This window comes from Panicum virgatum, chromosome 9N (assembly GCF_016808335.1).
Source record: "Panicum virgatum strain AP13 chromosome 9N, P.virgatum_v5, whole genome shotgun sequence".
NCBI lineage: Eukaryota > Viridiplantae > Streptophyta > Magnoliopsida > Poales > Poaceae > Panicum > Panicum virgatum.
In genome coordinates, this window is record NC_053153.1 from 54,670,658 (window position 1) to 54,812,771 (window position 142,114).

A 142,114-nucleotide genomic window follows, 5' to 3' on the forward strand; every position below is an offset into this window, starting at 1 on the left:
GGGCACGGTGGGGTCTTACACCAGCCAAAAGCAGTCGCGATGAGGATGACGAGGGATGTTGCCCTGCTCATGAGAAAGAAACGACGAGCGTGTAGTGGCGAGATCGGAGCGGCCTATGTCTCCCTTGCGCCACACCTACAAGGACGGGCGCGACACCTACACGAACGGGCTGGCACACATGCGTGCGCGGCACTTCAGACCCCTGTTGACGCGAAAACGTGCCGCACTGAATGCTTGAGCACTGAACGTGCAGCATGCAGTGGTGCACCTTGCAGTGTCGCTGCACCAACCGATCAGCCCGGTATGGTGGATCGGTCATTCCGGTCTTGTTAACTTAATGTGACTGTCGAAGGATCAGACTGAATCAAGACAATTTTCGATAGCAAGATACATTTAATATTACCAGCTGATAAATCTAATTACATAAATCAAAGAACAAGAACAATACTCCATCCGTCCTCAAATGTAAGGCATTCTAGGATTTTTCCAACAGATTATGGAGATGGAGAAAATAATTATTAAGAATTGGGACTCTATTTGAGTAATTAAATATGTGCTAATTAAAGTACCATACTCTTTTCCATGCACCTTCCTCAGATGCACCTTCCTATACATGACTGCATGCACATCTTTCTATTGGAAAAGACCCAAAAACGATGTACAATTAATATGGTTTGATCCACTCTCAACCTAAAATGCCTTACGTTTGAGTACAAAATTTAAACTCTAGAATGCCCTACATTTCAGGAGGGAGGGAGTACGTATCAAGGTAGAACAACAACCAGAAACGTATCAATTTAATAGATTATGATTTTTTTTCAGACATGAGCGATAGATCTTTGATTATGGTTGGATCAATTGTTATATATATAAAGAACTAGCAAGAGATCGAATGATGCGGCCTTACAAGAACTTGAAACAAATTGATAACTTGTGAATAAGATAGATCCAAACAAGAAGCGATGCACTGTAAGTTGAAATCTAAATTACTCAGTAAATAATGATGCTTACAAATAAACCGAGAGGATGCAGCTCTGTTCACAACTTCACATAAAAAATTGCCGAGAAAACTACGCTATTCATACTTCTAGGATTTTGGCAATTAGCCGGAAAAAGTTGTATTGATGACTGATTGTTTGCACAGATGCCAACTACATCTATTTATACCCTAAACCAAAGACAGACACCTAGTCGATCACAATATATTAAAATATAAAGTTGGTAGTATTATATAGATTTATTATATTATCTGTAGCAACACGCAATATTATCCTAGTAAAAATTTAAAAAGGAATCAAACTCTTGAGGAATCTTCTTCTGATGTCACCATCCTCATCCAATACACTCTATCGGCCTATCGCTTTATCGTCTTTGACTTCGTCTTCGCCAACTTTGACCAGAATTCCTTGTCGGCTTTACTCAAAACTCTTTATCAGCTACCTTTCCTCTCACGGACTTTCCATAAATATAGTTGCAAAATTTTGATGTCAACATTACTTCAAATCTCATGCCCTATTAGTTTTCCCTTGTGGTATATTTTCAATCAAGTAAAATAATAATAATCACAATAGTCTTTAGCTAATTGAAGGCCTAAAGGAATACTCTCTCCGTCCCGAAAACAAGTCACTATAGGAATTCTAGGACAAATTAATAAGAAATTAAAATGATCATATTGCCCCTATTTATTACTCATATTTGGCACTAATCGATTTTTGCATGCATACACACTCTCTAAATAGGATAAGATGACTTACTTTTTGGGATAAATTTTAAATTCTAGAATGACTTGTTTTCTTTAGGAACGGAAGGACATAAAGCAGCCTCCTAACTATAAATTTATAGGGCAAACATGATGTCACAAGTTTGCTGTCCAATTAGAGCATCTCCAGCAGTTTGACAAATTGAGTTGCCATTTTTGATTTTTGGCAAAAACGTTAAAAATACTCTTCCAACAGTTTGACAAAAGACTTGGCAATTTTTGGCAACTTGGGAAAAACGAGCCTCCAGCGTGTAAATATACGCGCGCGGCGCGTGGTTGGCATCGTGGTTTCTAGTCAGGTGGGAGGGTGAAAAAAGAAATAAATAACAGAGAAGGGTTCCTGATTTAAGTTTTCAAGAGATGGAAGGGCATAAATATAATTTTGTTTCTCTCTCAGGGTTCCTGATGTAAGTTAGATCTGAATTTGGCAAGTGAATTATGCCAAACTATTGGAGATAAGTTCTTTTTTTTACTTGGCATATCTTTTTAGAAGTTGGCAAAACACAAGATATGCCAAGTAAAATATGGCAAACTCTTGGAGATGCTCTTAGTGCTGTCAAGCTTGGCATGACGATTGTGGCCAACATTTACTTTAACTTTTATGATTATGGATACTATGTTGGATATCCGTCCATATCCATATTTATGTCAAATACGAATTCATCGTATGTATACTACAAATGATGAAACTTTCTAATATATTTTGTACCAATATTAGCCCACTTATACTCTTCACAAAACATCTTTTAATGACCCACTTGGAAGGGCCGGATGCTTGACAAAGAGGGGTGGACCGAAAATACCTACAGCAATCCTGATGATTCCGCCGGTTAGCGCTATTTTTTTTTCACCGCACGCGGGCTTACCCGCCCGCCCGTACCCACCCCTATCCCGCCCGTCAATCCTGGCCCGTGTTTAGATAAAGAAATCAAAATTCTAAATTTTTTTTCCGGCACCTGCATGGAGACTTAAATCTAGACGAAATAAAAAACACATTGCGACTGCTGCATGTAAATCGCGAGACGAATCTAATGAACCTAATCAGTCTGTAATCAGATGCTAAATTGCTACAGTAAATAATATCTAATGACGAATTAATTAGGCTCATTAGATTCGTATCGTTATTTTTATGATTAATCTATAAAAATGTCTTTTCAAAAATTTTAGAGCGCAACCAAACGAGCCCTGTATCTCCGGTTTCATTCCTTCTCTGCCGCACCCATTTCCTCCCCTTCGCTCCCCTTCCGATGCCCACCCGCACGCCCCTCCTCCGCCAGATCTCCGCGGCGGTTACCGGAGGCCTTCCTCGCGTGGAGGGGCACCGGTCGCGGGAGCCATCACCGGGCACTTGGCACGGGCGGTCCGCTGGCGGATCTTGGGGCGGCAGGCCTGGGGCCAGCGAGCCGCGGCCGGATCTCGGGGCGGCCCGTCTCGGGCGCCGCTGCCGAATGCTTGGCCGACAGGGGAAGGAGGAGGTGGAGTCCGCCGGGCGCTGCACGGGCGGTCCGCCGGCGGTGGAACAAACGCCTAGGCCGCCGGCGCTCGGTCCCCGTCCCGCTCGCGCCGCCCTCGCCCTCCCCGTCCCGCCCTGCATCCTAAACACCCGCGTCCATCGCCTGCCCTGATCAGCGCTCTGCGCCTACTCCTCTGCGACGGCGGTGGTGCTGCTCCTTCCCGATCCAAATTGGATCGAACTCGCCCAGCCCAGATCGAGTCCCTTTCACTATGAGCTCTTCCTGAACTTTCCACCTTACTTCTTTTTTTTTAGATCTGTTACTAACAGCTTTGTTTTGCACAGATTCTACGCATCCGGTAGCTGCGTGTTCGGGGTCCATCCTCTTCAGTTAGCATCAGCAGGTTGGTCTCCAGGCTTGTTGTTCTTGTAATGTTATTTCATTCTGCGTATTTACTGTTTAGGTTCCCGTCCAAGATGAACTCCTCCTTTTGTTCGTCCTGGACGTAGCCTCAGATTGGAACTATCTAAACAGGAGTCACCACGGCAGCGTTTAGAATTCCTCTGCAGGAAACTAGGTGCTTCAGATTTGGTGTATCTTTGCTACAGGGACTAGGTCAGTGGCTGAAGCTCCTTTGTACTGACTTGCCCTTCGATTTGAAGTGCTTGCTTAACGAATCTTGCACTGCCCTTTCACGTAGTATACTAGTATGCGCGTTTGGTATGTTCCAACTCTTTTTTGTCCTCTTTGTATCTAGCATATGGAGAAATAAGTACTTTCCTACTGCTGGGGACGGAGTTCTTATAAATTGTTGTTGTACTTGATAGTCCCACTTAATCCTGTGTCTTCAAGAAGCACACGCACTCTTGGATTACCTTTACATGCTCGGACTTTAGCTCCTTTTGCTTTCTCGCACATATCTTCGTCAGAAAAAAAAAGATGCGTGTGCTATGGTTTATTTGATATTTCAAAAAACCCTGTGTTTTCCTACATCTACAAGTGTTTGCTAGCTGTTGAAGTCTACTCTGCTCTGTTTAGTGTGCTCCATTTTGCTAAGTTCTTCCAACTAATAGGTGCTTCATGTAGGTTCTGGGCCTCTGGCATGGATCACTTGCGGTTTTTACATGGGTTTCTCCTTCCCCAATTAAAACTCGGTAAGATGACTTCTTATCTTCCTATGATATCCACTCAGCTGGCTTGTTTAATGCTCCTCCTTTCTCTGGTTACCTATGCGCGTGTGCTGGTACTTTATTCCCTAAATTCTGGATTTAAGCCTTTTCTATTTTGCCAAAATATTAACTCATTCCTAAGGCTTATGTGGCCTTTGATATTTTGGCAATTACATGTCGAATAGTTTTCTGGTGTTTTCCTTAAGCACAACGTCGAGGTCACCTATCAATTACTGGCATTGTTTCCACATAGAAAAAAAATCATTCGAGATGCGGGAATGGAAGTACAACTGCTAGGTAACTACTCAAACATAATGGCTCTGTTCTCAGATGTAAACAATAATAGATTAATTTTGTTTACATTCATATAGTTTCAATCTTACACCATCATGATTCTGAACCCTTGCAATGAGTTAATATTTGTCAATGCATACATTCCACATGGATCTTTCCTCATAAAAAAAGCACGAGAAAAAGATATCTCCATGGTCATAGAAATTAAGGATAGAGCAGGTAAATATTGGCATTTCCATACAGTTGACTTAATGTATGACAGTAGCAAGTTTTCCAACAGCTTTGGTCAAAGCTGATTACCAGTCATAAAATGCAGTCGTACATATATTGTTCCTTTCCCGTCAATAATTTGAAAAAGAGATTGTCATCAAAAGGGGAAGCAGAAAACAAAAGGCTTCTAGATCTGTATGTGCTGCGACCCTCTAGGTTCAAATTAGAGTCAGTTCTAGTTTTTGTTGTTTCTTGGATTAAAAAACATATATTTTTTGTTGGTACTAATATGCTTTGGATGTAGATATTCAAGGATTAAAGGATAAAGCTAGCACGGCTTAAACATTTGAGGTTGAGTTTAAATTTAAATCGACATGGTAAAAGGATATTCTAGCACTTTGTGTAGTTGCCAGCAGTAAGCAGAAAAATTCTTGCAATAGTAATTTGTTCTTTTAGATTAATCTTTTAGGGGATTATACTACCTGATTTTTATTATGACTATGCTTCTTCTTAAACTAACATTGTTTCCAAACCAAGTCACTTATCTTTCATAATTCTCGCATCCGTAAAAATGATCTCAATCATTGTGCTTTGATTTGATACTGCAATCTGCTATGATTTGTTCTAACCTAGCAATGCAACTCACTCACAAATCTCTTCTACGGTTTTCCTTTTCCCATTCTGTGTTTGTGCCTACTAACTTTTCATATTTCCAGGATGGTACGGTGAAGAAGGCTCCGATAGATACTGCTATAAGGCAATTTAAACTTGGCCATCAACCACAAGGGTGTTTCAAAATTTAATCTTGTACATTGTTTGCTTGCAACAGTGATGTGTATAGGGCTTGTCTCAGCCTGGTAGAGATTTTGAGCGGTATTCTTTACTCAAGGAATGTGGCAGATCAACCCGTAAGTGCAAATTCCAGCTGTATGTTTTGTGTCCTTGACATATTTTTGAGCATCCTAGCTAAAAACTCATTTGGAGCATATTGATCATTGATTCTTCAAATGTATTTCACATTCTTTTTCCTGAAACAATAGCATTTCAATGAAAACACTAAAATAACTTTGTGCTGGAGCTTCTTGTTGTACGTATATGGCATGTCTGTGTTACTATATTTTAGGGCACTATCACAATGAGATTGCAAAATTGTAATTGGCATGCAAGATGAGTTAAACTTGGGAGGTGCGTGTAGCCTTTTTGATATATGGCCTACAAACCATAGCTCCGTTGCTTCACTGACAGATGCGTGACAAAATACAGACGGAACTTTGAAGACATCCAAATATAATTATGAGAATCTGTTTGTAATATTTTTCAAACCGCAGATAACAGATGGCTATTTTGTTTGTCGTATAGCTTTCAACTGTAACAATGCTAACATTTCCGCCAGTCGCGGACTCGTGGGTGGTGATAGTTGGATATTTGGAAGTTGTATTTTTTAAATAATCTGCAATTCAAAAAAGGAACTCGAGTTCAATAATGAAGTTGTGTTTGATACTGCAAATTTTAAAACTGTCCCCATTTTTGGTCTTGGTGTTCTTGGTGAGACAGACATAGGGAGGGAGGGTGGAAGGGGGGAAGGACTGTCTACTTTAGGAATTGTGCAGTGTGGGTAGTTGCTGGTCCATGTGTCCTTTTATTCTGATCCTGCTCCAGCAACCCACAACATTTGCTTGAATCAAGAAATTTGTGTAAGGTACAGTGCTATCTTTGGTTCACACCTTTACAAAACTGATTTGTCATGTTTTCTATTGATCAGATGCTTGTTATGTCACTTGTTACCAATGAGGAATAGGGGTTTCTGTACACAATGACAGATATGCGAACTGCAAGTTTCTATATCCTTTTTTGCTATTTATCTTCTGATAAAAGGAATTGAACATTCAGATGATATTTGATCATGACCATTTTACGTGAGATTGCTTCAGCTGCTTGTATTAGCTTGTGCATTGGCTGAGCTTACATGGCCTGAATATTGCAAGAGGAGGCAACTTTTTAGGTACTGATTCTGTAAAGTTGTAAAGTTGAACAAAATAAAAGTATTGTGCATGGTTTATTCCAGAACATCCATGTTAAATTTTCCAGGAAAACTTTTATGAGAAGAAGCTTGTCTCCCTACAAGTTTTGCCCATTATCTTTTGTGAGAGTTTTAGATCCCTACCAATTTTTATATAAATGTTATTTAAGCCAGATCTATTTTTAGTTCGCTTCCAGAGAAGTCAAACTAGGTCTAATGGATGATACTATTGTTAGAAATTATATGGAGGCCCAGACATAACGGAGCACAACGGATTAAGATAATGGGCCTAACTCAATCCAAAAAACTAGTTTGATAGGTGAGGATTGCTTGGTCTTATATGTTGTACTGCCCCTACATTAATTTCTAATGTGGGACTAAACCCAACAATCTCCTCCGGTTACACATTGGGCCCAAATCTTCTATTAGAAGGCATCATCATGGGCCTTAAGTTTTTTTAATCCGAACGGAGATGTTTTTGCTGCTGCCGCCAATTTTTTTTTTAAACTCTCCAAATGTGGATCCGAACGAGCTCCCCTGTCACAAGAGTAATTTCATCTCCAATGTCACAAAGACGTGACTATTGAACAGAGATAACGGGCTCCTCTGTCAACGTGTGAAAGAGATTGTTGGCTCTTGGGTTCTGATACCATTTGTTAGAAGCGACGGCGAATAAAAACGATGAAAACAACAAATATCAAACTTCAAGAGACACAAGGATTTAAAGTGGAAAACCCCTCCAATGTGAAGGGTAAAAACCACGGGCGCCAGCCAGCAAGAACTTCACTATATCGGGTTTGTGTTTACAACGCCTAACGGAGGCTTACAAGAGGAATAATCGGATTGATGTTCTCCGGTGAAGCCTATGGGTTAGATATATAGGAGAGTCATATGATCTCCTCAACTTCTACTAGCAATGTGGGATTAAAAGTTTGCACCACATGAGCCTTTGGGATTTATTTGGAATAACTGAAATACTTAATGGGCCAAGCCCAAATTCCAACAATCTCCCACCAGAATTTGGATCACAATATAACATACTCCACCTTGAGACAAATTCCTTCTTGTAGCATATCAAAATCATCACCTGAACACGACAAAGATTAGAAGTTCTGGCGCCAAATAGCCTCTTGGGCTAAGCTGTCAAATCAACTAAGCTTGAGCAAAACGCAAATTTAGCTACAGGAATTGATTTAGTCATTATATCAGCTGGATTATCATGAGTACTGATTTTGCATACCTTCAATTTATCTTGTGAAATAATATCACGAACATAATGGGACTTGACATCAATATGCTTTGTCCTTTCATGAAACATCTGATCTTTGGTGAGGCAAATAGCACTTTGACAGTCACAGAATAGATCAATGCAAGAATCAACTCCACACAGCTCAGCAAACAAACCTTTCAGCCAAACTGACTCCTTGCACGCTTCAGCAATAGTCATATATTCTGCTTCTGTGGTAGACATAGCAACAACAGGCTGCAAAGTAGTCTTCCAACTCACAGCACAACTGCCAACAGTGAACACATAACCTGTGAGTGACTTGCGCCTATCCAAATCAGCAGCATAATCTGAATCCACATAACCAATGAGTCCCTGATCAGTTCTCCTAAACTTCAAACAAGAATCTGCTGTTCCTCTGAGGTATCCGAAAATCTACTGAACTGCCTTCCAGTGTTCTTTACCAGGATTAGACATGTATCTGCTAACCAAACTCATAGCATATGATAAATCTGGGCGATAGCAGACCATGGCATACATCAAAGAACCAACAGCACTAGAATATGAGACTTTTGACATGTATTCAACATCCTCATCAGAACTAGGACACCGAGCGGCTGACAATTTAAAGTGAGGTGCAATAGGAGTACTAACTGGCTTTGAATCATGCATATTGAAACGCTGAAGAACCTTGTTAATGTAATTATGCTGACTAAGAAATAATAAACCAGATTTTCTGTCTCTAGTAATCTTCATACCTAGAATTTTCTTAGCAACACCAAGATCCTTCATATCAAATTCACTACTCAACAATTTCTTTATTGTAGTGATTTCTTTTCTGCTCTTGGCAGCAATAAGCATGTCATCAACATATAACAGCAAGTATATAGGTGATCCCTCAACAATCTTAATGTAAACGCAGCTATCATATTTAGATCTTTTAAAACCATGTAACAACATAAATGAATCAAACCTCTTATACCACTGACGAGAAGACTGTTTCAAACCATACAAGGACTTTTTCAACTTGCAAATATAATTCTCTTTGCTTGGCACTATGAATTCTTCTGGCTGATCCATGTAAATTTCCTCCTCAAGCTCTCCATGCAAAAATGTAGTCTTCACATCTAACTGCTCAAGCTCAAGATCATGCATAGCAACAATACTAAAGAAAGTCCGAATTGAACTATGCTTCACAACTGGAGAGAACACATCATTATAATCAACACCAGGAATCTGACTAAAGCCCTTTGCAACTAACCTTGCCTTAAATTTTAGAGGCTCACTAGGAGACAAACCCTCCTTTCTCTTGAAGACCCATTTGCAACGAATATACTTCTTTTTCTCAGGTAAGCTCACAATCTCTCATGTGCTATTTTTCTCAAGAGACTGCATCTTCTCCTGCATAGCTGAGATCCACTTCTCCTTATCAACAGAATCAACGGCTTCAGAATATGTTGCTGGCTCACAAGCATCCTCCACCTCAATAGGAGTCTTCTTGTTGAGTGGAATAGAAGGTGACCTATTGATCAAATAGCATGCAGTATTAGCAGCCTCAGCCCAAAAACACTTGTTCATGCGGGCGTTGGACAGCATGCAACGAGCCTTCAAGATAATGGTCCTGTTCATGCGCTCGGCCGCACCATTCTGCTGCGGAGTGTATGGGATGGTGTGATGCCTAACAATGCCTTCTTTTCTGCAATAATCATAAAAAACATCCGAACAAAATTCTCCACCAGTATCAGTGTGAAGCACCTTGACCTTCTTCTCAGTTTGCCTTTCTATCATAACTTCCACTCTGTAAAAGCTGCAAAAGTATCATCTTTGTTTTTCAGAAAATAAGGCCAGACTATTCTAGAGTAATCATCAATAATGATAAGCATATAACGAGCACCACCATATGAAGGCTTATGGGAAGGACCCCACAAATCAGCATGAATATAATCAAGTGTACCTTTTGTGGTATGAACAGATGTATTGAATTTGACCCTCTTGTGCTTACCAAATACACAATGCTCACAGAACTTCTTGCCACTCAGAATGCAGCCATCCAGCAGGTTTTTCTTCATCAATTCTGCCATACCGAGTTCACTCATGTGTCCAAGACGCATATGCCAAAGGTCAGTCTTACTAGGTTCAGTATTAGCAACATTAGTAGCAGAAACAGAACCATGCAAAGTACAACCTCTGAGAACATATAAATTTGAAGGATTTAGATCACCCAGCAAACATACAAGAGAACCTTTAGATACCTTCACAACTCCACCTGAACCGGTGTATTTGAGTCCTTTATCAAGTGTGCTCAACGAAATCAGATTTCTTTTCATTCCTGATATGTGCCTCATATTCTTCAGTGTGCGAATCATGCCATCATGGGTCTTGATCTGAACAGAGCCAATGCCAACAATCTCACACGGGTTATCATCTCCCATGCGCACAAAATCACCGTTCTGCAAAGACTCATAGGAACTGAACCAATCTCTGTTAGTGCAGATATGAAAGGAACATGCAGTATCAAGAATCCACTCATCATGACCAGCAACACAACCAGCAAAGACAACCAAATAATCTGATTCGGAGTTTTCACCAGCGGAAGCAACACTAGCCTTACCATCAGATTTATTTTTTCTCTTCTCCTTATTCTGCAATTTCCAGCAATCCTCAATCATATGAGATTTCTTCTTGCAGTACTTACAAAATAATTTCTTCTTGGGACCTTTGGACTGGGAGCGGCCTCTACCGTCATTGCTCTTGCTATGATCGTTGTTGTCGCTGGATGATCTTTGCTCTGATCTGCCTCTAACATGCAAGGCATCGCCCCTTGAGGACGATCCATCTGTCTGCACCATGCCTTTCATCTTCTCCTTAGACTGGAGTGCCTCAAAAACTTCTGCAAGGGTTAGTTCATCACGGCTTAATAGTATGGTGTCACGAAAACATGCATAAGAACTTGGCAAAGAGCATAATAAGAGAAGACCTAAGTCCTCATCTTCATACTTAACCTCCATCGACCCTAGGCCAGCAACGATCTCCTTAAAGACAGATAGGTGATCCATCACCAAATCACCCTTCTGCATCTTAAGCGTATACAGCTTCAACTTCATATGCAATTTACTGGTAAGATCCTTCGACATGCAGATCGATTCTAGTTTTAGCCACAATTCTGCAGCAGTCTTTTCCCGCAGCACTTCTTGCAGAATATCATTAGATAGATGAAGCTGAATAAGAGAAAGAGGCTTACGGTCCTTGCGCTTCTCCTCATCGGTCCACTCATCCTTCTTCTTCTTCCCGAATTTTTCCAGCGCCTCATCAAGATCATTGGTTTACGCCAGAATAGCTCTCATCTTGACTTGCCACAGCGAGAACCTCGTCTTGTAGTCCAATATCGGTAGATCATACTTCATCGATGCCATCACGAAACCCTAACTTGAAACCACGGCTCTGGTACCACTTGTTAGAAATTATATGGAGGCCCAGACATAACGGAGCACAACGGATTAAGATAATGGGCCTAACTCAACCCAAAAAACTAGCCTGATAGGTGATGATTGCTTGGTCTTATATGTTGTACTCCCCCTACATTAATTTCCAATGTGAGACTAAACCCAACAACTACTATTAAATTTCCAGTGGATAAAAATATTGGTGGCATGAGTTAATTTTTGCCAACTGAATCCATTTATTAGATTTATTTTAGAATTAAGTTCATGTTGCGTGTACATCTTTACTATATATATAATTATTGTTTATTAGATTTTCTATTAACATAAAATTCTTATTTATTTTATTTTTAAAAACATGTGCGTACATGAAAAAAATATACTTCCATATTTAATCAAGGGCCCTCTTATATAGATACTAAATATAGATACTAAATGCTGCTTTCTCATTAGACTTTTAGATAGCAACTATAATTGGTGATTCCATGCGCAACAAATGAGATTATTTTTTAGGAGTAGTTTGATGCAATCTAATTATTTTTAAACAATTTGACTTGAAATACGTGCTTGTGGCACGTGTATCTCCACTAGTACTAAAAAATGTTGGAAAAAACATTCATATATATTCATTTCCTATGGATTTTAGAAATGACAGATATAAATATCAGTATTGATATTTTAGCAGACACGAATACCGGATCATTCATATCACTATATCCATTTCCCACCCCCATTCTCGAACGGGGAACTAGTAACAGTAACTAGTAACTGTAACAGCGGTTGGAGTTATTACAAGAGCCCATCACAGTATTGACCTAGCAGTATACAACTACGACAGGTTATGATAGGGCTCCGAGTGGAGAATGGCAATCAGCCAATCAATCAACACAGCGATGCGCCAACGCACACGTACGCATCTCACATGTCATCGCCCTCCAAGAAATGCATCTCAAATTTCCCTCAGAAATATTAATTACTGTAATAATTGCGCCTGCTGACCAAAATAATTGCACCTGCTGACCAATTCATCTGGTTTTATCTCTTTCTCCAATTGTTATGTACAGTACTATAGTGTTTAAATATTGGCATTCAGTAGCTACTTGTCGTCTACTCCCATAATATACATTAGTTCAGTGTCGTCCGAATCTGCTGCTTGATGTGGTGGTTCTACCGCAAGGGGCCCTCGGGCTTCTCCGGCGCCTCCACGGCCGAGGAGGTCACCGCCGGCGTCGACGGCCGCGGCCTGGTCGCCGTCATCACAGGTGCATATACTTACCTCCCAGGCGCCAGGCCTGCTCCTGTACATGCTCACTGTCCTTCCATCCCATGGCGTTCGGAGTTTGCAATGACAAAATCACCTCTTGCCTGGCCGGAGTTGGGACGACGACCAACCCGGGCTGGCCGTAGATTCCGAGTCTCTCCTACCAACCCTGGGCTTGTCAAGGGTCCTGCCATAATTTACGGCAAAGCAATGACATGTGTGGAGCACTTGAGCTGAGCCTCCTAGCTGCCTGAGCAGGTGCGTCGAGTGGAATCGGGCTGGAGACGGCGCGCGTCCTGGCGCTACGCGGTGTGCACGTCGTCATGCCCGTCCGCAACGTCGCCGCCGGGCTCGTGGTCAAGGAGTCCATCGTGGCCAGCATCCCCGGCGCAAAAATTGACGTGCTGGAGCTGGACCTCAGCTCCATGGCATCGGTAAGGAGATTCGCCTCCGAGTTCGAGTCTCTGAACCTGCCCCTCAACATTCTCATGTAAGAACAAGCAAAATCCTTCTAATTCATGCTAGTACTTTACCAGATACCGCAAAAAGCTGTCAAAAGACAGCCTGAAATTTTGGTGTCATGACTCTTCTTTTTAATTTCGGCAGCAACAACGCTGGAGTGATGACAAGAAACTGCACGTGTTCCTGCGACGGCCTGGAACTGCATTTCGCAACAAATCACATTGGTGTGTCCTCTGCGCAAATTACTCAACCCCTTGTTTAGTTGCGAAATTCAAAATTTCAAATCTACCACATCGAGAGAGAATTTTACATGCATGAAATATTAAATCTAGATGAAATAAAAAATAAATTGCATAGTTTGCTTGTAAATTGCGAGACGAATCTAGTGAGCATAATTAGGCTATGATTAGGCACCAAATCGCTACAATAATTGCTACAGTATATATGGTCTAACGATAGATTAATTAGGCTCATTAGATTCGTCTTGTAGTTTACAGACGAGTTCTGTAATTAGTTTTATAATTAGTCTATATTTAATATTTCAAATGTGCAAAGATTCTATTTTTACAATTTTACACGAGCAACTAAACGTGACCCAAACCAAAATTCTTTCTGCAGCATCTCTTGTTTACCTGCCTGTAGAAGGTGTTCCTTGCTGACTGTTCATTACTCGCTCCTCTGAATTATTATGACCTAGAGATTTGAACGATTCCTGACACTGTAGTAGCGATTGGTTTGAATGCAGGTCACTTTCTTCTAACAAACCTCCTATTGGAGAACATGAAGAGCGCATGTAGGGACAGCGGCACCGAGGGACTCAGGGACGGATTGTCAACGTGACGTCAGCAGGGCATGTCATGACTTATCCTGAAGGGATATGCTTCGACAAAATTCATGATCCTTCAGGGTAATCCACTCGACATCAATTTGAGTTCCCTCCAAAAAATTGGGAATGTTACTGCATAACTAACACCAAAAGGTTTTTTATGTGTTTTGACCCAGTTTGAATCACTTTATTGCTTACGGCCAATCCAAGCTTGCCAATATCCTTCACTCCAATGAATTGTCACGAATTTTCAAGGTACCACAGCTATTTGACACAGAATATAAGTTGTTTTCATATGGATGCATCCATGAGCTGGCTAATAACATAAGGAGTTATCTTCATGGAACAGGAGGAAGGAGTGAATATTTCAGCCAATGCCGTTCATCCTGGTGTCATTGCGACTAACCTTTTTAGGGGCAGGACTATTGCAGCTGGTAGTTTTCTCAATCCTAACGATCGATGTTATTGTTTATAATTTGAAAACCACAAATAGCTTTCAATACATTCAAATATCTCAAATAATTTCTGGCTTGTATAGCATGGAGCTCCGGTTGTAACGATGTTTAATTTGTGACTGTTCCCACTATTCTTACAGCGTTTTTGAACACCATTGGAAGAATCATGTGTAGAAGCGTTGAACAGGTAGGCCCTCACCTCTTATTTTACTGCCGCCTTGTTGGCGGAACATATGGATTGACCCTAATCAACTCAATATTTATCTTTGGTAATTAAAGGGTGCCGCAACGACATGCTATGTGGCAATGCATCCTTAAGTGAAGGGGATAAGTGGAAAGTACTTCGCCGATTGTAACATATCCCCCGAGCTTGCAAGCTTCAGATGCTGAGTTGGCCAAGAAGCTATGGCAGTTCAGCTTGCAGACAGTGTCTTCTTGATCAAGCTATATAGTGCTTGCCTGAACGAGTGATGCACATATTGTTGTACTTAATAATGCTTACATAGCTTTTCCGGATGTTTGTTATCGGTGTACTTAGTTACAGCTATGAATCAAAATGTCAAAATTTGAAATTCAAACCACCATACTATCTTATAAGAGAATTTTTACAAGCATCTTATAATTCAGGGCATTGAAGGACTGAAATGAATAGTTATTGTGGCTAAAAATAATGTCTTTTGTGAAAAATTATCATTTTCCAATATATGTTCATACAGAATGCACACAACGGCAACATAATAGCGTAATAGGTAATGACATGCAGTTAGACTATGAACACAAGAAAATTAAAGAAATTTGCCATTTTAATTCCAGAGGGTTTAATTTGTCTGTAAAGTGTAATTTCATACCCCTTTTCAGGCATGTACCGCACTATTTTATATCTATCTTTAAGTACTAAGGACACGAGAAACGAGTGTAATGCTAACTGGTCAGAAAGGACCAGCTAGACAGACCAGTGGTCTCCCTTTCATGCTTGTAGTAGTTTTCTTGTTTTAATTCAGTTTCTCCAGCACCATTCTTGTCCAAGATGGCGCGTGGACTTTTGTAATTGAGCCATTTCTTCTTAATACAAAGATATGCAGCTCTCCTGCGTGTTCAATAAAAAAAATATCCCTTTTATGCAAGTGGCCTTGAGGAGTCGGAGGTGTTGCGACGTTCTGTTGGTGTGACCGTGATTTTCAGTATGGGATTTTTCATCAACACCAAATGTCGATACATATGTAAATTCTTTAGCATCTTTTAAGATTAAGATGATAGTGTAATCTCCCCTTTTACGACATTGGTGTAAACTCCACTAAGCACTAATGCTAGGGAAAAAAATTTGAAAGAGACCACACATACGTTTTTTTTAAAATCTCCTTAGCCAGAAGAAAAGAGAAAAGACAATGAACGCAGATGCCAACTTTAATTTAAGACTAGGACCTTACATGAACATGATCTGTTCCATAGTGTTGACAACCAAAATTGACATCGATCGGTCAGACCGGTCTGTCCGAGCGGTCTGACCGGTAGGGCGCTGTAGCCTGCCCGGCAAGAGACCGACCGGTCTGACCGGTGGGTCTGACCGGTCTGACCGGTTCGAGTAGAGTCCGAGTACAACTAGAGATTTTCATAGATTTAGATCTTGTAATAGGATTTCTTGCGAGACAAGTCCACCCACCCTATAAATATAAAGGGCCACGGCCGATTGAAAAATCCAATCGATCAAAACACTTCAATACATTACTTTTCTTTATGTTTATTGCCTTTACTTTTGTCTCTAAACCCTAGCTCTTCCAACCCCAATCTGCTGTTCTTCCTTCGTCTCCGCAATGTCTGAAGGCGTTCTAGGTGGCCTGCCGATCCTAGAACAACCCTACACGCGCTTGCCCTGACGGGGTCCCTCCCGGGCGAGCGTTCGTCGGATTTCGCCGTTCTGCACCGGCGAACCGGTCTGACCGGTTACCCCGACCGGTCTGACAGGTCTGAGCATCGGCGCTGCAATTGTGCGAAGCTCACCGCGCGATCAAGCGCATTCGTGTGTTGGCCCTAGATTGGCGCCAACATATTTTGGCGACTCCGCTGGGAAGAAAGATCTTGGTTATTTAAAACCGATCTAATCTATTTCATCTACTACCATGGTGAAGCTGTCGAATCCTGGTGAGATCGATCCCGATAATATCAGCAGACCGTCTGTTGATGAATTGCCGCCCGAGGATCGTCAAGCTTATGAAGCCTTCATAAAGGAGTGTGAAGAGGAGAACAAGCGGCGCAAGGAAAAAGAACTTGAAGAAAAGCGTCGGTGGTTCTTGTCTCACTTTTTCAAGAATCGGAAGGGTGATATCTCTAAGGACAAGGATGTGGTCATTCTTTCGGATGAAGATGAGCAAGCTAAATCAAGTGCTACTGTAAGTGCTACAACACCGCCTACTTTAGAGCAAATTACTCAATTGGTGGTTAATGGTCAAGAAAAGATTCTTGCTACTGTTCAAAATATGATTGATAAATCATTAGGCAAACAACCTTTGATTGATGATAGTGGTACTCCTAGATCTAATATTGATGGCACTTTTTATCATAATACTATGCATCCCGAATCATCGGCGATACCTGCACCACAGTACGGCATGCCGATGAATTTTTATGATGATCAGAAACCTCCAGAGCAGTACAATGCGAATGGAACGGTCAGACCGGTTGCACAAACCGGTCAGACCGGTCTCGGTGGACCGGTTCTAACCGGTCAGACCGGTTTCCCAACCGGTCAGACCGGTCCTGGTGCTCTGGTGGCGTATCATTCGTCTCATGAACCTATTACTAGCATGCCTCCTGTTCAGGCTGATTTTAGCCGAACAAATGGGTTTACTGGTTATGGTGTTCCTCCATACGCCACTATGACTTATAATCCGTATACTATGCCTCCCCAAAGTTCGGGCTATTCATATGGTGTAATGCCAAACCATGGTTATTCGCAGTAAACACCATATACACAGCCGAATCATGCACCGCAAATGCCGAATAGTTCTAGCGTCAATGTTCAGAGGCCAAATAATTCTTATTTTAATCAAATACTTGAGAAACATAAGAAAGATTTGGCTGTTATATTTAAATAGTCTTTTGGCAAAGAACTTAAGGATAAAACTCTTGTTTGTCAAAAACCATATCCTGAGAGTTTTGATTCCATACCATATCCTCAGAATTTCAAGGTGCCTGAATTTATTAAATTCACTAGGGAGGATAGTAGGACTACATGGGAGCATGTTAGTCAGTTTATTGCACAAATGGGAATTTATGGGAGTCTTGATCATTTGAAAATTAGAATGTTCCCTTTGACTTTATCTGGCACTGCTTTTTCATGGTTTTCGGCATTGGCTCCTAATTCTATCCAAACATGGTCTCAATTAGAGCGTAAATTACATGAGCATTTTTTCAATGGTGATAATGAATTGAGGCTTTGTCATTTAATATTGGTTAAGCAAAAACATGATGAATCCGTTGCTGAATTTATTAGAAGATTTAGAGATACAAAAAACCGATGTTATAGTTTGGTTATTTCTGAAAAGGATCTTGCCGAATTAGCTCTTAATGGTTTGAGATCTCATATCAAAGAAAAATTAGAAGGATATGAGTTTATAACCATTAATCAAGTGTTGCAAAGGGCTTTGGCTCAAGAAAGCCGAAGTAAAGATGTAAAATTTAAACCCGATCGTCCTAGTATGCATATGTTACAAGGAGAATCTTCAGACGATGAGGGTAATGAAGTATATGCTGCTGAATTTGTATGGTCATCTAGTGATAAGCCCAGCACTTGTACTTCTTTAAAGCCGATTTCTAAAAATCGGCAAGATGAGATTAAATTCACTTTTGATGTGACAAAGTGTGATAGAAGTTTTGATGAATTGGCAAAGCTTGGGAAGATTAAGTTCTCTCATACTATTCCATCAACGGAGGAATTGAAGCGGCGTGCATATTGTATGTTATACAATACTTTTTCTCATGCCACTAATGATTGCAATGTTCTTCGTAGACAAATACAATCGGCTATAAATGATGGACGATTGGTTGTTCCTGCGATGCAAATTGATCAAAATCATTTTTCCTGTTCATACACTTGAGTTATCAAATCCAAAAGTATTGATTTGGCCGCATCAAGCCGAATTGACTAAAAGAGAAAAATGTAGTGGTTGGTGAGGAAAGGCATGAGAAAAAGGTGCTGCAGAGCAAGACTCCTCGAGTTGCAACAGAGGCTTCAACGCTCGGGGGGCAGAACGAGGAAAAAGGGGCCGATAGCAAGTCGACCGGTCTGACCAGTTCAAAAGGCAGTTTGACCGGTCTGACCTGTCTGACCTGTTCTAGAACCGGTCTAACCGGTACGCCCAGTAAGTCTGGGAATTCCTCCAAAAACAAGACAAGGTCGAGTTTCAAGGAACTCTTGGCCAAATATGAGAAGGAGGGAACCGCTCAGAAGAGGCGATCAAGTAAAGTCAAAGATATGAAGCCCACAACGAAACATCAGGAGCAATCAGATTCTCATCCAAGACAAGTTGATACGCTATCCAATGAACCGGTTACTCCGTGGTATGGCTAGTTTCCAAACTCTTATTTGCCTATAGATTATAGTAGGATTTATATGCAATCATATTATATTCAATATCATCCTATGTATCCAAATTATGCTTTACCACAAAGACCGGTTGTTTCTAGCAATGATTTGGTCAAACAGGATATTGATTGCAGCAAAGCGGATGAGAAACACTCAAAGCGATACTCAAAATATTTACAGCCGAAGTGGTGTCCTTCAGATTTGTCTCATACCCAGAAGAGAAGGTTGCAGCGTATGCACAAGAAGAAGACAATGGAGCAACAAGTAAAGGTCGAGCCAAAGACATCAACAATCATGAAGAAGGTAGGGCAGCCGAAACAAGTTGCTTCAACATCAACTTAAGCAAGATATGGCCGATAATTGTTTATCGCCCTTAGCACAAAAAATGGCCGATGTGATGTTAATCATCGTCCTTAGACAATTTTAGCCCAGAAGAATGTTTTTTTGGCAAGCAAGTTTTACCAAAAAACAGGGGGGCATATGTTGGCAACCAAAATTGGCATCGACCGGTCTGACCGGTCTGTCCGATGGGTCTGACCGGTAGGGCGCTGTAGCCTGCCCGGCAGGAGACCGACCGGTCTAACCGGTCCGAGCAGAGTCCAAGTACAACTAGAGATTTTCATAGATTTAGATCTTGTAATAGGATTTCTTGCGGGACAGGTCCACCCACCCTATAAATATAAAGGGCCACGGCCGATTGAAAAATCCAATCGATCAAAACACATCAATACATTACTTTTCTTTATATTTATTGCCTTTACTTTTGTCTCTAAACCCTATGTAGCGAAAATGGCCTCTCATGCCATATTTCAATATAATGTTTTGGCGATTGATGACACACACAACACTTGGACTAATATATGTGTTAAGATGATCATTATCAGGCTTATAGGTTCAAGGGATGAAAAGATACAAAACCCCAAAGAAATCAGGTCGAAAGGACCAAGACAAAGGTAATTTGCACTCACCGGTTAAACCGATGTGAGGCAAATTACATACACCGGTGCAATGAGTTCAAAGAAGACTCAGTCAGCAGAGTGCACCGGATGAACCGACGATACACCGGTGCAATGAGTTCAAAGAAGACTCAGTCAGCAGAGTGCACCGGATGAACCGACGATGGGAAAAATGATGGCGTCGGTGCAATGGACCCAGAAGCTGAGGCTAGGATTTGGCGTCGGTTGAACCGACGATGCCTGAAGACAAGTGTCGGTGCAGTTGTCCAGAGACTCCATTTTTGGGGTTTCTGAGCTTACATACACCGGTTAAATCGACAATGCTTTTCAAGAGCGTCGGTGCAATTGATGAAGTAGCTGTTGGAGCAGTAACAGCTAGTTGCTGGGAAAAAGCATTCACCGGTTGAACCGGTGATGACAAAAACTGAGCGTCGGATCAACCGGCGTTAAGGAATTTCGTCAGGCTTTTCCCAACGGCTAGTTTGAGGGGTTGGGCTATATATATGCCACCCCACGCCTCATTTGTGTGGGCTGGAGACTAAGGAAGCATAAAAGAGTTGAAGATCCTCTCCAACCACCTTAGAGCTTCATTGTACATCATATAGGCTTAAGCACACTTGTGAGAGTGCTTAGTGCTTGATTAGGCTTAGTTCCTGAAAGAACTAGCTTGAGTGAAAGCCTTGCTGCGACAAGCATCTTGTGTACTCATCGTGTGACCCTCTGACTTGGTGTGGAGAGGCAACGACACTTTGTGCGGGGAAGGAGACCCCTCTTGGTGAGAAGCTCCGATAGTGAAGACGGTGCCGTTGGTGACGCTTCGAGAGAGACGGTGGCGGTGGCCTTCTTGGTGACTTGGGGTCACTTAGCCTTTGCTTGCCGGAAGCCTTGGTGGCGAATGCAAGACGGTGATCAAGCGAAGAGACTCGGCATCACACTTGTTCTTGTTGGACAAGTGGCCGTGGACGTAGGGAGGGACTTGGTGTCCTAACCGAACCACGTTTAATCGTGTGGCTTGGTGTCTTCACGGGAGTTTGCATATTCTCTCCCTTACCTCTTTACTTACCGCACTTCGTTTCCGCATTTACTCTATCTTGCGTACCTTTACTTTCCTAGTTAGTTTGATTATGATTGGCTATAGGTTGCAAGTCTTTTGGAGTAAGTAGAGAGTAGCATAGATAAACCTTAGTCATAACTAGCATGTGTAGGACGTGTTAGGTTTATCTTATGTAAGTAGTTTGAGCCCTAGGATTAGAAAGCGAATTAGCGACCGTATTCACCCCTCCCCCTCTAGGGTCGGACACCCCGGTGATCCTTACACCCTAGCTCTTCCAACCCCAATCTGCTATTCTTCCTTCGTCTCTGTGATGTCTGAAGGCGTTCTAGGTGGCCTGCCGATCCTAGAACAACCCTACACGCGCTTGCCCTGACGGGGTCCCTCCCGGGCGAGCGTTCGTCGGATTTCTCTGTTCTGCACCGGCGAACCGGTCTGACCGGTTACCCCGACCGGTCTTACCGGTCTGAGCATCGGCGCTGCAATTGTGTCATCGCTCACCGCGCGATCAAGCGCATTCGTGTGTTGGCCCTAGATTGGCGCTAACACATAGGATCGTTCCAATGTATAAAGAGGCCAACGTCATTATAAGAAAGAGAAAAAAGAGCGAATCTCCATGTTGGATCAGCTAGACAAAAAATCTAAAAATGAAAGGTTTGAAGGTTGGGAAATAGACCTCAAACAAACTTTGAAAACAACGCTGGTTCAGTTACTAAGAGAGAAAGAGATTAAGTGGTACCAGCGAGGAAAAACCACTAAAATCCTCTAGGGAGACATGAACACTAAATACTTCCATCTCATTGCAAATGGGAAACACCGAAAAACAAGAATTTTCCAGTTGGAAGATGGAGAAAAAATTATAAAAGGGGACGATGAACTTAAAAAATATATCACTGAATACTATCGTGGTTTGTTTGGCCCTTCTGATGCTAGTCATCTGAACTTGGACGAAAGTAGAAGGGATGACATTCCTCAAGTATCGGTGGCAGAAAAACAGGGTCTAATTGCATCCTTCTCTTTTGAGGAAGTTTGTGAGGCTGTCTTTCAGATGGAACACAACAAAGCGCCTGGTTCGGATGGGCTCCCAGCTGAATTCTATCAAGCCTCTTGGGAAACCATCAAAGTTGATTTGCTAGCATTGTTTGTGGATTTCCATAATGAAAAACTACCTTTGCACAGTCTCAATTTTGGCATCATCACGTTACTTCCAAAAAAGACAGTTACTTCCAAAAAAGACAGAGGCAACAAAAATTCAGCAATATAGGCCAATTTGTCTTCTTAATGTTAGTTTCAAAATTTTCACTAATGTGTCTTGTAACAGATTGTCTCGAATAGCGAATAATATAATCAGGCCTACACAATCTGCTTTCATGCCCAACTGGTACATTTTGGAGGTGGTGGTGATTCTACATGAATTCATGAACTGAAATAAGGCTAATGGAGTCATTCTAAAAATTGACTTCAAAAAAGCCTATGATAAAGTGAACGGGAAATTCCTACAACAAACTCTACGAATGAAAGGTTTTCCCGACAAATGGTGTAAGTGGATTGAGACCTTTGTATCTAGAGGGAGTGTAGGAATCAAAATCAATGATGACGTTGGGAAATTTTTCCAAACAAAGATGGGTTTAAGACAAGGAGATCCGTTGTCGCCTTTGCTATTCAATCTTATTGCAGATATGTTGGCAATTATGATGGCACGGGCGAAACAATATGGACAAGTGTCTGGTCTTATCCCTCATCTCATTGACGACGGCACTTCAATTCTGCAATACGCATATGACACAATTATCTTTTTGGAACACAGTTTTGAGGAGGCTAAAAATATGAAGCTTGTTCTAACCACTTTCGTGCAACTGTCCGGACTCAAGATTAATTATCACAAAAGTGAACTCTTTTGTTTCGGGGAGGCTATGACTATCCAACAAGAATATGTTAATATCTTTGGGTGCCAGATGGGTGAAATTCCCTTCACTTACCTTGGTATACCACCATAGGCGGCGTAGGAACTCTGATTGGAAAGTCATTGAAGATAGATTTGAAAGGAGACTGAATTCATGGAAAAGCAAACTTCTCTCATATGGAGGAAGGCTCACTCTCATTAACTCGGTGCTTAGCAATCTATCAATTTATATGCTTTCTTTCTTTGAAATTTCAAAAGAAGTGGTCAAGAAGCTAGACTTTTATCGATCACATTTCTTTTGGCAAGGGGACGGGCTTAAGAAAAAATATAGATTAACAAAATGGAATGTTGTGTGTAGGCCCAAGGATCAAGGTAGTCTGGGCATCATAGATTTAGAAACACAAAACAAATGCCTCCTTAGCAAATGGCTTTTCAAGCTGGTTAATGAGAATGGTGTTTGGCAGCAATTGCTCAAAAATAAATACCTGGGGTCAAAAACTCTCTCTCAGGTTGAGAAAAAGCCAGGAGACACTTCTGGTCAGGCCTAATGAAGGTAAAGCAACACTTTCTGCAATGGACACAATTCAAAGTTCTAAATGGGAAACAGGTACGTTTCTGGGAGGATACATGGCTGGGCAACACGGCCCTTAAGGATCAATATCCCAATCTATATCACTTGGCACATCGGAAGCATGATACGGTGCACAAGGTATTAGGGGGGATTTGGCAAACATTTCTTTCAGAAGGAATCTGATAAATAATAATAGAAGGGCTTGGTTGGATTTACTAACTAGAACAATCAACATAGAGTTACAGGATAGCCCTGATGTTTGTATCTGGACCCTCCAAAGTAATGGACAGTTCTCGGTGAAGTCCATGTACGCCGCCCTAATGGATGAAAAGGTTCGGCCAATTAACCAATCTTTGTGGAAACTAAAGATCCCGCTCAAAATAAAAGTATTCATTTGGCTTCTCCACAGTGGTGTGATCTTAACTAAAGATTACTTAGCTAGGAGAAACTGGAAGGGTAGTATGCTATATTGTTATTATTCAGATAAGGAGAATATAGCACACCTCTTTTTTAATTGTTCCTCAGCTAGTTTACTTTAGAGGATAATTCACAATACTTTTGGGTTGAGTAGGCCTAACAATGTGAATCATATGTTTGGGTCTTGGCTGTGCGGGCTAATAAAATCATGTAAAAGCTTGGTTTACACAGGGATTGCAGCTTTGTGATGGACGATTTGGCGTTCCAGAAATGATATTGTCTTCCAAAAAACTAAAAACCAAACATCCTTGCAGATCCTTTTCAGGGCCACTTATCTTACAAGAGACAGGGTGATTCTTCACAAGGAGGAGGATTGGGAGGCCATTGCCACTGCTTGCCGCATGCTAGAGACGGTGGCAATGTATTTTTTTGCAATAAACGGGTGGATGTTTAGCAATAGGCTTGACTTGTAATTCTTTCCTTACTCTGTTGTGATAAACATTTGTAATAATTGACCGGATACATCTTCACTAATGTAGAGGCCGGGATTTGACAATTCCTTTATCAAAAAAAGAGAGGCCAGCGTGATAGTCCTGTCGATGCACTATGAGCTCTTTATTCAGTTTTCTATAATCAAAGGGTTTGATACCTGTAAAATATATACAAAAGTTTCAACTCGCTGGTGATGCTTGGAGCATGGATCCTCTGGAAACACCGCAACTCTTGTGTTTTTTATGGATCTGCTCCAAATATTCAGATTGCAATCCAGGCCTTCAAAGACGAAGCAAACCTATGGATTGCAGGAGGCGCTAAAGGCCTTGCTGGATGGATGATTATCTTCATTTACCATGTCCGGCTACATGGATGATTAGAATGTCCAAATTTATTTGCATGCATGCTTCACCAATCAGCCTTCAAATTTTTTAACGCCAGCATCTAGGATTATTTTTGACAGTTAATGACTCATAAGACTAAAGCATACCACAAGCAGATAAATATAAGAATAGATCTATTTGAATTTGTGTTAGAGTGTGAACAAATGAGAGGGAGCATAAAAGTAAGCAATTTCTATCAATTGCGATGTCTTAAAAATTGCTAGCTCGTACATGCATGAGCACATCTTGATAGACAATATTAGGATGTAGAATATGCCATCGTGAGTTAAATAATCTTCACTAATGATTTTTGTTTCAAAATAGACGACCTGCATTTGTTTCCAAAAACACGGCGACACATGAATTTTGTTTCCCCGAATGAGACAACACATGCATTTTTTTTATCTCCTTAGCATGAAGCAAAGAGTAAACATACGTCAACTTTAATTTTAGGATTCAGAATTTATAATACTCGCACCTCTCAAAATTACTAGCATGTACCTCGCGGTTGCGCGTACGGGTCATTGTGCGGGCATATGGCGCATGGCGCGTGTGTGCCCGGTTAGGGACACACGACATGGCATATGGCGTCGGCACTGGACGTACGGGCGTGCGCCAAGGGGGAGCATTCCTGGACATTTGCCTAGTAAGAGTGAGTTGAGCCGACGAGGACGTTGAGTTCTTTGAGAGGGGCTGGACTATGCGGCGTTGGAGGCCAGGGTGTTACACTTAAAGAGGAACCTTTAAATCTGCATCGAAATTACCTATGTGGCTATATGTCTATCATAATAAAAAGTTATCCCAAAATACAACAATTACAAATCTAAATTACTTATTTCTTCCATTGATAATATGAAAAAACTAACCTAAGGTATACATGTATATTATGCCTGTTACCATACAGACACCATGCATGTATGGAGGGAGGAATCGATAAGAATGCCGATTTTCATGTTACACACATACTCCCTACTTCTAAAAAATAAGTCATTCTAAAATTAAAAATTATCGAGAAATAAGTCCCGATTTCCATGTTACACACATACTCCTTACTTCTAAAAAAAGTCATTCTAGGATTAAAAATTATCGAGAAATAAGTCCTTCTGATTTTCTAGTACTTATGTCTCTTAAAATTACTAGACCGTGCGGTAGGTTGGTGGACAAGTAATGTGTAACTGGGACTAGAAAAACTTGCACCAATCCATCGTGATTTATATTCTTTTGTATTTGACTTTTCTGAATGAGACAACACATGTTTTTTTTTGTTCTGTTTTATTTTGAAAGAGACGAAGCAAAGACAGTGAACACAGATACTATATCTTCAAACTTGAAAACCATGAGGCTGAGTACCTTGATTCAACTGAACCAACAAAGCGGCAGAGCAGGTCAGATGATCTTTTGCATGCACGCGCTGCTTATTAGCACATTGCTGCATCTTTCTTAACATCTGATGACATTACTGCTCTGCTAGTCTAGCCGGTTATTGTGTCAGTCTCTCAGAGCAGGGACGATAAAGCTATATATACAGCAAATCTATGATAATTTTGAGACTTCAAATAGGAAGATGCAGTAATCAATAATAGCACACTTGAGGCATGCATGCATGATGGTGCACGGCTTTGATTGCCTTCTTAGTTTTTGCTCAGCTCGTCGACCGACCGGTCGGCCGGTCGCCATGGCACGAGGATGCTGTTGAAGGCTTGAAGCTTTCCTTTCGATTCCATGGGATGTATCGATATGTAGATGCTAATAGCCAATACTATGTATATATAATAAGAAGCTAGTACTAGCTAGCTAGATGCTGATCTTGCCGATGAGCGGCATGCCGATGGCGGTGACGACGAGCGTGGACGGGACGCCGAACACGACGTGGCTCCAGAAGGTGAGGTCGTGGGCGTTGCGCGGCGCGCGGCGCGCCTGCTCGCACACGATCAGGTTCGCCGCCGACCCCAGCAGCGACAGGTTGCCCGCCACCGTGCTCACCCACGCCAGCAGCAGCCACGACCGCGTCACCGCCGCCGCCGAGATCGACGCCGCCACCTCGTCCCCCATCAGCAGCACTGAGTAATATATCATATTAATTATTGCATATCATCAATCGTGTCAGAGGAAACGGCGACGAACATTAGTGCTTAACGAGCTGGTCTCGACATGTACACTTTCAGACAAAACGATACTAGTAGATATTATTTCCAATATATATCCGCTGACCAGAAGCTTAATTAATTACCAGTTTACCACTAGCTAGTTTAGTGCAGTTTTAATTATATACTATGTACGTACTAGTATTAACTAATTTACCAGTTGGCACGTTGGAGGCGAGGTTGGAGAGGAGCAGGATGATGAGGGAGAGCACGGTGACGCCGCTGCCGTGGTTGATCTTGGCGTAGGGCGCCATGAAGTTCCAGATGGCCCCCGGGAGGCCCGTCTTGTTGAACCCGCTCACCGTCACGAACATCCCCGAGAAGAAGACCAGCAGCGAGTAGGACACCTGCAGCAGAGATCACAACATGAGACGTGCCGTGCCCGTGCATGCCCACCGCGTGTCGCTCTCCCGTGCATTCCTCTAGCTGGCCAGCGGGATGTATGGGACAAATTAATAATACCTTGTCGAGGCACGGCTCGGCGTCGCGGAAGTCGACGACGACGAGCGCGATGGCGGTGGTGATGGCGGTCCACGACATGTTGAGCCCGAGCATGTAGGCGACGAGCATGCCGACGGTGACCACGTACGCGAAGCTCTTGAGGAACAGCTTCCGCCGCTGCTCCGAGCACTGCATGAACCACCGGTGCTTGGTCGAGATGTTCTCCGACATCACCGAGTCCGCGTCGTGGCCGTTGCCGTTGCCGTTCTGGCGGTGGCGCAGGCCGGCGCCGTTGGCGGAGGCGGGGCTGGCGCCGCACTTGAGCGAGAGCACCGAGGCCGGCGACCGCCCCTCCTCGGCGGCCTCCATCTCCTTCCCGGCGGCCGCCTCGTCGGGGCTGGCGCCCTCGAGGTCCTTCCAGTACATGCAGAGCAGCATGACCGTGTTGACGCCCATCCCGGCGAGCATGGCCGGCAGGATGCCGAAGAGGAAGCGGAGGAAGGTGATCCTGCTGTTGAAGGCGATGACTAGGTTCTGCGGGTTGCCGATGGGCGTGGCGCTGGACCCGATGTTGGCGCTGGTGGCGAGCGCCAGTAGGAAGGGTTTGGCGGGGAGGTTGCGCTCGGCGGCGAGCTCGAGCACGAACTCGGTGAGCACGACGCAGCAGGTGTCGTTGGTGAAGAGCGCGCTGGCGAGCGCGGTGACGACGCAGACGCGGCAGAGCAGGTCGCGGCCGCCCCGGCTGCGCCACGCCAGCAGCGCGCCCAGGTGCTTGAACATGCCGGCGCCCTTGAGGTACCCGCCCACCACCATGGTGGCGAAGAGCAGGCCCAGGATGGGGAGGTCGATGGAGGCGTACGCGTCGTCGGGGCTGATCACGTGGAACACGATCATGAGCACCGCGCCCAGCAGCGCCCCCGCCGTGCGCCCGATCGGCAGGAACGGCACCGACGGGAACACCGCCAGCATCCAGAACACCCCGAACGCCAGCGAGCCCAGCACCACCGTGGGCAGAGGCGCCAGCTCAGTCATGGCTGCTCGATCTCGATCTCCCTGACCCTGAGGCAGTCCTTGGAACAGGCTAGCTAGTGCCTCTTGCTCTCTCACTAGCTAGTAGCTACTGGAGCTCTCTGCTCTGACGAAGCAGAGGGGATGGCTCACCTGAGGTTTAAGTAGTGCAGAGGGAGAACGCTTTCCAGGCAGAGCTGACGTCAAATATCTTGGAGGAGCTAAGCTAGGGAGGTAGCTACAGCAAGCTGCTTACATTACACGGCAAAATGCCATGTCAAATTCAACGAGACCAGCAAATGATCTGCACTGCATACATGTAAGCACTAAGCACGCACTTTCTATATAAGCTAGTACTAGCTAACTTCACATCGCGCTTGCTAAATTACTACTACTAGCTCGACATGCAATCCTTCCTCTCTACGTATAGAGAATAGAGTACACTACACACTACAGTCTGGTGAGAGACTGAGAGTAGACTTAACTGCATGTATACAAGTATGCTGTATGCGTGTGACGTCATCCGTCAAGAGGATTTTGCCTGCAACTGCAATCCTAGGCTGCCACGTGGGCAGATATTCTTTGGGTGCCTTTGTGGGCCCTCTGTACACGTAGGCCGAACCTGACAGTGGATTCAGCTATATATGTGCAATCGCGCAGCTGTCAATATAAAATACTCCGAACCTTAGTGCTAATTTCAGGTCAGGCCTTAGTAAAAATACTAGTGTCATTAGTAAGCTGATCAACTTGGTTTGGTGGTGCCCTCTTGCTTTAGGTAAGCATCAGCATCGTAGGCTTCAGGATATGATTAAGATTTAAGCCTGATTGATATCAATTGTGTGCTTTTGGTTGCCCAAGCTACAACAGCCAACGATTCTGTGATACGCATGTGCAGTAGTGGCCGATGCTTTGGGGTGCAGTTACATGCATGCATGCATACTCATTGTTTGAACATTTTGCTACTAGCTAAATATAGCTGTGGCTAGTGGTCAACTGGTCATCCATGACATAATTGTGGCTCCTGGAGGGAGCTTATTCCATTAACATCAAAAGTTTGTTCAAGCTTCAGAGTTCAGTCTAAGGTGGCCATTTCATGATAAGTTAAAAATCAAGGGGACCCGGTGGCTTTTCACCCTGTGGTTATTTGTTGGAGAGAAAACAAAAGGAGTCGCTATATATTTTGGTTTTAGTACAAGAAAAAGGCATTTTGCTCAAGAAAAATCAAGTACAGAAAAGAGTGTAGAGGCACTGCCCAGTGCCAGGACTTGTTCAGATACTTAGAATATAAAAGGTGGTGATGATATCCTCCCCAACTGGCCATTTGTGTTGTAGTACTAACTAAACTTTGGGTGCTAATCCGACACAAACATGTTACGACGACTTAGGAAGCAGCAGCAACACCTATAGGCTGCTTGTGTAAACATATATATGTAGGAACTAAAATGGAAAGGGATCGGAGCATATTTTACACCTATAGGCTGCTTGTTCTTTCCTTTGTGCCGGCACTAGCGCTATATATTTCACGGGCAGAGTTGGGTGCTACAAGCACTAGCTAGGCGGCTAGTACTGGCACACAACTCGGCACCATGGTACAGTGCTACTTTCATCCCATTCAAAATACATGTTGCTTTAGGATTCTGGCATGTTAACCTTTTTGTACTTTATTTGACCATTAACAGATTATGATATTAGGAATTGTTTAGATCGGCAGTGCACGATAACATGTCAGTATGCTACTCAATTTATCATGTCAAATGCTTATTCAGTGACCTATAATAATATCTTTTATAGAAGTTGCTGGTTCAAGTGTAATTTTACTATCCATAGCGTAAACATCATATACCGCACCTACTAGCTCACCGTCACATCAGGAACAGAGCAATGGCCAATGCCCAGCCGCCAGCACATGCATGGAAAGGAGATTAGTGCATGATTACATCCCAAGCGAAGAAGATTAAAGTGGTATCCAAATTAGCCGCGGGCGTTGTCTGGTACCACTGGCATTGGACAGCAAAGACAGCAGCCAAAAGAAAACACCAGTCACTTTTCGATCGGGTATCCTCTTTCGTTCAGAATCTATCTATTATCTTATTATTTGACCAACAAACGGAGTCTCCACGTTCGCTCTCAAAGCTTAGAAATTCCCACATTAATCGGAAAAAATAGAAAAATAAAAATTACCCACCACTGCCATTACGATAAAAACTAGCCTAAAATACCCCTGTGTCTAATTAAAAATCACCCACCAATGCCATTATGAAAAATTAAAAATAAAATACCATTTTGCTATGTATCAGTTACAAATCTATATTATTAATAAACACTAAATCTATGTTATAAAACAAAAATAAAATAATTATATGTATAATATTACTAAAGCTCAACAAAATCAAATTGTTATTATAGGTAAATCATATTTCAATTGTTTTAACCAAAAATAAGATCTAATTTACGATAATGAACATGGTGATGTATGGTAAAAATTAATATAATCTTTAAGTAAGAATACAACGACATGTAAGTTTTTGAATTTTTAATACTAGCCGCGCATTTGCGCAGGCTATACGCCTAGTTATCTTATTATTTGGCCAACAAACGGAGCTTCCACGTTCGCTCTCAAAGCTTAGAAATTTCCACGTTAATCGGAGAAAAATAGAAAAATAAAAATTACTCACCACTGCCATTATGATAAAATTAGCCTAAAATACCCACGTACCTACCATTATGAAAAAATAAATATAAAATATCATTTAGCTATGTATCAGTTACAAACATATACTATTAATAAAAACTAAAGCTAACAACAATCAATCAAAATAAAATAAAAATAAAAAATAAATATATGCATAATATTATTAAAGCTCAACAAATAAAATTGTTATTATATGTAGATCATATTTGAATTGTTTTAACCAAAAATAAGATATAATTTACGATAATGAACAGGGTGATGTATGGTAAAAAATTAGTATAATCTTATACAACGACATGCAATTTTTTGAGTTTTCAATACTAGCCGCGCAAATGCGCGAGCTATATGCCTAGTTTTTCTTAGATCTACTGCATGCTGGAGAAGGCAAATTTCTGATCGCATGTTCCGGCAACATTGACAGCAAATTTTGTGGACGCAAGGGGATCGGAGGGTGTCAAAAGTAGGATCAGTTAAAATTGATCAGGCAAAGCGACAGGGCATTACAGGGCCTGCTGCTCTAGCAGTGTGCCAATGGATCTCAACGGCATGCAATCTGATCCAGGGCAGGGTCACACTGACAAGTTGCACGCCACTGAGCAAGCACCACAATATGCAGGGCGTCTCTTCCCGGGCTCTTCGATTTTACAAGGAGGAAACAGGGCAAGACAGCCGTTGCTGACGGCTAGAACATCGACATGTACTCGCAAAAAGAAATGGGCCAGCTCTACACTGGTGTAACTTTATTTGTGTTGTTTCGACGTGCTCGGCTGTCGCCCCTAATGGGTGTCAGTGTTCTCTTCATCAAATTATGTACTCCACTTTTCTGTCAACTGAGTAATCGTGCTTATTATTGGCCTGGTGCATCCATCAAATCTTGATCAAGATCTAGTCCAATGCATGCATGCTTGGCCCATTCCACTGATGCCTTGTATAATGGATGCAAGTGACGATGCCAAAGAGAGCAGCAGTGAGTCTGTTAGCTAGTTCATTTTTATTCGATTTTAACTGCTTCGAAATCCGGGTTTAATTTGCTCAACTAAGTGAATTTTGGGTCGGCCTAGATGCGCGCCTGAGGCACTTTGCATCCTAATCACGACGGCGACACATAAATGTATAGGACTGTTTATCTCTTTTTGATTGTTTGGAAAAAAGTTTTACCAATCTTACTATTTAATGTTATTGTATTAAACTAAAATAAATCGAAGCAAAACTGATATTCAAACATAATACATGTGTTATTTTATCTTAAAGGGGTTTTCCTTCTTTTAAGTTGGAACATTCAGTTTTTTGACGCACAGCATGTTCAGTATAAAGTTTCAAACTAGTAAGTTGACTGTCGTCCCAGGCAATCATATATACTTGTCCATATAGGAGCAAAAGATAAGTCCAATCAATCGTATTAGATTAGTACTAACCGTAACCGAGCAAGAACCTTTAGCAACGTAAGTCCTAATTGCTCTCGTAGTGCAAAGATTAGGTGAGAGAGCTCTAACAGCCAATTACCTGCAAGGCCGCGCGCTGCAGATTGACTGATCGGATCGTGATCGATTTGAGACAAATAAAAACAGCTGACACGGACTGAAAGCCCTATCCGATCCCTAGCCTATGCTGGGGTTTCAAAAACCTTTTTATCTCGACTGACAGTCTATTTGGTTAGCACGGGCTTTAGACCCTGTTTAGTTCCAAAAAAATTTACACAGTACCTGTCATATCGAATCTTTGGACACATACATGGAGCATTAAATGCAGTTGAAAAAATAACTAATTATACAGTCTAACTGATTAGTACGAGCTGAATTTTTTAAATCTAAATAGTTTATAATTGGACCTTATTTGTCAAGTAACAATGAAATGTGCTACAGTACCAAAACTCAATTTTTTCACTAACTAAACACACCCTTACAGTGCAGCATGCGTGTTATCTGACCATGCCAATTCTACCACGCTCTGTTTTGCCCCGTACGGGACGCGAGAGCTAGCCTGCAGTCAGTTTCTGCACCTCCAGCCAGCAGGTTAGCATGCAGCAGTTAGCTAGGTGAGGCTGATGAGCTAGTGATGCGCGCGCTAGTATCCAATTTGCTGGCCAAGTGCGCGTGCCACTTCTTTCGTTTGCGTCTCGTGCTTCTCTCTCCCATCTCTAGGTACTACTAGTATCATTCATTAGCTGGGAAACGAAAAAGATGAAGCATGTATGGTGAACTCTGTATGCATGGTTGGACCTTTTAGGTATACTACATTACTACTTACGCCACACATTCCCTCAAGGTTGGATTTTGACTTTGAGCACATGGCATTGAGAAAGGGGAAGCATGCGTGGCACTTCTGTTTGTTGTGCCCAATGCTGCGAAAGGCTTTCTAGCTGACTTGGTTAGATGGCCTCGGTAGCACTCCTCGATCCTAGGTTCGACTCCTGATGGGAGCGAATTTCATTCTGATGTTAAAAAACTCTTCCTTGCTGGCTAGAGAAGCTAGAGTTCATGGAATTTTCTCAGTCGGGAAGCCAAAATCGCTTCCTCTTAATGAAAAACGGCAGACCGCCATACCTCCTCCGGTCGAGTGTTATGCCCAATGCTCTTCTTTAATTTTTCATGTTAAAGGAACCTAATTCAGACATGGTCCAAATAACCTTCTTTTAGTGGTAGTTGGACAGAATCCGTTATACAAGCTTAGGCCCTGCGCCCGCTTGGATCCAAACATGACCTTAGAGACCCGCCAGCAATTTTCAGCCAACCGCTTGATCGCGCTTGGCTGTATATTTTGGCATATGGGGCGTGTTTGGGAGGGCTTTAAAAGCAGCTCCGGCTCCGGCTTCAACTGCAGCTCCGGCTCCGGCTTCAACTGAAGCCCTCCCAAACAGTTTTTTTGGGACCGGCTTCAGTGGTGAAGTTGGGCATGAAGCCATTTTCGGCTTCCACTGGCATGGTGAAGCCGCAAAATCATGGCTTCACCAGTTTTATGGACGACTTCCACCTCGGTGGAAGCAAAGTCGAAACAGAGAAGTCGTTTTGCCAAACGTTTTTCAAAACGGCTCTGACTCCACCCGAGAAGCCGCTCCACCAGAGGAGCCAAAGCCGGAGCTGTTTTTGGAGGAGTCGGAGCCCTGACAAACAGGCTCGTAATTAGGATTTTCTCTAACATATGTAACAGTTCAATTTCTATAGTAAAACTATCGACGAAGCAACACGACTCTCGAGTGAAGCTATTGGGTAGATGTACGTTTTTCAATTCATTTGCTAGCAGCGATCAATCCTTTAATTTCGATCAGTCTTAGGGGGTGTCGTGGCGAAATGGGACTTTCCAATTGAAAAGGTTGCCGAATTCTGTCATTTCTATAGTTTCTTTTCTGAATTGCAAGTGTTCCATTTAGAACAGCTCGTGTTCAAATAAAAGAAGCCCAAAAAATGATATAGTTCTTAAATTTTGTTGTGAATAGTAAATATATGCCCGTGCATCACCTTGATCAAAGATCTCGTACAGGTCATGGGTGATTTTTCTTTTTCTACGATGAGTTTTCTTCGATAAGAATTTTGTTGTGTTTCGATCACATTCTCATTATATTCAAGTCCGTTTGGGTTCAATCAATACAGTGTTAATTTGGTTCTAATTATATACATTTTGGGTCCACCTGTCGGTGATACATGTTGGATCAAACCAAAATTTCTGATGGAAACATTACATGTTTTATAAATAAAGTAAAGATAAAGATTGAATCATATCATGAGCATGCGATGGCTAAGAGCGTTTTATACAAGTTCCTCTAGTCATTAAAAATAGCATTCGTTCAGACAAATAAAACAGATATACTCCCTCCATCTTTCATTGAAGGGTTTAAATTTTGTAAACAAAAGTAAAGCATTCTAGAGTCCTTTGGATAAAAAGATATGGTAATTTTCTTGATTTTGGTGCTAGTTTTGTAAAAAAAAATCAATTGTGGTGGGTCGTTGGAGTAAAAGAGGCATGCTAATTTCTTTGATTTTAGTGCGTGGACTAAAAATTAAGCAATTAATTAACTGAACAACACACTAATGAGAGGTACATATGTCTTTTTTCTACTTCCATAATCTGCGTGCAAAAATCTAGTAGGGAGTAGTATGGAACAAGTTCTTTCTCTTATCCAAAACTTGATCTTTAAACGACGGGTAGTAGCACTAGATTTCTTAGCACATGCTGCCAGCAGGCTGGCACGTAATCGCTGAACGAAATTCCTGCAGTGCGCAGAGAGAACTCGAATGCGAATCCTTCCGTGGGGAGTCAAAGGGCGAACCGAAAGCAAAAGCAGCGCGTCGGAGCACGGCTTTCGAAGCACCCACCTCAGCCATCAAGCAGTGGCCTGTGGCCATCTCTTTTCATCTTTGATTCTTTTCCCGCCAAGAAAGCCTACTGCACATGGAGTGTACACACACACCTCCTCGGATGATCTCGTCCTCTATACAAGGCCGCCGCAGACATGATCGATGCATTCGCAGCAACCGCAACTGCCACATCCTCGCCAGGTAAAGCTAGCTAGCGGCAGCAGCAGCGAACGCAACAATGCCGGCGGCGGAGGCGGCGGCGTGGAGGGACGGCGCGCAGAGCGGGCACGCCCGGCGGGTGGCCGTGCTCCGCTGCATCGTCGCGTCGATGGTGGTCACCGTCCTCCTCGCGGGGCTCGCCGTGCTCATCTTCTGGCTGGTGGTCCGGCCGAAGCCCATCGACTACGCCGTGACCCGCGCCGCCGTTCGCCACTTCAACGTCACGCCGCCGCCCGGCGCCACGGTCAACGCGACGTTCTACCTCACGTTCGCGGCGCACAACCCGAACCGGCGCGTGTCCATCCTCTACGAGTGGGTGGAGTTCCGCGTGCTCTACGGCGAGTCCGCGCAGCTCGCGGTGCAGGACGCGTCGGCGTTCCGGCAGCCGCGGCGCAACGAGACGCGGCTGGACGTGCGCGCCGTGGCGCGGTCGGCGCCCGTCGGGGAGCAGGCCGCGCGGGAGCTGCGGCACGACCTCGCGGCGGGCGCGGTGGGCGTCGACGTCCGGATGCGCGCGCGCGCCCAGTTCAAGGTCGCCGGCGTCAGGTCCAGGAGCTACAGCCTGGAGGCCTTCTGCTCGCCCGTCGTCGTCGGCCTGTCGCCGTCGGCGGCGCGGTCGTTCCAGAGCGTGCCGTGCGACGTCGCCGTCTCGTGAGGGAGGCGACATGCTTAGTGCTTTGCAGGATCACCACTAGCTGAGCGTGGCGTGTTGTAAAAAATCTTGGCCGCCTGAATGTTGGATTCATGCATGGTTTGTTAGGCTGTGTTGACTCCTGAGATCGATGTGCCTTGTAAATCAAGCTAGCTCTACCTCTACTAGATGCTGCCTTCTTTCCCTTTCCGTTTTTCAAATCGGGGTGTGTTTAGTTGGTGAAAAAGTTTGGATTTCGATACTGTAGCACATTTCATTGTTACTTGATAAATAATGTCCAATTATGGACTAATTAGGCTTAAAAGATTCAGCTCGTGATAATCAGTTAGGCTGTGTAATTAGTTATTTTTTTCAACTACATTTAATGCTTTATGCATGTGTTCAAAACTTCGATGTAACCGACACTGTACAAACTATTTTGAGAACTAAACACCCTCGTGTTGTGCTGATGAGCTTTTTGCCACGTTTTATATATTACCATGGCTTGCTGCGAGTGCCATCGGGAGAGTTGCATTAATTGCTAGCCCCTCTTGTTCAATGTATTATCCCAAACAATTCACGCTTTCTATTTGTTTATTCAGGCTGCGTTTAGTTCCAAAAAAATTTGTGCAGTACTCATCACATCGAATTTTCGGACACATGTATGGAGCATTAAATGCAGTTGAAAAAAAATAACTATTACATAGTCTAACTGATTCCTACGAGATGAATCTAATGATGCTAATTAATCTATGATTGGACATTAGTTGTCAAATAACAACGAAATATGCTACAGTAGCCAAACCCAAACTTTTTCACCAACTAAACACCCCCTCATGTGAAATCGTTGAACTTGGTGGCACTAGTATATCTGATGAAAACCTGGTGCCTTTTGTCACTTTGGTCTGGCCACTGTCCCTGCCCTGCAGCTGCATTCGTCAAGTGTGGCTTTCGGGTCCTAATAATTCCTAAAGTGAAAAATACTAGCATAGGCCCCCCTTTAACTTTATTGCTTTAATCCCCCCTTTGGAGTCTTCTGTGGTAATAAAGCAGGGATCGGAGGTACCATAAAAGAGAGCAGTCACCACTTGCTACATGCTCCTCGTGGTGGCAGAAACCTGTTGCCTCTTCTTCATCCAGAGAATGCCCGGTAGCCAGCCTTGCGGTACTAGCTAGGACAGATCCATAGCGGCCGAATACCTGAACAAATGCCTTCTACTGCATCCTCAGTGCTCAGAAAACGCTCGATCGCGTGCGCGGTCCGCGACACCATCATCGATCGCCTCGGTCGATCCGATCGGCTCGCTTGACGCTAATGCGTTCCGGCGCACGCAGCACTTGCTGGGAGATGGATCGAGGTAACAGAAGAAGCAGACGGCTATAGCCCCTCGTTGCCGGGGCGTGTGCCAGCACTAACGTTTCCTCTTGGGTCATCAGCTCCCTGTCCTGTACATGCGTGTTTCTTCATCGATCTTCTTTTCCTCGACACGGTTGACGTCGGTCAGTTAGTGGCTGTGTGAGAGAAGTGCTTGTTTAGATGCACTCAAAATTCCAAAACTTTATAAGATTCTCCATCACATCGAATCTTTGAACGCATATATGAAGTATTAAATATAGCTAAACAAAATAATTAATTACACAGTTTGATTATAATTTGCGAGACGAATCTTTTGAACCTAGTTGACCCATAACAAGATAATAATTACCAAATATAAATGAAAATGCTACAGTACTTTACACCCAAAATTTTTGGCATCTAAACAAGGCCGAATTCTCTCTTGTTTTTTCCGTGGCTTCCATCATATCCCCAGATTGAAAATTTTCGTCAGGGTGGAAACCTGAAATAAAAGGCCGATCGATCGACAGCTTGTCCTGGAATGCAGTAGTACAGGATGTTCATGGGGTCATGGTGCAGCGACATGAGCTAGCTAAGTGTATTGTAGTACCCGGACTTTCAGAAAGCGGGTGATAAAAAGCCTGGAGATTTTTGTTTGAATCGGGGTACGGTGATGGCGCCCGATGGTGACCTTTGCTGCGATCGCAGTAGTGGCATGCTGAGTGGGCGTATCCGCGTACGGTGTGGACTTGTGGCGACTAGTTCTCTCTCGAGTCCCTGAAATCATCTTTGATGAAGCGAGACATATACTCCCTCCGTTTCAAATTATAAATCATTTCAAAAATCTTAGAGAGTCAAACCATCTCAAAATTTGACCAAAATTATAGAGAGAAACACAAAGATTTATGACATCAAATAGGTATACTATGAAAATATAGCTAACAAATAATCTAATGATACTTAATTGGCATCATAAATGTTACTATCTTGTTATATAGATTTGGTCAAATTTGAAAAACTTTGACTCTCTAAGATTCTTGGAATGACTTATAATTTGAAACGGATGAAGTATATGTCTGGGTTCTGCAGTAATCCGTCTCAAATTTTATTATCTCTTCTATAAAATCGAGTGCGAAGAAGAGCCCGAGTGGATGTTGTATGGACGTTCATAATTTCTGAATATATTTGAAGTACGTATTCATTTCTCTCCTATCTACAGTATTTTCTTTTCTTTTCTTCATCACAAGTCGATGCGGTCGGGATGATGCACACATGACACAAACGCGTTAGACCATTCCCAACCCTTCTACTATGATGGTGTCCATAGAATTAATAAGAGTGTCATGTAAGCAATTTGGTAATGTGGCAATAGAGTTAATGAGAGAAAGCTAGACATGATTCCTTATGCAAGACACTATATCTACACAAGAACCAAAAAAAGGAGAATAGTGATAGGATGAGGCAAGGAAAGAGAAGAGAGGGGATTGGATGAGATTTATTTATTATAGAAACTATGCATTGGGAAAGTAGTATCTATGTGTATAGTTTTTTACTTCCTTTTTTCTTCAGATACCACTTTTTTTAGAAACTTCATTAGACACCATCTAATAAGACACTATGGGTTGGGGATTATCTTAACCAGGAGGGGGGCCTTGCCTATTATTAGAAGAATTTTGTGTAGACAAAATGTGTGGTCAAAAGTCCAATTCCATTGATATCAAGGATTACAATATATAGGGAGATTTACAATGTCACTAACTTCAGGAATTGTAACTCTTGTAACAGCAGCAATAAAGATGATTTATTGCCATGAAATGGCTGTTAGCATAGCCTTAACCATGGCTGTTAGCCTAGCCTTAACCATGGCCTTAACTATGTTTCATGGCCTCCATTTGTAACAGCTCATTTGATGAGATCAAATAAAGCTTCTGTAACACTCCCCCTTTTGATCAAATCCATCTTGGGATCAACATATGCTTAAATTCCTTTTAAAAACCCTGTGGGAAAAAAATAGGAATAATATGAATGATTATTACTCTGCCATAAACCTGCAAGGTTTAGGGAGTAATGTATATGCCTTGATTTTATCTCTAGAAAAACCCCTGTGGGGAAAACATGAGATAAGACATATGCTTGTATTGAACATTGTCTCATTAAAAACTTTGAATGAGAAAACATGATAGTAAAACTCATCAAAGAAAAGAGTGCAATGTGAAGCGTTTAGCTGGGTCCATCATTCAGAGAGTCTCCCCCTGAAACTTGCAAGTCTTTGAGCCGTCTCATACCGATTCCCTTAACACATTTCTCAAATATGGAAGTAGGCAGGGATTTGGTGAAGAGATCTGCTAGATTATCACAAGACTTTGTTCATAAGATATTTATCTCTCCACTTTGCTGAAGCTCATGGGGATAAAACAACTTAGGTGCAATATGTTTGGTAATATTGCTTTTGATGTAACCTTTTTGCATCTGTGTAATACAAGCGGCATTATCTTCATAGATAATGGTAGGTGATTCTGCGGAATCAATACCACAAGATTTCTCAATGTGGTTTATCATTCTGCGGAGCCACACGAATTCACGTGATGCCTCAAATAGTGCAATAATCTCAGAATGATTTGTAGAGGTAGCCACTAAGGTTTGTTTAGATGACTTCCATGATAAAGTGGTTCCTCCGTGAAGGAACACAAAACCTGCCTATGATCTGACATTGTGGGGATCAGACAAATAGCCAGCATCAGTGTATCCAACTAAGCTAGGATCATTGGTTTTCTGAAAGAATAAGCCAAGATCCTTAGTACCATTCAGGTATCTAAGGATTTGTTTTTCTCCGGTCCAATGACGCTTAGTCGGGGCAGCACTATGTCTTGCTAACAGATTCACTGCAAATGCAATGTCAGGCCTGGTACTGTTTGCAAGGTACATTAGTGCTCCGATGAGATTGAGATAAGGATATTCTGATCCTAATATCTCTTCTCCTTACTCCCGTGGTCGGAAAATGTCATTTTCCTTATCGAGAGATCGAACAACCATGGGAGTTTTATTTGGATATGCTTTGTCCATATTGAATTTCTCCAATAGTTTCTGGACATAGACAGATTGGTGCACTAAAATTTCTGAGTGAAGGTGCTCGATTTGCAAACCTAAGCAAAATTTGGTTTTACCCAAATCCTTCATCTCAAATTCCGTCTTAAGATGTTTGCGGGCTTCATCAATATCTTGTGTGTTGACAATGATATTCAAATCATCTACATACACTGATATAATGCAAAATCCTGTGGAGGATCTTTTTATGAAGACGCACGGGCAATCATCATTATTGGAGTAACCCTTTTGCAAAAGGTACTCACTTAGTCGGTTGTACCACATCCTTCCCGACTGCTTAAGACCATAGAGTGATCTTTTGAGCTTTACACAATACATATTGCGATTTGCGCTTTTATTCGGTATTGGGATCCCATCGGGGACCTTCATATATATATATATATATATATATATATATATATATATATATATATATATATATATATATATATATATATATATATATATATATATATATATATCCGAATCTAGTGACCCATATAAATATGCTGTCACGACATCCATCAACTGCATAGATAGATGTTTTTGAGTTGCCAACGAAATCAAATATCGGAACGTAATTCCACTCATAACTAGAGAATATGTTTCATTGAAATCAATGCCGGGTCTCTGCGTGAACCCTTGTGCTACAAGCCTCGCCTTGTATCTCACCACCTCATTGTTCTCGTTCCGCTTCCGGACGAAAACCCATTTAAAACCCACAGGGAAGGTTTTTGGAGGTGTAGGTATCACTGATGAGAATACCTCTCTTTTATTGAGCGAGGCTAACTCTACTTCAATTGCTTCCTTCCATTTGTTACAGTCCGAGCATTTCTTACACTCTACCATGGATTTTGGATCTAGATCGTTTTGGATGGTTTCTGCAATTGATGAGGCAAAGTATATGTCGACAATTATAGTCTTACGATCGAATGATTCTCTAGAATCAACATAGTTTATGGAAATTTCATGTACCCCATTTGTCGGTTCGGTATTTCCCAATACGACAGTGTCAGGGTGTTCCAATGTCCCATCATCAGAAATTGAGTGCACTGTTGATGTGGGAGGTGGATTGGGTAAATCCACTTGGTGTCTCTCAACTTGAGGTTGAGTTTCATTTACTATGTCAAAGGATTGTTTCCTCTGTTTTCTCGTGCGCTTGCGAGGGTTTGCCGTACTTCCCCCACTCTCTTTTGAGATAGGGAGTTGAATAGTTTTATTTGGTACCTCTACTCTTTCCGGCACATTCCTTGCAGGAATGAATGATTTTGTGACACCTTTACTCACAGTAAATTAGTCTGGCAAATTATTTGCAGCATTCGGCAAATTAATGATTCTTTGAACTTGTAGTTCAGATTCTGTGGTATGAGGATCCTCTTTTAGGTTGTCAAAGGCATCCCAATTTATTTCCGGGCATTCAGTGTGGTACTTGAATTCTCCCCCTAATGCCGGAAAATGTTCTTCATTGAAGATACAGTCAGCATACCGGGCTGTGAGCAAATCCCCTGTAAGGGGCTCCAGGTATTTAATGATCAACAGAGATAAATACCCCACGTAGATCCCCATTTTCCTGTGAGGGCCCATTGATGTACGCTTTGGTGATGAGATCGGTACGTATACAGCGCAACCGAATTTCCGCAGATGGGAAATACTAGGAAGATCACCACGAACCAATTGCAGCGGGAAAATTGTATGGTATGCAGTTGGACACAATTGTATTAAGTCACCAGCGTGTAAAACTACGTGACCCCAACATGAGGTTGGTAAGTTACAACTTTGCAATAATGGTCTGGCAATGAGCTTTATTCTCTTGATAAGAGCTTCAGCTAAACCATTCTAAGTGTGGACATATGGTACAGAATGTTGAACTTCAATTCCTAAAGCCATACAATAATCATTGAAGGCCTTGGAAGAAAATTCTGCAGTATTGTCCAATCTGATTGATTTTATCTGGTGTTCAGGTTGACTTTCTCTAAGTCTGATGACTTGTGCAATCAATTTTGCAAAAGCATGGTTCCGTGTCGATAATAGACACACATGAGACCATCGTGTGGATGCATCTATTAGAACCATAAAGTACCTGAATGGTCCAGACAAAGGTTGAATGGGGCCACAAATGTCTTCTTGAATGCATTCAAGAAACTTTAGTGGTTCAGCCTGAATTTTGAGATGTGAGGGTCTCAAAATTAATTTCCCAGTTGCACATGAGGTGCACACAAAATCTGAGGATTTGGGGAATTTTCTGTCGCTCATACCATGTCCATTAGAATTACTCGTGATTTTTCTCATCATCCTGATGCCAGGATGGCCAAGGCGTTCATGCCAAGTTTTGAATGTATCAACATTCTGAAAAATCACTTTGTATGCAAGATGTGGTACGGGTTTGATGTATGTGTAGTACAATCCAGACCGGAGAGAAGGCACTTTTTCAAGTGTTTGTTTGTCATATCCAGTATTTTTTGTGAAGAGGAGGAATTCCTCATTGTGTTCTTCATATGTTCCCACATGAATTTCATTTTTTCGGATTTCTCTATAACTTAGGAGGGTACGTGTTGAATCGGGATACAGTAATGCCTCCTCGATATGAATTTGAGTACCCATTGGAAGTATGAAAGTGGCCCTGCCGGAGCCAACGATCATAGCATCGCGTCCATTGATGGTCAAAACTTGTCCTTCTCTCTTGGTGAGAGTTTGGAAAAATTTGACTTCCCTAAGTATAGTGTTAGTGGTACAACTGTCCACTAGGCACATTTCTTCTTCCATTGGATTGACTCCCGTAACAATCTATATAATGCAGAATTTAAATTCATAAGAATAAATACATAATATAGAAAGTACATATAAATACAAAATATTCATTGCATAAGAAAATATTAATATTTATTACAATGAGAAAGTAGCAACATCATGTCTTTTATTACAAGAATACTTCTGCAAATTTAAATATGAAGGTATGGAGTCTATTTGAGGTCTCCAAAGATGTCATTGGTGGAGAAACCCACGAGTATGTCGTCGATGTCCAGAGAGCCTTTGTCAGTTGGCGGAGTCTTGGTGTTGCTTGGTCCCGCTCCTTGAGGGATGGGTTCCATAGCTTTAGTCTCCAACACTTGAGAAACGAAGTGTGCTTCAGGCTTCTGGGTGTTCTGTGTATGACCCATGGACTTCATGTATAGTTCAACAAGATGCTTAGGAGTCCTGCATTTCTTAGTAACATGATTATAGCAGCCACACTTGAAGCAAGCGGTCTTGTTGCTATTATCAGTTTTTGGCTTAGAAATGCCTTTCCCCTTTTGGATGTTAACACGTGGCTTTCTGGCTCTCTTTTGTTTGCCCTTTGATGAGGAATTTCCAGATTGTTGGTTCCTGTTGGAACCATTGGAACCAGTATTCTTCACATTTGCATGAACTTCAGGCAGTGGTGCAGTACCCAAAGGGCGCTGATTTGAGTTCCATACAGTGAGCTCATGATTCTTTTCTGCCTGTTTCAATGTCTGTATGAGTGAAGAATATACTGTGAAATTCTTCTCACGGTACTGTTGAGTTAGAATCCTTTCTGAAGGAAGCATCGTGGACAAAGTCTTTTCAATTTTATCCACTTCAGAAGGCTCTTTCTCACAAATTAACCGGAGTTTAGATCAAATCTTATGAACAGCGTGGTTGAACTCGTCTACAGATTTAAAATCCTATAGACGTAAGTGGTTCCACTCCTGCGTTGCCTCGGGGAGGATAATTGCTTTGTGCTGTTCATAGCGATTTTTGAGAGCTGTCCATAAGGCACGTGGATCCTCCTCATACATGTATTCCATTTTCAGATCCTGATGGATATGATTCCTCATAACCTTTAAGGCAGAGTAATTGGACATGCTTGAGGGGGTACCAGTCCCAGCAGCTATTTCGTCTATACATCTGTATAGTCCAAGGGTCGACAGACCGACTTTGAGATCCATCGCCCATGAAGGGAAATTGGAACCATCAAGACCGAGAATATCAAACTCTTTGGTTGCCATATCACCTATATTGTGAAAAGCCAAAAAATTTGAGAAATTATGGCATACTTATTCAATTTTGTGAATTCAGAATGAACTCGAACAATGAATAAAATTTCCTTCATATTTGGTAGAGAATTCCGAGTAAGAGGGATTATCGCAATGCTAATGCATACGTAAATCCATATGATCTCATACTTCAAAGAATTAATCCAAATTAGAGGGATTTTTGCATTGAATAATGTAAAGGACGTGGAAATTTACATTTGCATAATACTTGTAAAATAAATATCATGGAAATGCATAAAGTGCTGAAAATAAATGAAAAACAGAGAAAATTACATGATGCTGAAAGCATAAAGTCTCTGATTATTCGCGGAATTTAAATAGTTCGTAGTACAAAACTCAAATTTAAATTCATGCTGAAATTGAAATACTGAAAATAGTAAATCTTATTGGGCGGTGGGCCGAGACAATCTCGAATTCAGCCTACCGCCGCTTTAGGTCCTGAGGGGCCTGGTGGGAGTGAAAAGGCCGGCACGGGCTTCTTGGGCCGAACAGGCCGGCCCAGCAGCCGCCAGCCTAAAGGCCGGCCCGGGCTAGGGTTGGTGGGAGCCCCCACCCCCGCCACGCCGCGCCCCAGGCGGCCGCCGCCGCCGCGCCTATCGCCATCCGCCTCCGCGCCTGAAGGGCGCCATCGCCGCACCTGAAGGTCGTCGCCGCCGCGCCACCGGTGCGCACGGAGGTGCCGCGCCGGGCCGTCGCGTCGCCAGCGGGCGCAGAGGCGCCGCTGGGCCACCGATGCCGCGCCTGGGAGGCGCGCTGATGCGCCGCCGCCAGGGCAGCCCGCCTCGCCGCCGCGCTGATGCGCCGCGCTCAGCCGGCCCGCCTCGCCACGAGCGCTGATGCGCCGCCGCCCCGTCGCGCCGTCCTCCACCTCCCGCCACTGCCCGGACCCGTCTCCACCGCGCACCTCAGGCCTCCCCCTCACCTGAGGGTGGGGGGCGTCTTGCCACGCCGTCGCTGCTCGTCTCGGCCGAGCGATGCCCGGTCGGGATGATGCGGTGGCGGTAGGCAGGACGGGTGGTGGCCGCCGCGCTCGTCTCAGCCGGACGATGCCCGGTCGGGATGATGCGATGGTGGTAGGCGGGACGGGTGTTGGTCGCCGCCGCCGCTGCTGCGGTCGGGGGTGGTGACGGTGGGCGTGGTGGCCACCGCTGTTGCGATCGGGCGGCCGGCAGTCAAGTTGGCCGGCTGAGGTAGTGGAGGCGGCATCGCCGGAGGGAGCCTGCTGGAGCTGCTGCCCGTCGTCATGGAGAAGAACGGGGCGTCGCGGCGCGCAGCGATCGTTCCTCGGAGGAGGAGTTCCGGCGGCGGTGCCGGAGTTGGGGAAGTTGGCGGCGTCGCCGGCGTGGACTCTGATGAGGACCCATCGTTGCCACAGGGGTAAATGGACTAGCCATGGCATGGGCAGAATGCCGTCACCATGACTGGCCCCCCTGTAGGACCACCGAGTTGCCGCGCTGATGCGCATTTGTGCTGGTGTTGTTGCTGTGAGCAGCTCTCCCTGCAACAGCGTTGCCGCTGCGACGACCTCCTCTCTGGGTGTAGGAGCCCCTGCCACGGCGAGGGTAGTGCAGGGGAGTCCGGAGGAGGGTATCCAACATACGGCGGAGAAGACGAGCACGAAGATGCCTCGGAAGTGAAGAAGCAGCGTCAAAGGATGAAGAACGTGGTGCCATGCTTACCGTAAGATAATTGTTCTTCTTCTACTCAGTTGGCTAGGGCCAGTGCTGATAACGTATTAGAAGAATTTTGTGTAGACAAAATGTGTGGTCAAAAGTCCAATTCCATTGTTATCAAGGATTACAATATATAGGGAGATTTACAATGTCACTAACTTCAGGAATTGTAACTCTTGTAACAGCAGCAATAAAGATGATTTATTGCCATGAAATGGCTGTTAGCCTAGCCTTAACCATGGCCTTAACTATGTTTCATGGCCTCCATTTGTAACAGCTCATTTGATGAGATCAAATAAAGCTTCTGTAACACCTATCTCACTCAGATTGGGCCAATATGGGACGACTATGGCCGTGTTTAGTTCCCATGCGTTGTAAACGCAAAATTTTTTGCGACGAAATCTTGCTAATTTGAAGTATAAATGAAGTTTATTTACAAAACTTTTTGCACAGATGTGTTGTAAATCGAGAGACAAATCTAATGATGCTAATTAATCTATGATTAATCAATAATTAGCGGATGATTACTGTAGCATCGCTGTTGCAAATTATGGATCTCGCGATTTACAGCCCATCTATGTAAAAAGTTTCGTAAATAGACTTCATTTAGTACTTCAAATTAGTAAGATTTCTTCGCAAAATTTTGCGTTTTTGCATTTACGGGGTGGGAACTAAACAGGCCTACATGTAAGAGTAGACCGTATCTGGCCCACTCGAAAGCTGAAACAGGGCCTCTTTGCCCTGCATCTGCATGCCTCCCGTAGCCGATCGTGCTGGTGCATCAGAATTCTCAGGAGCCGCAACGAAAAGGCGGAAGCCCAAGTGGATAAGCGCGCAAGTCACATCGCCAACGTGATGCTCGCCGCGGACAGGCAGCAGCAGCAGCAGCAGATAGACCGATGGATGGACGTGCACGTGACGGCGAGCACACCACCTCCCGGTCGATGTCGCAGGTGGCTCCGTCGTTCTGTCCCGCCAAACACCGCCGCGCGTACGGTGCCGCTGCCGCCGGTCACACGCCGCTGCGCCCCACCGCCCCGGCACGCCGTCGACGGCGCACCACCCGTGCGTCCTCGCGCTACCGATCCGCGAATATCGGATCCGAGCGATGCATCGCGACCGCGGTGCCCCCGTGCACTTCGTTCTTCGTCGATAGCTCCATTGAATCGCCTGCTCCAATCCGGATGATCCATATATAATAGGGGCTTTGCTGCCCTTCAGCTCTGCACTGCACCTGACCAGCCGGCGGAGCGTCGTCGTCTATGGCTAGCGTATCACCTGGGGTTAGATACAAAGTAGCATGGGACCCGGAACGGATTCGCTCGGCCACGAGGCACCAGCCGCCAGATGGTACTTGGCTCCTTGCCACCGATAGCGGCCTGCCTATTGGGCAGGCAAAAGCGGGCAAAACGATCCTAGTTTTTTTTTTATATAAAAAAACGGGTTTATATTTTATATAGAAAAGTCTGATAGTTTATATTGTTAATCTTATAAAGACGCCCTTCAAAGAAAAGAAAATTACAGACAAATCCTTGTAAGGAACTCTCTGTTGCTCTAGCCGCCAGCAGCCGGAGGAGACACCCTGGAGCCGACCACCTTCCCGACGAAACAGCTACAAAGTTTAGAAATGGCACCAAAGTAATACTCCCTCCGTCCCAGTACATTAGCATTCGCAGCATTCAAATTAAAAAAATAGCAGAGTTAAAATGACGCATGTGCCCCTGAAATGGGATGATGTGGTACAGGCAAAGCAAGTAAAATATTGAATTCTCATGACATGTACGAACAAAAGTACAGCGGCACATGATTTTTTTCAGCTGCACACGACTTGCCTGGGTGATGGGGGGATCCAAAGTGTGGAACCCACAGAGCTGCAGAAATGCTTAAACTTTTGAATGCTCTAAATGCTAATATTATGGAACGGAGGGAGTACATCGGGAAAACCAACATGCCGTGTAGACGATGAACGCGCATGCCGAGCAAGATGACCAACGACCATCTCCTCGCCGGTGAAGAAGGGTCAGACACCACCACCATCATCAACCCCAACATGCCGAAGTAGAGGACACCAGAAGGGGATGCAAACCACCAGAGAATGTGGGATCTAAACACCAACCTGATCTCCCAAGTTGGTAAACATACCTCCAACGGCCTTCACCAGAAACGCTATCATCGGTGCCAACGAAGACGAAGAAGGGATAGACGAAAAGCCCGACCAGTAGTCTAGATCTGCCGAGTTTCTCTAGTATTCTCCATGAAGCTTCGCCGGAGCCGGGAGCTGCAGACTCGACGATGACATCATCGAATCCACCACCCCAGCAACCTCTGACGACACTCAGGAGCAACAAAAGCAGCATCAGCCTACACATAGGCGCCACCATAAACCTAACCCTACTATATAGGTAGCTATATACACAAGGGAACTCAAATCCGCCGCCGATTCAGCCGGTCAACCTCCTCCTCTTTTTTTATTTCTCAATGCATATGTGAATTTTTAAGTTAAAGTTTTATAAAATGATAGTACATATCATAATATATACTAGAAACACTGACGCGGCCTTGCCGCGTGCTCCTTGGAGTGGGCCAGCCTATTGAATATTGATGCCACTGTCTAAATTGATGAAAAGAGTAATAGTAGATAGAAGATGCCAATATAGCAATTCAGAATAATGATGAAAGAGCAATAATGATAGGAGAAGAAACAATTTGTAAATTAAAATAAAAAGAGGTAGGACCGTCGGGGTAGAAGCATAATGCTGCTAAGTTGACAGCTGTGCCCTCAAAATCATGGTCGAAGAAGCCGAGGCAAAGCAGCAGCTACCAAGCCTCTGCTTAGGCTTATGCTCTGTCTCTTCAGCTAGCTTTGCAGGCACTAATTTCTTGTAGACTGACAGAATTTGATCCTAATATGGGTGCACTTTGTTAGCAGAGAAGTTTCACATTTTCTTAGTTGGCTTCCTTTCTATATTTCTCTATCATATGCCATACAAAAAAAATGATATGCATAAATCTATCTCGAAGAATTGAATAAAAGTTGCATGGCATGAAACGAAGAATTGAATAAAAGTTGCATGGCATGAAATGTAACAACATTATTCTTGTATCATAAACTGCATATACAAAGGTAATCAGGTACATCCTTCTTCTTGTTGAGGAACTTCATCCAAAGATCTTGCTTCTCTGAAGGTACTAAGAAACTCCGTCCTTTGGAATTGCCCATCCTTTTACAAAAGAAAAAGAAAATGTATTCAGAATAAGTTCAAACATGTAGCCGTAAGGGTCTTGTACAATGGCAATTGCATTAAAATCCTTCCTTGGCAGCGCCAGACTTGTACAACATAGTTAATTGATATACTTCATTGGCCAATGAAGATCCCATTGTTTTTTTTTGTTTTTGCGATATTTCGAATGTGTAACTTTGTTTAAACCACAAGAGTTAAATTTCAACTTACACATGGTTCTCGTAACTATAAAGGCTTGGGGTTTCTCTTTTGATGATTAGAACTGATGTGTTGATATTCTATTCTACAGTTCTATGTACAGTGGATGTTCAAAATAATACTGTTTCGAATTTGGCAGGAAGTTGTTGCTTTGTCTTTATGCTTCTATTCAGATGACATATCTTCTGAAGCAATATATAATGGTAGATAGGCAGCCATCTTCAGAACTATTCGCATAGATAAAATTCCGGTATCCGGCAATAGGTTGGTTATTAAAGACGATATGCATTGGAGAATATACTTTTTAAGATAAGAATTAGCAGAAAAATAATCTCACAAATATACTTGCCAAAATTATCATATTGGAGGGACCAAACAAGATCAGTCTTTGTTCAGTTGAGATCAAAATATCAAACTAATCATTGTTCAATTAATTTTCAGGTGTCATACCCTCAATACTTCTAAAAGTAAAATGATTAACCAAGATAATAAACAATCCGAAGTTGTGGATACCAGAGTTGGAGGTTAGAAGTATTTATGAGTTGACAAAATAATATACACACTGTATCTATCATTTAAGATAATGATAATTATATCCTACATGATTCCCAAGATTCATCTGGGAATGTAATTATTCCTAGGTCATGGTCGAAGATGGCGGCAATCAAGTGCCATGGTGGCAATGGTCCATATCCATTAGTTGGTGACGAACATAATAGCATTCATCCGCACATATGTTTCTGGTTCAAACTAAGCAATCATCTTATAGAGGCAAAATATCGAACACTTGCTGTGCGTATGTGCTCTTAATAGACAAAGGTGTGTAAGAGGGGACGTAGTACGTACATGGCTACTTCTGAGGTCTGGGCAAGCGGCGCGAGCACCATAGCGTGGTGGCAGGGAGCGCGGTGGAGACTGAGATGTGGTGCGAGCAGCTGGTTGTCTTGCTCCTGGCGTAGCGCTGGCGATGCTGCGCCCTCTTGCTGGGCAGCCGCGTGCGCCGCTGGCCTCGGTCGTTGATGGAGCCGAGCTCCGCGCGACTGCAGCCACGGGGAGGGGATAAGCACACGCCGCCGGCCGGCCGGCACAGCTCCGCGCCCCCTGAGTGCTGGGCGCCGGGCGCCTGCAGCGGTGCAGCCGAAGGGGAGGGGAGTCGCCGCCGGGAGCCTGCAGCCGAAGGGGAGGGGAGTCGGGCTGGCGAGGCGGCACTGCACTGCACGGCCTAGCTGTGGCCTGTGGGTTGCGGTTAGCGGAGAGGGCAGTAGGCAGAGGGACGCGACATCTTATCCATCCGTGTGGCGCAGCAGGGGAGCGAGAGAGAGCAGCAGGATCGAGACCAACTTTTTCCCGTGGCTCAGGATGCAGAATTTCTTGGGTCAACCCAATGACCCGAAATCCAATTGCTGACTAGTAGGGTAGAAATCCAAAAAACTGACGCAAAAAAAAAAATTAGTGCTACACTGGTTCATCTGATTGGGTCATCGGATTAACCCAAAAACACCATCGCAACGAAGAACTCTGGACTCCAGAATCATGCGTCTTCTCTCTCTCTCTCCACGACGGCCATGCTCGCAACAACCTCAAGCTAACAAGCTCCCTCCCTTATCTCCACTCACGGGGGCATAGGTGGTGGCCATCGTCTTCAACCTCGACCTGCTACTCCGCGACATGCGGACTGGCACGGCCACATCCTTATGGGTGCAGACCTGGCGGACAAGAGTGGGCCTTCAGCGTGGGACATAACGCCGGCGATGATGCGCGACACCGATGGGCTCTCGGCAGCGGTGGTCATTGGGCAGACTAGGAGGACATGGTGTGATGCTGCACTCATGGGAGCTGCGCCGGGTGTGGATAGCCGGCGGAAGGACCTCGATTTGAGCACCACGGACATCGATCGAAATCAATGGCCATCGTCCACCGCAGGGAGGGGTGGGGGGAGGGTGTGCTGGAGGCCAGGGCACCTTAGGCGAGATGCAGACGGGGGCGGAGGAGGACGCCATCACCGCTGCTGCAGGACCTCACTCTGCGGCGGAACCGGGATGATGTGTCCGGGAAGCTATTTCCTCCAGCTCCTGTTGAGACGAAGCTCTGGTCATGTTTGGTTGGAGTGTGGAAAAATTTCGATGAGAGAGAAACGATAATTTGACTACTAATTAGGGGTATTAAATAAAGTCTAATTACAAAATTACTTCCACAACTGTGGTACTGTAGCAGTTGCTCTAGCTAACGAGGTCTTTGACCGCATGATTAGAGGATGATTGAGCGCGGTTACTGTAGCATCACTGTAGCCAATAATGATGAAACTTGGCTCATTAGATTCGTCTCGAAAAGTTAAACCTATTCCTAAAAAGGTTTTGCAAATAAACTTCGTTTAGTACTTCATACATGCATTCGTCTTTTTTGCAAAAGTTTTCATCCATTCATCCAAACACGGCCTCTGCTTCGACATGTCCGGCTAGGCTTTTTGGGTACCCATTAGTTTTTTTTTTTTGGTAATGTTACGTTTGTTTTTAGGTCAACCCATTAGACTCTTTAAATTGGGTTGAGTGGGTTGAACACTGGTTGATCCAAATCCAACCCATTTTGCATCGTGACCCGTAGCCGTTGGATGGACCGATCGGACGGCCCATATCTTTCTGCGCGACGTGGTGCAACGCGATGCCAGATAATCGCCCGTGCGGAGACGCCTTTTAGAGATTGTACAAAATACATCATAATTTTTTATTTTAATAGGTTAGGATATTTAATAATAGATTAATTATTAAAGTTCATAATTTATGAAATGATAACAATGAAAATTTATAATAATTTTTAATATACATCGTGATGTCGACGAATACTATGTAAAATTTAAAATTAAAATTCAATTTATGTATAAAAAAATAATAAATTGTATTATGGAGTAAAATAAATTAAATGGTGTAGTTTAGGGATAAATTGAACTATGTTATAGTCTAAATGGTTATTCAGGCTATATTTGAAATGAGCAGATTGAACTTTTTTCTAGATTTATCCTATCTCTTGCCTCGTAACAGGTACACGGAGTATCTTAGCAATAACCTTACATTTTAACTGACGGGGCAATCAAAACAAAAGGCTCTGTTGCAGCTGATAATCAAAACAATTGGCTCTGTTGCAGCTTGTAAATTTCAAATACTAAATAAATTTTTTTGGAAACGGAATCTTGCCATTTAGAAGTACTAAGTAAAATCTATTTACAAAACTTTTTGCACGAATGGGTTGTAAATCGCGAAACGAATCTAATGAGCTTACTTAATCCATGATTAAATCATAATTAGCGAATGATTACTGTAGCATCACTGTTGTAAAATGTCGATTAATTAGTCTCATTAGATTCATCTCGCGATTTACAACCCATCCGTGCAAAAGTTTAGTAAATAAACTTCATTTAGTACAATGCATGTCCAAATATTCGATGTGATGTTTTTGGGTATAAAAACTTGTGATCTAAACATGGCCGTACTACTCTATCCATTCACTTCATATAGTTGTGTTTTTTTACTTTCAGCTCAAGAATTGATAAGGACTATTAAAAACAATAAGTATTATTCCCTCATTAAGTATATCACGATTATTGATGAGTTGTGTGACAGACCCGCCGAGTTAAAACGCTTAATTAAGCGTAACCGCCATCATTTGGCGCATTAGCTTAATTAAGTGTAAATTGACAGGCTATTTCCAACCCACAGGCCGATCGAAACACACCAGAAATCCCGCACAAAGACGAGCGCAGAGGGTACCAACATGATAAAAACTTACAAAATAGTAAATAATATTAAGGCTTTCACAAAGCAGCTTTAAATTTGAAATTTACAAAAGAGGTGCTGCGATCAAGGTGCGATCAAGGTGCTCATATCCGAGAGTGACTGACGGCGAATCGATTCGATTTAACCTTGCAAGGTGGACCTAACCAACACGGCACGCAAAAGCCCCGTCGGACCCCACGCACCAACCTTTCCCCTCCCCGCCTCGAACTACAGGAACCAGCCCAACGACATATGGTCAGCCGAGCTCAACGTGAGACCACCAAAAGTAAACATATGCATCCCAATTCTCCGCGACTACTCGACTCGCCCCAGGAGTTGGGTGCAGGTTCCTGTACTTTCGAAGCAAAGCAGTACTCGGTTTACCGGTTTCGACTACCTCCTACTCCCGGTATGCGGTTAGTACTGTTCAAACTCAATCACAGGGCCAGACAACGAACAGTCCTTAACCGACACAGACGGGGCTAAACCTTCCCCGCCCGGTCTCCAATTCCTTTCCTTTCCTACCTCTTCCAATATTATATATATTCAATTTATAGGGTCTCGCGAGTAACAGAAAATTACTCGACTCTAAAATATCCTATATCTCACGAGTATCAGGATATCACTCGACTTCTACCGAGTCCTATTAAGCATAGCAGTGCTACCGACCTACACATACTAGTATAAGGCCCAGGAAAACCTAGGGATCATGCAACTAAGGTTTCGATCAACTTCTGACACGTAATGCACAAGTAATAAGCATACATAGTGATTCATAAATTGAAATAGTAGGACATGCACCGGGGCTTGCCTGAGGGTAACACTAAGTTAGTGTAAATTTTAGTAAGGCCTTGGGCCCTTCCGACCATTGGGCCGGGTCTTCAAGGGTCTTCACAATTCCTTCTCAATCCTGCTTCGCTAGCTCTTGGGCTTCACGGCTACGCCTGTTCCACAGTCACGAGATCGCATGCACCGGAATCTACATGTGTGCATATGCATATGATATGAGAGAATGCATATATGAATTACATATTTACAAAAATAACCCATAACTGAGGAGAATTGCTAATGATTCAGACCAACTACCCTAACCCTATCCGCTCAGCTGCCGCCACACCGGTCAGACCGGTCCAAATTACCCCAAGCACACTACCGGTCAGACCGGTTCCTCCGACCGGTCAGACCGGTCCTAACCGAGCAATGTCCTAAGTAGATATACTGCAAGCTACAGCTACTAGACTCTTTCTTTACTCAATCAACCTCAGGGTGAGTTCAAAGAAGTAATACACAGGAAGCTAAAATAGTTAGACTACTCTAAGGGATTATTTAAAAGGAATACTTTAATTGATTGGGAAATATGCTAGTTTAGAAACAATTCATAATTAAGTATTAACTTTTCATACAAGAAGCTAGTCCTTACTACTAAGACTATTTATTTAAGCCTACTCATGATGAACTTAACAATTAAGAAGCTACAAACCCACACGTCCGGAGACTCCGGGTTTTGGCCCAGATTGTCCGGGTACAAATTTTTCTGGAGTATCCGTGCATTCTAATGATGAATCAAAAACTAGCGTGACACTACACCGATAAAATGTGTTAATTGTATGCGCCAATATCTTTTTTAAACATAAACTAGTTATTATCTAATAAACATACTAGTACACGGATACGTTGATTACCATACTAAACGATGTTTTCTAGACTTGTAACTTTTACAGCAGATTACACATTCCTAAATCGAACTACCGCCTAAATTCCACAATTTTCGGACTAACGGATTGACATAAACAATTTAAACAAACCTAAACACCATTTAAATTCTAACAACGGTCAAAAAGGACACTTGACAAGAATAAATATTTTTCCCATGTAGATATAGATGCAACCAACCTAACAAAACTAGTTTTGCATGTTTAGGATTTTTTTCTTGAATTGTTATGCGATCTGCAAGTTTTCGTCAAATGAATTAAAGGGCTCCACCTGTCAGACCGGTATATACAACCGGTTAGACCGGTCCTAGTCGAGCCATGGCGCAGGGCCATGGCCGCCGGCGTCCCGGGCGGCTCGGCGCCGGAATCCACGAAGAAAGGGGTCGGGGAGGATGAGGAGCTCACCACGAACCCATTTTAGGGACTTGTTTGGGCGGAGGACGACCGGAGAGGCGGATCGACGGTGAGGGGCGGAGCTACTATCTATGGAGGCTTGGAGCTTCGATTCTCGCCGAGTCGGCCGAGGAGAGGCTAGGCTGGAGGTTGGGGAAGGTGGAGGAGGTGGTGGGGAACTTCTATGCGCAAGGGATCGAAGCAAGGCGACCGGAGGGAGGAGATCGAAGGGAGGGGCGGCGGCGGCCTGCTCTGCTCGAGCTCTGGCTCAACGGGGAAGAAGAGAGTTGAGTGGAAATAAAATAAATATCAGGGGAAGATAAGGACGGGTTGGAATACGTCCAACCGGTCTGACCGGTTGCTCAGACCGGTCGGACCGGTCCGAAATTGGGGTGTTACAAGTTGAATCTAATAAATTGATGGCGCATGCTCCCTCCACCCCGTAAAGAATGTTCATTTAGAAAATTTTAGACATATTTTAATAGTGGAAAATGACCTTGTTACTCCTAGTTAACTATAGCAGTTGTGATTGAAGATCCCGCTGTTTATTAGGTTCCCTTGATCCTCAATAAATTCAAATATATTAGATCTAGAAAAATGACATCTACTTAAATATTTGATTGGTTTCATGTCCTTCTCAATGCATTTTTTTACTATTTAATATTTCTTTAATTAAATAGATTTTATACTACAACATAAACAAAAAGTTTTTGTAGAACAAAATTTGAACTCTAAACGCATAATGTTTACGGAACGGAGGGAGTATGTAGCTAGATGTTGATGAAGGGTACGGCGTTACTGATGCTTTGGAATATGAGAATTGCGATTATTTTGATAAAAGAATGAAATTATAGAACTACTGTGAAAGTGAACTGATGAAACAGAGGGAGGAGCACTAGCAGCAATACGGGCGCAAAAACTGGCCAAATTTCGCAAACGAGGATGAGATTTTCCCGAGAAGGGAAAGAGGGGAGGGCACCCCGGCCCCGCGGTAAGCTCCCGGCCCGTTTGCTAAAAAAAGTGCGACCTCTCCACCGCGTCCGACGATCCTCCGCCTCGATTCCCCCACCCCGATCCCTCTCGTCCCTGCATTTCGCAATGATCCATGCCGCTGCAGTGCCGCGGCGCGGAGGAGGGTCCAGTGACCAGGGCCCGGATTGAGGGCGGCCATCAGGGCGCGAGCACGCGCGTTCGACCGGCGGGGGAGGCGAGGGCGGGATGTCGAGGGCGAACCGGCTCGGCGAGCGGGTGGAGTTCAGGTTCTCCAACCTTCGCGCCGTCCAGGTGACGCGGAGATTTTGTGGCTTCCCCCCATCATCGCGCATTGCGTTTTGTTTTTCAGCCGTTCGTGCGAGGTCCTGCAGACGGTGGTTCCCGTCGCTAGAGCGGCCACAATGGGGATTAGTGGGGCCAGGAATCGCAACTCGAGTTTCAGCGATTCTGATTCTGGGTTAGGAAAACCTCATTATTGATGATCAGACAAACCGCGGTTCATGTTTTTAATAATTTTTTTGGAATGAATTTAATAAAAAAAATTGTGTGTGGCGATTGGTGCTCGTGGGAAGGATCAGAAAATTGATTGTTAATGCATTGAATGTAAACTTAATATGCATTGCTTGACAGTAGGAAATGAATATGCGCTTCCTGCAGCAGGAAAAAGATTCCTCCTTGGCTTTGTTCAGCATGGTTCAACTCAGTAAGAGAGGACACTCTACTCGTGGAAATTCAGAACAACAGATTACGAATCAGGAGGTTGTTTTAATGTTCACTCTTTTTTTTTGAACCGAAAACAGCGAGGGAGGACCCCCACTGTCAAAATTTTATTAAAAAAGGAGAGGAGTTATTTACAAAGAGCACAGAAACAGCAAGGGAAAACTAAAGGCTATACAACAAAGCTAAACAACTAAACTAAGCCAACAGACCAGGCTGTTGTTCTGAATTCTAGGGGGAGGAATGTGCTTCCATGCCATTTCTGATCGTAATCATAATGAGTTTTTGAGTAGTTTGAAAGAGAAGCTCTAAACTGCTCACGAAAAATTAGCTGTAATTTAAATTCCTCTCAAACATTGGTTGTAGAAGGGGCTCTGGAATTTTTCGCTCAGTGGTTATACTATTTTTTCTCGGAAGTAGGCATGGTGGCACGCATCGTAGCATACAGTACATGTGCAATTTCATTTGTTCCATGACACTGACAATGAAAAAACATTTTTTTTTCTTGGAAGTAGGAATGGTTCTTATGTTCCCCGCAAAATTGTATCCCAGTTCATTATATTGGTAGTGTTGGACTGTTGGGTGATGTCGTGAAATACTCTGAGTTTATTGATATGAGTTTTGTTGGTGCTCAACAGCTACCATTGTTGATGTTGTTTCTAACTTTTTTTTCCTGAACAGGTGCCAGTAGTATCTGACAGGCTGTTAATTTCTATAATCTCGGTGGACACAGGCAAAACAATTGCCAGGTCCAGTAAAGCTGCTGCTCGAAATGGAATATGTCAATGGCCCGACTCCATACTGGAATCAATATGGTTTTCTCAAGATGATGCATCAAAAGAATTTGAGGATTGCCAGTGCAGGATTACTGTTTCCATGGTACATTGCTGTTGCTAGTACATGTGTGTTTCTCTATCAGTTATCTATTGGATTTCAGTCTATGTACTATACTGCTGTGTTACTTGCAAAACATCTCCTTATACAGGGATCAACGAAATCTGGTATTCTTGGGGAAGTTTTCCTGAACTTGACTAACTATCTTAGTTCAGTAGACCCAACTTCAATTTCATTGCCGTTGAAGAAATGCAATTCTGGAACAGTTTTACAGGTTGGTTTCGATGACTGTGTTTTCTTTTCCTAGGGAATTCCAGAAAGTCCACATATAATTCACTCATTTCACCACTCTTTTAGTCTGTATAGTTAGGGTGCAACTTGAAACATGGAGTTACTTGCTGTTCTAATAAGTCGTAGTACTCTGAGTTCTCCTGACCTGCTCACCTGCATACAAATTATGTTACTTTGTTGTTCTCGTGAGTCGTGACCTAGCATCAAAATTAGTTGTTTGTTGATGTTCATTGATGGGTGAATCTGTTAGTCCATTGCCTAAACCCTAAACTCTGCTGGTGCTACGAATGATATATCTATAGCTTATAATTTGTCACTCTGTGCGTACAATACAACCTAGTGTTACAAAAAGTGTGCACTTTATGCATACCAGATATAGTCTATATTCTTTATTATTTGACATTTAAGTATTGCAAATGAGCTCATAAATCAACTTTCTGCCCCTCTTTTTACCTTTGTGAAGATTGCAGATTGTAAGCAATAAATGCTATACTAAATCTTTTGGATATGTTTGTTTGTCTTATAATTTGCAAAAAGTTAGCAATTTTTCCATCTAGTGAACAAAAATGCTAAATATTATAGGTTTTGTCCCATAAAAAAATTAATCCCGTCAAAAATATCATAGCTTTTGAGATTTCTAGTGTCTGAGCAGTCTACCATTTGTGCAACATAACCTTTCCTTAGGGCGGGTTGGGTCTAAGTGGCTTTCTAAAGGGATCTAGCTCGGGTTGTCAAGTTTGAGAAACTCTCAACTGAAAAGAATGGAGTTACTTTCCTATATATTCACTTATGATGATGTAAATGTTTCTTATATGCAGCTTAAGATTCAGTGTCTTGGCACAAAGTCTAAGTCAAGGTACTTGGTTATTCTTATTGTTTCTCAGGTTATCTTAGGTCTTAGGTGATCATTTAGTTGATAGTGCTAACTGTAAAAACTTTTTCTTGGCTGCTGATTGATTTTTTTCCTTTCTCTACTATGCGGTGGTATGAAATTATTGAATGAACTACTCGTTTCGGTGGTCATAGTCCAACCAATGATGTTAGGGACAGCAAAACAGATGATTCCGATATCATGGTCCCCAGGAATGCTCGTTTTTCATCAAGAAATCCTTTAGATGGTGTTCATCAAGATGAAGTTGGAATTAGGGTATGATTCCCCTGCTCAAAAATTATTTTTATTATTTACTATTAAGATTACAATGAGCAAACCCAATACAGACTATGGGATGTATTTCAGGATGCAAGCTTCTCATCATCTCCCAGGGATGATTCCGACGGGGGATTATACATAGGGAGGCAAGATACTGCTAGTTCTTTTATCTACAATATTCATGCGGATCGTGGTGAACTGATTTGTAAATCTAATGATTTATCTTTCAGTTCTCAAACTCCAGGTCAAAACATGCTGCAAGAGAGCATAGCTGAGTCATCCTTAAGTGGTGTTGCTCATTTATCATTAGGGGCATCTGGTTCATCCAAAGCTCTCCTTGACACTGCTGAAGAAACAATCGAGGAACTCCTTGCTGAGGCACAAATGTGGGAGACCCATTCTCGCCAATTGAAAAATGACCTGGAGACATTGCAGAAGGAATGTGATGAAAAATCTGTGACACAGTCTGAGCTACTCCTGGAACTTTCTGCTTCACAAGCAGAACGGGAGTCATTAAGAAAGGAAATTGTAGAATTAAAATCGTCTCTTGAAGTGGCTACAACACGACAAACTGTTGCCGGAACTACCAAGTCTGGTGATGTGATAGACTGCGAGCACGAACTAAAAGATGAAGTGCAGTTTTTGCGGGAATCAAATGAAAACTTGACAATACAACTGAAGAAGGCTCAAGATGCAAATATAGAGCTTGTTTCTATTCTTCAAGAACTGGAAGAAACAGTAGAAGCACAGAGAACAGAAATCTCCACTATTTCTCAAATGAGCAATACAGTTGATCATGACATTCCTGTAAATGCATTATCAGTTCAAGAAGATGCAGAGTGGGCAAGGAAGTTGTCACTTAAAGAAAATGAGATTGTAGAATTGAAGGAGAAATTGGATCGTGTACTCAATCTAGAAAATGCAAGTGGTTCTGGTTCTGATGCTATATATCTTGAACTGGAAAAGGAGAATGAATTCCTGAAGACAAAAATGGAAGAACTTGAGAATGATTGTTCCGAATTAACAGAGGAAAATCTGGAACTTATACACAAGTTGAAAGAAGTAACTGGGGTGGAAGGACAGGGTTCCTGCATTTCTGATATTCAGGAAATGTTAAATGCGGGGGATCTTTCTGGGACATCAAAATCTAGAGTAAAATACCTAGAAAGAAAATGTGCTGACCTTGATCTGAGGATATTGAAATTTGAATCGGAGTCCCGAGAACTAGAAGAGAAGTTCCAAAAAAGCCAAGAGGAACTAAAAGAGAGAACTCTTGAATTATCTGAACTAAGAGATAACATTAGCAATTCACGTGTTATGGAACTGGAGGGAAGGGAAATTGATGTTGCAAGCAGTCACCGATCAGGAAGTGAAGAACTTGGAGGTACTGAATCTGAGTTGAATTTGCTAAAGGATACAATTCAGCTCAAAGAAAAGGAGATTGAAGGCTTGCAGCATTCTAAACTAGAAATGGAAACCTTCACACATAATGTTCTTGAACGGAAGATACATGAGCTTGAAAGCTGCAAAATGGAACTAGAATTGCATGTATCGAGGCTGGAAGATGAAAAAATTGAATTGTTGGAGTCCATTTCTGGAGTGGAGGCTGAGTTGACTAATCTGACAAGTGAGTACGAGTCATGTATAGTGCAAATGGATGGTTCCAGAACATTACTCAAGGATAAAGTAGAATGGCAGCAAGCAGAGTTGGAAGCTCAAAAGGTGGAACTAAAGCAAAAACAGCTAGAGTTTCAGAAAAGATATTCAGAAGTCCATGAGGATTCAGAGGCTCTAAGAAGATCAAATGCTAAACTACAGGCTAAAGTTGATAATCTTGTTGAGGAGTGCAGTTCTCTTCAAGCATTGACGGATGATCTAAAGAAGCAAAAGTTAGAACTGCATAGCTCTGCTACACAACTAGAGCAGGAACTGGAGCACTCTAAAAGAAAGACCACAGAATTTTGCAAAACTGTGGAGTTCCTAGAGGCAAAACTTTCTTCAATTCAGAAAGATATATCTTCAAAAGAGCAATCTTTTCTCTTGGAACTGGAGAATGTATTTCAGGAGCACAAGGAGCATGAAGAAAAGATAAATCGTGCTCATTTCCTTTTAAATAAGATCGAGAAAGAAAAAATAATTGAGGTAGAGAATCTCGAGAGGGAAGTCTTGAGCCTTACTGCACAGTTGTCTTCAACACATGAGGAGCGAGAAAATTCCACTTTGGATACTATTCGTGAGGCCTCCATCCTTCGAGCAGACAAGGCAAAACTTGAGGCTAATCTTAATGATGTCAGTGAACAGTTGAGGCATTACGAGTGTCAGTTGGAAGATATACGTAAGGAGTCTAAAAGCAAGATTAAATCCCTTGTTGATTCACTCAATGCATCGAAACAGAATGAAGAAATACTGAAAAGAGATGCTGAGGATATGAGAAGGTTGATGGCAGCTGCTAAATCTAATGAAGAAAAATTAAGAACAACTTCAAATGAACTAGAACTGAAGTTTAAAACTAGCAATTTTGAGAAACAGCAAATAATGGAAGAAAATTCTGGACTAAAAAATCAAGTCCAGAAAATAGCAGGCCTGCAAGATGAACTTTTGAAACTGCAAAGTACCCTTGATGAGGCTGAGTTTGAAAAGCGAAAACTTGAAGAGCTAATTCGGTTGTTGTCTGAAGAATGTGATGAACTAAAGGTACAAAAGGCCGTGTTAACAGACAAAGTCTCACACATACAGGATGTTTCCAACAATATCAATGAAGAAAAACAAAGTAAAACATCCATGCAAGCAAAGCATGAGAGAAGCACAAAACAGGTGAATCTTTTAGATTTCTTATTCAGCAGTGGTTCTAATGTTTTCAGATACTTTGTTCCATAGAGAGCTTTTGTGTGCATCTCTTGTGAAACGTGTGGAACTTGTGTTATGCTAAATTAGATTTAAATGTGAAAAGTGAAACCAACTTGACTATTTTTTCTCGGCCATTTTCTTACTTTTTTTAGGGGAACAATGATCTAGCTACTGACAACGGAGGTTGTTCTCCAGTTAATGAGGAACCAGACCTGCAAACAAAGGTCAAATCACTGGAAAGTAGACTTGCCGAGGCTTTGGCGGAAAATAGCATGTATAGGACACAGCTGAAGAGGTAATGCAATTCAGCACACACCTTGTCTCTTTACCAACTTCATACTAGAAATATACACTACCACCTAAGATTTAATTTTCTATATATGCATATCGAAGTCTTGGTTTAGCTCATACATTCTATGAACAAAAAAGCATGTGGGTAATCCTGCTGAGAATTATTAACCGGAAATATTCATTGTCGTACTAATTACTAACAAGAGAATAAAGACTTGTAGAGTCTGGACAAAATAGTTTTTTTTTGTTCGTTAAACTGTATAGGACTATAGTCTATCAATTACTATTAGAAATCCATTTTTCTTTTGCTAGAGCAATTAATCAGTATTGGCAAACTGGATTGACCAACTACCAAAGTAAGAGAACCATTCTTCAGAAACAGATATTTAATATGTGAACCCATACTTTTATCTACTAGAACACACGAGAGAGGTCTATATTTGCATCAAGGGTGAGTTGGACATGGCACATAGTCTGGTTAAGAGAAAAATACCTTGGCTGAGACCGTTTTAGACTATTCAAACATGAAAGAGAAACTTCAAGAAACAAACAACCTAACCACTAAGAAATTACTATGACCAACTCTCATTTGAAATATGCACCCAGTTAGATATGTGAATTATTCTAATTTGCAGACCCGTGTTGTTTGCAGAAAACAGTACAAAATCACCCAACTCTCTTTTACATAATTCTGTGGACTGTTGCTTCCCTTGACTGTCCACAATTCCCTGTTAAGCATGTATTAACGTCCTGCAAGGTTTTACAGTCGTCCGACTAATCGCGATTAGTCGGGCTTATCGTTCCCTTGGCACCGATAAGGAGCAACGACTAGGTCTGGGCGACTAGAATTCTAGTCGTCCGATTAGTCGTTGATTAAGCATGATTAGTCGTCTGACTAGGCAGGAAAACGATCAAAATTGCAGTTACGGGACGCGTCCACTGTGCGGTTGGGCTACCAGGCTGTCATTGTGCCCATTAGGTTTTAGGAAAATGATCAATTCTGTTTCAGCAGCAAATCAGCAAGGTTATGGAGTATGGGAATGGGATAAGAACATGGAGTTCTGGACAGCTCACTCATCAAATCTCACAAATAAGTGACCGACCATCATTGCGGTGTTCATGCTTGCTATATACTATGTAATGTGTAGTATACATATCATATTGGTCCTAGTATGATAGGAAGACTATATAGACGACTAGGCTCGACTAATCAGCCTGATCGACGACTAATCTCGACTAATCACCTTATCGGTGCCATGGCGACTAGGTTCGACTAGACGACAACATAATGCTCGCATCATGAAAAATGTTTCTCCTTTTAACAAAATATGCAAAAATATTTTCCTGAACTGATTGCAGCTACCTTCCGATGGATCATATTATTCTTTTTTACCCTGTACAGTCCCATGCCAGAGGGGCAATCTGGGAGCAGGGATGGTGAAGAGAATAATGACGACAAAATAGCGCAACTGGAGTCAGAACTAAAAGACATGCAGGATCGGTTACTCAACATGAGCATGCAGTATGCGGAAGTAGAGGCTCAGCGGGAGGAATTAGTGATGGAGCTTAAAAACGCAAATGCAAAGAAAGGACGGTGGTTCTAGCAATTAGTGACAGAGCTCAAAACCTACTGGGTGCCATAGTTGTTAGGCCTACAGGCCACAGCACAGTGACGGTACCTGCTCATGTATTCTCATGCTTTGAATACCGATTGCATTTGATTACCTGAGGAAAATGAGCGTATGACACCATCTTGTTTCTTGGTTGAACTGAAGGAAGCCTTTTGTTTTGGGGACCAAGGATAGGAGCTCTGTCATTCATATCAAGAAGAAAACACACTGCCCGCAAAAGGAAGGAAAAAACATATCCTGGTAAGACATACTGATGGAAGGGTCACCTCAGCACTCACCTAGGAAGCATTTTTTCTATTGATTGGTTTCAACTCAAGTTCATGAGATAATGAGATTTTGTTTCCAAAACACAGAACCCCCGTATCGGAGACCCCAAGCTAATTCTGCTGATTTACTTGATGAACATCAGCTATCAGCACAATGCAATTTTTTTGGCAAAAAAGACAAACCTCTTTATGTTCAAGGAACATTTCAAATTCTTCTGTTTCAACTGTACAGTATCAATCCTTCTTATGTAACGAGTTGCTTGCCGAATTGTCAGGAAGCATGTTGTCAATAATGGCAGAGGTGTCCAGATCCTCGGGGCTGCCATCGGGAGAACTGAGCAAGTGCACCAAGGCCACGGGCTCTCCAGTCCGAGACACAAATCGAACAACAACAATTCGCAGAACATGGGGTGCCCTGATACACATCGACAACGAACAAGTTTTGAACTTTCAGTACTATGAGTTAGAGTGACAACTAAAGTTCATATAACCACAGAGATCACCCTGCCTTTTACATACAAGAAAACATAGCTGTTGATAGATGTAGCTCCTCCTGTCCTGTGAACTGTGCCCCTGGAGAAGGGATTAGTTAGATAATATACTAGTTCATCTCACTCTTCAAAGAATTTGTACGAGGCTGTTCGTTGACGTATACACATGATTGGTCTTTGTTTATGTAATCCCTTCACCTGCCTAGAGTTCAAGTTCCGTTGTGTGGGTTGCTGCATGATCTGAGCAGAACTCTTCGGTGTGGTAGCTTTTTATTCGATGATTCAACCATCACCACCTATGTGCGAGACCGAGCCGGAGACGGAAGAGGGTGCTGTTGCATTCAGTCTGATGCCAGCCTGGACGGATGCAGGCCTTTTGTCATTACACTCGTATGAGCATTGAACATGAATGCTACATTCAACGATCCGTAAATAATACCTAATCTTATATTGATCAAAAGACGACGTTGACAATGACAAGTACCCAATAATCGTGAGTCCATGGCGCATAAAAAAGGTGCAAACTATTGCTCGACCGAGACAGCTTCAGAAAACTGAACCTAGCATGCTTCAGAGCTTGTGCTTGTCTGCAAGGCTTACAGAAAAAAAAACACGAAAACAAGATATTCTATCACACAAATCACGTACAGTCTGTCAGCTTGCACCCGTGCAAGTGAGAAATTGGCACGTCCAATAATTGGCCCTTTTTTTTGTCAAAGTGAAATTGGCACACATCCTTTAACTGGCTCCTTTTTTGTCAAACAAAAAATATTAAAAATGCAACACAAGACACCACCTAACCCCTCCTTTCCTTGGCCGCCTCCGATGCCTTGTTCTAACATGGAAGGCCGCCGGCAGGTGAGGGGTCGCCGATGATTCTCCAGCTCCCTTTCGCCACCGAGGAGGAGGCCTCTTTCTCAATTTCTGGAAGGGTGTCCAACCGCAGAATATTAAGATTACGCAGGACAGGAAAACTTGTATGATTTGATACACCTGGGAATAAAGCTTCGCTGGGCTTATGATTTCTCCAACTAAAGCGGTTGCTGGCTAGCTATATTCCCAACCCAACATGATCAACCACTACACAATTAGTAGACCTGGTGAGATTCCAAAGGGAGTATATTTGTTTCCAATTGATGCTTGCCTCTGAATATTGCCTCTTGTGAACCTTGCCTTGGTGGAATGAACTGCCAAAGTCGGTATGCAGCAACACCAATTTCAGAGCATTTAAAGTGGTGACCACCATTTCTTGAAACCAGTAAAAAAAAAGAACCATTCATCCCATGCCAGAACTCCGATTATGCACAATTCAAGAAAAAATTGCTGTCAGGAAATGGTGAGTGATCACATCAGCTAGCCCTATATGCTGTCGCACCGAAACTACAAACAAATTTACCCGGCTAAGTTAGCTGCGCCTGCACCGCAATGGTGAGTGATCATCATGTCATGACCCTCCGACTCCTCCGCCGGCGCGCCCCGCCGCCGCCTCCTCTTCTTCTCTCTGTTCGTCTCGTATGGCCTCGATCATCGCGACGACGCGCTCCAGGACGGCCTCTTGGTCGTCGTCGTCGTCGTAGGCACCGTCGCGGTCAACGGCCACCGCGGCGGCGTCCCTGGCGCGGTCGGCGTCGTAGAGGCTGGCGACGGCGCACCGGCAGACGGGGCAGGAGTTGCGCATGTCGAGCCAGCGGTCGATGCAGGGCGCGTGGTAGAGGTGGCCGCACGCGGGGACGACCCTGACGCCGTCGTCGCCGCCGAAGGGCTCGAGGCAGATGGGGCAGTCCTCGGGGAGGCCCTTCCTGGCGGCCCCCGCGTAGGGCACCACGGTCGGCAGCGCGGCGGCGGCCGGGCGGAGGAAGAGCGCGGCGCCCGGGACGAGCTCGCGCATGACGCGGCGGCGCGCCCCCGCGATGGCCCGCTGCCGGGCGCAGCGGCAGTAGGTGCAGAGCAGGATGAAGCAGAGCACGATGGAGACGAACACCACGGCAGTGGCGGCCCCCGAGGAGAGGTTGAACGGCGCCCGGCCGCCGGGCGCCGGGCCGACCGCCGGCGTGGCCCGGGGCCCGTCGCCCGCGGCCAGGCGCCTGCTCGCGCGCGGCGTGGCCATGCCCCTGCGTGCGCGAGGCGCGAAGCGGCGGGCAGGCAGGGCTGCTCTGTGCTGTGGGCTCGTGGCAGGTGTCGGGGGATAGGGAGAGTTCTGCCCGGTTCATGCGTAGCATGTTTGTTTGGAGCTGAAACGCTGAATAGCTGGTGTCAGCCAGGGCATGCCGTCGTAGATGTTAGTTTTAATTTTTGCATGTAAAAGAAGCAAAAATATTGAACCAGTGGCGACGTACTTTTGGGCTCGCAAATGACACGCTCTCGAAGTGGTTAACGATGCTACAAATGAGTCATTAAACGGATGTGGTAGGGGATGCATGAGCATGACTTTTTCTAGAGTTTGAATGTAGAAGAGGCTGGAGAAAATTCTCCCCTCCAAAAAAAGATGACTTTCTTCGAGCTTTGCTTGATCATTATGTATACAAATAGTATACCTCCAGCGCTAGTGGTAATCTCAGTGCCGCTTGTTTTTGCAGCGCCCACCACGCATGGAGTCGTGACACAGCCGTGGTTATCCGGCGACGTAACCTTTGGAATCAGTCGCTGTCGCAGGGGGGTGGGACGGGCAACGCAGTCAGACAGCGGCGCGTCTTGGCCCGGCCTGGCCCACGCGACGGAATTGTCAGCTTCTATCAGTGAGTGGTGACGTTACTTGGCCGCACGCACAGCACGAGCTCGGTTTAATTTCTTGCGCTGCGCCATTGCCAAGCTGACACAGGCACACAGACACAGCTCGTTTTGGTGCCGGGGCGAGCGGATTCCACTAGGTTTAGCTGATGCCTGAATAAGTCTGCGTGACCAGTTGCTACGTCTCCATCGCCGCCATATCCTTAGTTAGACTATACGTCCAGTTCAGTGCCTAGTGGAAATAGGAACGTCGATCGTCGCATGCTGTGGTTCTCCTACAACAGTAGTATTTGTATGCTAAGCTGCTCTCCGTGCAGCCTTCCACGGAACATGTTTGCAACACCGCAGCTGTGGTACAGGTTCCTGAGCCTCTTGTCCGCGTCAAAGCAATTGTGTCCGGTACATCATTCATCTCTCACTCTGTTCGTTTGGCTATAGCTGGTAGCTGGTGCTGATTTGTTATGAGAAAAAAATACTACTATTTGGTTGGTGACTGGTGCTAATTTGGTGTGAGAAAAAAACACTGCTTGCTGATTGGCTGATAAGCCAAGCGAACACAGTGACAGTCACAGCTGCCTGAACCATGAAAAACATATGGGGACAAAAAGCAAATTTTTCTAATGTGGCGCAAGCGCTGTGAGAGCGCTGGCTAAAACGCCCAATAATTGCTTTGCACAGGCATGGCCCAAGAAGGTTACACAGACCGATCTATGTATTTGGGGTAGATAAATCCAATACAATTTTGGCAAGTTTTTTTTTTCCTTTTGAGCGGAAGTTTTTTTATAACTTAATTTTTTTATATAACCTTCGGTATTTAAGATCCGTGCTATAGTAAATGAACAATTGATGAGGTTGGAAGTGCAAACCGTATCATTTGTGATTATAAGTCATAAATCAGACCATGGGGGGTGTACAGATCCAAATGCTATGTTGGGGGAGCCACCTTCGACTTCGGTGCGGAGGCGCCTGGACGCGGGGACGAAGCACAGGACAATCGGGCACGCTTGGCCCGGCGAAGGTTTCGAGGCGAAGCCACTTCGACGAAGACCCCGGACCACGGCGCAACATTAGACATTTGTCGGGCACGATGGCGAAGGGTAGACAGCGAAGGCCCTGGGACGAAGGGTGTCCGAGCGAGGGAAGAGTGGCGGACTCACCCGGCGAGCGCCAAGCCCGAAGTCCCGGTTGAAGACACCCAGCAACGAAGGGGGATAGAGCGAGACTGAGGCCCACATGTCGAGCCAGCTGTAACCTGTTAAGTTGCTTGTAAACTTGATATTACCTGAGAGCCCACGAAATATTATGTATTTGTGGCAGTTAGAGGGCATTTCGGGAACTTTAGCCAGTGGGTAGGTGAGCCATTGGGCTATAAATACCCCCCTGTAACTACAGATAATTGAAGACAGAGCAATTACGCTGTTGCTTTGATTTTCGTGCCATTATTGTGTTCATTACTTCCTTCTCGAGGCTTCGCCTTCTTCATCCCGAGCTGTTGTGATCTCTTCGCCCCGGAGAGTATCTTACACCAACAGTTTTGGCGCCCATCCACGGTTCGTCCTCGACACGACCACATGGCAGCGAAGAAGAAACCAAACCCTAGCGCTTCGGAGGCCAACGCCTCGACCGAAGCCCCAGCTTCGACAGACGGCACCCTCGTCACGACAAACGGCAACAACGAAGACCACGGCGAAGACTTCGAGGTCGAAGACCTCGCTGACGGGGATTTCGAGGTCGATCTCCACGACCTCGGCATCTCTGCCGAAGACATCCAAGTCATGAAGAGAATTGACGCACGTCTCTCCGAGCGTCTCCATCAAGCGCAGCAGGCACAAGCCGGCACATCGAACGCGCCGGTGGCAACAAGGGCGAAGGGAAAAGGACATGAGCTCACCGCCGAAGAGCTAGAGGAGCAACTCAACAAGTTAAAAGAAGAAGAACTTTGCTGCAAGGCAATGCGGCAGGCCATTCGAGATCGTATGGTAATGATGAAGCCCCTTCGCCAAGAACCTAGACCCGTGCAACAGGCGCCTCAGCCCCAAGGGCTCCGCCAACAACCCATTCTCATTGAAGAAGAACAGTACTCGGACGAAGAGGAAGGCGAGCATGTGATGCCACATCCGCTTCGACCGCAACAAGGGCTCTCCACGCCTCTCTCCGCAGAGTCTGAAGAGCTCCCGTGGCCTCCACGCTTCAACCCCACTATTCTCCCGCAGTTCGATGGAGACTCCGACCCAAAAGATTTCCTCCTCAAGTACGAAGTGGCCATCGAAGCATCCGGAGGCGGCCTAGCATGCAAAATCAAATCGTTTGTCCTCTCACTCAAGGGCCTCACTCAGCATTGGTACTCCAACCTCCCAGGCGGTCACATCCACACCTGGGACCAGCTCCGAAGAGAGCTCACCGCTGCCTTCAGAGCGCCGAAGCCTGAAGAAGTCAACTCATGTGACTTTCACAACCTGAAGCAAGAAGGATCCACACTGCAAGAGTACTTGCACCATCTTGTCAGGCTTCGCGCAAGGGCACCAGATGTAGTGGAGAAGACCATCATCGGTGCTGCAATTGCAGGCTTAAGTCTCGGCCCGTGCGGAGAGTACCTCGAGCGCCGCAGGCCTAAGACCCTGAATAGACTCTTCGAGATTATGCAAGAATATTGCATCTCAGACAAAGGAAAGCGCCGGAGAATCGAAGAGATGAATGAGAAGAGATTGCGCAATCGCGACCGATCGAAGCCACACCAGGCTGAACAAGCGAAGACCCCGAAGGCCGTGTTCATGGTCTCCGGCGACGAAGCCCGCGACTCCCGGCCTCAGAACAACAGAGGAGGGAGGAGCGACCGAAGCAACTCCAATCGGGGTCGGAGGGAAAACTCCGACCGAAGGCAGAAAGTACCCTACTGCTGCATTCATGGCAGAGACAAGGGTCATTGGACGAGTGAGTGCCCCCTCGTCAAGGAGAAGAAAGAAGAATTGGACCGAGCCTCAAACACCGAACAACCACCGAAGCCCGTCAATTACACCCACAACAACCATCCGCGAGGCCCGCCACCTCAAATTCAGTGGCAGCCTCCGCAACAACCTCACTGGACTTCGGCATATCCCACCCTATCACCATCCTTCCCTACCTTCCATTACAACCCCACATACACCCCACCAGCCCTTCCAACGCCTTCGGCACCCCAACTCCCACAAATCCAAACCCCTTCGGTGCCACATCAAGTGGGGCACCCACAATCCCAGCCACAAGCTTCCACTTACCTCCCTACACCGCCAAAGCTAGAACCTGGTACGATCCCAGAGAGAGCCAATGATCCGGTCGGAGGCACGGTGAACGTCATCAATGCCATCTCCGGCGGATCGAATGAGCCAGTACACGAGACGAAGCGTCAGAGGAAAGAATACCTCCGCACCGTCTCGCATGTCTGCGAAGGCAAGCATTTCCGCACTCCCTGGTCTCACGTCCCAATCACCTTCTCCCAAGCCGACCTCAGGCTTCAACACTATCCACACAACGACCCCCTTGTTATCCATGCAAACATTGGCAGAAATTCTGTACACTTCACGGGAAACGACATAGGTCGGATCCTTGTTGACAACGGCAGCTCTGCAGATGTTCTCACTTGGCAATGCTTCGTGAAGATGGGGTTTACAGAGAAGAACCTGCACAAGTCTCAGTACCCGCTTATTGGTTTCGGGGGCAAAAGAATCGAAGCCCTCGGCAAAATAGAGTTGAATGTGACCTTCGGAGAAGGCAACACCCAGAGAACAGAGGTCATAACCTTCGATGTGGTAGACATCGCTTATCCATACAATGCCATCTTCGGCCACAACAACATCATCAAGTTCGCGGTAGTCATCAACCAAGCTTACCTCTGCATGAAAATGCCAACAGCCGAAGGAGTCATCACGATTCACGGCAACCAAGAAGAAGCCAGAAGATGAGAAGACAATGCAGCGTGTGCTATGAAAAATGTGCATGCAATCGAAGCCACTAACAATGAGGATGAAGAAGAAGAAGCGAAGCCACCCAATTTTGAGCAACACGACAAAGAAGGGGTTATGCCAGCTGAGCACACAAAAAAAAGTTCTACTATGCGAAGATGTTTCGGATCGCACGGTGACGATAGGCAGGGGTCTAGAGGAAGCCGAGGAGTCTATATCGATCCAGTTCTTGAGAAATAACCAAGATGTCTTCGCATGGTCATCTTCGGACCTGCGAGGAGTCAGTCGAGAAGTGATGGAGCATGAGCTGAGGGTGGACCCGAAGGTTAAACCCCGGAAGCAGCGTCTTCGCACTATGTTCGAAGACCGCAAAAAAGCCGCTCAAAGCGAAGTACATAAGCTACTCGATGCGGGCGTAATCCGCGAAGTGCAATACCCAGAATGGCTGGCAAATGTTGTCATGGTCCTGAAGAAGAATGGAAGTTGGAGAATGTGCATTGACTTCACAAACCTAAACAAGTTCTGTCCGAAGGATGAATTTCCTTTGCCTCGCATTGACACCTTGGTAGATGCAGCAGCAGGGTCAGAAATGTTAAGCATGTTAGATTGCTTTTCCGGTTACCATCAAATCTTCATGAAGAAGTCAGACGAGGAGAAGACCAGTTTCACCACTCCCTTCGGCACTTACTGCTATGTAAGAATGCCCGAGGGGCTTCGCAACGCAAGGTGTACGTTCAACAGAACCATCTCAGCGGTGCTTGACACCCAGCTGGACAGGAACATCTCTGCTTACGTCGACGACGTCGTCGTGCGAAGTAAAAAGTGCGAAGACCACATATCAGACCTTCGAGAAACACTTTCCAACCTTCGCAAGCATGGGCTCAAATTGAACCCAGAAAAGTGCATCTTCGGAGTTAGAAGAGGAAAACTTCTAGGATGCATGATCACTGAGAGGGGTATCGAGGCAAACCCAGTAAAGATCGAAGCCATCAGAAGAATGAAACCACCTTCGAACAAAAAGGAGGTACAGAAATTGACAGGCCGTCTGGCTTCGCTGAACAGATTCATCTCGCGGTCCGCAGAAAAGTCACTCCTTTTTTTCAAAGTTCTGAAAGGCTCAGAAAATTTTCATTGGGGTCTTGAGCAAGACAAAGCCTTCGAAGATCTAAAGCAGTACCTGGAAAACCTCGCCGTAATGACAAGCCCTTCGCCAGGGGCAAAGCTCTTATTATACATTGTAACTTCAAGCTCCGCAGTGAGTGCATCGCTGGTCGAAGAGAGAATGGTCGAAGGCATTTTGAAGCAGTTACCAATCTACTTCGTATCCGAAGCCCTCAGCGGATCGAAGTTGTTGTATTCTAAATGGAAAAGATGGCCTATGCAGTGGTAATGGCAGCCAGGAAGCTTCGCCACTATTTTCAGAGTTTCAAGATCGAGGTCCCGACATCTTTTCCCCTTCGAGACATGTTTGAAAATAGGGAAGCCTCAGGAAGAATTGGGAAATGGGCAACAGAGCTGGCATCGCACACCATCGATTTTGTCCCGCGAAGCGCAAACAAGTCTCAGGTCCTAGCAGACTTCGTCGCTGACTAGACACCATCAGCACCTTCGCAGAGCCCTCCGGTCATTGAAGCGATCTGGAATCTAGAATGTGATGGAGCCTACTGCAAAAACGGCTCAGGCGCTTCGGCAATCCTCACAGCACCTTCGGGAACTCAACTCAAGTATGCAGCAAGGCTGGAATTTCCCGGATGCACAAATAATGTCGCTGAATATGAATATGAAGGCTTGCTTCTAGGCCTTCGCAAGGCACGAGCACTCGGAGCGAGGAGGCTATCTATCAAGTCCGACTCCGAGCTCATCACCAACCACATTGGCAAATCATACAGAGCACTCAAACCAGAACTAGAGAAGTACCTGGCAGTAGTCCGCAGCATGGAAAAATATTTTCTGGGTTTCAGTGTGCCAAGTTTCCCTAGATTACAGAACAAACAGGCAGATGTCTTGGCGAAGGCCGCAGCAGAAAACGTTCCATTGCCTCTGGATGTGTTTTTCGAAACACTCAGGAGTGGTTCAGTAAATTGTGCCGAAGAGCCAGCGAAATTTGTCAATGCAATCTCGAGCAAAGACTGGAGGTCAACGATAATGGCTTATCTTCGAGGACACTTTGTCCCAGAGGACGAGAAAGAGGAAAAAAGACTTGCCCTTCGAGCGCGAAGTTATTCAATCGCCAATGACACGTTGTATCGAGGGGGCGTTTGTGCACCTCTGCTAAAGTGCATCTCGCTAGCTGAAGGCAGGCAGTTATTGCAAGAAATACACTCAGGAATGTGCTCTTCACACATCGGAACGAGGGCCCTAGTTGGAAAGGCTTTCCGCGAAGGGTTTTATTGGCCTTCGGCTGTGGAGGACGCCCATGAAATCGTACGCACGTGCCCAAATTGTCAGAAGCACGCCCACTACAGCAAGTTCCCGCTAGAAGAAGTCCACCTCATACCTCCGGTATGGCCCCTCGCACGGTGGGACATTGACATTGTGGGTCCCCTCCCAACAGCTCTAGGAAACTTCAAGTACCAAGCAGTCACAGTAGAGTACTTTTCAAAGTGGATTGAAGCCAAGGCGCTTCGCGATATCACGGCCGCTACCTTGCAGAAATTTTTCTGGCAGAACATCGCTTCGGCGTACCTAAAGAAGTCACAGTAGACAATGGCAAGCAGTTTGACTGTAGTACATTCGGAGAGTTCTGTCAACAATTGGGAATCAAGCTATGCTTCGCCTCAGTGTATCATCCGCAGTCAAATGGGGCAGTCAAAAAAGCAAACGGCATCATCTTCTCCGGAATCAAGAAAAACATCACAGAACAGCCGAAGGACAAGTGGGTTGATGAGCTACCAAAAGTAATCTGGTCTCATAACACGACGGAGTCAAGGGCAACAAAATTTACTCCCTTCAAGCTCCTCTATGGCGAAGAGGCAATGACACCAGAAGAACTTCGCCATGGATCCTACAGAACCGAAGCACCCGACGAGGACATCAAGCCAACGATCGACACGATCGAAGCCATCAAAACACAAGCGGCAATCAACCTCGGTAGGTACCAGGAAGAAACCCTAAGGTGGCGTAACAAAAAGGTGAGGCCTCGGGAAATCAAAGAGGGCGACTTCGTACTTCGCCGCATCCCAAAGAGCAAGCAACAAGGAAAAATGCACAACAAATGGGAAGGACCTTTCCTGGTCGCTTCGATGGCAAAACCTAAAGCCTGCAGGCTTCACACACTCGAAGGAGTCGAAGAACCATACTCCTAGAACAAAGACATGCTTCAGCGCTACTATGTCTAGTTTCCCGCGAAATTTTTGTAATAAATTGTAATGTTATTCAGCATTAGCTTGAACTATGTATTCAAGGGCTCGCACTCTTTTCCTCACAGGGGAAGCCTTCGTGCAATTGTTGTGATCGCCGAAGGTGTGAGGTTTTTAACGAGGCGGAAACCCAATGTAACCCCTTGTGAAATATAAACAAGGTCCCCAGAAAAATCTGCATCTGACAGGGCATCGAAACATCTACTCCCCTACGTCGCAACGAAGGGGGGAGTCATCGGCGCATTGTGCGTGATTAACACTTCGAGAAATGAGCTCAGGGCTCGCAAAGCTGAACTGCCCTCTGTACCCTAGAGTCTCAGTTCTTTATTTTTCCCAGTCGAAAAGACCTTCCGCGCAGAGCGCCGAAGGCATGAAACGTCCTATCGTGCAAGAGCCGAAGGACCAGGGCTTGCCTAAGCGCGTTAAAGAGCCGAAGGCCCCCTACAAAGAAAAGTCCCTACGCGTCAAGGCGCCAAGGGCATGCAAAGTCCTATCGTGCGATAGACGAAGGCCCAGGGCTTGCCTAAGCACGCTAAACAGCCGAAGGCCCCCTCCAAAGAAAAGCCCCTCCGTGCCAAAGCGTCGAGGACATCGAAAGTCCCATCGTGCGAAAGCCCTCTAGACATATTGCAATCTAAATGACAAACATGATGTGCCCCACTCCTCCAAGAACGCAAAAGGGGGTGGTGCTTCGCGAATAAAAAATATTGCGCACTTGCAGTCATGGAACACCCCGAGTACACAAAAGGGGGGGTGGCGCTTCGCAAACAACATAATGCGTCCTCGAAGGAATAGATTCTCACCTTAATAACAGTAGTGCTTCGCACATAATAAAAATCACAAACGGGGCTTCGCTTAGTCGAAGATTCACTTGCGAGAATCGAAAAGTATCACCCTCCAAGCACAACGAAGGAGGGGGTGGCGCTTTGCTCACAAAATCAACACTGTCCACGAAGGGACTCACTTTTCGATTAAACAAAAAAATCCAACATTTACACAATTACTTTTACAAAAAGGGGTTCGCCCGTCAAATTGTTTACACAGTTGCGCTCGACATTTCATCTTCGAAAACAATGCGGTCCACATCTTCGATGACAATGCGGACCGCGCGGTCTATAATCTCTTCGGCTATCTTTCGCAAGAAGGCTTCGAAAGCCGGCCCTGAAAACCAACGAAGTCGGCCATCAGGCTCACTCGGATAGAACATCTCCCCGAAGGCGAAAGGCAAAGTGCCAGGCGTCAGGAACTTCATCAACGGGTTCTGGTTTCGGCTCAAGAAGCCCCCTCGCGAGCGCATAGGGGCGATCAGTGTCTAAAATACGCTTCGTTTCTCGACGAAGTGTACGATCTGCTAGAATCCTAGCTTGTTTTTCTGCGTCACGCGAAAACTCAGACCTAAACAACTTGGCCTTCGCGTTGTCGGCATCGTATCTTCGTTCTAACCGCGCCAACCATTCCACAAAAGAACCCCACGGATGATCATAAGAATATTTAGCCAAGGCACCGCCGGCAACACATAAAGAACCACAACGCATCCACAAAGGTAGGATACCTTCGGTTATCCGCGCAGGTTCCAACGCAGGGTCCTGCACGGACACCGAAGGTGTTAGTTTTATTACAAAACAACCAGTTCATTCGCAAAATAATTACACAAAGAGTTCTTCACTCGGCAGCATTTACATCATCATTAAGTGGTGGGGCTTCGCATCCATCCATGCCAACTGTAGGGTCCACTGCTTCGTTTGTCGTCACGACTTGAAGGTTCCCCGCGTTGGCGGGGCCGAGAAAATTGAGTGCATAGGCCTCAGCATTGTCTTGAAGCTGAGGGAAAACTCGAAGTCAGCTTTCAAAACAAAGAAAAATAACTGAAAACAATAACAATCTAAGCACCTGCTTCCGAAGTCGTTCCGCCTCGGCACGGACGAGGTCCCGACCACTTGTCTTGACAAAAAGTAGCTGTAAAACTCTTGGCGATGTTTTTGGGAAGAGGCGGCAGTGCTTCGGGGCGGACCTCATCCGGTGAAGGCCACGCGAACGATAAATCACGCATCGATCGAAGCCGAGCCTTTGTCACAACGGCTTCGGCACCTCCTTCGGCAGGGATAAACTTGCAGATGGTGGCACTAAGAGAGCGCACTGCCACCGCAGCACTTAAGTCTCCCATCGCACGGCTACCAGAGGTAGCCATGGCGATGCACGCCCGAAGCCAGCGAAACAATTCGGAAATCGAAACGGAATTAGCCATCGGAGAAAGGTCGGGAGCGGAAAGACCCAAAGATCTTAAAAAGCCAGCAACATCGAGCTGAAGGGGTTCGGCTCCAGCTCGAACGGCTTCGCGATAGGCATTAATAGCTTGGTTTGCACTTTGCAGCCAGGTGCATGCGTTTAGCCTCGGACAGCTCTTCACTCTTCGCTTCCAGTTGTCGCCGAGCCTCGGCAGCATCAACCTTCGCGGTTTCAGATTCTTCGCGGGCCGCTAGAAGAGCGTTCTCCGTATCAGCTTTCGCTGTAGAGAGGGACACCTCCAAGTCATGTTTCTCTCTCTCCAATTAGGCGACCCTCCGCTCCAGTTCGGAAATCCTCGAAGGCTGGCCTCGCTCCACGTCCATCTGACGACGGGCGCACCGAGCTGCAACATATGACTTCAAGGCAAGATCCTCGGCACAGCGAATGGCGTGACCGGCCCCAGTCCTCATTAGCCTTCGCTCCATGAGCGGAAAGCAAAATGAGTCCCCGGCTTCGTCAACGAAGGTTCGTTCATGTTGCCCGCTCTCGAAGCGAAGTTTTCCAACCACGTGACCACCGATCAGCCTCGCATTGGTTGCACCGAGGGCCTCGGCGACTTCAGCAGGGCTAGACGTGCTTATGACATAGCCACTGCTCTCCGAGGAGCTCGAACCGCTGCCGCTGTCTTCCTCAATAACATTTTTGCCCTTCGCCACCGCATCACCAGACGGAGGGACATCCTCCAGCTCCTCTTCGTTTCCATCTGTCTTGCTGCCTTTCTCAGAGGATGATACAGTCATTGCAAGGGCCTTTTCTGCTGCAACTGATGCCGGTGTTGTGCGAAGTCGCGTTTCCACCTCCTCGTCGCTATCAGGCTCGATGTCGCTGAGCTGTAGCGAAAATACAGGCTTCGCAGCAACAACATCCTCGGTAGCACGGGCCGCAGCGATGGCATGACCCCCTAGAGTCCCCCCCCCCACGGTGGCAGAATGACTGCTCGAACCAGCATCCCCTTCGGAATCCCCTTTACTACGAAGTGGTGACTGGGAGAGAACGGTATCAATAAGGCGGGAACGTTTCTTCGGGCGATCTTTTCCCCCTTCGCCCCTGTGTTTTTTCTTCTCCAGGGCCCCGGTGTTACCACCGCCCTTGGATGTTTTCTTGTGTTTGCCCCCGGCTGCTCACGAGGACTCTCCTTTCGTCTTCTTCCTCCCTTCGGCCTCAGCCAACCGAGCGTCGGCGACGCGCCGAGGAGCCTCGATTTCGAAGAAGGCGAACACCCGGTTGTTCCGAGTACCCCCTAACTTGGACTCGAGCAGGGTTCGCTCCTTGGCGGCTTCAGCACCAATGGCTTCATCCGCAAGATTTTCAACAGCGACGGGGTCTACCTCTGCGTAGAAGACACAAATTCTTTTTTAATATATATATATATATATATATATATATATATATATATATATATATATATATATATATATATATATATATATATATATATATATATATATATATATAGACACACACACACTAGAAGGAAAAGCAAGGGGCTTACCATCCTTCGTGATCCCGAAAGATGTGGAGAAGTTGGGCATCGGAAGACCACCCACACGCCTCTCCTTTCCCACCCACGAAGTTATGGACCACCCTTCGCGAACGGGAAAACATTTGCAAGCGATGTACTCCTCAACAATATCTCGTGTCCCAAAGACCTTGGACACCTCGCGGAGCATCGCAACATGAGCCCTCGCTTCTTCCGTCCCTTCGTCCACCTCCACGGACGGAGGTTGCTCCCGGAGCGGACCGAACTCCTTCACCACCAGAGGGTGGGTTCTTGTGGCTTCGTCAACGAGGACTTTGTGGTAGAACCACATAGACGTCCAATCTCCCCACTTGTTGCGAAAAGCAACGACGGGGCTCGGAACGGTGCCATGGAAAGCGAAGGTATACACACCAAATTGAGGCTCCACCTCCGAAGTCGTAGACCCATTGCCCATCCTCACAAATACAGTCTTCGGCTGAAAGTGACATCTGAAGAGGCGAGCGAAGCCCGTAGCGGTAGGCTTCAGCTTGCAAGTCTTCGTCAACCACATATAAAGATTGAGCCGGACGAAGGATGTCGGCGTCATCTGGTGAGTGTAGACGTCGAAGAGCTTGAAAATCTCTACCACCACCGGATCCAGCGGGAAGCGAAGACCGGCGACGAAGAAGTCACGAAAGACTACGACTTCGTTAGGGCGAGGCGTCGCCTCGATCTCCCCAGCCAGAGGAGCCCGAGCGAGGCCATCTTCAAGGACACCTCGCTTCTCCATGTCTTCGATCATGCCTTGCGTCATGTCGCTATTCCCGAGGACCTTAGTTCGAGGGAATCGAATTCGTTCGCGGGGCGCCATGTCCTCGGTGGAAGCCGTTGTGACCGAAGTGGGAAACAACAGCGAAGCAGGCGGTCAGCCACGCGCGAGATGTCGAACGAAAGCAAAAAAGAGAGACCGGGGGCTGGGGGGCCGAGACGTAAAGAGAGTGAGCTCTTGCCGCCCCCCCGGGGGTCAGTTTATATAGCGCCAGCCTCCCGGTCCTTGGCGCGTGGGAGCGCGCGCCAACAAGTTAAAACGCCATTTTTGCCCTCACTCCCCCGCGAAGGAATCCAAACCGGCGTGAGGGCAACAACGTCTTTTGTCAGGAACCTTGACCGTCTCTTTTTTCAATTTTATTATTTTATTCAAATTGCTAGAAAAATAAAAAATATTACCTAACTTCACTGACAGCAAAGTCAACCATTTCCCTTTTGTCATAGTGACTACACAGGTATTCAGGCCGTCCTCGCACGCTCGAAGGGTGGCGCTTGAGACTTCGTATGCCCAAAGGAGCATCCGAATCCTCGAGGGGCTACTTTTGGGGGAGCCACCTTCGACTTCGGTGCGGAGGCGCCTGGACACGGGGAAGAAGCGCATGACAATCGGGCGCGCTTGGCCCGGCAAAGGCTTCGAGGCGAAGCCACTTCGACGAAGACCCCGGACCACGGCGCAACATTCAACATTTATCGGGCACGTTGGCGAAGGGTAGCCAGCGAAGGCCCTGGGACGAAGGGTGTCCGAGCGAGGGAAGAGTGGCGGACTCACCCGGCGAGCGCCAGGCCCGAAGTCCCGGTCGAAGACACCCAGCGACGAAGGGGCACAGAGCGAGACTGAGGCCGACATGTCGGACCAGCTGTAACCTGTTAAGTTGCTTGTAAAGTTGATATTACCTGAGAGCCCACAGAATATTCTGTATTTGTAGCAGTTAGAGGGCATTTCGGCAAATTTAGCCAGTGGGTAGGTGGGCCATTGGGCTATAAATACCCCCCTTAACTATACAGATAATTGAAGACAGAGCAATTACGTTGTTGCTTTGATTTTCGTGCCATTATTGTGTTCATTACTTCCTTCTCGAGGCTTCGCCTTCTTCAACCCGAGCTGTTGTGATCTCTTCGTCCCGGAGAGTATCTTACACCAACATGCTAATGTCCAAATATGATAAACTTTAGCATTACTCATCTATACAGAAAGGCTAATAGGGTGAGCTAAACTTTAGTCTAGACTCCTTTAGCATAGGATATGAGTGCTAATAGGTGCTAAAAGTTATAGCACTTAAGTTTAGCTATCCCCCTGTATATACATTCGTGTTGAATTTTACTATCCGCAATGTTGAGCTAGGATATGCAGATTGTTTTGAATCAAATTCAAGAAATTGTGGAAACATTATCCGGTGGGAAGAAGCGGTTTTTTATTTTTATATTTTTTATTTTTGTTTTTTACAAAAATATATTTTTGTTCTCGAAATTTACAGAAATATACCCCGGCCGCCCCACTGTCGGGCGGCCGGCACCTGGTCACCCCGCTGCCGGGCGGTAGGGGCTTTTTTGCAAAAGTTTTCACAGAAAATTTGCGCACGGGCTCCTGGAGGATAGGCCGCCCGGCCAGGCGCAGCGAACGGGCAGGCGGCCCGCGCGCGGCACGCCTGCACAACTGCTCGCTCGCGGCCTCGCGCGCCATCGCGCGGCACGCCTGCGCCGCTGCGCGGCAGCGCGGGTGCGCAGGACTGCAGGGTGCGGCCTGCACCCCTAGCTGCAGAGGACAGGACATGCCGCTGCTCAGTCTCATGAGTTTCAAAATCCTTCTCTGCTCAGGTCCCGCCGCTGCTCAGTCTCATGAGCAGCGGCAGGTCCTGTCCTCCTCTACAGCTGGGGGTGCAGGCCGCGCCCTGCAGTCCTGCCGCCCTGCGCACCCGCGCTGCCGCGCAGCGGCGCAGGCGTGCCGCACGCGGGCCGCCTGCCCGTTCGCCGCGCCTGGCCGGGCGGCCGGGGCCTGCCGTCCCACTGCCGGGCGGCCTGTCCTCCAGGGGTCCACGCGCCTGGCCGGGCAGCGGGGCGACCAGGTGCCGGCCGCCCGACAGCGGGGCGGCCGGGTATATTTCTGTAAATTTCGAGAACGAAAATATATTTTTTGTAAAAAACGAAATAAAAAAAACCGCGTGGGAAGAACCTAAGTCAATATAAGAAAATGTTGAAGCACATCCAAGGTGAATGAATGATGAGCTGCAATATTTAACCTAAATGGACATAATGGGCTTTGAAGTTATAATCACGTAAAATGTTGAATTAGTCTCTTCCTGTAGGAGCCCCATCTAGGCCGTGCGTGAGCTATGGGCTCCAGTTGGGGTTTTTTTTTTAGATACTAGGGCCTGGTGACAATACCGGGGGCATACATTGGGCCTTAAGCACCTTTGGGACCTTTAACTGTTTGAAAATGGGAGTAAGTTTTTTAGTTGCACCCTAAGTTTTCTGTTCAAATAGCCGAAAGAATCGGAAAGCCAAGAATCCCTTCTTTCAAGAAGTTCAAGTCCGTCAGCCAAGAGAGAATTGAAGTCGATTCCATCTATTTTGATTCACTGGAAGAGAAAGAACAATCAAAATTTCAGCTGAAATTTAAATGAAGAAATACAGCATAAGCATCCCGCATTCTGGGTAAGTAATAAGATGAAGGGAACAAACGATTTGCTCTATAGAAACTCATAAAAAAAAATAAGTGTGAATTTATGCTAAAAAATCTTGGTGACAGAACTAGAGGGAAAAAATAGCGGATTGTATCGGTTTTGTAAAAAGAAGATTATAGAGCAATATGAATTTACCTCAGTGCTAACTCAGCTTCTTGCTGAACTTTACGCATGCTTACATGCATGTACAGTCCCTGCAGCAATAAGTTCATCTTAACAAGTGACTCCGGCGTGCTATCAGATTTGAACGAGAAATTTGGACTAGAACAGACCCAAAGGAAATGAGGGGCTTCTTGATTCAAACTTTATGTCATTGGTTCTTTTTACTTTCTTGGGAAAAGATAGTTGAAACTTGAGGATATAACTTGCTAAGCTTTGGGGCTTTCATAACTGAGTCAACTCATAAGAAGTATTAAAAATTTTGTTTTTGTCATGTGTTGATGGTAGTGTAGAGAAAACATCAGGAACATTGGCCACCTCCCTTTCATTTTCCGTCTAATGCACCCTTAATTAGTATGGTTTTTGCTACAGTTATATATTTAACTCCAAATGATATCAACTAGGTTATGAACAAAGTGAGGGTATTGAGAAAAAAAATATACATAGCATGTCCTTACATTGGTTGTATGAATTGTAGCTCCAGTGGTCATGTTTATCTTTTGATCTGGCACAAGCTGAATATCCATCTTCTGCAACACAATTGCAAGTGCCACTATTGCTTCTAGGAGAGCAAATTGATCTCCAACACATTTCCGAGGACCTCCACTGAACGGGATAAACCTGGGAAACAGATGTAAGCAGGGGAATGGTGCAGTTCAATCAGATTTGCCGGATGACGTAAAAGAATCAGATGATAAACGGAAATATGAAGTAACAGGATAAAAACAACATATTACAAGGTTGTATTCTGACCTGAAATCAGTATTCGACTCATTTGGAACGGGTCCCTCTAGATCAAATCTCTCTGGAACAAACTCATCTGCTCTATCCCATACCTTGGTAGAAGAAACAAACAATTATTACACAACCCAAGAGTGTAAAGCTTGCTTAACAGTGCTAACAATGGATGACATCAACATATGAACAGAGATCCAGATATGACAATAGGCCTAGCAAAGCATACTTCAAACTATAGCAAAAGATGATAACAATGTAAGATAATAATATACTTCAAAGTTCAGTTTTTAGGGCATATTTGGCAGTAAACCAGAATACTCAGTGCAATAAAAGTAATTTTCCTGAAACCATGTTATCATTCTATCATGGAAACTGCCAAACTGGTTAGAACAATGTAGGCAGGACACAGCTTCAGCAATGAGCGATAAATTTGTTATTTTCTTAGTAAGCCTCCAACAACTTGGAAAACGATCCTCCATATAACTCACCAAGCTATACACAGTTTATGCAATATTCCAGTATGCAATCATATGCAAAGCAGTTGCTTTAAAGAGCTAAAAGACTGCCAGTCGCGCGTGATTCATATTCAGTTGGAGAAGTACCTCAGGGGACCTGTGTATATTGTACACGGATATCATAATATCTTGACCAGCCTTAACCTTATAGTTTCCTGGAAGCACGTCATCAACTATTGCACGCCGTATCAGCACCTGCCAATAATTAGTCCTTGAGTCACCAAAACAAATTACAAAGTTGGTTGTCTTAAGCACAAGGAATGTACAGGAGGGTGTGGATATAGCCGCATAGACTCATTTATACAGCGCATCAAGTACTTCAGCTCCTTTACATCCTCATATCTGGGGAGTCGACCTTGCAGAACACGGTCTAACTCATCTTGAGCTCTCCTTAGTGCAGTCGGATCCTTCAGTAGTGTAACACTGAGCAGTCAACATATTAAAGTGACAATTTAAGTGATGTGTTGTTTGTTACTTTGGTTGATAGATGATGGTTACTGCAAGCAATATAGCACTACTGGAGTACCTTACTGAGAAGATAGATTGTCCATGTCAGTACAGAGCCTGTTGTTTCATGACCAGCAACTAACATTGATAGGAGATCATCACGTAACTGTACACTGCTTACCTGGACAAACCTAAAGCACATCAGCTAAAGCAGTCAAACTTACAATAAACAGAATGCATATTATGTAAAATGGTGACATAGAGTACTACATATCTGCATGCAAATTGATCATGAGCAATTTGGCAACAAAAGCATAAATGGAACTTGCATTGTCGAATTTCAGCAAAACAAAAAAAAAATTGATTTGACCACAACTCACATGAACAAAATAACTCTAAGGAAGTTCTTGCTCTTTTGTCGTAACTCTTCATAAATCAAATGGAAAAGAAAGGACTGAATGTTCATAGCAATCACCTTTTTACAAAAGGAATGATATACCATTTCTAATAGTCATAGGTAAAACCTCATCATCCTAACTCATCATCCTAAATGCATACAGTACTATATTCTATGTAAACATATCCCGTTGTTTCCTGAAGATATTTTAAGCTGAATGACACTGTGTCACAAATTCAAGAGGGTGCCACAAAAGCTAAAAGGCAAATTCTATAGGACAGCAATTCGTCCGGCGATATTATACGGTGCTGAATGTTGGCCTACAAAAAGACGACATGTGCAGCAACTGAGTGTAGCAGAGATGCGGATGTTGCGGTGGTTTTGCGGGCACACACGGAGGGATAGAGTCCGGAACGAAGTTATTCGGGATAGGGTCGGGGTGGCACCAATTGAGGAGAAACTTACTCAGCATCGGCTGAGATGGTTTGGACATGTCCAACGAAGGCCTCCTGAGGCGCCGGTGCGTAATGGGATCCTTGAGCTAGTCGATAATGTAAAGAGGGGTAGAGGTAGACCTAAACTGACGTGGGATGAGTCGGTTAAGAGAGACCTTAAGGATTGGAACATCTCTAAAGAGATAGCTTTGGATAGGAGCGCTTGGAGACTAGCTATCAATGTGCCTGAACCTTGAACTTATTTCTTTCGGGTTTCATCTCTAGCCTACCCCAACTTGCTTGGGAAAAAAGGCTATGTTGTTGTTGTTGACACTGTGTCACAAATTGCATGACCAACAAATCATCGCCCCCTCATGAGTCATGCAAAGGCAACAGAGCTAAGAACAGCAACATTTATGAGCTGGAAAATCAAATCCATGGTTTTAAAAGCCAGGTTGCTCAAAATTTTATGGACCAGCAGAAGGATAAATAGATAGTTAAAGCCATCATTAGGCAAAAGTTATGCAACGTCAACAGCAGTATGATGTCAAACTATTTTTATGATGAGTGAGTAGCTTCACACAAGTTGAAATTGTGGACATTAAAGGTAAAAGATGCAAAATCTTCTAAAAAACATAAATAAGTTAATCACCTCATCTCGGCTGGCAAGTAGGAAGCGTAGAATGCTAGGATCCCCCTCATTAACATATTCCTCACCCTCAATCTGTTCATTTTCAGCCTCAACTATTTCTTTACACTTCACAATTAACTCTTCAACAGTGTCCCTTATGATCTTAACTGCATTCTCTGCTTTTATCTGTCTTGGAATTATTTTGCACAGAAAGTCAATCTGCGACAAATAAACAAGGATTATATGAATCATCAGTCAGGCAATTTTCCTGTCTTAGAGTTAAGTAGGAAAACATAAGTGAGGTGCAAAGTTACAAAAATGAAGTGAATGATTAACCGACCTTCCAGTATGGCAAAAGATCCGTAGAACGAAGCTCTGTTTCTTTGAGTGCAGTATAAACAGCATCGATGACAGGACTATCTGTTGTGAGGGAATCAAAATTGTAGTTGAACAATGATAAACCAATTACGTCCAATGTCAACTGAGAAAACCTTGCTTCCATATTGACAGGTTCCCCACTCGAAGCATATGGCTCAAGTTTCTCTATCAATCTCTCAGCACATTTACAAAATACCTTTTCCACCATAATAGAAAGAAATCTTTTGTGCAGGGATGGCACAACAGCTCTGCGCCTCACCTAAAATAGATACCAAATTTGGAGTAAGATGAAGGACTAACAACAGTCCAATTGATCTTAGCTCCCAAATACAGTAGTACAAAAAATATGCAAGATATAGCTGCAGCAAGAGAAGAGATACTACCATACTAATGTACCGCACTACCACTGCTTATCAAATATGTTAGCCCTTGGAAGTTATCAAACATCATGAAGAACTGACTAATTTGGAGGTAGCCATACAACAGGAAGTATACTCCCTTTCTATGTATTAAAATATCATCTAAACACGATTAGAGGTAAATCATGTCAAAACAACAGGATCAGTCCATGCAGTTCTATATAGTTCAAAAGGCAGAGGCATTGCATCACCACACGTTGAAAACTTAAAGGCTGATCCAAACAGCTTAAATCTCATAGCCCAAATAATGAAAGAGAAAACAAACGCAAGACACCAAACTAGGAGCTCTCTTCTTAGTCTATGAGAAACCAAAATCGAGAACAAAAACAGTTTTAGGGATGCAAGTAAACTGCATCAAATAAAAATCCATTACACAGTTATACAAAATAGCACATCAAAAAAAGAAATACAAGAACCACAAAAATCGTGTAGTGACCTATCAGACACTATGATCTTACTTGAACAAGATTTGTTCTATAGGATAGCACCACTGCATCCTTTGCCACGAAGGCGACAAGCACATCAGTATGTTTGATGAGCCAGGACCTTTGGGCCAAAGGGTGATTGACAGCCAGGATGCTTCGGTTTTGCCTTTTGATGGCAGTAGAGGAGCATCCCTTCCAGGTTTAGGCCTGGTCAGGGTGGCCCAGAGCCTCAAACGTAGCAGGCACTATAAATTAAGGTTCCAAACATAGCCCAATTGTGGAATTCTGAATAAAATACTAGTATGCAAATATTACGACCTGTTATAGAGCCCTGCAACTGAGATTGACCATTCCATTCGCTAAGAAGTAGTTAGAAATTAAAGGAACACAACTACATATTGCAAGGTGAAGCATAGAGCGAGTGAGAGGGATTGAGAGCGCTTACCGTCCATAGCGCGCCCTCCGCGGTGGCGAACCCGGACCCGAAGAGAAACTCGGAGACCTCGGCGACGAGCCCCTTCTCGTAGCGCGACCCATACCCGCGAAGCACGTGCTTGGCGATGGCGGGGTCGCTGACTATGACGAAGTCCCGCGGCCCCGCGGCGAGGCGGTACACGGGCCCTTCCTCGCGGAACCACTTGAAGAGCGGCAGGAAGAGCGCGCCGCCGAGGAGGTCCTGCACGTCGTCGAGCTTGGCGGACGCGACGGGGATCCCCGAGTCGTCGGCGCCGCCCCGGCCGACCGCGCGCGAGAGCGACGTGAGCCAGTCGGGACTCACCCACGGGGTGGCCGTCGTGGGCTCATCGCCCCGGCCCCCATTGCTGCTTCTCCCGCTTCTCGGTGGAGGAAGACGGACGCGGGCGCGGCGAGGAGGCGGGCGAGTAGACCACGGAGGCGGCGACGCGGAGGCGGGGGCGAAGGCGGTTGGGGGCATCGCGCGCGCCGGCCGATGCCTCCGGCTCGGGTGTGGGATCGCCGGATTGGGATTGCTGAGGTGGGGAGAGGCGGGAGGAGGGAGGGGATCGGGGGATTTGGGGGCGTCGGGACTCGAGAGCACTGGAACAGTGGAGCAGGAGGAGCAACCGGGGAAGGGGATGTGGTGGGGCCCGCGAGGAAGTGGGCGGCCGCCGGGGCAGCTGTCAGCTCACACGGAGCGAGTGAGTTTTTGAATCCGTTGGACTTAGCGGTTTCCTGGGCCCAATGTAACAGCGTGGGCTTCCTAATCGGCCGTCTCACTGGGTCCGTGTTTGTTGCGGCTCGGCCCAGACTGCCACGCGGCCCATTGCAGATATGCACAGCCAGAAAAAAATCAGGAACATTTAAAAAGTGTAAAATCGCATATAGGAGTAGTAGAATAGATACCCAACATGCTGTCTTGTCTTGTCTTTTATCCTCAAGGAAAAAAACGTCATTGTCGTGCTGGACAGCGCAAAGGCAACTTCTCTGTCGCCGACAGCAATTTTCTGCACACCGAAATTAGGGAGCAGAGAGCGCATAGGATGCCCTGCCCGTCATTTTCGCCTAAAAGCCGCCGAGGGTTAGGCGGCGTTTGAACAAAAGGATCCACGAGTAAACAGCGGCAAACCGGGCAAGACCGACATGGTAACGCGACGGCCATGCCATTCAGCATTGCCACGGGAAAGTGAAGGGGGAAAAAGGTCGGAGACGCGTCGCTTTCATTTCTGGGACGGACGGAGGGAGTGTTCGGCCGTGTCGGTAGCACCGGGCGCAAGCGTCACGCTGGTCCCGTCGGCGTCGGCGTCGGCGTGGTTCACGCTTCCACTTCCACACGGAGAGATGAAGCCTGAAGTCTGAACCGAACTCGGATGATGGGGCACTGGGCTTTGGGCAGCGGCGAAGGGGGCACAGCACGTAGGAGTAGTAATGGAAGCTGACCCAGCGCGCGCGGCAGCCAGCTGCGGATTCGGGGCGCCGAAACCCATGCGCCGCGCGCGGCAGCGAGCAGCCAGCCGTCGCGGCGCTGAAACCCACGCGCGGTGAGAGCCGCATCCTATGCCGATCCCCCCACGTGCACCTTCTGATTGGGCGACAGTTACTGGCGACCTGCTGAAATTACTGGTCTATCTGCACTGTACCTGCACGCACGCACGCACGCGCTGCCCTAAAGCTAGGCTACTGTTTTACCGATCCCAATTCCCAACAAGGCTCTGTTTGGTTGCGCTAGCGCAACTTGCGCTAAAAAAATTTATATTAAGTACAAAATAAAATTTATTTGTAACTTGCCCTACAAAATGAATCTTGCTAGAGGCAGTTGCAGGACCTGGGGGGCTGGGGAGAGAGGCTGCTTGCGCAGGAGTGACGTGGCGAGGGTTCTCACGGGAGGAGTTCACGGACAGGAGAGTCATTGCGGCTCGGAGCCTCGGAGCCTGGGTGGCATTGAGCCGCACGCCGGCGCTGCTTGCTTGGGGGTTGCCAACCAGCCTGCAGCCTCGAGCTCCAGCCTGCAGCCTCGAGCTCCATGAGTACTGCAGGCTCCAGCCGATCATTCCAAAGGGCTAGGGTACGAGATATTCCTTGGCTCCAGATAAGGTAAGCCTAAGTTCGTGTGTTGTTATTGTATGAGTCAGCACCATTGAGATTGGAATAGCTGCGCTGCGCACCTGTTCTGCCTGATCTTTGCTTTCTTGTAATGTGGCTGAACAAACACTAGTAACTTTCTAAGTAGTAGTACTAATAACATGGAGATACTTGTATCTGAAATGTGCACGAAAAATGGTGTCGGACGCATCGAGTAACTAAATTTGGAGCCGGACCTCAATTAAACAAGCTTGGTAAAAGTTGGCTCGAGTGAACTCATCCATACCTAATGCTCAATAACGGTTTAGTAGGCTTGAATAAGTTTCGGTCCAGAATCAGAGCTCAGCTAATAATAAGCTCGACCTAATTTCTTAGTCCTACTCACAAGTAGCATGGTGAGTGCTTATATATGACAAAAGATCAGCTTATTATGCCCCTGAGTCGCCTACACAGGCGGTCTGTGCAACCACGTCGACATGTCCCTCTGGGGCGACACCCTTAATTTCCCTCCCATCCCTACCCTCCTAGCTCTACTTTGGGTCGGTGGCTAGTGGGGTAGCGTTTTCACCTGCTCCCTCCCTGATTCTGAAGGCTTATAACCTAGATCCATGCTTCTTTGAGGTAGATTCGACAAGCGATCCTCTCCTCAATTACAATATTCTGCGGGTCGTTGCTGCATCTTAAGATGGTAGCCGTGGCATAGACGAAATGACCCAAGAGCTGGAAGGTGGTGTGCGCATGGTATTTTCATTTGCGGTGGTGGCAGAGCCACGTTTGTGCATGCTGGTCGCTGCACGACCCAAGGTTACGAGAGCTATTGTGCTATGTGTGCTGATTTTTAGTGGTGTTCCATCAGCAGCGGCTAGAGCCATGTTACAACAGGAGTGGAGGTGGGTTGGTCATCTTGCCATTGCATTGTGGCTTAACGCCTCGCCTCTAATGGCTTCATGCAGTGGTAAACGGTGGGCAACTTGGGCTTACGACAATGGTGATTGGTGGTCTTGTGGGAGAAACTACGGTGACCACATGCATTCGCCATTGGCTTGTCGGATCGGCGGTTGTTGTGGGGGTGTTTATTCCACTTTGTATGGGCGGGGGGTATGAGGTGATACATAACGAGATAAAAAGTCTCAGATGACTAAAGATGAGCAGACGATGGCGAGGCATCATGGCATTCCCCCCTCAACTTGAGGGCTCTCCAGGGACTCTGCATAAGGCCCCTAGGTTATTAGCTATGATGGTGCTCAGCATTGTATAAGTTCCTTGGAGACGTTTCCTAGGAGATCTTGCACCACTTTCGCAGATGTCTATTCGGGACATCCATTGTACGTTTGTTGGCATGGGTTCTTCAACGAGATGATGTGTCCTTAGGTCCAAAGCTTTGTTGTGTTGTGTCGCACCAACGCTCATGGGTGACTTACGATGGCGGAGTAGGGACTGCTTCTATACGGTGTACATCGAGGCTCACACGGTAGGTTCTTTCTAGGGTTGGAGGAGGGGCGGGGATAGTGGATAATTGTATATGCAAGTACATTTAAGGGATGTTGCATGAAATCTGTTGTGCGAAGTCGAAGTTATTCGTCGTTGTTGTGATAATTAAGCTCGGCAACGAAAACAACAAAAGCTCACGGCGAATTCTATCATGTGTGTGTGTTGTGGTAATGCGTGGCGGGTTGCATTCATTCATGATAGACCGTTATTAAAGGACCGAATAGTACTATTATAAAAACCAAAAGGAGCATCAAGGTGGCTGGAGCATGAGCGGCATCGAGCGGCACGCGCAGCTGGCTAGGGTCGTCATCAACCAGTCTCGAGCTTGGTACCGAATCTGAGGTACGAAGTAATATATAGTACTAGTTCATGAAGCTACTTAAAAGCCTAAAACCCCGGTCAGTGTGAAAGTTGATTTGGTTCGAGTCGTCGTACGTGTAATGGTGTTTTAATACTTACATAACCTCATTAAACTCAAGCCGGTAAAGTCGGCTGGAGTAATAAGTTTAAACCTAGTTGAACTGCTCGATCCCGGTTCAGACCCGTTTCGATCCGCTCAGCTAGTACTATTAATTAGCTAATTTGAGCTATAATCTCCATCCGGTTAGTCGATCAGACAGTAACTATACACTTGTTTTTTTTAGGTATACACTTGGTATATTCATTAGCTGCTTCTACCCAATCTATTATCTTATTATTTACCCACCAATGCCATTATGAAAAATTAAATATAAAATATTATTTAGCTATGTATCAGTTACAAACATATACTCCCTCCATCCAAGTATGATATATATATTTGCACATGGCACAATGACCAAGGGCACCAAGTGTGCTTATCAATCTCATAAATGCAACATATAGACTTTTTGTTGGTCCTCCAACGTTTTAACTGGGAACTCCTCATTTCTAGTGTTATTTATTGCCACAACCCATGACAATAGCAAATATAGCTATCATTTTTGAATATTTGAAATTTTGAAATATAGCTATCAAAAGTGGATGGAGAGAGTACTATTAATAAAAACTAAAGCTAACAATAATCAATCAAAATACAACAAAAATAAGAATAATTATATGCATAATATTATTAAAGCTCAACAAATCAGATTGTTATTATAGGTAGATCATATTTGAATTGTTTTAACCAACAATAAGACATAAATTACGATAATGAACAGGGTGATGTATGGTAAAAAATAGTATAATCTTTAAGTAAGGGTACAACAACATGTGAATTTTTGAATTTTCAATACTAGCCGCGCAAATGCACGGGCTACACGCCTAGTTAATCCTAAATTGATTGACAAAAGACTGAAATGCCCATGTGCTTGAACTGATATTACCCACTCCTGCTTCTGTGCTAATGTAGCAGTGAATGCAATTGAAGCAAGGCTGCAAGAGTAGAATAGACAATAATAAACAATCAAACAAGCTATTAATTTGCTGGTGGATTCAAACACCCAAGCGCTCATAACTAGACAATCAAACAAGCTAGTGAACTTCAACCCTTTAGTCTTAGGTGATCCAAACGGGGACTGTAAGTTTTAGTGCTAACTCAAAACTCAACCGAGTTGGAGCTTAATAGTTTCTGGGCAACCTACCACCCGGCATTTTGCAAGCGCTCATGTACGACAAGCTTTGCAACTTGCAAGAGGCCAGTAATAATTCAAAAAAGTTACTCATGGTACTTGAGGATTCTGGCCCACCAAACAGTCCCATAACGACGAGAACTGTCACGATAAATAAAGAAGAAAAATGGTGAAGCGCAGGTGATTCTCTCACCGCCGCCGCCGGCGTCGGCGGCGCGCTGAGATAGGGATGCGTCGCCGCGGCCGCTTGCTAGCTGCGTGCGTGCGGGTCCACGGCAGCGGAACGCGCGCGAGCGGGCGGGCGTCGGTGCCATCCGCGGCGAGCCGGGCTGCGCTAGCTCGCGCGCCAGCCGCGGCGGCGGCGGGGGCGCAGCCGAGTACAGTATGGGCGCGCCGGGGTAGAGGTCGCGACAGAAGAAAACAGAGCCGCGGACGCGTTGTTTTCAAAGACTGCCGGTGCCGCGCCGACGCGCAGCGCGCGCATGGGGCGAGACCTGGCGAGTGGCGACGCAGCGGTGCCCGGGTGCCCGCGCGGCAGCGTGGTGGCTGGCACCGTGGCCCGCGCTTCCACGGGCCTGGAGATGGGGCACGAGTCTGAGGCCCCTGCCCACTGGCCGCGGTGGTGTAATGGAAGCTGACCTGAGCAGTGAGCAGGCCGCGCGAGTCGCGCGACGGCCGCTGCGGATTCGGGCGCCGAAACCCATGCGCCCGGAGCCGCATCCGATGCGGGCGCCGTCTTGCTTGACCCTTTCCATCCTCACGTGCAGGTGCAGCAGCGCTAGCCCTGCTGGTTTGAATTGAAATGGATTTAATGGATTGAATTTTAATATGGATTGTAATCGAGTGGATTCAAATGGATTGTATTACCTAATGAGATGGGGTGGAGTGGATTCTATGTAAATATGGATTGAAGTGGATTGGAGTGGGCTGAAATGGATTCTTTATGCAAGACAGTATGACTATATATAAATATCGGTCCTGTAAGAGCCGGATCCTAAAAATAAAACATCGCATTCACACTATAAATTTTTATCGAAATTGACTGAAATTTATTATAAATGATTCAGTATGACTAGGAGCTACTCTATGCAAAGCAGCGTGTCTAGAATTACACGTGGGTCCCACGTCAAGAGTGGGCCTTAAAAATAAAACCTCGCATTCACATTATAAAATTTTATCAAAATTGACTGAAATTTGTTGGAGATGACTCGGTATGATTAGCAGCTACTTTGTGCAAAGCAGTATGGCTGGAATCACACGTGGGTCTCATATCAAGAGCCGGACTTTAAAAATAAAACATCGTGTTCACACTATAAAATTTTATCGAAATTAACCTAAATTTATTGAAGATGACTCAATATAACTAACAGCTACTCTGTGCAAAATGATATGGCAAAATCTACACTACAATTTTTTTTTGGAAAATGGGTTTTTATTGGGTTGTAACTATAGTTTGGCTAATAGTTTATTATATCAAGAGTTGAAATATTTGGGTTGTAACTATAGTTTGGCTAATAGTTTATTATAATAGTTTGGCTAACTACTCTGGGCAAGCCTTCCGCTAGAAGCTCCCTAACCAACCCGCATTAAGTGCGAGTGGTTGAGGCGTGCTCTGCTGCCGCTGGGCACGGGGTAGCTTTTGTCAGTCCACACTGTGGATCGCCAGTTACCGAGCCGGCTTGTCTGTTACCGAGGCATGCAGCAGTGTCTCAGCGCCGCGCGCGTGGGCGACGAGTCATGACGACCAGCTACTAACTGGAGCAATAGTGCACGCTGCTACAGCGGACTGAGTCAGTAGTTCGGCGCTTCATCATGACCTCGACGCATGGCTCCAGAGGCTAGACTCTACTCCGACAAGACAGCTCAAGACCATCCCTAGTCAGAAGCTACGCACGGAAGCCGACGACGAAGATCTTCGGATCTATAGCATTTAAGGCTCCGTTGTGTAGAATATCAAATACATCGGCGGGCCCACCTGTCGGGGCCCCGTTCAGTGTACGTGCTCCCCTTGGACATATAAAAGGGAGAGCACGCCCGCTAGAACACGGGTTAACACAAGCCAGGCCAAGCGATGCGAGGGCAGACACAACACAAGCTCGGATTCACTCCGAACAATCCCGTTCTCAACCTCTTGAGAGCACAAGCAATACAACACACAGTGGACGTAGGGTACTACGCTCCGGCGGCCCGAACCACTCTAAACCTGCTGTGTTTATCGTGTTCTTGCATCTAGATTGGGCTAATCCTAGCTAACCCCCGAGTACTCACCCTCTGGGTTTAGGTGGGTGCACTACGTCACCCGACTGTGGGTTTGTACACCGTGACAGAGTATAGTTTGATTTCCAGCCTATTTGCAGTGCTAAGCAGCGCGGCAACACCACCGTACCTAGTGGCGGTTAAAACTGCCGACCTGGAAGTTACCCCGCACGCTCGAAAGAAGTTACTGTTTTAAGATCCCGACATGATAATGCTAGTGGCAGTGGTAGCACTTGCAGGAGCTGATGGGAGGTGGCAAGGATTTTCGGGAGATGAGAGCGAGCAGTTCACGGACAGGAGCATCAGGCCGTGTTTAGTTCGGTGACATGTAAACGCAATTTTTTTTGCGACGGAATTTTACCAATTTGAAGTACTAAATGAAGTCTATTTACAAAACTTTTTGCACAGATAGGTTGTAAATCGCGAGACGAATCTAATGATGCTAATCAATTCATAATTAGCGGATGATTACTGTTGCAAATATGGAGTAAGTAGGCTCATTAGATTCGTATCGTGATTTACAGCCCATCCATGTAAAAATTTTTATAAATAGACTTCGTTTAATACTTCAAATTAGCAAGATTCTTTTACAAAATTTTACGTTTTTATGTTTCTGTGTTTACAGGTGGGAAACAGGACCTCAAGGTGGCTGGAGGCCTGGAGCTAGCACGACTGCACGAGGGGCATCGGATCTCACGCGCAGGTAGGGTCGTCGAGCTTGATACCGAATGGAGCGCAGCTCGAGTTACCGAGTGCAGAGTTTTTGATGTACTACTCCTTCCTATAGTACTACTAGTAAAGCTAAAACCTACTCAATGTGAAAGTAGATCATTTAAACTTTATCAAGTCGTACGCGCTTTATAGTTTAATAGTATTTTAGTACGGCAACATATATTATGTAAACCAACTTCGTATGCAAATTATGAAAACTCCAATCTGAACCATCGGATCAACATCAAAGGACATTGGGGATGTGATAATTTACAATCTGGACCCACTCTTAGATTGAGTAATAACACTTTTGCAAATCCCCCCTCCCATGCCCCTGCGCCCCTCCCCTTAGAGGTTGATCTGATGGTCTAGATTGGAATTTCCATAATTTACATACGAAGATAGTTTGCATAGCATATGTTATTACTTTCTCATCAGTAAACTCAAGCTGGTAAATTCGGCTCGAGTAAGTTCAAGCCTAATCAAACCGCTCGGTCTTACGCCAAGCTCGAGCTGAGGTCATATACGACAACCTTTCGGATTGACCAAATGCACCCCCGCCCCACCCCCCGGCACCAGTATTCAAAAAATTCACCACTCTAGTCACCCTTCATACCAGTCCATAACGACTAGTACCTGTCACGAATTTCTCCTCCTCATCAGATCAGAAAGACAGAAAAAAGAAAGAAAAGATTAGAGCGCGCGGCGGATGCTGTGGGGGCACCGTCCGCGGCGCGCGCCGACTGCAGGGGGACACGTCGACGCCCCGGCCGCGGCCGGCTAGCGGCGAGGCCGCGACAGGCGGAACGTGGCCGGGCGAATAAATCAACGCCCACGGGCGGCGGCGGCATCCGATGCCCGGATGCCCCTCCCCACGCCGGGCCGCCGCTGGGCAGCCAAGTACGTGAGGCACGCGCGCCCGTAAGGGCGAGCCAGCCGGGGGAGTGACAGGGACAGGCCTGGGCGCTGCGCCTATCCGGAAATTCGTGGCGGCTCATGGAATCCCAGGCTCGGAGCGGCGATTATTTTACGCGGCCAACGATGCGGTATCCTATGATCGGCCGCCTGTCGGCTACCTCCGGCCAGTTTCGGCGTGGCCGCTCTCGCTCTTGCGCGCAGGCCCCTGGTATTCCTGTATTTGCACACAGGTTACCGGCTGAATACTAGTAGTGTTAGTATAGGACGTCATTACTAGGTCAAATGTGCCGCCCCAACGGATACATGGTGCCTGCACTTCCAGGGGCAGTATGATCTTCAGAGGGAAAGGACGTGTAGTTGTAGTATACTTTTTCGTGGTCAAACTCGCTGAGCTTTTACTTAAACATGTGAAGAAGATTGAAGAAGATTAAACACGTTCTCTTTGACTCTATTCTGTAAGTGATGTCAGATATTCTTATAACCACATAACTAGATTCTTTTTCTTTTCAAATCTAATCCAAGGCACACTATACGAATAGTAATTCACCAATGGTGAAATCTTTTAATTACACGGCAACTATATTAGGCTTATAAGTGTGCTCATCAGCGGCTGGGTGGAAACTAGCTGAGGTAGTAACACGTAAGAGAAAAATAATTGTGTCGCGAGAGAAAATTGTTTGGAGCTACATATATGTCTACTATTTTTTTCCTTGACTAAGTGAATTAGCTTGAATGAGCAACCATGTTAACGAAGACATGATGATGAGGGCCCACAATCAGGATCACACTCTTAAGGCCCCTGGAGTGCATAGGGGATTGATCTCCTCCTTGATCCAAGATGGGAAGAGCCTCGTGGTGGTGCCGTCATGCTCCACTCCTGCAATATTTGACTACTAATTTGGAGTATTAAATATAAATAATTGACAAAACACATTTCATAACCCCCAGGTGAAATCGCGAGACGAATCTAATGAACCTAATTATGCAATGATTAGACAATATTGTGCTACAGTAACCAACCTCTAATGACAGATTAATTAGTCTTAATAGATTCGCCTTGCAATTTCCTGTCCATCTGTGTAATTAGTTTCATAATTAATCTATATTTAATACTTCTAATTAGTGGTCAAACGACCCCAAAAATCAAAAAATTTTGGGAACTAAACGGCCCCTAATTTTTTAATGCAGTGAGATTCACCTTAAGTTTTTTTTTTGCTGAGCGAACATAATAATTGAAGCGGGTGGGGGCATGGGCCGTGCGTGTGTGCACGATTCTTGGTGGGGGCTATCATCAAGGGACCTAAACGTAATAAGCGAAACATTCAAACGTGCTAGGTACAAAAGGACACCCGCCCGATACAAAAGGGCCGCTACAAAGGGCCCTTTCTCCCAAAAGCAGAACATATCCCCAAGCAACGGCAGGGAGGGCAACCAGGAAGGAGAAGGCAGGGTGTCGCAAGCAAACTCTACTCCCCCTTCCCGCCGGCCCTTGCCTCGTTTCCTCCGTTTCACAATCCCCCGACACGCCACGCCACCGTCTCTCCTCTTCCTCTCGACATAGCAGGCGCGCAGCCCGGGCCGGGGAATCGATATCCGCCGCCATGTCCGCGTCGCCGGAGTTCTACAAGCCCGCGCCGCCGGCGTTCTCGCCGTGCAGCTCGCCGCTCCTCCTGCACGGGGCGGGAGCATCAGCGGAAGAGAGCGCCGCGGCCATGTGCCAGCAGCAGCAGGAGGAGGACTACCGGTGCCGGACGCCGACGGGCGGGGAGAGCCAGGTGAAGCCGCCCGGGACGTGCCCGCCGGCGCCGCGGAAGCCGCGCGCGCCCGCGGCCCCCGCGCCGTGCCGGAAGCGGCTGTTCGAGGTGGAGGTGTTCAGCCTGCGGCTGGAGGAGCTGGAGCGGCTCTTCTGGCGCCCGCACCCGTCGCCGCCGCCGGCGCCCGCCCAGAAGAAGCGCCGGAGGGTGGCCTGCCCGCAGCCGAAGAAGAGCAGCTAGCCTCCAGCTAGGTACCAGTAGATGCCAGCAGTCGTAGACCAGAAGTAGAGAGGGTGCAGCGGTAGCTAGGTGCAGGGCCAAGTGGTTTTGGCCATGGTAAGTTTGTTAGGAGTACTGCGTTTTTACTGCTGTACTTGTACTACTATAGTATCTCTATAGCTAGTTCTACATACTTGTACCGAGTTTAGTGTATGTGATGATGATGATAGTATTGTTGTGGCGTCAAGCTAAGGTTTATTAGTGTGATATAGGCAGGCAGCTGCATGCCTGAATCTGCTGCTTCCACATGTAGCCTGTGTAATGAGAAGCTCAGTTGTACCACTGGAATCATACAGTATCTACCTTCCGAGTCCTCGATGGTTTTCTCTCTTGCACGCATTAGCAAAATAGCATTCCATTGCTTATTTTGCTCTGTTTTCGACCTACTTTCTCGCTTGTGTCCAAGGCAGACCACCACCGGAGATTCTGCAGGTGCGGAGGCTACTTTGTTCTCAATCATGTATGCGCAACTTAAAAGTTGTTCTTGTTGCAAACTGAGGAAGAATCCTACCAGCACCTCTCCTTTTCACATATGGCGAAGCTGACGCACTCTGGCACGCACAACTGCTTTTTTTTTTTTGAGAGAGAGGAGGCACGCACAACGGCACAACTGCTGTGCAGAATGGAGGAGGCGGGAGGCCTCTCCCTTCCAATCCAATCCCCGGGCCGGGCCGCAGCTGCCAGCAGAGGAGAGGAATCTGAGGGGACAAGCGGAGCGATCCAGGGCGGGGTAATCATGCGGCAGCGGAACCACCCGTCGCGACCGGCGCCGCAGCTTTGCCCGCTGCCGGCCTGCGAGCCTGCGGCAGGGGGCGGAGCGGGCTGTGCGCGCGGGTGCGGCTGCGTGGCCGCGAACTGTTGCTGCGTGTGGTGTGTGGGGTGGGAGAGCTCAGGTCTCGGGAGTCAGGACTCAGGAGCATCGCAAAGCAGTTGCGGCTGTCCCGCGGCCTGCGACGGTCGTCGGGTCGGATCGTCGCAGGCGGCGGCGGCGGCGGCGGCTTGCGCACGAGGGACGCGAGGGGGGATCGGAGGGGCACCGAGGCCGCGAGTTTGGATGCATAATAATTTCCCTAATCCATAGGTATTAAAGGAGATTTTTTTTGAAGTAAAGTATTAAAGGAGATTGAGGTAGAAATTTAGTTTATTCTCCCTTCGTCAATCCGTTAGTATAAGAAGATTGAAGGGAGTGAATGGATTTATCCAAACAAGGTCCCACGCGGCCTTGGGAGGGCCGAGGAGTTCTCAGGACGAGGAAGACGTCCACTGGCAACACGGCCGATGATACAGTCCACAGCCCTGACTACCTGAGCCTGTCTTAAAACTTCTGAGGAATCCTGAGGCTTCGATTGCTTGCGTACGATCGAGCCAGAACCGCTATTAAAAGTTCTGCACCAAGCTCTCTGTTGCAATGGCTCCTCCAGCAGCCCAGTGGTTGTGGGCTCGGCCAGTGGGCGGGCAATGGCCAATGAGGCCAACCAGGCTCAAGGCCTCTCACGGCCATCAACCCACCATCCTTGAGCGTCGAGAGGCCAGAACGAGGACGAAGGTTGAAGGCTTACTTGGCAGTCTAGCAATACGGATGCAAACAAACCTGAGCCCGCATTAAAATCCCTGTGACAAGTCTCAGGCTTCGGTTAGATTGGTAACCCCCGTACGATGGTGAAGCAGACCTGCTGCGGCCTTAAACCTTACCTGTAAATCCCGAGGCCGGGATTGGGACGCTGCACGTACCATCGGACTGGGGCCGTCTATTCATCGCTGGATGCTAAGATTCGCTGAAGCATTGCAGACGATCTTCTTTCTCCGACCCATCCTACCCCCTCATCCTCCACCCACTGCCGCCTTCATCCTCCCCCTTCCCAACCTTCTCCTTGTTCCCGCCAACCTTCTTGTTCCCACCGCCGACCACCGGATGTCATGTCAAGCCCCGTCAGGCCGAGCACCGCCTCACCTCCAAGCCGCCACCACCACAACCGACCTCCTCCTCTACTACCAATGACCATTGGAGCCCCGAAAATTCGAAACCCTAACCTCCACCATCTCGACCTTGTCAGCAAGCAGCGGCTGCTCCACCACTACTCTAGCTCAGTACTTCCGCGGCAGCCAGGAGAATCGCACTATAGAATCACGCACAGTAACATGCGCGATGAATAAAAACTCCAAGCAGACCATCATCAAGCACGATCCGAGATTTGGTGTACACGAATCCGGAGCACCACTAATTGGCTCAATTAATACCCGAGCTTTACCAATAAATGTACACTATCTGCGAAGCATTCGTGCGATCATTCAAGCCATCTGCGGAAGGCTACAGTGACGCACGTATCCTTGAGGGTGAGGCCGGTGTTTATGAAACTATTCATCATATTTATTGAGCCAATGCTCCATGTAAGATGTACTACACAGTTCTTTTTTCTCCTTTAGGTAAATGGCAACTCGCCCCCACCTGCTTGATAGTGTGATACAAGGGTGTCGTCGCTTAAATACACACCATGGTTGGGCGGGCGATGGCCTGATGGTGGTGGGGTTAGCATCAAAATGGCCAGAAAGTGAAAGAATCGACAAAAATGATTATGAGGAAGGACAAAACAGAGAAAGAGGAGAAAAATGCAGCTCTATGTGCAGTAGTTGAAGCAAACAAAACAAAATCAATCTCAGCAAAACCTTCCATGGAGTCTACGGAGCCGCCTCGATCTTCTCGACAGTTTCTAGTCTCGTCTTCCGTTTCCACCCTTTCATGGTGGCCACCAGGTTAACCAACCCGACTACCTGACTTTTGCTGTATTCCTGTAGAGTTCACAGATGGTGGGTGCTTAAATTTATTTGTCTCAAGTATAGCAGTCACATGGTATCGATGGGGGGATGGAAGTTTTCCCAGAGTTCTTACTGGATGAGACCGTGCCCAGTGAACGTACTCAGTCTCTGGCAAATAGTAGGCCTGTTTGATCAGCACAAGAATTGTTAATAGCATTTCCCTTAGCCAAAACTTCACCAAGACAAGAACAAAATGAACATGAAGGAAGCATGGTGGAGGGCATAGAATTGCAGATTGGTGCATGGCTCTAGCCAATTAGAGCGTACCACCATTAATTCGTACAGTACAAACTATCTACTACTAATTCACTCTGCTTACCTTTATGAAAGTGTCCACAGTTTGCAGCTTCGGCCTTACATTTGCTGATACAATGTGCTGCAACCCATTAATTAGTACCTGAAAGAACATCAAAGCTCTCACTATGGATTCTTCCATGGCATTCACTTCGCAAATACTCTCTCCGTTCCAAATTATAGGTTGTTTAGACTTTTCTAGATACATAGGTTTTCTTATGTAATCTAGTCATAACGCATATGTAGGTGCATTACAAGTGCTATGTTTCTAGAAGAGCCAAAACAACCTATAATTTGGAATGGAGGGAGTATATAACAGATCTGAATCAAAAGAACAAAACCTGCAGGTCAAGTGACATCAATGCACGCCCTTCGTCAGTGCACCGTTTCACTCTAGAGAGACCTTCCACTAAGACTTCTGCTATGCTCTCTATGCCATACTCCATCAACAGGTGTTGCAGCTGTGAAGCACGCACGTTGATTCACTCGTGTCAATAAATTGATCATCAAATAATTCAAAAAAAAAAAACGAAAAAAATATTTTCTAGATGACGAAAATACGAAATAGAACAAATTCAGTTATTCTATTGAACTGCTTAACACCATGATAGAAATAAGCAAAGTGAGGTCAACGAGAAAAGGCGAAGATGAAAAACAAATAGAAGGAACTATCTGTTAATTCTCACACTGACCTCCTTAGAAATTCCTCCATGGTCCAATCTTGTTTTGTAGTGTTTGAACTCACCCAATAACAAATCAACATATCTGCAAAAGACAAACACCTAATCAGTAAAGGGCGTACCCAGTGCCTTAGGCTTCCCACACAGCCACACTGCACGGGGTCAAGGGAAGGGTTGTTCTTGAAGGAAGGTATATGGAAATATCCTATCAAGGGATCCTTGCCTATCCTAATCAACAGAGGAAATCCCAGGGGGGGCGCACCTGGACAGGGCGGGCGCCCCAACCCTAAAGGCCAATATGGCCGGCACAACCAAAGGCCCATGGGCCAGCCTATACAACTCTCTAACAGTTCTAAGCACCAAGCCTTTCCCGCACAAATGTGCAGGGGCTGGGGCTCGAACCCGAGACCTTCCGGTTACAGACGGTAAGCTCTACATCTGCACCACGGCTACAAACACCTAATCAGTGGCTCAACTAAAAAAACCACCCCAGCAATTGCAGTCTTTGCTCTTATTATGATAATACTCCGTCCCAAATTATTAGTCATTTGGGCTTTTGTAGATGCATAATTTTTGCTATGCATCTAGATATATATTATGTCTAGGTGCATAGCAAAATCTATGTATGTAGAAAAGCCAAAACGACTAATAATTTGGGACGGAGGGAATAGCAATCAATTTCCTAAGCCTCTTATACTAAGAATCAGGCGCGTTAAGTCCCTTTGGCCTACTGGCCTGTATCATAGACATACATATTTGATAGCAGAATCTGATACATATTATCATAGACATGCATTCAGTTACTTCATACATAGGCTGAATACTTCAATTGTGAATTTGTTAGCACAGGGCCAACATGTTGTCTGCAAGAAGTATAGAGAGATGTATACACTAAACACCAGATGCCTACAAATTGATGGATGAAGAACAAATTCAATGATACATCCTGCTAGCTGGTCTACTCAACTGCTGAAGGGAAATGACCACAAATCACCTTCCTACAGTAATCATACAACAAAGCACATCAAGGCTGCCAACATTAGAATTGGACATGGTGAATTACTATTAAATTAATTTATAAATGATTATGAGGAGGTACCAGAGGAAGTTTTAAAGGAAGCATAACAACACGAGCAGAAAAAGCCGAAACAGATAGCAAAAAAAAAACATATTGAGAAAGCTTAAACATGAACATACCCATTGTGTTCTATTCCAAGCTCCTTCACCTCCCATTTAGCGTTTGCAATCTTATCTGGATACCTGAAAACACATTCAGTACACATTCAATTGTGCATACATGTGAGGTGATTCAAAACAACAATGCAGCGGCTGAGCAAGGTACATTGATCTAACTCCTAACAGTATGTCAGCATCCATGATAATGCAAATCACAGAAAAAATTTATATGACAAAAGAGAAAAATGCAGAGACTGGATGATTTAATATACCCATCAATATGCAAAAGCATCCGCGCACTCGTTCTGTGAATGTGCTCAGTCAAATCTGGAACAGAATCCACCTACGACAAAGATGACTTTGAAATCATATTTCATCTTTGAATTTACAGACTACCAAAGGGAGATCACCAGGATCCCAAAGGAAAAGGAAGTGCAGTAGAACCTACCAAAAGTAAAGGAACGTACCAGCACCCTATAGAACTCTTCAACAGAAGAAGTGTTATTTTTAGACAACACTGAGTGTAGATGGGCTTTAGATCTGTTCAAAACTCGAGCAACCAATGATACTGTTTCAGCGGCTGCACATCTCTCCTGAAGGAAAAATAAGTTGACATGCACTTTTTAAAATGAGGACACTGAAACTAGGGAGCCATGTACACGAGGAAACAATCTTTCCAAACAAGTGTAAAGGAAAAAAAGAGGTATCCTGCCATACAAAATACTATGCCTTCTTAAGCACCTAACAAGCAGAGAGGTAACTTCAGAATTACAGATATTTTCAGTTCAGTCTGTTAAAGTCATCCAAAGAAGTTTCATTAGTGACAAACACTCATTGGCCTCTACAAGGAATAGAGGATATTATCATAAATAGCTTAAGAAAAATAAATAGTCAAAATGGACCCAAAGTCTCGTGCATACACATCATTACATCTCCCCAGATATCCATCTAGATTCTTTACCTCCATAGTATACACACAATGAAGAAATTTATTATATGCTACTTATATTTCTTTTTATAGAGAAATAGAGGAAGCCATACAAGGATTTATTCGGGCCTAGAGTATCCTATTTCCATAGGCTCGAATGACCCCTTCTCATAATAAGAATGTGCACGGTTGCCCTCCACTCTCTGGCCACTCTCTTATTCTAGAAATATGAGGTATATAGTTGAATTGCAAGTCCACAAGTAACTTCCAAAGGCTAGACACCCACCAACCCGTTCGACATTGCATTACAACTTGGTATGCAATATTTGTCTCCAAACAATCATAGTAAGCTAGTATCGTCAATCTGTCATATGATCACTTCAGTTATGGCGGCAATGAAGTCACACCGTAGAAATTAATTACGAAATAGAACATTTCAAACCAAATACGAAGAATTGTCTCACAGAAATGTGCAAAATGTATTGCCTAAAAGCTGCACAGCTACCAGATTTTGTTGACTTGTACACCTACTTTGGAATAGTTAAAATTATAAGACAATATAATAATATTTGACAACAATGACAAGTTGCTAATACTATTGAGAAAATAGTGAGAACAGATGAATCATATGAGACCACATGGTACATCTTCACGGTTCATCTTCAAGTTTAGAGACCACAGGAATTAGCGATCATGATCTTTAATGAGGCAAGCTCGAGTCAGATAAGCAAAGACAATTTCACTTTTCTTCTATGACAGGCATGGTAAATATCACAAATCAGTTCCACATAGAAGAGAATATGTTAAATCTGCAAACGAGTTTGGATTAAAAATGATTATGCAAGCATGATCATTAAAAACGAACACTTACCTTTAATCCATAGGAAGTGAACATTGAACTGGGAGGCGCAGTAGGCATCACATCAATTTGACCAAAAGTTGAATTCATTGACAAAGGGGATGAAGGTGAATATGAAACATTCTGTGGTTTTGTCCACTGATCAGAGTCTTGTGAAATTTTTGATAAAGCGGCTTTAAGCCGAGCTGAATACAGCACAGCCATTAATAAGGGCAATTAAAAAGGTACTCATGTATATATAAGCAGCGAGTCAAAAAATTTGTCCATGAAAACTTTTTGTTTAACTCTAAATTCTTACATGATTGATGATCTGGTAAAGCCTTGCTGCTTTGACTCCTGTCTTGGTGCCCAAATGTCTCATATATGTAATGATAAAAGATGCCAAACAGTTGAGAGATACCCTGAAAATTTTGTTGAGCATGAATAGAGATATCCCACAAATGTCTTCCACTTGCAGTTGGCTACATGGCAAACTTACTGATACTGAATGGCATAACTAACCTTAAAAAGCTCAATATTGACAATGTCCAGCTTTTGCATCAGCCTGGCGTATTTGTCCATCATCCTGTTACCAGTAGCAATTCATCTTAGGAAGTGATGCATAGAAACATTCTTAAGTTAACAAAAGCATTTAATACCTTAGTAGAGAAAGTGACGAGCCTGTCTGCGATGAAATGTCTCCATCTTTCCAATGTGAAGAATTGGCTTTTACAATTTTCGTTTTCGGTATCCTACTAGGCAACTGACTATCTTCATCAATGAAATCCGCTAGAAGGTCTTCATTCTCCTCATCCAGAGATGGATTATTTCCATTGCCATGATTGTTGTTAACTGATGAGTTGAAAAGCATATTGGACTTTGGGGATTCGGCAGAGCCATTTTCTAGCTTAATAGAAAATGGATTTTCAATCTTAAGCCAAGAAGCAAATCCGAGCCTTTGCTTCCCTGAATTGGCTGTAGTTGAATTCCCATGGAAAGAATTTATAGGCAACTTGGAACTTCTACTGGTAGGAGAGCACAGTGCAGCACCATCACCAGTTAGGCCAGCTAAACTAATTATCTGCGAAGCTTCAGCAGACATTATCGTCCAAGATTCCTTTTCCAGTACCATCTTAAGCGCCTGCCAGAAGAATGACGAAACATGGTAAGTTAAAAAAAAAAAGTTAGATGCAAAAGACACAGAATGACTCACTGCATAGAGAACACTAATAGTTTGCAGTTTCCATCTTTGCACTTAAGTCCAAAAGGTCTAGAATTAAGCACACTACTGACTAGAGGAACACATACATTACCAGCAAATAGGCATTGCGTTCTATTCCCCTATTTTTATCCAGAACTCCGTTAAAATGCTATCATTTGTGTACTTTCTAACAGGTTGTAATGTGGATGTGATGATAAAGTACATAACAATAGCAAACAATTCAAATGTGACTGCAGTGACTTAAGGTGCGCATCAGCTGCAAACTCTTTTTGTGAAAATATAAGCACACATGCACAGAATCAACTGTAACAAATGGACTTCATCACCTCATGCACAGAATCAACTACAACATATGAATCCTGAAATGCAATGTAAGAAATAAGAAGTCCGAAAATGTTCCTAAAGACTACAAATGCCTCATGCACTGCACATGCTTTTAAGGTTATGACAACAGTTACACTAATGCTTAAGTTGAATACAAGTTATTTGACGTACATATATATTTTGCCGGTGAAAAGACACTATGTAGTTCAAACAGACAGTCTTCAACTTCTGGCGGAACTCACTAGCTTCAAACCCGCAAAATGCTTCACCAGCCAAAATGAAAATGGTGAGATCTTCATAGTTCTTCAGGAATTGGTATATACTAGTTGAACAAACAGCCGAACTAGATAGTAAAACAGATAAGCGACTTGTTGCCAGCTGCCAAAGATTTCTTCTTCCTCTTTGAAACGTTTGTGCAACAAGTTTTGTAGCATCTGTCCTTAGCTGATAGAATGGAGAATCCGTTCCTGATGTACTAGCATCAGGATTGCTGATCTCGGATGATGATGCTCTCTCACTTTTTTCAGCTGCAGAACCATCCTGAATGACTGCTGCACTTGAATGACCCCTTCCTGAATCAACTAAAATTTCATCACTATTCTGAGATGTGTCGTTTTTGTCTGCTAGATCTGGGCCCTTGGACTCAATGTTCTGAAGAGGAAACAAATAAATCATGAATAAGAGCAACAACAACCTGGAATTCAAAATTAGACTAAGCATATATTGCATCAGATCGGATCTTAAGATAGGTGCAATTACCTTAAATTTATTTCATAATGAAAACAGAAAAATATTCATCATATATTCAATCTATAATTCAACAAAGAAATATATAGAACAGTTGCCAAGCTCCAACTCCACATATAGAAGACAATTTAAAAATGGTAGCATTTGACATCAAAATATGTCATTTTAGGATTCCTAGCGGTTAAACTTTTCAAGTTTGACCATCCATATAAAAAGAATTGCATAGTTTGATTAAGTAAGAATAAGATAGGTGTTGCTAGATTCATCATGAAAAGTACGTAATAATTTATAATCATTTTTTATATTTTTCGAACAAATTGCTAGTCAAAATGTCATCTTGTACACCATGTGGATGTCCTAAGCATCATATATTTTGAATCAGATGGATATAAGGTTAATTGTTAGAGTATATTAGGCAACTCCGGATATGGTTAGTTTAAGATTGATTGTAATCCTGGGATAACCTTCCTTATCTCTAGGAGAGGCTACTTGCCCTCCAAGCCATGTACTCCTATATATACCGCCCAAGGGGCTCAATGCAATACATCGACCACATTATACGCATCCTACCTTTCCTACATGGTATCACGAGTTAGGGTTTCGACCTAGGCTTCCGCTTCCGCAGCCGCCGCCGCGCGCCGCCCCCGGGGAGATCGATCTCCGCCGGGGGCAGCGCCCTCGTAGGATCTGCGTGCGGATCTCTCTGATCCGCCGCGCCGTCATGGTCAGCAAGCAGCAGAAGGGCCTACCTCCAACCGTTGCCTCTATGGTGCCCTGTCGTGCCGGACCGTGCGTCGGCCGTCCTCCGCTGGGCTAGCGCCGCCGCACGGTGCTGTTGCCTCCGCGTGGGGGCCGCCGCCGTGGTTGCCGGCACCTCCGCGCAGGTGCTACCGACGAGGCGCGGACAGGGGCCGCTCCCTCCAAGGGGTCACCGCTTGGCGCTGCTCCGTCCCTGCCTCTCTCCCTGTTACTGGTTGCTGTTGATGCATGCTGTCGATGCAGGGAGAGATAAGGTTGGGGTGAGGAACTGCTAGGCGTACCCAAGGTTGTACGTGGAACTTCATGTTGCTGCTATTTTTTTCTTTTCCGATCTAAGATCGGTTTGCGTCGTCCTGCCGTTCGTCGCCGTTCATCGTCGACACTCCCGAAGGACGAGGTTGTTGCTGCGCCCTCTAGGCTGCAGCGACGACGTTCGTGATCAAGCCACCCTACCGGTGTCGTCGCCTTTTCAGACGGTGGCGCCACTCGCCGCCGGTCTTCGTCAAGCAGGCGCTCGATCCGCCTCTGCGCCTCCAGCCGTTCTCGCGCAGACATCGCCGCCGATGTTTCTGAAGGAAGACGTCGTCACCACCCCTGGTCTGAGCGCGACACTTGCTGCAACCTGCGCCGTCGCCTCCCCTATCCAGAGCGTGACCTAAGTCGCAAACCGCGCCGTCTACCATTGTCATCCGCCGCACTATCCTGCTGCTGTCTTCGGCCAGAAGCTGCTGAGTTTGTGTACTCGAGCACCTCGACGACGCTTCGACCCGCGCCCCCTCCACGGCTTCGACCACGTCCACCTCGACTTCGGCTACTACGGCGCTAAAGGGCTATCATCTGCATGAGTCTCCAGTCAAAACTTTCGCACCGGCGTTCCGACTGCGGGGGGTACGTCTCCATTGTTCTCCAGTCTGACCGTTCGTGTTGCTACCGCTATGACTGCGGAGGGATGATAGAGTATATTAGGCAACTCCGGATATGGTTAGTTTAGGATTGATTGTAATCCCGGGATAACCTTCCTTATCTCTAGGAGAGGCTACTTGCCCTCCAAGCTATGTACTCCTATATATATCGCCCAAGGGGCTCAATGCAATACATCGACCACATTATACGCATCCTACCTTTCCTACATTAATCAGCTGTAAGCATCTGATTGGTTCAAATATATCTCATCTTCTTTTGGCTTTCCGATCTGACTATATAGTCTGTGCTCAGTGAGGCAGAAACATAAATTTTGTAGTTTCTTGTAGTTGTTTACTTTGAAGTGCTGAGCCTTGGCAGCATTTGCCACTCAGTCCATATCTGTTAATCAGAGATATATGGTGAAGATTTCAACAATAAAAGTGAAGGAAAAACAATAAACGTTACCTTATCTCCTGGGGAAAAGCTCATAATAGCATAATATGAGCACATCAATGAAAATAAGGTCTCAAGGGTTCTCAACAAGCAGGGGCGAAGTTTGGGCTCAGGAACTTGAACACAAAGATCACTATACGTAAACCTGCAGGGAAAAAAAGTTTGGTTAAGTGAGTGCTTGGAGAAACCTGAATATTGTTTAATTCGACAAGGCATGCCGGTTTATTTGTCGAATGCCCCTCACCCCCCCCAAACAAAAAAAAGGAAGGCTTTATGTATGTTTTTACAAAACTGGGGGTGTATCACAGGATCTCTTCCTGACCTGCTTCTAGCGTCTATTCCAAACTATTCCAAACTTTTCGAATCTTTGGGGCCCAAAAATAATTTGCCACACAGACAAAAAAAAAAAGAAATGCCCCCCCCCACTGATAAAAGTCAACTATGAAGCTGATCACAAAGTTCTAACCATATCTGTATTCCATGCAACATCCAAATCATTATAATTCTATTTTAAGCTTAAAATGCAGCCAAAAGAACCAAAGACAAGGGGCTGAATACGGACCTATTTTTCTGGGTATTATTTCCAACCTCCTGCAATTACTTCACAATTAGAAAACTGAGAACATAACATATTGAGACATTGGTATGGGCAATCAAAAGAATAGTAAAACAAGATGGAGCATGCTGATAAAGCCAATTTAATACCTCTTCCAACATTTCTTTCAGGACACAATGTGTCCGAGAGAGTATTTCCTGCAAGCAGAAACTTTGCATCTTCTCAGCCATGCCACTGACATCACCCATCAGTGCGTATGCATCAACAGCCTATTATCCATAAATAATGTTATTCTAGCAAACTAGAAAAAGAGTAATTACCATGTCAATTCAAGAACCCATGAAAAACAATCTTGAGGACACTCACAATTAGATAGCTCTCTTCATTGAAAATCTGACAAACACCAAGTAAATGGGTGTCCAACTTTTGGATCGTTCGAGCTAACCATGCCTACAATGTAGTCAGAGCAGAAATATCATCACAAGGATAAACATGCATCAGATCAACAGGAACGAACAATGTATATAACTAGCTCAAATTTGAAGGTGCAGAAGTTTTTTTCTCTGTTTGAATATCTACGTCTATACTACTGTACAAAAATTGAATTGGCGGTGCTGGTGTGTCTTCCATCCCACCACTCCAAAAGGTGGCACCAGGCAGTCAGCATTTTTCTCATGCTTGTCATTCCCCATTCCATAGCTACCATGACCTCCCGTTTACCCTTCCAATGGGACGATGTAATGGTAGCCTGGGCTAGTAGATGCAGTCTCTTTAAGATTGAGAGGACTGGAGAGATGAAGAGGGCGAGGGAAATCGATTTTTCTTCCACCGGTGCAAGATTGGCCAGCGCGAGGGGTCTATGGAGGCAGCAACGCTACCTGTGCAGGAGAAGAAGTAACCAAAACAAGGAAGAGGAGCTAGCACTGTGCCATTGTGACTTGTGAGGACAACTGGAGCAGGGGGGGCAAAGATGGGTCAGGAAATGCAGCCTGTTTTAATTTTCTTTCTTTCTCTGTTCAATTTTTGTTTTTTGAGCCTGTGATAGACCAATGGATATCTTGTCTCTATTTAACATAAACCTCCCCCAGACTTGCAAAAAAGCTGCTTAAAAAATAACGGCACAAGGCCTGGATGCTATCTCACTGCAACTGGATAACGTTAGCTACCTCATCTCTTATGTAACACATATGCAATAAATGACCATATAGAGCAGGAGAACCAAAGATATTGATAAAAGTAATTTAGGTAGTTATACATGATTTATGATCTTACTGTGTTCATACATGCTATGACATATATGAATGTTTCTGTTACCATAGCAATGCACTGATAAACAACTAGCTAATGGTAAGCATATGGTGTATTGGATGTTCCATGTCAAAGCATGGGCAGTTAACTAGTACCAACAGAAATTCGGATAGACTTACGACAGCCTACACTTTTCAAATTGGAGATAAACTGGTTATAGGAGGTAAGCAAAGAAAAAGATAAGTACCTCGATCCATCGTCCCATTTCTTGTACAGCAGAAAGGCCTGAATAATTCTCCAAAATTTGCAAATACTCAGGCACTAATTGGAATGCCTGCAAACATCAGTAAGATATCGTTAGAAACCTAACATAACTATCGCTTGTTCAGGTCAAAAGCAACAAACCCATATTCCTATATACGATTTATGAGTTTGAAATATCATGGTAAGATTAAAATCAACAGCTGCCTGTATCACCTTTGAGTAAAGAAGTATAATACTGAAGTGAGGAAAAAAATAACAATAGCCAAATTAAGCTCACCTGAAAGTAATTTTCCTTATCAACAAAAGTTTCAAGTTCCATCTGCATGTCTAGTGCATGACGAAGCTCTGTAAGAATAGGAAGAACATCCTGCATTATGCAAAAACTAAATCTTTTTATTTACTCCAATTCGATGTGATACTGGAAGAAAAAAAACATTTCAATTTACTGTGTCATTAGGTTGTGGTCTACGAGGAAGGGTTTGGGAACAGCCACAAAGCTTACAAGTAAAATGCTGCAAATTAACAATATATAAGAGCAAACACCTACCAGCAAAGCTTGTTTCTTCTTTGATTTTACATTGACAACCAGATCCCTTGACACTTCATTCTTTGAAGAGGTTATATGCCTTCGTCCATTCTGAAACATTGATCTAATTGTAAGGCCTGAAGCCCTAGATATCCAAAGGTACCAAACAAGCCAGAAAGGACAAAGTTTCACGAAATATTACCATGCATATAACATTTGCAACCTTTAAGTCTTGTTCTAGTTCCATCACTAATTGCATCCCCTTCACTGGCCAAAACTAAATATCAGTAATCTGAAATGTCCTTAAAAGGAAGTCATCTTCACATTTTAGTGGCATAACTGGGGAAAAAGTAGCAATAGATATCTTCATTATTTCACAGCTAAAAGGAATTAAAGTTTGAACGTGTAGAAGGAGCTGGAAACAAAAAAAAAGGAGGAAAAATCATGGAATTAAAGACTATCATATCCTATGTAGAGAAAAAGATAATAAAAAATTGAACCTCTTATATAGTCTGGTGGGAGACATACCCATTTCTTCGTGGTGGCCCATAACATGATGTGATAATCGTTCTGCAATCTTATCAAGTTGTGCTAATCTCAAAGTAGACTGCAAAGAGGAAAACTACGTCAGCAAAACAGAGCACATTGATTTAGTTAAGAAGCATGTGCTCATGCAGGTGGAACAAGACGTTTGTTACCAATTACGGTTATTTTTTATAACTAGATGCTTCTAAACAGCAAATGGAGATCGGTTCTTCTACAGAGTTCATAGTTCCCATTGCTGAAACCGTCACCAAGCCGTTACATACATAGCTGTGTGCACTTATGGATGCACATGTCACTCAAAAGTATGGTACATATAGGTTTTCTCAGGATGTGCTTCGTTAATAATGCCTTACATAAAGAACATAAGCTTCCACCACTAACCTGCTTATCAAAATAGGTGGCATCACCTCCTTCTTCTGGAATGCTTTGCAGAATGTACTTTATTGGATCAAACTCCTGCAAATGATCCAAATTTCAAACTCAAAACACAAAGATCCTAGCAGGCGCAGACAACTACATAGATGCAAATGCAGCACCCACCTCCTCATAAAACACCTCCTCGAGCTCCTCCACGGGTTCCCCCTGTGGGTTGCTCCCGTAGATGGAGACCAAGTCCTCCGAATTGGACGGCAGGTTGATTCTCTCATGTGGTGGCAACCCCGCGATCGCACGTGCAGCAGCTGCCGCAGCAGCAGCTCGTTCTGGAACCTACATAAGGTTCAACACAAATGTGAGCAACCTCTGCCTCATTGATCCGAGGCAGTGCGAGAGAGTGAGGGCGTAAAGGACATCGGGGCGAGGAGGGGGCGCGGCGGGGATCGGGGGGATGAGGCCAAGGGAGCGAGCAGAGCGGACGGAGCTGAGGAGCTTCTCGCCGACGCGGGAGAGGTCCATGCCGCCGCCCTGGATCAGGAGCAGGGGCAGGAAGACGAGCGGGCTGGGCCCGGACTCGAACAGCTGGTCGCCGCCGCCGCCGAAGAGGGGTGAAGACGAGGAGGCTGAGGGGGTGGTGTGTGGCGGCGGCGCGTCGCGTCGCATCTCAGCAGCGCCGCCGGCCGCCGCCGGAGACGATGAGAGGGAGCGCCGGCGGCGGCTCCCAGATCCGGGCGGTGGTTAGGGTAGGCGCGCGCCGGCGGGGTCGCCGTTCGGCTGGATCGCGCGGGGAGGATGACTGGACAAGGTGGTTGGTCCCTTTGGCCTTTTGGGTCTGGGAAATTCGCGGGCGATGTGCAATAAAGCTGAGAGGAGACTGGAAGAGAAGAGCGGTGAGGTCAGGTAGCACGGGGTACCCCGGGGCAAGGAAGGGGATGACTTGTCTCGTGCTGTTTTTCCTTACCGTGTGTTTGGTTGGCGAGCAGAGCGAGCCGGGTCGGAGCGGACCCATCCTCGCGGCTGTTTGGATGGAAGACGGGAGGGTTGGGTTGGCTCCAGGAGGGAATATTCCGCCCAGATGCGGATTGTCTTCGTCCTTCGAAAAGTGGCAGACGGAGCGAACCCGGTTCCGTCCTTGCGCGCCTCCGTTCGTCGTCTCCATTTCGCTCCCCTTCTCCACGCGTTCGCGGAGCTTGCTCGAAGCCGGGACGGGCGGAGCTCGCGGCCAGGACACGCGAGCTCGCGGCCGGGACGGGCGGATGCCGCGGCGGGACGGAAGGAGCCGCTCCAGGGCGTCACGCGCGGCCGGCGGAGCTCGCGGCCAGCAGAGCCCCGCGTCCGCCCGCCATGGCGCCGCCGTGGACTCCGGCGGCGGGGCGGCGGCAGCTCGCGCCCAGTCTCGCGCCGGTTGCAGCTCGCTCCAGGGCGTCACGCGCGGCCGGCGGAGCTCGCGGCCAGCGGAGCCCGGCGTCCGCCCGCCGTGGCGCCGCCGTGGACTCCAGCGGCGGGGCGGAGCAGGGCGGCGGCGGCTCGCGCCCAGTCTCGCGCGCGGCGGAGCTCGCCCGAGGGCGGAGCTCGCGGCGGCCGAGCTCGCCCCGACGAGCTACGCGGCAAGCCCCGCCGCGTAGCTCGCCCCGACGAGCTACGCGGCAAGCCCCCCTGTCGGGCTGAGGAATAAGATAAGGGAGAGAAAAAAAAATAAAAAGTAAAAGAAAAAGGTGAGAGGTTGACAAGTGGGGTCTATTGGTGGCAAGTGGGACCCTCATTAACGGTGTTATCATGCCATCCAACCCGTATTCCCAATTCCTTCAACCAAACATGAAATGGGTTCACTCCGTCCCCATAATCAGAAATGCAACCAAACAATGGATAGGTCGGCTCCGTCCCCAAAATCCGGGTTGGATCCAACCCAACCCATTGATCCCGCAATCAAACACATGGTTAGTTCCCAGATTCCAATGAGTGTGCTATTCCCCATCAAATGTTATCTCATGTGCAATTTCCATCAGTGAGGGGTTGTTTAGTTCCCAAAAAATTTTGTACAGTACCTATCGCATGGAATCTTCGAACATATGCATGAGACATTAAATATAATTAAAAAATAATTAATTATATAGTCTAACTGATTAGCATGTGATAAATCTTTTAAGTTTAATTAGTTTATGATTGGATATTATTTGTCAAGTAATAACGAAATATGCTACGGTACGAAAACCCAAATTTTTTACCAACTAAACACACCCTAAGGCTGACTTCACCAGACGAGGCATCCCGCCATGCAAATGCAAAATGCATCTCCGCGCCTACTGTGTAAGCCATGCAGCTCTCCAACAGGCGATGCAAAAGGGGAGGCAAACTGCGATTGGAGGAGAGAGGAAATGCAAAAATACACTCCCTCTCTCCTCAGATGCAAAATGCACAATCTGTTGGAGTAGTCAACTTTTGTCATTCGTGCCATTCACTGTACATTGTCTCTCCAAAATGCATATTCCCGTTGGAATCAGTCTAAGATATTGTTGGTTTTTTTCAAACAAACTCGTTCCAAGGCATTTCTAATAGTATATGCCAGCAACTTTTTTCTATATAACGGAAAACATCATCACTCTTCATAGAAGGAAAACATCATAACTCTTCGTAGAAAGGGTATCGGTCCAAAATTACTGGATTGTATATAATCTTACAACCAGCAAAAATTCCAAGGAAGGGCCGAAAGATCAAGGGAAGGCGAGCGATAGCCATGATTGCGACGGCACTGGCACGCGGTAACGTCACTCTCCGCACGCGGCACGCCTGGAATCACCCTCCGCGACCCTCCAGTCCAGTCCCAGGGCCTTCTTCAATCTGCGGTTTCTATTGAAAGAGCTCTAGCTGTAGCTGTAGTTTTTTTAATAAAGTTGAAGCTGAAGCTATTTAAAAAAAACGTTTAGATAGCCGTAGAAGCTACAATTTTTTGCTTGAGTCGCGTAGGCAAAATTATTTTACGGCTTATTCACGGCTCCCATAATGAAACTATTTTAAAAATGACATTTTGACAGTGGTGAAGCCTGTGAGGAAACTATGCCAAACAGATTCTCAGAACGTTACTATTTACTTGCTTGTAGTTGTTGTTTGCTGATCTATTTGCTGGACTTTTATTGAAAGTACAACGTGAGCTACTAGATATTAAATTCGCTGTTGAACTATTTATCTAATTATTTGATGCAAAGAAGAAGGGAGACTAAATTTTTTTTCCACCGTTAGAGGGGGGGGGGGGGGCTAGCCCCCTGGCTCCGCCGTTGCTTACAGTACTATTCCTGCACCAAACGGAGAGCAGGGAAGGTGGCCAAGTCACCTGCAATTCACATCCGTCTGATCGGCGAGTGGATGGTCCAGATCGTGTGTTTTTAGTCATTTTGCAAAAACACCCACACTTTGGAGAAATCAACTCGTGGTCCGACCTCCTCTCTCATGAATTTTTTTGAAAAAACCTTCAATTTTTCTTGAAATCAACAAGAAATCCAACATTCCATGTTTAAAAAATTTGCGATGAAAACCTTAAATTCTTTTATAAAATTAACCCCCTGTTTTGATCATCTCTCAGAAACTTTTTTTAGAAAAAACCCTCAGATTTTAATGAAATTAAACCACAACTCTTTCCATTCTTTACTTATGCACGAGCAACATTATACGTACAATTTGGACACCAAAACATGTTGGAATCGAAAGTTGCTCAACATAGACTTTGATCAAGAATTCAAAAATTACAACTTCATTATAGAGTGAATTTTAAAATTCAAAACGCGTTTGCAATTCATTTGCCCAAACGCTTACATATGACCCGTTATATCTATATTTTGGACACCAAAACTATTGACGCGAAACGATCACACACCAAGTCCGAGAGCTCCGTACGCCAAGCTCGGACTGCACTTGATTCAAATCAAGGCGTGCCAGTCAATTTGACCTGTAAATTGACAAGAAAACAGCAAACAGTCAAATTCAAGAGTGTATCAGCTGGATTTCCGAATCACTCTTACGCAGTGTATCGACAAGGCTCTGCCGATACAGAAAACGGCAGCAGATCGGGTATAAAGAGCGTGTAATAAAAGAAATCTACAGGAAATCAGCAAAGGACTGCTGATACCGATATGCAACTAGACGGCTAGATCTAAAGCCGACACGTGCCAAGTAACAATGTGCAAACCCACGAATGTATGGATCTGAACAAAGCTAAGTTTGTAACCGATCTAATCAGCTTTACAGGGTTTATCGTGATAAACAAGGAGCTTACAGCCGATCAAACAGGTTACTAAGCTGGGTAGTTTGTGAATAGATCTAAATGAGAAAACACCGATGCGCCCGAGATCAAACCTTAGATAAATTCGGTAAATTTTGAATAGATCTGAACGAAACCACAGCGATGCGCCCGGAAGCTAAAGCTCAGATTTACTCGGTAAATGAAGACTCACCAGCAAACCAAGTCGCTCGAATGTGAGGCGTCCTTGATCAGCTTGAAAGAACTTGCAGAAAAAAGAAAAAGATGGCGAAGTCGCCGACGAGAAAGTAAATTGCAAACAGTAAAGTTTGTTTGTTTGGATGTGTATCAATCTTTTACAATGGCCGGGGGCTCTATTTATACCCCACGCTAACACAGTCCTAGCCAATTACGACAAAGTACAATCTCTAAGAAATCTATTTTAATAAACCAAAACACCACCTTCTAAACCGAGGCCGTCTCGAACCAAATCCGTCTATTAATGCCCAGATACCCAATCGGCACCAAATCATGACCGATCCCCTTCTCTTGCACAGCATCGTGTTCCTCAAACTGACATCTCTTTCCTTCATTATCTTTTTGACGCGTGCCAAAAAACGGCGTCAACACATGCCCTCCAGTTTTGGAGTGAAATATCTTTTTGCTCCAAAATTATCTCTCAATCACAATTATTTCCTTCAAACGGTTGCTCAGAAAGCGCTCCATACCATTTCTCGTATCTGGTGCAAACGGCTCATTAATCCAGAATCCCTATCCTGGGGAGGGTCACCTTATAAATACGTCAGCATACTCCTCCTTTTTCTTCTTTTACAACCTCTGCATCCAAGCCATTTCTTCCTCTGCTCAAGAACTCATCTGCTCCGCCGCCTCCGGATTTCCAGCTGCATCTCCTCTAGGTACCGAAGACCCCTCCAAGGCCTTGTCAATGGCTTCCATCTCCGAGATCCCCCAGGTACAGTGACTTCCCATCTTTCACTTACGCCGTCATTCCAATCTGCGGTTTACAACTGTTCTTGATTTCTTTTTCGCCATTGATTTCTAGGCCCTTTGGAACTCAACCATCATCCCTCTTTTCGAACAATCCAGCATGATTTGCCTAGGCTCCATGGGCAATCCTGACCCCACTAGCATAATTAATCTGGAAACTGGCAGAATCCCTTTCAGAGCCTCAAATATGACCTCAGATTGGTCCCTTACTTTTAGATCTTGGCCTAGTGTTACCCCAGGGTGGAGGAATTGGTTCCGCAGGGTAGCAGGCACCTATCGAGCCACTTGGGAGCAATATGATATTAGTCAATGCCCCGATCTGTCTTTGTCCGAAATGGTCAAGAATGAGCCGATGCTTGTATCGGATTCTTTCTTCTAGTCTAATGCTATCAATGCTTTTCTGTTCGGCCATGGCCCAATGACTCCGACTCTGCTAGATGTCATGATGCTGACTGGCCTGAATATCACTACCCCTGATCGGTCCTTTGATTTCATAGACAAAGCTTCCTTCAAAATAGAGACTAGGACCATCGGTGGGTGGAAAGGATACATCACCAAGAACATGAGAACTGATTCTGTATCACTCAGGGAACACACTGCCTTCCTCAACATGTGGTTACAGAAATTCATATTTTGTGGCAAAACAGCGGGCCCAACGAATAACACCCTCATGATGGCCGAAACTCTAGCCAGTGGATACCCAATCCCTCTTGGCAAGCACCTGCTTGGATCACTTTACCATCTACTTCACCAAGTATCGGCCAGACTCAGGGCCGATCAGTCAATCTCCAATCTTGGAGGTCCCTGGTGGTTCATCCAGTTATGGCTGAACATGTATATGCACAAGACCATGGGAATCAAGCTGTAAGAAATGTCCTTCCCATCAGAAGATTTTAACGAAGAAGAAGAAACAATCGTCCGCCGATTCACTTCTTTCGGCGAAGCAGCTATAATGAGTGCCAATGACTCCAATGTCTTTGGCAAAACCAATTTCTTCAGATGTTTCTACAATAGATTTACTGAAGATTCCACCATTTGGTTTGCATATCATGATGATAACAAGAAATATGAGAACCTATTCAAGTTTCATCTTGATTCCTGGAAGGGTGATGAAGAGGCCACAAACATTATGAGAGAGGTCATATCTCCAAGAATCTTGCCTGCTAACTTCACCTCCGGAAAGAGTGCCATTGGCTACGAGCTCTACTACCCATCAGTAGTAGCCAGACAAATGGGATTCGTTCAAGTACCGCCTTTCCCTTACTTTGCCGATAAAGTTCAGGCCAGGAACCCAATCGGCAATGCTCTTGCATACAATTGGCTGAAAGGTTTGGAACCCCACACTGACATAGCAGAACTAGTCGATTGGCAGATAGCACCCTTTACTACTATACCCTTTGTGCAATGGTGGTAAGAATGGCAGGGACATCTTTTCTGTGGGTTAGTAAGGATCTACTGCATCGCCTTGAATGAAAATTATCAAGGCACCGACGATGAGGTACGCGCAGAAATCTCCCTATCAAATTTCCCATTTTGCACTCCTTCTTTGCATTCTAACAATTACTTCTTAACAGACCGATGGTACTCCTCCACCGACGATCAGCAGAAGCGGGCAGCCGATTAAATACTCTCCACCAACCAATTATTCCCTTATCGGCTATGATGCACCATCCCTTGCTGACGTCGCTGTTGGTAAGAAACGCAAGATGACCAGCACCAAAAGAACAGCCCACAAGACTCAAGGCTCCACCTGTGACATCTCAGAGTTTTAAAATACTAATCAAGAAATCTTAAACATGATTTCATGCTTAATAAACAAGAGAATTTCAAATTATGCATTTCTTTTTGGAAAATAACTTATATGTGTGCATATGTATGTGTGTATATGTGCATAGGTCAGGAACCTCAAATAACTTTCACACCAAGGCAAATAGGCATATGAAAATAAATAGATATGTTCACCATGAAAAGAATTGTAAATGTCCAGTTGAACTCTAGGGGTACAAATGATGAAAATCGCATGAAATGATAAGTTGTTTGATTTGTAGTTTTCGAAAATTTAAAATGACTTTTAAACCTTTGCTCGTTTAAACTTGTTCCTGAATTAAAAGTTGTAGGTTTTTAAGTTCTCTACAACTTTCGTATTCGAAGTTTTCTATGTTTCATAAGGAAATTTTTGAGAAAAATTTGAAATTGAATCAGTCAAACTCCATTTCTCTCTCTCCCTCCCCTGTTTCTGCTGAGCCGAGGTCGCCGTCCGGGTCAAGGTCGCCGGCCACGTGCCGTGCTCACCTCGCCCCGTCCTTGGCTCCTCCGCGATGCTTCTCGGCCTCTCCACGCGGCACTCCCTCCCTACGCGCACGCCGAGGACTGCCGTCGGCGTGCCACCGCGACAAACGAGCCGAGCCGTGCCGTGCACCATTTCCCCAGCCCGCTCGCGCCCTCGCCTGGCTCTCCTCCCTTCCCTTGCCGCGCAAACGTGCCTCCTCCCTCCCCCTTTGCTCCCCTCCCTGCTCCACGCGCCGAGCTGAGCCCTCCGCAGCGTCCAGAGCCGCCGCCGCCGCCTGCCAATAGCGCCGCCCCCCTAGGCTTCCACGGAGCTCCCTCCTCCGGCCTTCCTCGCGCCCATCCAACCCCGCAGCTAGCACCCCCACCCTCCGTTGGTGCTCCCCGACCCGCTCGCCGACGCCCCAGCCCGCAGGAACGCCGCCGCCGCGGGCCCAGTTCGCCGCCGGCCGCCCCTCTCCGCGGCGCCGCCCACTCCGGCCACCCCAGCCTCAACTGAGCCCATCCCTAGGTCCCTCTTGCCCTCCTCTTGCTCCTCCCCCTATTCCCCCTCGCCGCCGGCCGCCGTAGGCGCCGGAATCCGGCCGCCGCCGCCTCCCCTGTTTCAAACCCCGGCCAGGGACCTCGGGTTGAGAAGAACAGAAACCCGGGGGGGGTTATTTGAATAGCTTGTGACTCATTTGAATAGTTACAGCAAGGGCCCCTTTGTAATTTTTAGCTGTAAACTTTGAAATTCAATAGAAATTCGTAGAAAATTCGTAAAATAGCAAATCCAGTTGTTCTGGAATCCTTATGAAAATCTATATGCAGTAGAATCATAATATGATGGTTGTTAGATGAAACTTTTTGCTGGAAAATTAGATTTATGTTACTAGGTGCATAAAGGCTAGTTGTTTATTCTTTTTCTTAATTATTTCTTGAAGCCTTGCTATGCTCTGAAATTTTTATGGTGGTTTGTTCACGTGACACTAGTGTTTCTATAAAAATTTTGTGGTCAGTTCTCATGTGTAGCTAATTCTTTGATTTAATCCTTGTTTAGTAGACTTTAACTATGATAAATAGTTTTTGTTGATGATAAATCATGAAAATATTTCTGAGTGTTCTTTTTGAATAGATTAGCTGGTCCATGAAGTTTTAACCCCAGTTCATGAATATAGCAAGATCTAAAAATTAATCTTGTTAAGCTGCTGTTTGTTTTGTTTATTTTCTCCTATTTAATTCTGTGCATAATGAATCCTGAAAAATTCACAGTAGCTACTTAGTCCCTTTTTAGACCTACTGTTAAAGTTTGAGATTGTTTTATACTCTGGTCTAACCTGTATAATTCAATCTTGTTCTAGGAGTTGTCTGATTACATGAATTGTTCTGCATAATTGGCTACAAGTTTTGGGATGAATTTTGCAGGATAGCTAGTTTTGTTTACCTTATGTTTGAAGTAATTTTTGTTGAATTTATTACTGTATGTGTGCGGAGTTGTTGATTTATTAACCAACCATGCTTTAATTGCCATATGAAACTACTCCCATTTGTTTAGGAAGTTAGTATAGCTTTCTTGTGCTGTTGATCATGATGTCTTGTGTTGTTAGATATGTTGAGTTACTACTCTATAAACGATTGCCCAGTAAAATATGAATGAAAGTGTTTCACTCTTTAACTTCGGGTTTTGTTTGCATTACACCTTTATTGTGAAATAATTCATAAATTCTTACCATCACAACGACTTACCCATGTGCATTGCATCTCATATAGATACTACTACTCTCGCTGACGGAACTTACGAGCTGGTGCCCGAGTCCGAGAGTGAGTAGCGCGAAGCTCAAGTTAATCTAACTGAAGCTGCGCAAGACCCGAATCCGATTTCGGAAGAGCCCAGATCCAGTTGCGCCCAGGAAGGCAAGCCCCGGAGCATGTCCTTCTATTTTTAAATTATGCAACTTATTATTGTTCCTATCTACTTGTGCATTTAAGTTACAGGATTTGACTGAAACCTTAGTTGCATGATCCTAGGTACCGATGCTTGAACACTAGTATGTGTAGGTCGCTAGTCAACTATGCTAATGGTTCGGTAGAAGTCGAGTGATTTCCGGTCACTCGCGAGAAATTATAGGAATTGGTTGTTTACTACTTGCTACCACTATAAGGTCTACGGGTGGGGTCGTGATACTCTGGATGCCCCGTCTGTTTAGTGAAAAGTGATAAGGCCGCAGTGTGTGGTAGTGGTGGTTAAGCGTTTGAACGTACTAATCACATGCCGAGAATATGGTAATCGGTAAGCTTAAGTACTGGATTGAACCGCAGCCGGAGTATACTCCCCACCGTCTTGAACTCGTTCACATCTAGCTAATGGCGAGTACAGAGTCGTCGTACTGCTGTACTTGAGGGCGGTGGGCCTGTTCCGTGAAGCGGGAATTGAAGGGAAGAGTTGCACGTGTGACTCTGTGAGTAACCACGTGACGTGTGTTTAGGTATGCCTGGCCAGGTTAACAAATTCGATTCGAATCGTCCGTTTCTCACCGGTTATTGAGACTGCTTAACCCTTTTGCCACATAGAGTAAGAAGTGGAAGATGATGATGATGAATTTGGTTGGTTGATTGATGAAATATAATTGTTTCCACCATGTATGCTATTGGATAGATGCTCACCTAGAATGGTTAATTGAACCAGAACCTGAAAGCTAAAATATGAAATTAAGAATCTACTCTCTACTACTTTTCGGCAAAACAAACCCCTCAAGCCAAAAGCCTTGCATGTCTAGATAAAGGTGTAAGGATCACCGGGGTGTCCGACCCTAGAGGGGGAGGGGGTGAATAGGGTCGCTAATCGCTTTTTAACCTAGGGCTCAATCTAATTGCATAAGATAAACCTAACACGTCCTACACATGCTAGTTATGACTAAGGTTTATCTATGCTACCCTCTACTTACCCCAAAAGACTTGCAACCTATAGCCAATCCTAATCAAACTAACTAGGAAAGTAAAGGTAAGCAAGAAAGAGTAAATGCGGAAACGTAATGCGGTAAGTAAAGTGGGAAGGGAGAGGATATGCAAACTCCCGTGAAGACATCAAGACACACGATTTAACGTGGTTCGGTTAGGACACCAAAGTCCCTCCCTACATCCACGGCCACTTGTCCAACACGAACAAGTGGGATGCCGAGTCTCTTCGCTTGATCACCGTCTTGCCACGCCTCCAAGGCTCCCGACAAGCAAAGGCTAAGTGACGCCAAGTCACAAAGACGAGGTCACCGCCACCGTCTATCTCGAAGCGTCACCACGGCACTGTCTTCACTATCTTGGAGTTTTAACACCAAGTAGGGGCCTCCTTCCCCGCACAAAGTGTCGTTGCCACTCCACACCAAGTCGGAGGGTCACACGACGAGTACACAAGGTGCTTGCCGCAGCAAGGCTTTCTCTCAAGCTAGTTCTCTCAAGAACTAAGCCTAAACAAGCACTAAGCACTCTCACAAGTGTGCTTAAGTCTATATGATGTACAATGAAGCTCTATGGTGGTTGGAGATGATCTTTAGCTCTTGTATACTTCCTTGAACTCTAGCACGCTCAAATGACCCGGCCTTGGGGGTATATATAGACAGCACAAGCAAATATAGCCGTTGGAGAAAAGCTGCCAGAAATGTGCTTAACGCCGGTTAATCCGACGTACCCCAAAAGCCATCATCGGTTCAACCGGTGTATGTAAACTGCCACTTGAAAAACTAGCCGTTAGCAATTAATCGGTGTATCGCCGGTTTAACCGATGAAATCAACCGGTGTATGTAAAATTAGCGTCAGTTTAACCGGTGATTGTAACTTCTTCACGTTCCTCCAAAAACCACCTCTCTGGACAACTGAACCGATGCAATTGACTGATGCATCGTCGGTTCAACCGGTGTAGGTATTTTCCTCGGTCTTCTTCTGCCAATGCACCGACGTATATAACTTTCGTAGCGTCGGTTCATCCGGTGTAAAACCCTAGCCCGCAGACCTTCTCTGTGATTGCACCGGTGAGTTCATTTTGCCCTACGTCGGTTTAACCGATGATAGCAAAATGCCTCAATCACTTGAACCTTCGGGCCTAGCTACGCTTATCTTCTCTTTGTCATCACTTGAACCTAAAAGCCTGCGAATGTTCATCTTAACAATCATATTAGTCCAAGTGTTGTGTGTGTCATCAATCGCCAAAACATTATATTGAAATATGGCATGAGAGGCCATTTTCGCTACAAAAGGGCTAAGTATACCCTCAGTCGGGTAAGCCTTGCTGAGTATTAGAATACTCAGCCTTGCTTGTGGCTCATTTTGTTTCAGGAAATACTTTTGAGGACATGATTGCCAGTTTGACCTGGCCTTGCACCCTCCCGCCTGGTTGGTCCGTGGAGTGGGATCCGTCCCCGGCTAACGATGACAAGAGCGAGTGATGTCACGAACCGGGCTTCATCGTGACACCCCTTTCGTCGTTAGTTCTCGTGTGTACTTTCCGCTAAAATAAAGGACTCTGTTGAACTTCTTATGTGTTGGCTTTGAAAAGTACTTCATTAAATTTGGAACTTGGTTTGTAATCCTGAAGTCATGTTAAACTCTATGTGTTGTAATATATTGTGAGGTGTTGTAATCTCTGGACTCGCCTTCGTGTGAGTTATGCTGCTTTGTTCGATCCAGGTTTATGTGGTTTTATCGGGATTTTACCCGACAGCACTGCCGGATTGCTCCGTTTTAAGTGCGTGTTAACCCTGATTGTCGTTTTGGTGATGGTTAGCGCACTTAAGCCGGTTTATGTCGGGCGGGGCTGCCACAGCTGGTATCAGAGCCGAACAAAGCGTGCACCAGAGTTAGTGACGAGTTTTTAAAGGATTTTATTAAAATTTTGACCGTAACAATTGTGTTTGCAAAATACGTTGGTTCGTTAAGGATGGTGCCTAGTTCGTAAAGCCCTAGGGGAATTATGGGAAGTTACTAGGTGGCTATCTAACTTATGTCTTTATATATCTAACTTCCAGCACTTATTTTCCATCAGACCTTATTTTTGTGCACAATCAACCCTTAAATTCTGTAACGACGCACCTACGCTATGGTAAGAGGGTAAGGATCCTCAGTCAGCTGAGGGAGTCTGACCTTCTCATCGGTGATGCGAGCCGAACGTTGCCCTCAAGCAGTGGCTTACTTGAGGTGCTGCCAATATACCAACTATCAGTTGACTATATTGGGAGTAAAGTATACTCAGTCAGCTGAGGGAGACTGACCTTCCCGTCAGTGATGCGAACCGAACGCTGTGCTCAAGCAGTGGCCTACTTGAGCTGCTACCAATATACCGACCTCGGTCGATTATATTGGGAGTAAAGGAACTTGTGAATACGCCACTGAGTAGCGTATGTTAATGTTGGCCATACGGCGGAAAATTGTATGGCTGCTGTTTCTATAGTAAATGGCAATGTATGGGTGAATATGTGGGCAACTGCATATGCGTTACCCATGTGGCGTAGGACACATGGGGGCCGTTCGTGAGTGCTGGCATGAAGGGTCCAGTCGTGGATATTCATATATATACATGCTATGCATCTTTTGCAGGTACACTAACCGCGATTACGTTAAGTTTAGAATGGTTAGAATTCGGCTAAACATATATAGGGAGAGACGTAATTTTGTGCTATGCTACCGGCGCTAACCTCGTAAGTCCAAAGCTATTTGGCAGTTGTTTGTTTTGTGAAGACGAATAGGACGTGCATGCATCATAATCTTAAACTGGAAATCGATAAAAGTACATGTGGTAGTGGGGAAATACTGAGGTTTGCACCTGAGCACGTGTTATTTTTTTGTCACGATTAAGGTCTATCTAGACTCTGATCTGTTTGGCGAAGTGCTTGAGTAGAATGCAAATTTTTCTGCATTTACTCTTTTGTATTTTGGGGCATTGTATATTACTTGCTCACCAAAGAGTTTTTGCATGTTCCAGATGGTGGGATCAACGCGTGGCAACCCGGAGGGTTTCGTGAACGCGAGTGGTAGCGGATCGCAGCGGCCGCCACCCCCACCACCAGGCATTGCGGAAGTCCTGGCCGCCCAGACTGAGTTGCTTCGCCAACTTGTCCAAGGGCAGCAGCGAGGTGGACACCACGCCCATCAACCTCAAGCTGCTGGTTATCAGGATTTCTTTGCAACCCAGCCTCCTCTGTTCAACAGGACAGAAGAACCACTGGATGCGGATGCTTGGATTCGCACAATCGAGTCAAAGTTTGCACTACTTCTGGTGCCATGTTCGGAGGATAATAAAGTTCATTTTGCCGCGCAGCAGCTTCGCGGTTCTGCGCGTCTTTGGTGGGATAACTACCATGGCATGCTCCCGGCTGATCATATTGTCACTTGGAATGAATTCAAGGATGCATTTAGGGGTCACCATATTCTAGAGGGTCTTATGGAAAGGAAACTGAATGAGTTCCTGGCTCTTACTCAAGGGACTCGTACGGTTATCCAATATGCCCAAGCTTTCAATGGTCTTTGTCGGTACGCGGGCTATCACGCTGACACAGATGTTAAGAAGTGTGACCGCTTCCGCAGAGGACTCAATACTAAACTCAAAGAACGTCTGAACCCCATTAAAGTCGATACATACAATGAGTTGGTTAATCTGGCAATTACCCAAGAGGATTGCATTGTGGCTCATCGTGTTGAGAAGAAGCGGAAGGCTCCACCTGGACCCTCGAGTGCTCAGTCACCGAGGTATCGTTTCGTGCAGAATGTTTCTCCTACAATTCCTCAGAAGGCCCCTCCGCCAGGGCGTTGGGTTTTTAGGCCGCCGCAGCAACAGGGTGTGATGCGTCCTCCTGTTCCTCAGCTAACTGGTCCCAGACCATTCGCCCGACCACCAGCCCGTTTAGGCGACAAAAATCGTTGCTTCAACTGTGGGAGTTCAACTCATTTTGCCCGAGAGTGTCCGCAACCTAAGAAACAAAACCAGGGTCAAGGGTCTACTCAAAGCAACCAGAACAAGGGAAGAAGGCAGGCTATTCAGGTCAAGCAAGGTCGGGTCAACTTCACCACTCTTGCAGAACTGCCGGAAGGAGCGCCAGTAATGACGGGTACATTTTCTATCCATCACAAGCCTACAGTGATATTATTTGATACCGGTGCATCACATAGTTTCATTAGTGCAAAATTTGGTGCAAAAATGGGATTTGATTTCTGTCATACGAAGGGATCATACATGATATCAACACCCGGTGGTAAAGTTGCATCTAATCAAATGATACGGCTTGTGCCAATCAAGCTGGGTAGTAAAATCATCAACAGTGATCTTGTCATCTTAGGACTGGAAGGTCTGGATGTTATTTTGGGAATGGATTGGATGACTCGACATGGAGTAACCCTAGACATTCCTTCCCGAGCCGTTGAAATAAACTCTCCAACCCAAGGAGCCACTACTCTTTATTTACCCTCCCCAGGGTGCACCAATTCTTGTGCATATGCCATGAGCGGATCCAGATTAGAAGAAATCCCAGTGGTATGCGAGTTTGCCGATGTTTTTCCGGATGACTTGCCAGGAATGCCACCGGATAGGGACATAGAGTTTGTTATTGAATTGCAGCCTGGTACTGCACCTATTTCAAAGAGGTCCTATAGAATGCCACCTAAGGAATTGGCAGAATTAAAGATTCAACTTCAAGAACTTCTTGACAAAGGTTTCATTCGCCCTAGTGCATCACCTTGGGGTTGTCCGGCCCTATTTGTGAAGAAAAAGGATGATAGTTTGAGGTTGTGTGTGGACTACCGGCCTCTCAATGCGGTGACAATCAAAAATAAATATCCTCTCCCCCGCATTGATGTTTTATTTGATCAGTTGGCTGGAGCTAGGGTGTTTTCAAAGTTGGATCTTCGATTTGGATATCATCAGATCAAAATCCGACCCTGTGATATTCCTAAAACTGCCTTCTCTACAAGATATGGACTATATGAATATTTAGTCATGTCCTTTGGCCTCACAAATGCACCTGCTTATTTCATGTACCTTATGAATTCGGTGTTCATGCCTGATCTTGACAAGTTTGTCGTGGTTTTCATTGACGACATCCTTGTTTATTCCAAGAATGAGGAGGACCATGCCAAACACTTGCGCATCATTCTTCAACGTCTTAGAGATCATCAGTTATATGCTAAGTTTTAAGTGTGAATTTTGGTTAGACAGGGTGAAATTTTTGGGTCACACTATATCTAGTGAAGCCATAGCTGTTGATCCTAGTAAGGTGCAAGAAGTGATGGACTGGAAATCTCCTGTTTCCGTTCATCAGATTCGCAGTTTTCTTGGTCTCGCCGGATATTATCGTCGATTCATTCCGGACTTCTCAAAAATTGCTAACCCTATGACCGGACTGTTGAAGAAAGGAATCAAATTTGTCTGGGATGAAAGATGTGAGAAAGCTTTCCACACTCTAAGGGAGTTGCTGACTAAGGCCCCTGTCCTAGCTCAACCTGATAATGCCAAGCCCTTTGACGTGTATTGTGACGCGTCGGGTACGGGTCTTGGTTGTGTGCTCATGCAAGACAATAGAGTCATTGCCTATGCTTCACGATCTCTTCGGCCACATGAGCAGAACTATCCTACTCATGACCTCGAGTTAGCAGCCGTCATTCATGCTCTAAAGATTTGGAGACACTATCTTATGGGCACTCATTGCAATATCTACACAGATCATAAGAGTCTCAAATATATCTTCACTCAAGCCGATCTAAATATGAGACAAAGAAGATGGTTGGAATTAATCAAAGACTACGATCTCGAGGTGCACTACCATCCAGGCAAGGCCAATGTAGTCGCGGATGCACTAAGCCGCAAAACTCATTGTAATTGCCTAGCTGTGGAATCTTATGACCAGACACTGTGCTCTGAAATGAGAAGACTAAATTTGGAAATGATTTCCCAAGGCACTTTAAACCACATTTCCATTGAACCAACCCTCCACGATCAAATTATCATGGCGCAACTACATGATGAAGGTATTAACATCATCAAGCAGAAGCTCTCCCAAGGGGAAGAAAAATATAAATGTTTTCGCCAAGATCACAATGGAATTCTATGGTTCGAAAGCCGCATAGTCGTTCTAAAGAATCATGAGCTCCGAAAGCAAATCCTTGATGAGGCACACCTTTCCAAGTTCTCCATTCATCCAGGCAGTAGCAAAATGTATCAAGATCTTAGACAAAACTTCTGGTGGACTAGGATGAAAAGGGAAATTGCTAAATATGTTTCTGAATGTGATACCTGTCGACGAGTAAAAGCCAGCCATTTGAAGGTAGCCGGCCCTCTTCGACCTTTGTCTATTCCCTCATGGAAATGGGAAGACATAAGTATGGATTTCATTGTAGGATTGCCGAACACATCCCAGAAGCATGACTCTATTTGGGTTATTGTGGATAGGCTCACAAAGACGGCACATTTTATTCTAGTGCACACTACCTACACTGCCAAGAAATATGCCGAGATTTATCTCGATCGCATTGTTTGCCTACATGGCGTACCCAAAACGATCATTTCTGATCGTGGTACTCAATTCACAGCACGCTTTTGGGAACAATTGCAAGCTTCTCTTGGTACCAAACTGATTCGAAGCTCAGCTTATCATCCTCAAACCGATGGACAAACAGAGAGAGTAAACCAAATCCTAGAAGACATGTTGAGGGCTTGTGTCATCCACTTTGACAAGAGTTGGGATAAGTGCCTATCTCTAGCGGAGTTCTCATACAACAATAGCTATCAAGAAAGTTTGAAAATGGCACCCTTTGAGGCCTTGTATGGTCGAAGGTGTCGTACTCCTTTGAGCTGGTCGCAAGTCGGAGAGCGAGTAGTATTTGGACCTGATCTTGTAACTGAGGCAGAAGAAAAAGTGAGGGTCATCCAAGCAAATCTTAAAGCGGCACAATCTAGGCAAAAGAGCTATTTCGACAAAAGAAGAGATCCCTTGCAATTCGAAGTTGGAAATCATGTATACCTTCGGGTTTCTCCAACCAGGGGTGTACAAAGATTTGGGGTGAAAGGAAAACTAGCTCCCCGGTATGTTGGTCCCTATGAAATCATCGAAATTTGTGGACCCGTGGCCTATAGATTGAGACTTCCTCCACAACTATCCACCATACATGACATCTTCCATGTTTCTCAGCTTAAGAAATGTGTCCGAGTTCCCACGGAGATTGTTGAACAAGAGGACATACGGGTAGAACCGGACCTTTCCTATGTGGAATACCCTATCAAAGTTCTGGATCGGAAAGAAAGAGTAACGAGAAGAAAAGTAGTTAAAATGTACAAAATCCAGTGGAATCATCACACGGAAGAAGAAGCCACTTGGGAAACTGAAACCTATCTAAATGAACATTATCGTGGTTTTCTAGCTTCTCTCCAAGGTACACACACCTTCCACACTTAGCCTAGTTACTCGAATCTCGGGACGAGATTCTTTTTAAGGGGGGTAGGCTGTGACATCTCAGAGTTTTAAAATACTAATCAAGAAATCTTAAACATGATTTCATGCTTAATAAACAAGAGAATTTCAAATTAAGCATTTCTTTTTGGAAAATAACTTATATGTGTGCATATGTATGTGTGTATATGTGCATAGGTCAGGAACCTCAAATAACTTTCACACCAAGGCAAATAGGCATATGAAAATGAATAGACATGTTCACCATGAAAAGAATTGTAAATGTCCAGTTGAACTCTAGGGGTACAAATGATGAAAATCGCATGAAATGATAAGTTGTTTGATTTGTAGTTTTCGAAAATTTAAAATGACTTTTAAACCTTTGCTCGTTTAAACTTGTTCCTGAATTAAAAGTTGTAGGTTTTTAAGTTCTCTACAACTTTCGTATTCGAAGTTTTCTATGTTTCAAAAGGAAATTTTTGAGAAAAATTTGAAATTGAATCAGTCAAACTCCATTTCTCTCTCTCCCTCCCCTGTTTCTGCTGAGCCGAGGTCGCCGTCCGGGTCAAGGTCGCCGGCCACGCGCCGTGCTCACCTCGCCCCGTCCTTGGCTCCTCCGCAATGCTTCTTGGCCTCTCCATGCGACACTCCCTCCCTACGCGCACGCCGAGGACTGCCGTCGGCGTGCCACCGCGACAAACGAGCCGAGCCGTGCCGTGCACCATTTCCCCAGCCCGCTCGCGCCCTCGCCTGGCTCTCCTCCCTTCCCTTGCTGCGCAAACAGGCCTCCTCCCTCCCCCTTTGCTCCCCTCCCTGCTCCACACGCCGAGCTGAGCCCTCCGCAGCGTCCAGAGCCGCCGCCGCCTGCCAATAGCGCCGCCGCCCCCTAGGCTTCCGCGGAGCTCCCTCCTCCGGCCTTCCTCGCGCCCATCCAACCCCGCAGCTAGCACCCGCACCCTCCGTTGGTGCTCCCCGACCCGCTCGCCGACGCCCCAGCCCGCCGGAACGCCGCCGCCGCGGGCCCAGTTCGCCGCGGGCCGCCCCTCTCCGCGGCGCCGCCCACTCCGGCCACCCCAGCCTCAACTGAGCCCATCCCTAGGTCCCTCTCGCCCTCCTCTTGCTCCTCCCCCTATTCTCCCTCGCCGCCGGCCGCCGTAGGCGCCGGAATCCGACCGCCGCCGCCTCCCCTGTTTCAAACCCCGGCCAGGGACCTCGGGTTGAGAAGAACAGAAACCCGGGGGGTTATTTGAATAGCTTGTGACTCATTTGAATAGTAACAGCAAGGGCCCCTTTGTAATTTTTAGCTGTAAACTTTGAAATTCAATAGAAATTCGTAGAAAATTCGTAAAATAGAAAATCCAGTTGTTCTGGAATCCTTATGAAAATCTCTATGCAGTAGAATCACAATATGATGGTTGTTAGTTGAAACTTTTTGCTGGAAAATTAGATTTATGTTACTAGGTGCATAAAGGCTAGTTGTTTATTCTTTTTCTTAATTATTTCTTGAAGCCTTGTTATGCTCTGAAATTTTTATGGTGGTTTGTTCACGTGACATTAGTGTTTCTATAAAAAGTTTGTGGTCAGTTCTCATGTGTAGTTAATTCTTTGATTTAATCCTTGTTTAGTAGACTTTAACTATGATAAATAGTTTATGTTGATGATAAATCATGAAAATATTTCTGAGTGTTCTTTTTGAATAGATTAGCTGCTCCATGAAGTTTGAACCCCAGTTCATGACTATAGCAAGATCTAAAAATTAATCTTGTTAAGCTGCTGTTTGTTTTGTTTATTTTCTCCTATTTAATTCTGTGCATAATAAATCCTGAAAAATTCACAGTAGATACTTAGTCCTATTTTAGACCTACTGTTAAAGTTTGAGATTGTTTTATACACTAGTCTAACCTGTATAATTCAATCTTGTTCTAGGAGTTGTCTGATTACATGAATTGTTCTGCATAATTGGCTACAAGTTTTGGGATGAATTTTGCAGGATAGCTAGTTCTGTTTACCTTATGTTTGAAGTAATTTTTGTTGAATTTATTACTGTATGTGTGCGGAGTTGTTGATTTATTAACCAACCATGCTTTAATTGCCATATGAAACTACTCCCATTTGTTTAGGAAGTTAGTATAGCTTTCTTGTGCTGTTGATCATGATGTCTTGTGCTGTTGATCATGATTAACCAACCTGCGAATGTTCATCTTAACAATCATATTAGTCCAAGTGTTGTGTGTGTCATCAATCGCCAAAACATTATATTGAAATATGGCATGAGAGGCCATTTTCGCTACAAAAGGGCTAAGTATACCCTTAGTCGGGTAAGCCTTGCTGAGTATTAGAATACTCAGCCTTGCTTGTGGCTCATTTTGTTTCAGGAAATACTTTTGAGGACATGATTGCCAGTTTGACCTGGCCTTGCACCCTCCCGCCTGGTTGGTCCGTGGAGTGGGATCCGTCCCCGGCCAACGATGACAAGAGCGAGTGATGTCACGAACCGGGCTTCATCGTGACACCCCTTTCATCGTTAGTTCTCGTGTGTACTTTCCGCTAAAATAATGGACTCTGTTGAACTTCTTATGTGTTGGCTTTGAAAAGTACTTCGTTAAATTTGGAACTTGGTTTGTAATCCTGAAGTCATGTTAAACTCTATGTGTTGTAATATATTGTGAGGTGTTGTAATCTCTGGACTCGCCTTCGTGTGAGTTATGCTGCTTTGTTCGATCCAGGTTTAAGTGGTTTTATCGGGATTTTACCCGACAGCACTGCCGGATTGCTCCGTTTTAAGTGCGTGTTAACCCTGATTGTCGTTTTGGTGATGGTTAGCGTACTTAAGCCGGTTTATGTCGGGCGGGGCTGCCACACCACCAGTCATGCTCTGACCATGGCATCGGCGTCAGAAGCCGATGCGCCAACAAATGCCCTCCCTTCTTCATTGGAAGGTAACAAATGATTCTTTGTCCTCCTTTCTGATTATGATTTCTTTCTTGCTAACTATGTTACCAATCGGCATTGAAGACACAACTGCCGATCCACTTAAAGATATAGATGAAGAGGACACCTTGGAAATCACCTCTCAGACTTCTCCAATAGCCTAGGTATTTTATTTGTCCGCTTCACTCTTGCTTGTAGTTATCAATATTGCCTAACATATATATTTTTTTGATCAGATTCAACATCTCTCCTCCAAATGAGCTAGGATAGCTTCCTCACCAGCTCAGGTAATGTCGCTGTTTCTTTTCCTTCAATCAATCTCATGTCTGACTCAATTTCATCATCCAGCAAACATCAATTGTTACGCAAGAACAACCAATTGTTCCACAAGATGCTCTCCCTGATCCTGGTGTTCCAGCACTGCAACTTGTATCTTCCCCTGTACCAGCTACTGATGAAGCTCTTCTGAAACAAGTAAAACACCCCTTCATCTTTCAAGAACCAAAAAGCAACAATCGTCTGACACTCCCATTTTCTTTATCTGGCGCAGGATAGTCCATACAATAGTCTGTTCTCCTTTCAACTTGGAACAATCAGTGCAGAAGATGAAGCCATATCGTCGGCAGAATCGGCTCCATTATCAGACGAGACCAAGGCCAAGCTTCAGGAAATCCTGCAACTTCTGAACCAAGATATTGGTCAGCTGGTCCAAGATGTTGAGCCCATCCGTATCATTCTGAAGTCTCTGAAAGGCAATCTTCCTGAATCTCTTGAAGAAGCCGAGAATTTTTTTTCTGAATTTTTGGTGAATTTTTGGTGATTCGCAAAATTTTTGCAGAAAAGCCCCTGCCGCCCCGCAGCGGTGCGGCCGGGGTATATTCCTGTAAATTTTGAAAACAAAAATATAAAATATAAAAATAAAAAAACCACGGAGGGTGCGGGCCCCGAGGAGGACGACGTGCGGCGGGCCGGCAGCCCAGGGTGCACTAGGTAAATTGCGCGCTTTGCTGCGCCCATTTTGAACTGTGGAATATATGGGCCGCTAGTTTGCTTTGTTTGGGTTGTATCATTGCATTGGCCGTGGTGAGCAGCACCACCTGGATTGCTTCTCGGATGAGGTGGAAAGGTGCAGGAGTGCCAAGCTGATGGAGCCTGCAAGTGGTGGGGTAGTACTAGTGGTGTCTGCTGGCATTGACGCAACGAGAAGCGGAGGGACCGCCGGTTCCAAGAACAAGCTGAAGCCGACCCTGCGTTGGCACTACGACCCTGTGAAGCATCCCTTCACATTCGCCATTACGGAAGCAAGTGCAAAATAGCAACAAAACATGCTGATCCACAAGCACCTCGCGGCCAAATCTGGCAGAGACAAAATCTAGATGAGGCAACCAGTCGAGCACCTGTTGGGCGAGGTGTTGAAGAATTTCTCCACCAGGCAGCGCTGGGGTCGGCGTTGCGGGCGGGGAGGGGCAGGATGGCATCGCTGGCGTGCTCGGCGGGGAGGAATGCGTCATTGGCAAATGCGTGCAGCCGACCCGCCTCGGCGGTGGTGTTGGGCGGCCGGGGTCGGCAAGCGCGAGGGCGGGGGGCCAGGGGCGCTGATGACGCTGGTTGGGGGCGTGCTGGTCGGCCTTGCTGCTCCCATCCCTATGCGCCTCGCGGGCCACGAGTGCTGGTGCCCGCCTGTACAGGCAGCGGCAAGCTCCGCAGGCCGCTACGCTGTGCTTGTCGCTCCTCCGCGCCCGACATCCGGTGGCCACGCTGAGTTCATCCTCTACGCTCCTGCGCGACGAGTGCCAAACCGCCGGTGGCCACGCGAGCTCCTCGTCTCCGCCCGTAGCTCGCGGGTCTGCGCCGACCGCACCTCTTCTCGCCTCCAGCTGCGGCTCGCGGCCTCCACACCTGCTTGGCCCCCCGCAGCTCCGTGCCTGCCTATAGCCTTGCTTCCTCGGGCTAGCGTCCGGTGACCGCCGGCGGCCGGCGGCGCGGGTTCGAGGCCCCGGGGCGGGGATGACGCTGGGCGGCGGCGGGCGCTGGCCGTGGGCCGGGAGCGCGGGTCCGGGGGCGCAGATGGCGGGCACAGTGGCGGAGGGCCAGCGGTCGACCGAGACACGGGTCAGGGACGGCTGCAGGCTGGGAGCTATGGGCCTGCGGTGTGTGTGGTGTAGCGAGGGATGCACGAGGGGGACAACGGAGTGGTGGTGACGGCGAGCGCTAGAGGGAGGCGAGAGCGGCGCGAGAGGGATGTCGGAGTGGCGGCGTTGGCGAGTGAGAGTGGGAGATGAGAGCGCTGGCGCGAGGGGCAAGGGTCAGGGATGCGGCGGCGGCGCGGCGAAGCACGGGGGATGGACGGCGGGGGCGAAGGAGGGGGTAGGGGTGGTGGTGTACCACGGCGGGCCCGAGGCGCAGCGAGAGGCGGTGGAGAGGGCGGGGGCGTGTCACCACGGGCCCGGCACGCGATGACAGGAAACGGACGCCTCGCGTTGGGCTTCCACTCCCGTGGCGGCACGCGTCGACACCGAGTGAAAGGAGCGCCGAGAGGTCTTCCTCTCCAGGGTGCATAGAGGTTAGAGTATATGGAGGAGTTAGCCGGCCGATGTGGCCAGAATCAGCCAGCCATCATGTGGGTCTGCGCCCTCTATTGCCATGGGCTGGGACCTGGGTGTCGTCTGCGCGGGGTCCTTTGGTGGCGTCTTGCGTCGAGGGAGTCCCGGCAGTGCGTCGTCACCTCATTGGACGCATGGCGGGTGCACTGCCACTCTGCCGCCGGACGAATCTAACGAGCCTACTTAATTTATGATTAATCTATATAATTAGTGAATGGTCACTGTAGCATTATTGTTGTAAATCATGGATTAAGTAGGCTCATTAGATTCGTCTCACGATTTACAACCCATCCGTGCAAAAAAAATTTATAAATAGACTCCATTTATTACTTTAGACATGTGTCCAAACGTGTGAAGTGATGTTTTTTGCCAAATTTTTTTGGCATCTAAACAAACCCTTAGGGCATCTGACGGCCATTGTCCAGGTAATTGCTCCCTCTGATGAGTCGCATGATCTTGCTGTGATGTGCTCTCCGCTGATTTGGAACTGACAATTTAAGCCTTCTCTTGACATTTCTGTTGGCTATACTCGGTTGCTTTGTCCGAAGGTTTCAGTCTTCTTCGTGTTTGCTTGAATGCCTAACTGATGTTTCGAATGTAGGTAGCATCAGTCTCTGTGTTTGATGAAATGCGCAACTAATGTCTGATGCTAGGGTCAGTATTGCTGTATCTTGTATTACATTGTCTCTTCTTGTGGCAGATCATCAATTTGTACTTAAGTTCTTTTCAAGGAAATGACATGAACATTTTTGAAATGTTATTGCTTCAACATGTTATTTTCCAGCAAGGTTATTTGATCACGTTTCTACAGTGCCGAGCTTTAATTGCTAGAAACGGGATGTAATGTAGTCCCTATATCCTTTGCTTGTTTGTTTCCAGTTTGAATTGTAAAGGTCCTGGTACTTGAACATTGGTCATGATGCTCAAATTATTTCCCGTTGGTTTTATTTGTGCACAGTAAAATCTTATAAATAATCTGAATAAGAGAATTATATATATGATTTCCAAACTCTATAGCATACATTTTAACATGGACACAGATAGAAACTCCAGCTCCATGTTTGCACTTTATTGGCAGTATGGCAATAATACTGAAAATGTTGCCACCAATGTTCATAAACTCTCCAATTTGTTACGAAACGGTGCCTGCACACCAACATGCATCTCTTCACTGGCGATCTCATCCATCCAATGAAGCAGTTAGATTAGCAGTTAATCTTCCCCAAAGGGCATGTCCTTTGGGGAATTGTACGTCCGTACGGACTTCACCATGTATATAAACATTTTCTAAGATCAATGAAAGGACTGTTCTTCCCATTCACTGTTCATTTCATTACACATTCAAAACGTCATCAGCACTTTGCTCTTCTGAACAAGAGACAAGAACGCACAGAGGCACATGCCTCTGAACACCACGATTTTCTACAGGAGTCAATCCAATGGACGAGGAATTATGCCTTGTGGATAGTGGAACCACAAATTCTATACTTAGGGAAACAAAATATTTCCAAACTCTTACAAAGAAACAAGGAAATGTTTTGACAACCGCTAGACGCGATGCAACGATAGTTGGCACTGGTCGTGCCACTATCGTACTCCCTATGGGTACTCATATTACAATTGAGGATGCACTTTTGTATCCCGATTCAAAGCGTACACTACTAAGTTATAGAGATATCCGTCAAAACGGTTTTCATATTGAAACCGGTGGTGACAATAATGAGGAATTCCTCCTCATTACTAAAGATAACGGATATGGCAAACAAATTGTTGAACAAATTCCTTCTTTTCCGTCCGGATTCTACTACACATATATTAAATCCGTACCACATGTTGCATACAAGGTAATTTTTCAGAATGTTGACACATTCAAAACTTGGCATGACCGCCTTGGTCATCCCGGTGTAGGGATGATGAGAAAAATTATCAGCAATTCAAATGGTCATGAGTTAAATACTGCTAAATTTCCCAAATCATCAGATTTTATGTGCACTTCATGTGCTACAGGGAAATTAATTTTACGTCCTTCACATGTTAAAATTCAAAATGAGCCACTCAAATTCCTTGAACGCATTCAAGGCGACATATGTGGCCCCATACAACCTACGTCTGGACCATTCAGGTACTTCATGGTTCTAATAGATGCATCTACTAGATGATCTCATGTGTGCCTTTTATCCACACGTAACCATGCTTTTGCAAAGATTATTGCTCAAGTCATTAGACTTAGAGCACAAAATCCTGAATATCAAATTCAATCAATTCGAATGGACAATGTTGCTGAGTTTTCCTCAAATGCTTTCCACGATTATTGTATGGCTTTAGGAATTCAAGTTCAGCACTCTATCCCATATGTCCATACACAAAATGGTTTAGCAGAATCCCTCATTAAGAGAATTAAACTCATTGCAAGACCCTTATTACAAAATTGCAATCTTCCAACTTCATGTTGGGATCATGCAGTCTTACACGCTGCAGACTTAATTCAATTGCGACCAACTTCATATCACGTTGTCTCTCCTATGCAATTAGTACGTGGGAATACGCCAAATATTTCCCATCTGCGAAAATTTGGTTGCACAGTATATGTACTGATCTCACTACCCAAGCGTACCGCTATGGTCCCACATAGGAAATTGGGAATCTATGTGGGGTATCAATCACCGTCGATTATTAAATACCTTGAGCCCCTCACAGGGGACCTATTCACGGCCCGGTATGCTGATTGCATATTCAATGAGGACCATTTCCCGGCATTAGGGGGAGATTATATGTACCATAGTGAATGCTAGAAAATCAATTGGGATGCCCAAGGCATTTCCTCCTCAGATCCACGTACTCAAGAAACTGAACAACAAGGTCAGAAAATCATAAATTTGCAACATATTGCAAATAATCTGCCAGAAGTATTTACTGATTATAAGGGTGTCACAAAGTCCTCCTATCCTGCACGGAATGCACCCGAAAGAGTAGAGGTACCAAACAAAAACATTCAACTCCTGCCGCTTACAAAGAAGAGGGGGAGAAGTACTGCTGCTCCCAAGGATGATGCTCAAATGAAGCGTTAGAGGATTCCGCGGACTAAATCTACAAAATCAGTAAATCCAAACCAACCTAAAGTTGGTAGACGCCCAAAAGTGCATACAAATACCATACGAGGACCAAATCCACAACCCGGATCAATGGTGCACTCAAATACTGATGCTGGGACATCGGAACACCCTGACTCCATAGTCTTAGGAAATGACGAGTCAGACCAAGGGGTGAAAGAAATTTCCGTCAATTATATTGATTCTGGAGAATCATATGATCGTAAGACTACTGTTGTCAACATATACTTTTCCGCAGCAATTGCAGAAATCTTCCTAAATGATCCAGATCCCAAGACCATGGTAGAGTGCAAAAAGCGCTTGGACTGGACTCAATGGAAAGAAGCAATCCAAGTTGAAATAGCCTCGCTCACTAAAAGAGGTATTCACATATGCAATACCTACACCTCCCAAAGTCTTCCCTGTGAGATTCAAATAGGTTTTTGTCTGAAAATGGAATGAAAACAATGAGGTAGTGAGATATAAAGCGAGACTAGTAGCACAAGGGTTCCCGCAGAGACCCGGCATTGATTACAATGAAACCTATTCTCCAGTAATGAGTGGAATTACTTTCCGATACTTGATATCATTGGCAGCTCAAAATCATCGATCTATGCAGTTGATGGATGTAGTGACAGCATATCTTTATGGGTCATGCCGCTGCGGGAAATGAGCGACTACTAAACTACTCGATTGCTCATTTGTTGTGCACTTGTTCGGATATGGTCTAGCACGCAAAGACTCGAGGATTTAGACTGGTTCAAGCCGAATGTGCCCTACGTCCAGTATGGGGGGTGGTGTTCTTGCTCTATTGCTCTCGAGCCCAGGTGCTCAAAGTTCAGAGGGGAGCTTACAAGCTGGTCAAGCAGTATCGAACCTCTAGGAGTCCAACCCTTTCCTAGGTGGGGGGCTTTCCCTTTTATAGTCCAAGGTGGGGCCCCCCATTTACATATATCTAGCGCAGTGTCTTGGCACCGTCAGGATGTCCCTAGTCCGTGCCAGTCGTCGGGGCCCACTCGGTCAGTCGGGAGTGGGGTGGCTTGATCCTGGTTGGTTTTCTTGGGCAATGGGTTGTCCAGGCGTTGTCCCATCCTTGGCCAGTCGGGGCGGCCTGGTCACTCGGACGGGCACTCGGGGATCATCTCCAGTCTTATCCGCCTGGGTCTATATCCCTTATCTACAGGGGTACCTTGCGTCTCTCTCACGTAGCCCCCTGTCCGTAGGACAGCACGCCCGGTGAGGGGTGCCTTACCGAGGCCAGACAGGGGGTGTCCGGTCACACCCGCTGGCGTAATGGAGTGGCGCGCAGGGGCGACCATCATTACAGCGCGGGAGGGGACGTCCGTTGACGCCCTCTCCCGTAGTGTCGTGGGGCCCACGCGGGCGGCGCTGTCCCTCTGTCAGGGAGCCCTGTAGCCTATGTCTACGCCGCAAGATAAGGAGAGCTGGTGTCGTGGAGCCTTCACGGGAGTCTGTCTTGGCTGGCATGCCTGTCAGGGGGAGCGGCATCCTTGGAGCGCACGGCCCGGGTCGTCCGGCATGGCTCTGACCCGGTGCGCCAGGTCGGGAGATTTCCACGTGTCCCGGGAGGTCGGGCTGCCTTCTACGTTGGCTTAGGAACGAAGGCAGCCGCCCAGGCGGGCTGGCAGGCCGCGTCACGCCCGGCCCAGGGAGCTTGTTGAGCTTCCTTCATATGAGTCAGGCCCGTTAGGGGCCCCGGGTTTACACCCCCGTCAGAGGCCCCCGAGTGGCTCTGCGATTTATGTAATCGTGGAGCCGCTGGACTCGGTCTTGATGACCCCTTGCTAGGGCGTCCCATCCGCCTGCCCGCGTTCCCAACTTTCGGCGTGCGCCAGCGTTGGCATGACGGAGTCGCACCGTTCTTGATGGCCGCCTGGAGCTTTGGTACCGTGGAATCTCGAGGCTGGTGTAGGATCAAGAACACCGACTAGAGGTGGGGTGAATAGGTGGTTTAAAATCTAAAACCAACAACACTATAGAAATTTAATTAGTAACAAAGGAAAGCCCTATGTCATGCTACTACTATCTCTAGATGGTTTTGCAACCTAGGGTGACAAGATACAAATCAAGCTCTAGTAAGGTAAATTGCTCAAAGTAAAAACAAGAATTGAAGTGAGCAAGAGAAGTAACCAAGCTTGACACAAGAATTTATCCCGTGGTGTCGATGACTTGCCGGTCACCCCTAATCCACGTTGAGGTGGATT

The 142,114-nt window shown here is 45.3% G+C and overlaps 7 protein-coding genes, 3 long non-coding RNA genes, 1 other non-coding gene and 1 pseudogene across 28 annotated transcripts; 6 read left to right on the plus strand and 6 right to left on the minus strand.

Annotated features, from left to right (window-relative positions):
- Positions 1–2,949: 2,949 nt before the first annotated feature.
- LOC120687188 lies at positions 2,950–6,950 on the plus strand. 6 transcript variants are annotated; one of them, XR_005680650.1, is made up of 4 exons: positions 2,950–3,616; positions 3,723–3,828; positions 4,300–5,794; positions 6,649–6,950. It is a non-coding gene; the product is annotated as an uncharacterized LOC120687188 (long non-coding RNA). The 6 variants fall into 6 exon arrangements; XR_005680651.1 differs by lacking the exon at positions 6,649–6,950 and having other exon boundaries at positions 4,300–4,367; positions 5,603–6,640; XR_005680649.1 differs by lacking the exon at positions 6,649–6,950 and having other exon boundaries at positions 3,690–3,828; positions 4,300–6,640.
- A 5,697-nt stretch (positions 6,951–12,647) lies between these two features.
- Positions 12,648–15,197, plus strand: LOC120687187 (annotated as a pseudogene).
- Positions 15,198–26,238: 11,041 nt separating this feature from the next.
- Positions 26,239–28,745, minus strand: LOC120693075 (silicon efflux transporter LSI3-like). Its single transcript, XM_039976477.1, has 3 exons — positions 27,537–28,745; positions 27,232–27,421; positions 26,239–26,990 (listed from the first exon to the last, which is right to left on the minus strand). Exons 1-3 carry the CDS (start codon positions 28,545–28,547, stop codon positions 26,725–26,727), a joined length of 1,467 nt encoding a protein of 488 aa, XP_039832411.1. The 5' UTR covers positions 28,548–28,745; the 3' UTR covers positions 26,239–26,724.
- A 6,870-nt stretch (positions 28,746–35,615) lies between these two features.
- Positions 35,616–36,827, plus strand: LOC120691334 (NDR1/HIN1-like protein 10). The gene has a single exon (XM_039974375.1). It carries the CDS (start codon positions 35,746–35,748, stop codon positions 36,379–36,381), a length of 636 nt encoding a protein of 211 aa, XP_039830309.1. The 5' UTR covers positions 35,616–35,745; the 3' UTR covers positions 36,382–36,827.
- Positions 36,828–49,506: 12,679 nt separating this feature from the next.
- LOC120691576 lies at positions 49,507–51,900 on the minus strand. Its single transcript, XR_005682305.1, has 2 exons — positions 50,792–51,900; positions 49,507–49,726 (listed from the first exon to the last, which is right to left on the minus strand). It is a non-coding gene; the product is annotated as an uncharacterized LOC120691576 (long non-coding RNA).
- A 4,838-nt stretch (positions 51,901–56,738) lies between these two features.
- Positions 56,739–65,533, plus strand: LOC120690798 (myosin-11-like). Of its 8 annotated transcripts, XM_039973612.1 has the most exons (11): positions 56,740–57,101; positions 58,209–58,406; positions 58,513–58,635; positions 59,471–59,508; positions 59,679–59,799; positions 59,890–59,948; positions 60,033–62,616; positions 62,802–62,944; positions 64,343–64,615; positions 64,716–64,811; positions 64,925–65,533. In XM_039973612.1, the coding sequence occupies exons 1-9, from the start codon at positions 57,036–57,038 to the stop codon at positions 64,542–64,544; spliced, it is 3,534 nt and encodes a 1,177-aa protein (XP_039829546.1). In that variant the 5' UTR covers positions 56,740–57,035; the 3' UTR covers positions 64,545–64,615; positions 64,716–64,811; positions 64,925–65,533. The 8 variants fall into 8 exon arrangements, with proteins under 8 accessions (XP_039829544.1, XP_039829545.1, XP_039829539.1 ...); XM_039973610.1 differs by having other exon boundaries at positions 56,739–57,101; positions 59,890–62,616; positions 64,343–64,627; XM_039973611.1 differs by having other exon boundaries at positions 56,739–57,101; positions 59,890–62,616; positions 64,343–64,627; positions 65,113–65,533.
- Positions 65,534–65,934: 401 nt separating this feature from the next.
- On the minus strand, positions 65,935–67,877 carry LOC120690799 (RING-H2 finger protein ATL39-like). Of its 2 annotated transcripts, none has more exons than XM_039973615.1 (2): positions 66,725–67,877; positions 65,935–66,515 (listed from the first exon to the last, which is right to left on the minus strand). In XM_039973615.1, the coding sequence occupies exon 1, from the start codon at positions 67,433–67,435 to the stop codon at positions 66,773–66,775; it is 663 nt and encodes a 220-aa protein (XP_039829549.1). In that variant the 5' UTR covers positions 67,436–67,877; the 3' UTR covers positions 65,935–66,515; positions 66,725–66,772. The 2 variants fall into 2 exon arrangements, with proteins under 2 accessions (XP_039829549.1, XP_039829548.1); XM_039973614.1 differs by having other exon boundaries at positions 65,935–66,620.
- An 8,951-nt stretch (positions 67,878–76,828) lies between these two features.
- Positions 76,829–78,979, minus strand: LOC120690800. The gene is made up of 2 exons (XR_005681942.1): positions 77,243–78,979; positions 76,829–77,173 (listed from the first exon to the last, which is right to left on the minus strand). It is a non-coding gene; the product is annotated as an uncharacterized LOC120690800 (long non-coding RNA).
- A 3,154-nt stretch (positions 78,980–82,133) lies between these two features.
- On the minus strand, positions 82,134–88,284 carry LOC120690677 (carotene epsilon-monooxygenase, chloroplastic-like). Its single transcript, XM_039973420.1, has 10 exons — positions 87,595–88,284; positions 86,268–86,564; positions 85,949–86,146; positions 84,545–84,646; positions 84,285–84,425; positions 84,106–84,213; positions 83,519–83,601; positions 83,224–83,386; positions 82,742–82,800; positions 82,134–82,501 (listed from the first exon to the last, which is right to left on the minus strand). Exons 1-10 carry the CDS (start codon positions 88,081–88,083, stop codon positions 82,489–82,491), a joined length of 1,653 nt encoding a protein of 550 aa, XP_039829354.1. The 5' UTR covers positions 88,084–88,284; the 3' UTR covers positions 82,134–82,488.
- Positions 87,173–87,389, plus strand: LOC120693698. Its single transcript, XR_005683153.1, has one exon. It is a non-coding gene; the product is annotated as a small nucleolar RNA U3 (small nucleolar RNA).
- Positions 88,285–98,034: 9,750 nt separating the features above from the next.
- On the plus strand, positions 98,035–99,001 carry LOC120692909 (cyclin-dependent protein kinase inhibitor SMR1-like). The gene has a single exon (XM_039976296.1). The coding sequence runs from the start codon at positions 98,257–98,259 to the stop codon at positions 98,647–98,649; it is 393 nt and encodes a 130-aa protein (XP_039832230.1). The 5' UTR covers positions 98,035–98,256; the 3' UTR covers positions 98,650–99,001.
- Positions 99,002–101,077: 2,076 nt separating this feature from the next.
- Positions 101,078–114,253, minus strand: LOC120692636 (syndetin-like). 5 transcript variants are annotated; one of them, XR_005682688.1, is made up of 25 exons: positions 113,756–114,004; positions 113,507–113,674; positions 113,348–113,422; positions 112,949–113,027; positions 112,623–112,687; positions 112,442–112,531; positions 112,172–112,261; positions 111,878–111,964; positions 110,749–110,832; positions 110,532–110,651; positions 110,389–110,417; positions 109,839–109,971; positions 107,136–107,615; positions 106,078–106,559; positions 105,941–106,004; positions 105,738–105,840; positions 105,452–105,624; positions 104,101–104,245; positions 103,925–103,995; positions 103,674–103,736; positions 102,489–102,561; positions 102,138–102,257; positions 101,822–101,899; positions 101,576–101,626; positions 101,078–101,475 (listed from the first exon to the last, which is right to left on the minus strand). XR_005682688.1 is itself a non-coding variant. In XM_039976016.1 (25 exons), the coding sequence occupies exons 1-25, from the start codon at positions 114,002–114,004 to the stop codon at positions 101,365–101,367; spliced, it is 3,264 nt and encodes a 1,087-aa protein (XP_039831950.1). In that variant the 5' UTR covers positions 114,005–114,253; the 3' UTR covers positions 101,078–101,364. The 5 variants fall into 5 exon arrangements, 3 of the variants coding, with proteins under 3 accessions (XP_039831950.1, XP_039831952.1, XP_039831951.1); XM_039976016.1 differs by having other exon boundaries at positions 104,120–104,245; positions 113,756–114,253; XM_039976018.1 differs by having other exon boundaries at positions 104,120–104,245; positions 112,623–112,682; positions 113,507–114,003.
- Between the last annotated feature and the right edge of the window lie 27,861 nt (positions 114,254–142,114).

Excerpts from the sequence above, each read along its gene's own strand:
- LOC120690798 (XM_039973607.1), top strand. The coding sequence starts at position 57,036 with ATGTCGAGGGCGAACCGGCTCGGCGAGCGGGTGGAGTTCAGGTTCTCC. Across the intron at positions 57,102-58,208 it reads CCAACCTTCGCGCCGTCCAG|GTGCCAGTAGTATCTGACAG; the intron begins GTGACGCGGAGA and ends TTTCCTGAACAG. Across the intron at positions 62,617-62,801 it reads ATGAGAGAAGCACAAAACAG|GGGAACAATGATCTAGCTAC; the intron begins GTGAATCTTTTA and ends TACTTTTTTTAG.
- LOC120690677 (XM_039973420.1), bottom strand. The coding sequence starts at position 88,083 with ATGCCCCCAACCGCCTTCGCCCCCGCCTCCGCGTCGCCGCCTCCGTGG. Across the intron at positions 84,647-85,948 it reads TACTTGCCAGCCGAGATGAG|GTAAGCAGTGTACAGTTACG; the intron begins GTGATTAACTTA and ends AGGTTTGTCCAG. Across the intron at positions 82,801-83,223 it reads CTACAATTCATACAACCAAT|GGACTGTACATGCATGTAAG; the intron begins GTAAGGACATGC and ends TTATTGCTGCAG.
- LOC120692909 (XM_039976296.1), top strand. The coding sequence starts at position 98,257 with ATGTCCGCGTCGCCGGAGTTCTACAAGCCCGCGCCGCCGGCGTTCTCG.
- LOC120691334 (XM_039974375.1), top strand. The coding sequence starts at position 35,746 with ATGCCGGCGGCGGAGGCGGCGGCGTGGAGGGACGGCGCGCAGAGCGGG.
- LOC120693075 (XM_039976477.1), bottom strand. The coding sequence starts at position 28,547 with ATGACTGAGCTGGCGCCTCTGCCCACGGTGGTGCTGGGCTCGCTGGCG. Across the intron at positions 27,422-27,536 it reads CCGAGCCGTGCCTCGACAAG|GTGTCCTACTCGCTGCTGGT; the intron begins GTATTATTAATT and ends TCTCTGCTGCAG. Across the intron at positions 26,991-27,231 it reads CGCCTCCAACGTGCCAACTG|TGCTGCTGATGGGGGACGAG; the intron begins GTAAATTAGTTA and ends TATATTACTCAG.
- LOC120690799 (XM_039973615.1), bottom strand. The coding sequence starts at position 67,435 with ATGGCCACGCCGCGCGCGAGCAGGCGCCTGGCCGCGGGCGACGGGCCC.
- LOC120692636 (XM_039976016.1), bottom strand. The coding sequence starts at position 114,004 with ATGCGACGCGACGCGCCGCCGCCACACACCACCCCCTCAGCCTCCTCG. Across the intron at positions 112,688-112,948 it reads GGGCCACCACGAAGAAATGG|TGAAGGGGATGCAATTAGTG; the intron begins GTATGTCTCCCA and ends AGTTTTGGCCAG. Across the intron at positions 105,625-105,737 it reads TTTACCAGATCATCAATCAT|CTCGGCTTAAAGCCGCTTTA; the intron begins GTAAGAATTTAG and ends TGCTGTATTCAG.